This window comes from Apteryx mantelli, chromosome 18 (genome assembly GCF_036417845.1).
Source record: "Apteryx mantelli isolate bAptMan1 chromosome 18, bAptMan1.hap1, whole genome shotgun sequence".
Classification (NCBI taxonomy): domain Eukaryota; kingdom Metazoa; phylum Chordata; class Aves; order Apterygiformes; family Apterygidae; genus Apteryx; species Apteryx mantelli.
This window is the reverse complement of record NC_089995.1, coordinates 11,021,434-11,164,991: the sequence shown is the minus strand read 5'-3', so window position 1 is coordinate 11,164,991 and position 143,558 is coordinate 11,021,434. Positions and strand designations below refer to the sequence as shown.

The following is a 143,558-nucleotide window of genomic DNA, read 5'->3' as shown; positions in this document are numbered from 1 at the left end:
AGCAGCCCTTTGAGTGACGCCCTGCAATGGAGAGCAGGTTGCGTTTTTCACGGCTGCACAACTCAGAAGCGGCTGAAAGCAGGGGGAGACCCACCTGCAGCTCCCGCGGCCGCGCCAGGGCCTCTCCTCCCGCGCAGCGGCTGCGCCGCGCTCCGGGGCTGCCCCCTCAGTAACGGCCCCCAGCACCCAGCAGCACCCCAGCTCTGCCTCCCCCATCCTTCTTGCCGCTGCAGAAGTTCCCAAGAGTGCGACTGCTCAGTTTAACCTGCAGTGCCAGCGTTGCGCTCTCTGCGAGGCCGTTTATACAGACACAGCAAGCAGTCCTGTGTCTGTGAAATCCTTCCTCTAAAAAGACCTGTTTTGTTTTGTTTTGTTTTGTTTTGTTTTGTTTTGTTTTGTTTTGTTTCAAAAGACACTAGCTCTTCGTAAGCGAAAATTAGCTTCGTTTTTCTGCACCTGGTTATGAGATAAGGTATTGCTGTCTGCCTTGTGGACACACAGAGAAGCCAGACTGAGGTGAGGAGCAAAACCCAACAGCGTTTCTTTTGCACCTTTTTCTGAACTTTGCTGGAAGGGGTTGCGTGCTGGTTCCCATGACCTGGTACACTCATTCTTCTCCCAAAGCAAGCTCTCACTGACTTCAATAAATGCACACGGGCTCACTATCTTGTCAATGCATATGTTTTGTTAATGGAAGGCCCTCTACCAGATTCGCTGAGCAAGAAGCAAGAATAATAAGATGTGTCTCTTTTGCATCTGTAGACCATACTGAGCTTCACAAAGGGGGAAAAACATAGTTACCTTTATTTTTTCTTGCTGCTAATTGCCAAGTTCAACTAAATCCTAATCTTAAACTGTAATATCATATGAGGTGTTTATGCCATATTGCTGGAGCACACAGACACTCTCATAATAGCCTAAATTTCAATTGTATTAAGTGCTGGAAAATTTATAACAAAAAGGCTGTTCCTTTTCCAAATTGCTGCAATCTCAATGTGAGAAAAGATAACAAAATGGGACAGAAAGGTATGAAGCAGAAAAAAGCAAATGGATTTGGCTAACAGTGTGAACCTTTGAAAGTTACAGCCAAATATGTTTATTATTAGGTTTTAACTGGACACCACATTGGGTATGCTGATAACGTATCCCATTCTACATTCTGTACTAACGCGAGTGTTTCCAGGGGATACGAGGTGCTACTAATTAAACCAAATTGTGATTATCTGAATTGTTATACAGGAATGCCATTTTTGCGAGTTTGCCCCTCAGATCCGGGCTCCTGCTTTGGGCTGAGAACAATGTCTACACTCTGGAAAACGGTGAAAATCTCCCAGGTAGATGTGCAAGGGTATATGGGGAATTAGCTTTGGTCTTTACAATGTTGTATAAGGATTGCTATGAGAGCAAGTAAATTATAGTCTGTTGTTATTATATAGTTTATATTTCTCCTATTTAATTTCAAATTAAATGTGTTCTATCCAAAAACAGAAGTATTTTCTACGCTACACTTCCCATCCCCCTTACACAACCAAGGGCATATTTAAAACTTAAGGGCAAATGTTCCATAAAACACTGCCCAACCCTTTGCAAATTCCCTGCATAACTCTCACATGCATCCTCTAACTTTAGTCCATCCCTACTCCAAAGTTGTAATTTGCCCTCCAGTCCTTTTTTTTTTTTTTTCTCCCTTTTTTTACAATCTTTGAGATGGCAATTAGCTCAAGAGATGCACTTAGAGCTTTGCTTCAATTACAGATCCCTTCATTTCAAGTTATGTGCTCCGCTGTTTTATGCTAATTTGAATGTCCTTTTGCATGAAACATCAGTCTGAATTCTCTAATTGTTCCCTCCTTATCTGAGATTTGTCTCATGCTTTCCACCCATGGGTGTGGTGATCTACATCCCACACAGTCCCAAAGGCTAACTCTTTTGCCTGTACCTAGGTTTTGTTAATGAAATCCCCTTTAGGCAGAACCACTCAAGCAAAAGAAAAAAATAGCAGTACTAGTGCTGACTGTTCATACAGTCCTTTTCTCTCTGCAGATCTTACAAAGCTTCACAAAGAGGCGTAAATGTTGTCATCTGCATTGTACAGGTACATAAATTGCGGCAAAAAGGGAAGAGGTACTTCTGGTAGACCTGGATAGAGACAGACCTGGTATGGGTAGCTTGAGGTTTGAGGACATTATGCCCAGTTTTTCCTAAAATGTCAACACTTATTGAAAGGGTAATATAGCTGGAAACAGCTACAGGGAATATCGTGATTTGACTTTCCCCTGTGTCTGTTAGTTTTCGTGGGTTTTGTCTCAAATATAGGCACGTGATAACTTTTAAAGTAATTATTACTTCTATTGTGAACCTCAACGTTAAATAGAAAGCTTCTGTCTTCACTTTAACTCTATCAGTGCTTCCCATCCCAGCCTCCACAGGTCCTCCACAGGTATCTGTTCTTTCTTGCTGTGAAAACATTTTGGTGCAGAGCAAATTAAGTAGTGTGTTGGGAAAGAAGTATTAGGTTGGTGAAGGTTGTTGCTGTGAGATAGAACCTGGGAACCAAACGGTCTGAAGCATTCATTGGAAGAAATGAGATGCCCTTGAGTATTTCAAGGAAGCAAAGAAAGCCTGTCTTCATGCCAGCAATCCTGATTGAAAAATGACACTAGACTTTATGGCTACAAAGATACAATATTGTATATGACGCTTTCATTCTTGGTCTTACTCCTTGCCCCCCAAATCTCTGCTGCTATATATTAAGTATCCCCCTTGTGAAGTTAAAGTAGCTCATAAAAGTGTTAAGTAAAAAGTCAAAACTTACATGGGAACTGTTACATTTTCTCTGTGTGGCCATAATGAGGTTATTTATGGTACATGTAGGAAAGATTAAAGGTTTTCATAATAAAGGAAAGCAAGAGCTCAAGAATTGGGTGCCTCCTAACAGCACTGACTCTCAAGACAGGATAAATCACCCAAGCAACCATTAAAACTTCAAGAAGATTGCTTGTAAACCTCCAAGCAATGCCAATAAAGCATATTCCTTGCCATATAGCAGTCCATATGGTGGAGCTCAGCAGTTTTTCAAAACTAAGGGCTATTCACAATTTAACCCTACTGTCTTTTTCCTTATAGGGCATAGTGCCAATGAACCACTATCAAATCAATGCAATTTTTAAATGTGGGAGGGCGGGGGATGCGGGAAGCAGACTGCAATCGCAGGGAAAGTTAACTTATCAGGAGGTAAGGTCCTCAAGAGCATGAAGATATTTTTGGATTCCCGTGTTTAGGAACTCAGCACCGTTTTCCATTCTCCTGGTTCTTGCAGGTCTCCCACCATAACAAAATGCTAGCGACACATTTTTACTGGCTCTCAGGAAGTTCAGAAAATATTCCAAGGCCCCTCGAGGTTCTGGTTCATTTACATTTTAAAAAGTCAAGTCTGCCCATCCCTTGCACTCTGAAAGACCAAGGTAGTGAAAACTGCAATAAATCACAAAGTAAGCTTGCGTGTGGCATAACATCAGCAACTGTATAAGACAAAGCTAGAAATCTTCCCTCAAAGTTTACACCAGAGAAAAGCCCAAAGCCAAGTGTATTGTTTCTACCTTTTTTTTTTTTTCCAGTGCTTTGTCAGCAAAATCTAATCTAGATTCAGAGGTTTGATCCTACTGGCTCAGGCTGTACAAAGGTAAGTGCTGAGGAGACTGGGGGAGGAATGAATACAGATCAGCGCTGGCTGAAGAGCAATTCTCAGAGGTGGCCAAATTGGCCTCTGGGCCAAATTCTGTTATCCTTACCCAGTGAATTTCTCTTTTGTTTCACTTTTTCTTTTCAGTTTTTATTCAGGAAAAGTTACCAAGTCTGATCTTCATGTTAATTCTTAAACTTGATTTAAGAGAGTAGAACAAACTTATGAAGGGTCCTAATTCTGAAGACTACAAGCTCCTCACGGCAATCTCTTGTGTGTTTGTGGGGGGATTTGGATAACACATTTGTTTCCCACAATGAAAGCTTCATCCACACTGTGGTATTTCTAGTATTATTACATAAGAAATAACAGTGGTGATAATAAAGATAAGGAAAACCCATTGGTATTTGAATAACTCAGATTTAGGTAAGTGTTCAGCTTTCAGGAAATAACTTTTTTTCCAGCCAACATTATAAGAAAAAAATTCATGGAGGGAAAGAAAGCGAACCAAATTATCTCATAAATACATTAATATTGGTCACCTGTGTAAATCAACTGGACTAGTACATCAGCCGATATAAATTGACATCATTCTATTAATTTTCATAGAGTTATTCCCAAGCTGTGCTGAAGTCGTTGTCTTATTCAGCTGAAATCAGTGAGCATATTTGTCCACTACCTTTGGTGCATGTACGGACTGGGGTTTAACAAAGAGTGAGATCGATCCTAAGTGCCTGGCCATACAAAAAACAGACTATAATGCAGTGTCCAGATACCTTAGAGACTGTTGCCATAGACTACCTGCAGACCTAACTTTAAAAAGTAACACGCATTTAAGTCTCCTAGCAAAATCAATTAAAGCTTTAGGTGTTTAAAATCTCTGAAAACTAGCTGCTAACATGATAGGTGCTAACATGATCAGGACTGAACTCTGCATCTTCCGGGGGAGGAAAGGGCAGGAGCATCAGCACCAAAACCATTTGGCCTCAGTGCGTATTTCCCTTTCCACGGGTGGTTCGGGTACCAGTGTCCACACTGGGAAATGGGCACCAGGATTGTTGGGGGGTTCCTGGGAATGCGCCTCTCTCGCAGCATTAGCAAGGCCAGGAGCACCGAGGTGGCAAGGTGGGAGGGCTGTGTGGAGCAACGGCCACGAGATGCCAACCTGTGCCCACAAGAGATGCTCCTGCCACTGTACACGTCCATCTAGAAGGAGCTTCTGGCCCAACATGCGGCATGAATGGGAAGAGAGCTTCTTTTTGGGGACAGAAAATAGCATTTCATGCATAGCCATGGTATATTTTCTTTGTCTGTGGGAAGGCCAAAAACACTAAAGAGTCAGGCCTACAGTAAGAGCAAGCGAATGGGAATTAATAGTAAAAACATATGGTGAATGTTACACAAGTCCACTAAATTCTCCCTACTGTTTACTCCCCCCTCCTTTGCTCCTCAGAAATCTGTATGTTTATAGCACAATATATGATTTTTAAGTGCCCTTCTGAAGTAACCATCTTGTTAGCAGAGCAGGATCATTCAGCAATGCATCCAGAAATGCCCATGAGATTTCAAGTTAGCATGGAAATCTTACAAAGGACACCAAAGATAACTGCACTGGCTCTTCTATTGCATTTCCATTTTATGGCATCTTTTTATATTCTGTAGTAGGCTTTTCTGAATAAAAATGAGACAGTCTCTTAAGAGGCCTTTTTATTATTTGCATTTGGCAAAAACAGCCTTAATGAGCTGTTAAGAGTCATTCCCCACTCCTATTGTTGGAGATGCATGGGAGCCTGTAAAGTGTTGAAAAGCCAAAAGACAATTTATGATCCCTGATGCTATCCCTTCCTGAGACAATTCTTCAGAAAGGAAGATATCTGAGGAGTAGGAAGTCCCATTATTTAAATGCCTGAGTAACTTTTACTGGAGTCATAACTGTGGAATTTGCTATTTTCATTTCAGAACTGTTTACACTGCCTGTTTTCCCCTTAAAAGCAGCAGTGCAATGCTTGTGTGCATGGTCATTCAAAGCTGCAACACACAACAATAGGAAGATGACTCAAGTGAAATCTGCCATTCTTTCCCAGGATTGAATAAATAGCACCAAATTCCAAGCAAATACTAATCAACTTATAAAACTTTTTTTTTTCCAAACAGCACTCGTGCTTAATATCTGGAGAAAGCAATTCCTTTGTCAGCACTAGTCACGTTAGCTTTGTGCACCCAGATCTGGAAAGTGTAATGAACTGAAATTCACTGCCATATGGGACAAGAGGGTTATTCAAGGCAGTGGGAAAAAAATGAAACAAAGAGTTTCACAAGTTTCTGCGGCAGACGGATGTGTGGTTCTTGGCATTGTTGTCTCTTTGAAAATGGACAGCAGACAGTAAATGTCGGAGGTGTTTGTTATTGACTGAGGGTGCTGGAAAGACAATCAAATATTTGTGACAAAGGCAAAGACCTTGGATGTTATCGTTGACACTCAGACGTCTCAAGGAAAAAAACAAATATTGCATTCATTGCATTGTCTCTTACTGTAAATGACAAAATAACATCTTTTACCAGGCGCATGTGTATTGATCTGCTTCAGCCCTTACCAACTTAAGTACCGCAAATGGATGAGGGATAGGTTTGTCTGTTTGACAGTAATTAAGTGATGCTCTCACTGTCTGAAGAAAGAGATGACCCAATGAGGCCTTAAACTGTGTGATTTTTTCCTATCTTGAAAGAGCTATGATCATTTCTACTATTAATAAAAACAAGTAAGGCATTAAAATAGTAAAAGAACTGAAGCTCTGTTTTAAGCTTTTTTGAGGGGAGGGGAGAACTATGTTCTTTTACTACAATACTTTAAAATCAAAAAAAAACGGGGGGGGGAGTTCTCCACTACAATACTTCTGTTGCGTGCCTTACCTTATAATCTCAGCGTGACTTCAGTGTACGACCAACATCCTGTATACAGTCAACCAACGTATAGCAATCAAGTATGATTTTTTGTGGAGGAGAAGTTATTTAAACAATTAATTAATTCGCCTCTTTGGGCCTTTGGCTGGAAATCTCCCAGGGAGGCTGGAGGGAGCAGCCCCCAGTTTGGGCTACCAGCCTGGCACCAACCAAGACACAAAGAGACCAGGAGAATGAGGGTTCAGGCCATTGCTACGCTGAGCTTTTCACGTAGTTTGAAAGGGCACACACTTTTAAATGTACAATTTATAAGATATTTTTTGACTAAATAATCAAACATGTAATTTGATTGTCTTCCTTTTATTGGTACATATAATAGTCACTTACGGTCTACAGTAACACAATAAAGTTTCCATAAATAAAGCAACTTAGTCTTGCTGAAGGTGCCAGCACAGTTATTGCTTTTTAGTTCTGTCTCCGAGGAAGCATGATAAAATATCAGATCCTGCAGAGATTTTTCCAGAACAAATTTCCCCTGATTCTAGTCTTGGCTTGATCTCTAATTTTTCAGACAAGATCATGTTTTTCTGCTTGAGCTGGATTTTTGAAATCCCCTGAAACATCCAGGTCTGGTTGTGACCTCACCTCCTGAAACAAGTAGGGTGACTGTGAGACTTGCTCCTTCTTCCATTATTAGCAATATAACTGCTGTATAATTTGGCCTTCAGCAGGCAAATATTGCCGCGCTGCTTTGTTAAAGCCCAAGTCCTTTGTCTGAAACGTAATCATCAGCAGTTACCCATGTGCAGAGCATTTTGTCGCAGTTACTTACTGCTCGCAAGCCAGCCCTGCCTAGTAAACAATGAGACCCAGGGCCAGACTCTCACCCGTGGAAGCTGCTATAAGGAGCCTGACAAGAAAGCTACGCAAATTTACAACAGCTGGATTCTTGGCTCCTTCCGCAGCTTCTGATTATTTTAAACTGTTCTCTCCTTCCATAATTTTATTTGCATAAAAACACAACACAATAATTTGACGACTGCTCACCCTCACACTGTGCATAGAAGCAAAACTGCTTGCTGCTGAACCAAGCAATCAATTCTACTTTTTTGCTGAAATCGCACAGCTTTCACTTGCTTTCATATGCTGCGACTTACAAAAGTGACTTACAGTGCAGCTGGGTTAGGAGGTAAAATGAGTAATTCGCAGTTGTTAAGAGAAAAGGATTATTCTGCTATTAACTTGTGGAACAAAGCTTCCCAATAAATGTCGTATTATGCTATGCGCTGAGTGCTTTTGTCCAGTTCATAGCACAAATCATACTGTTCCTGAGTGCTCATCCACAGCAGTATTCTTTAATGCTTAACTCAGTGACCTCACAAAAATAATTGGTGTGAAGCAAATTTACTTAGCCTGCCGCCTTTATTTGCAGACTGAATGGCTCAGAGAATTGTGCATATTGTTTATGGAAATGAAGAGGGAGAAAAGAAAACAGAGTGTTGCTCGGCAGATAAAGATGGTCCCATGCCCGGATGAAACACAGGGGCTTAGCATGGTGTCCCTGCCTGCATTATAGACACCTCAGGAAAGATGCTGATAGACTAATACAACTGCAAATCAGTTCAGAGACTGTGAAAATCCACACCAGCTGCTGCGATTTAAAACGGTTAACATTTTTGATGTTATCCTTAAGTTAAAATTTCAGGTTTAACTGTGAGCTTTGATTAATAATTATCCCCCAGATGTAAACAGTAATAATTTACGAGCAGATTTCTGTTGACTTCTCAGTAAAAGAAGAGGCCTTGATTCTCATTTACAGCTGTATAAATCGGAAAAAAAAAAAAAAAAAAGCCCTGGCGTGACCCTCTTTGCAACTTTTTGCATTTTCAGCACAGCCTGTGTTCCAAACACAGGCCCTTCTTTCAAACTTTATCTTTTTTCCATGTCGTTAGTGCTGCTGCAGTTAGCAGCACCGTGTCTGGCGATACCCCGTTCCTACGGGATTCCTCGGAGGAAGACAGAGAAAGGGGGTGGCAGGGGTGTTGGGGAGCAGATCAAAACACTGCCTATTTGTGTGTGTGCGTATATTTATATGTATATATATGTAAATCTGCCCTACAGGGAGAAAAAGCAATCGCGTAGTTTAAAACGCGGCGATAGACAGAACAGAACAGTTGTGCTTGATGTGCATGTGATATAACCATAATACAAAAGCAGCTTACCAAACAGCTTGCGGAGATTAGCTAACAAGAACTAAGCCATTCTTTTCAGGAGGTGTTATTAGCATATTTTTCATCAATACTATACTTAACAGCTACTACATAGCAGGAAGTGGTATTTAACCTCTTGTTACAATGTAACGAGATTACTTTGTATGGTTATGTTACATTCCATTCATAAGGGCCCTCCTGTGTCCAGTTAATTAGATTCACTGTTTGGCTGCCTTAACCTAAGGAAAATGTAACAAAATGTACGTGGAGTATTGAAACGTTTCAGCGGGGTTTTGCTTTGTTTTGTTTTGTTTTTGTTGTTGTTTTGGCTTCCTTCAAGCGTAAAACTTGGTTTTGATAGATTAATGGTATTCAATAGTTTATTTTGCTAGGTTTTGAGGAATATGGGCTTTTAACCACATAAATCCCCACTGAGTTTAAAGTTGTTCTCAAAGTGAAATTCATCTGAAATAGATTAACATCACCTGATTTTTGAGTCAAAACCATGTGAAACTGGTTTTGCTTGATTTTGCTGCAAAGCTCTGAGTGAGATTGGATTCTTGCTACAAGACTGTTGCTTTTCAGTGAATCCAGGCTCAGTCTGGAAAAGTCCAGGAACTTTCAGAAGAAAATGATCTGAATTTAGAGTCTGGAATAAAATTATAAGGAGGTGAGTCTTGTGGGATGTGGTGTTTCCATTTTGAGCAACTTACGTGCTCCTAGTAACTTTTCCATGGAAAACATTTCTAAAGATATCCTGGGTAGCAAGACCAGTGTCATGACTTTTATTTGTTATTTGAAAGAGCCAACATTAATTAACAAAAATGAATAATAATAATAAAAAGAACTTGCAACAGCTGCATATTTTTGGCAGAGAGTTACAGCAAGCAGGAAAAAAAAGAGGAATCAGCATCTCTCTCTTGTAAAAGCTGTTCTGTGATTCTACAAAACCTTTGAAAAATAATTAAACGAGCCTTCTTTTTCATCTCTGTGAAGACACGATTTTACCTTCGTGTGTGTGTGGGGGGAACCCGATGAACCAGCGGCCCGGCTGAACAACGCTGCTCTTCGGCGGCTCGGCCGCGCAGGGAGCGCAGCTCGCCTCGCCTCGCCGCAGCGCTACGGGCAGCGCCGCAAAGGGCACGTCCGAGCTCTCTTTCCTCGCCTTCCACTCACCTCCGCAAAACCCTTCAGCACAACCGTCCTCTGTATGACTTGAGCCGTGTAAGAAGTTACAAGTGAGCACTGAAAGTGTGTTTTCAAGCCCCAGACTGTAGTTAAAAAGCAAATTGGGAAAAATCTGTAGCTGAGATTTATTTTTTTCCCCCTGTTTGTCCACATGAAAGCCGAATTTAAGCTATGTTGGATTGCCTTTTAAAAATGCATTCTGAACATGCTAATATGACTTAGTGTATCCTACAGGGTGCCTGTTCTGGTTAGTGGGTTGACAGGAGCTAAAACCCTAAGGACAGCCATAGAGCATGGGAGGATTTACATTTTAGAAGGGTGTTAATGGGGATACAGCAAAATTGTACACTCCAAATGGAAGGAGATGGCTGCTAAGCTGGCTGGCTGCCTCTGAAGCCTTTCCTTGCTTTTTCAGGCTTGGCCTGGTGGCTGGGCAAGGCTGGGACATCACCAGCACCGTGCAGCAAAGCCCGCAGGGATTTCTCCCTCGGGAGCAGCACAGCAAACTTCAGCTTTGCCACTCATTTTCCTTCAGATAAGAAATTCTTAAAAACATTTTCTGCATGTTTCCAGACTGCAAAGTTAATTCAAAGGGTCACCGTCAAGGTTAGCAAGCTCAGAATTTGATTTGACTGTATATGCTTCCTAATAACTGTTTGAAAAGTCCGTTTAGTTCTTTACATGTACGCTCCCCTCCACCCCCCAGGACAAAGAAGACAAAGATTTTTCTCTAGGGAAAATATATCAAAGCTGTAGGTTTGTCTTCATGAGTGATCCTGTTATATCTGCCTGGCATTCATACATGAGAGAGAAAGCATATTAGAATGAAAACGCACTTCCTCTTCAAGCTTCCCAAAGCAATGAGTTTATTTAATTATTTATATATATATATATATGTATATATATATATATATAAAATACTGTAGAGCTCTTTAGGCAAAACTCTTTGAAAAGTTTTTTTTTTTTTTTTTTAAACATGTATTTGTCAGTGGATTATGGGGCACTTATTGACTCTTTCAGCAGTCCCACATTTCCCATGGTCACACTTAAATAGTATCTCTTCACATCTGCTTCAGCCTCTCCAGATATAACTGACAAATCCTCCTGACATCTAGACTTTTCCACTGTAATTAGCATGTGCTGGACTTATCAATTATTCAGTCAATAACTTGTAATCTGTGTATCCTCCTGTATCTATCTGCAGAATCTTCCTTCCCCTCCCCCCCCCCTTTACTGTGACCTTGCTCAGTGAAATGAAAGAAAGCAAAGCTTTGGGGTTTTTAGCAGGCCTTGCACTCAGACATGTGCATGCACAAGTGCCACTTTTAGCCCAGAAAACATATGCGATCTACATATTTTACTAAGAGTAAGACTGTGCTAGCCTTAAATTTTATATTAATTTATTGTAGAAATGGCCTTCGTGAAATCACAGATGGGCTTACTAAGGCCCCGTCCAGCGTGGGCAGTGGAGGTGCTAAAGAGAAGGTGATCTGCTCTTGAACTGTAAAAAGGCAGAGAACCAGCTACAAATAAAATTATCCCCTAGGTAGATGTTTCTACTCTTCTGGCATCACTTCAGAAATAAAAGTCATGGAAAGTTATCAAAATACATTCAGATAATTCAGTTAAATAGATGCATCTGTCATCTTTGAAATTTTCAAAAGGCAGCAAAAGCTATGTTTTTTCATAACATTTTCTTATAGCTTTTCAGCCATTTGTAATATTTAGGTCTTTTTAGAAAGAAAATAAGGACATATATCACCCGTCCATGTCTTAAGGGCAGCTAAGCCTCTTACTTGTCCAGAATCTTAAGTTGTAGAGACAAACTGCATAAATATGAACCTTGAAATTTGCTCCTCATTTCAACAGGACTGTGCCTATTTTTTGCAAATGCTCCCAGGAAAGCTAAGAAAGCTATTCACTGTTGTAGATACGCCTGAAGAAGACTTTACAACATTGGGGTCTCCGTCAACAGATAAATGCATAACTGCTTATCCACTGAGGCCTTTGGAGTCCTTAACTTCTGAAAATCAAACTTAGACAGTCTCTCTGCCAGGGCATTAGAACTGGTAGCTTTATCACAGGGATGACAGATCAGAGATTTATTTGAAGATGCTGTGGAGTATGGGTATCATTAACAGACTGAATGCCCTGCAGTACTTGAGATAAACAACACAACTCTCCAAAAATATCTTCCCAAGTTGCGTTATATTTCCATGTCTTCATACACAAGCTGTTTCTCTTAAAAGTATGCTTGCATTGCTCCTGCCGGTCAGGTTGGCGAGCATCTTCTACAGCCTGTTTATCAGGCTCAGACCCATGGGATTTTATTTTACATTGAAATAAACTATTTTACCTCTCCAGGGACAAAACAGTACTCCAGAACTGTCTAGAAACGCTATGAATAAAAGCTGTGAAACACTGCAAGCTTAGCTGAAAAGTTTACTTTCAGTTAAAACGTCACTTTTCTATTTTTAATGATAATTTAAGCAGATTTTATTATAGATTTTTTTTCCTTTCTTTTCACTACATTATTTTTGCTCCCGCCCTTCTACCACCACAATAGGGACTAAGAGAAAGCATGTTAAAAAAAAAAGAATGTGTACTTTTCAAATAACTCCTGAAAAGAAGCTTCAGATTTAATTTCCTGATTTTTGCTTTTGAGGTATCACATATTCACGGTTTTAATTTGAATTACAGCCAGGTCCTGCAGAAATCTTTCGGGGGGGGGGGGACTGAAGAAAGCTGGAAGCCTCAGGTGAGTTTTCTGCGCGTTTAGGTTTTCTCGCAGCTGGCGCTCCGGATGATCCCGGGGGCTTCAACGGGAGCAAAATCGGTTTGAGACGCGGTGGCGGCCGCGTTTCGCTCGGGCAAGGCGCTCCGCGCTGCTGCTGCTGCTGCTCCCCCCGCGCTTGTGCGCGAGTGCGGAGCGGCGCGGGGCCGCCGGGAGCTGTCCAGCAGCAGCAGCAGCAGCAGCGCCCGCGGCCGCGCCGGCGCCCCGCAGGTGCCCGCGGCGCCCAGCTGCTTCACGCCAGCTAAGAAGTGGGGCTTGTTTGTTGTTCATCTCCAGCAGACTTTACCGAACTGCATCAGCCTCCCCAAATCTACCTATGCAAGGGAAATATTCGGCTGACGAGTGGGTGTTTTCGCACCTTGATTTAGTCCTGAAAAGCAAGAGTTCACCTGCACAGGCCACCACGGGAAAGATGGTTGTTGCCCTTTCTGTAAAATGCTGCATAATTGTATCATCGGTTTATATAAGGCTTCATTCTATCACATATATATAATGAGTACCTGAAGAAGTTATCTTTAATCTTTTTCTGTAGAGCTTTCTCCATTACCTTTTTTATCCCCCAGAAACCATCCTAGGTTTTAGGAGCCTTTTACCTCCTGCTGGTAAGTAGTAAAGCATAAGACCAAAGAGCAACACAACCGCCCCAATTTTCATGTTAAAAAAAAAAAAAAAGCAGGGGACAATCCTATATCATGGATCAATTATTTGGCCATAATTCAGCAAAGTATCGAGTCACATGACAAAATTTAAACACATATGTTCTCCTGGGATTACTTACATGCTTAAAGTTGGGCACACACTTAAGCAGTTTGTTGAATCAGGGCCTAAAATGTTATGATATTTCTCAGTATAAATTATACTTTTAAAGCTCATTCTAGAGCACCATGGTAAAATAAATCTTAGCTACTTAGTACTAATGAAAAACAATATTATTGGTATTTTTCCTATAGCAATTCACTTAAAGAGAAATGTTGTACAATTACAGAGAATGGCTAACCGTGCTTCTTGATCAACCTGGTAATTAATAGGAATAGAAGAAAAAGCCCTGTATTTCTGAGTGCTGATCAGGCAGCAAAGGCACTCCAAACATCTGAAGAAAAAACAGTTTGTTAATTGCTGTCTAGACAGTTTATTGCTGCAATAAGATCAAAACACAGAATACTGAGGTTTGTGGTATGAATCATGCAGACTAAACAATTGTTTTATTGCATTTACAGAGCACTTGATTTATAACACAGTCAGTTTGGTAATAAAATTCCTCCATTGTATATCCTGAATAATTTCACCCCTTTTTGCATCTTCCTGTTTTATTTCTATATCAAGATGTTTTAAAATGTGCCCACAGGGGTAGTGGGGGGTCTGTCATATAAAAATAAAGTTACTTATCTCGGATCTCCGTTATACCTTCTGTAAGTGTACAACATCAGCTGAGCCTTCGTCAGCTGATGGGAGTGTGGATACACTGAAGAGCAGATTTGTTGGGCTTCAGTCTGCAGCGACTATGCTAGAGGAAAAGTTAGACCGTGTCCCATCACAATAGGTTTCATTCCACTGCACACTGAAGCAAAAGGGATCAGCCAGGCAAGTGACATTTTTTTAATTTATTATTCTGCATTTTTTTCCCCTGAAAATGAATCAGCTGTCATCTTCTATGTGTATATCCAAAAGCCTGAGGTTTAAGCGGAGTTTCCTGGGAACACAGAAACTTGGGGTTGCTGGAAAATCTTCTTGCCTTTACCTCATTCTCAATGAGGGTAAATGAACAGTTTCCCAAGTCTGAGTCTGCCCAAAGTGCCAACTTCCTCTGTGACCAGAAACATATTGCTGCCTGTGGCTATTATGTAAGACAATTTTGTGTTTCTGTCATGTCTTAGTTTCAACCAGTTGCGATTATTACAATATCTACAGAGAGCAAAGAAATAGTAGATCAGAATGTAGCTCTGGAGCAAAATCAAACTGAAACCAAAAGCTTGAGAACCCAAATTTCACAAATGAGAGACTGAAATCCATCCCATTGAGTTTGGTGGAAATGCTGCTATTGATTTCATTGCGTTAAGGTTATACCCACAAATATAGCGAACTATTTCATGCTACATCTGACAGTCCTGGGGTAAAGCAGGATCAGATTCCTCATTTTATAAAAGCCTGTTTACATAAGATTTTGAACTAAAAGCCATTTGGGTAAGTTTAGATAAGTATCTTTTGCACTTTGACTCAATGTTGGGGTGGGAAAAAAATCCTCTAAATAGTAATCCCCTGATTAAGCAGATCTGTGCTGTCTCATTGCAATATCTTAACTTGAAGATGCTCACTGTAGTTGTATTTCAATTTAGGCTCTTCAAAAGAGCAGGCCTACCAAGCCTGACTGGTAAAACTTCTCTGAGGTGAAGATATCCTGCATACATCTGCACTTGGCTTGACTCCCACTAGTTCCTGATGGTCAAGTTAAATTATTCTCAAAATTGCACTAGGCCTATATCAAGACTCTTCCATCCACAGAGGCGCTGTATGGACACCTCATTATCTGCTGGTACAAACTGCTCTCCAGAAAAATGACAGCAAATTCTCTAGTACAAGTTTTGACTCTTGCTGTCCCAAGGATCACAGTGAGTAGAAACCAGTCCTGGTTCTTTAAAATCTCCAGGTATTGAGTTGCCTTTCTGCCTTGTAGTTCCTCTTGCAGCTTTGTAGGGAGGCTGGTGTGGCTCCATTTCAAGCCATATCTGGATCTCAAGCTGTCGCCTGACCTAGGAAAGCCTTCCTGAATTTCCTTGGCACGTGAAGAGCAGAGTTTGCAGGGAGCAGATGGTCCCCAAGATGCGCACAGGCCAGAGCACAGTGCAGAGGAGGAGCAGTGAAGGAAGCGACCAACCTGGGAAAACTTAAGGCTCTAAATATCAACCTGGACAGTGTCTGTTTTGCAGTTGATCTTATGGGAAGGCAGGGCATCAGCTGTTGCACTTTCAAAAAAGACCCATGGGTTCTTGGACACCCGGACAAACTCGGAGAAGAACCCAATGACGAAGGGAAAGATTTTCAGGTAGCCCCAAAATACCACCCCCACTGTCCCCAATTCTTTCTTCTCTAAATGATGGAGAAATAAATGCAAGCATAGAACAAAGAAATTGCCTTTATAAATAGCTGGTTTATTTCAAAAATAAGTAGTGATCGACTTAGACAAAAGCAAACACTAGAAGCCACCATGACAGGGCAGGGCAAGGCAGGCCCAGGGGCCTTCTAGCAGCATAAATCAATGCCTTGCAGAGAGATGCTGTAAAGAATACCTGAGATGTGAACAGAATTCAGTAATCTTGCAAGCAATCCAGTAATTGATCACTTAGACTTAGAGATTTTCCTGAATAAAATAGTAAAGTAAATCTATAACATTAATGTCAATAATGCAAAACTACAGTTTTCCAGTTTTGAGAGTCTAGATAAATTATTTGGTTGCTTTCTTTGGGTTAGAAAGTGAGTCTGTTCCTGTCTAAGAGGATTTGGCATTAAATTAGCTTGCAGAAAAGCTCTTTTCAGAGTTCAGCTTCTGTGCAGGTGCTTTTTAAAACTGGGTAAATACTTCTAGAAAGGGTGCCTTGCTTCCTTGTTGTAGGAGACTGGTCCGTGCCACTCAAGTGATGTTGCTGCCAGAGCTTTCGGAAACCATTTCAGCCAGTTTTCTCCTCTGGATCTCTAATGCTTCATGTGTAACAATATGTCAATCACCAGCACCTTATGCAAAATTTGCAGCACAGTTCCTGCATGTCTAGCCCAAAATGCTCAGAGTCCATCCCTTACCTCAGAGGACCTGCTGAACCTGCCCTACCAGGGCTGGCCAGAAGGCACTGACAGGTTTCAGGCAGTGTATTTTTATGACGAACTTCAAGAGACAATGATAGAAATTTGTTTTTCCCACTTTTCAGCTGAGCTTTGGCTTATTGTTCCCCGATATCCTTGAGTGTGTTATTCTAGAAAACGACTTCCCTCACACCTGCTGGGAGTGTGAATCCAGCCAGGAGGGGATGGAGCAGACGCACCAGATGCCTTCTCTGGTCCAAGACGCTCCTCAGTACAAAAGAGCAGAGGAATTTATGGTGGGGGAAGGCAGAGTGAGAGAAGGATGATGTCTAGGGAAAGGCACCAAAATGTTGTAGATACTGCAAGCAGCAAATGTAGGTGCCGAAAGGTGTTATGGACCAAAGACCTGGGGAGCCATAGCTCAATAACCTGTTGTCCTACATTGACGACTCCGGCCCTCCCTCCTCCAGCAAAGAAGTTTCTCTCCCATCAGTCCAACGTCAGCTGCTGCAAGTGCACATACTCTGGGGCAGCCAGCCCTTCATACTTTCTTTTACATGGCTTTAAATGCTGTTAGAAGTATTTCTGTTGTTTATTGCTGCTCAATAAAGTTTTATCTTGTGAAAGTCATGATTTATTTACTCCATCTTGCCAAACAGACATGTGTGCTCTCCCACATCAGCACTCCTTTACCAGATTCATAAAACGTGTTAACAATTCATTTAAAATTCATATACAAGCCATGTACAGTTCCTTCACAAAGCTGTGCTGGGTAATATAAAGCAGCACGTGCCCTGACATATGGCGCACTGTCAACGCATGCTCTTAAGGTCTCCCTCCGCTGCAAGTACCTCAGCGTGCTTTTGCAATTGCTCTTCTGTCTAGCCAGGTTATAAGAATAGTTAATTTAGAGAGATGCTGGCCAAGAGTTTATCTCCAGCCTTTCAGTTTGCCAACCGCTTGTTTAGCAGGAGGTTTTCACATGCCCAGACACAAGACAGCTTTTTTTTCTGGCCAGTGTGTGACTTATGCAAGCTGAAAGGTAAAGTGAAAATCAAAATAGGGATTTTGATCCCTCGTGTGCCCTTCTGGGAAAATCATCTTTGCCTGTAGCTCTTCCAACAGTCTTCAGTCTGAGAGGTGCAATCCTCATACAGCTTCACTGACCTTTTACTAATGGCTGTGAAATATCTCTGATTATTGCCTGTGCCTGTACATTCAGTTTTACTGCAGCATACCTGCTCACAGCACTGATATTCTCATTTTCCAGTAGAAAAGACTCCTGTCTCTGAACCTGGCCCGGAAATGTTGCATCTCCAGGCTCCTCATAGCAAGATGCCCTGCTTTCACTCTGAGCCAGAAAAAGAGAAGATTGTGGGAATCTGACCTCAGACTTCGTTGTCCTCCAGTCTCTTGCAATGTGTGTGCAATCCCCCGTACAACGGCGAGATGCAAGGGATCAGGGATGTCTATGTGTGCTTTTTCCTTCTTTCCCTATTTTAACATTGCCATGCACTGGTAAAGGCAGCTCAGGGTTTGTACCTTCAAGAGGGGGAAATATTGGCAGTTTTATGCTGGTAACGTCTGTGGGTGCAGACAGGGCCCAAGTGAGAGCTTCAGGCCCTGAGTGGCCTTCAAAGAGCACCCAGCTGGGCGCCTCTGCTCTCTGTGGAGCCGGGAAGAGCCCTTGCTGCATTCCTCACAATGTTGCTACACACATTTGTGCAATATTTGGCTTATTTGTGCAACATAATTAATGAAACATGTCTCATTGGCACCAGCATCCCTAGGGACCCTAGAGCAAATGGGAGCCTTTGAAGCCTTAAAGGGTCTTAAAAGCAGAAAATATTTACCGCAACTTTATTAAACCAGGCTTTACTGGTAATAAATTAGCAGCCTGTAGACATGCCCTTTTCTTGGGGATCTGACATTAATCTTTTAGAAAATACAGTAACAACTTACAATTTTCATAGCACCTTTCGTTCTCTGGATTCTCAAGCTGCCGATATGCTTTGCTACCAAAATGTATCCCTTGCTGAGGCAAGGACTCTGCAGAGACCAGCACAGAGCCAGAGGGACTTCTGTTCATATGCAGTCCTCAGAAAGTCCACAAAAGACATCAAGCTTTCAAGCTTTCTACATTGCCTAGAGGAGCACGTGAGCAAAACCCCACACATAACTCCGTGGTGTTGCTCCTTTTCCCGTAGCCATTGATCCATGACGTTGGAAGCATTTTAAAGACTGAATCAGAGTCTCAGTAGCTGAGCTGCGGGGTGGCTGATATGTCCATTGCCTTCCTGCATCTGCATTTTAGGTTATGTGATCTTACCAGGCTGTTTCAAAACCACAAAACCCTGGGGGGTGTTTACAGATTTGCACATCTCTTACACTGTTCCATTGTATGGTAAATTATATTGGAGCCTCTCCTGAGCTCATTGACAAAAGCCCATTGTTCCCGTGTGTTACACATCCTGCATGCTCTGCCCTGGAATTATACTTGTATCGTGAAAGGGTTGGGAAGTTTGTGTGAGAACTGCTTTCTAGTATTTCTGTTTGGCTTTTTAATGACATTTGTGCAGGTGCAGGGCTTAAAAAAAAGAATCTTTTTGGAACCTACGGAGTTGTTCTAAAATTTAGGTAGATCAGTTGTCATTCCTGGCACAGCTTGGTTGAGCAGTGACTGCAGAATTGTTGCTAGATCACTTATTACTCATTTTTATTTATTAAGGGCGTGATTGAGTATCTTTCCATCAAATAGGGGAGTTGGGTGGGGAAGGGCTTGTTTGGTTTGCCGGTAGGTAAATCATTTCAAAAGAATCAGTCCTGGGCACTCGGGCAATTGCACTTGGGTATATTTTCGGATATTAATAAGCTCATCATTCCAGTGTAAATGCTGTTTTAAGTTAAGAAATGTTTAAGTTGTTTTGCAGGATTGAGCCTTATGTACCAGCAAATAGGTTCCTTAGACGTGATCTGCTAACTGCTCAAAAGGTCCAGAATCGATGACCTGAACCATGGCATCTGTGACCACAGTTTCACGACGGAAAGGCTTTGTACTGGCTTAAAGTGTTCTTGCCCCATTACACCCTTCCCAGTCCCAGCCCTGAGCTGGCCCTCCACCTTTCTCTTATTTTTAAGCTGGATCAGTTTCCTGAGCTGGATCAGTGAGTGGTTTCCCAGGTAGATGGACCAGCACAGAAAAGACAGTGGTGCAGGGAAGGGAAAAAGCGGAGGAAGGACCGCATTGTTGGAAACCACTCTTGCCCCCAAAGTCTCTGTAACATGAAACCGCAGATAAGGTTAGTCATAGCCTGCGACGTGCAGCTGACGAATGACCCCATGGGAGAATAGCTTCCCGGCACGATTGTGCAAGGGGCTGATACTGTGTCTTCCTAAATCCTGCAGGGCTGCAGCTTGTTTGTACAACAAACAAGAGCTGATTGGAGTCTGCCACGCAGAATTGTGCCTCTCTAACGTCGTTCGGCTGCATATGCATTTCATTGCAAAGAAAATATAGCTGTGACTTGCGCTACGTTCTTTCACCAGGGGCCATTACATTAGTGCTACATGTTCATTTGACTTCCGTGTGTTAATAGAAATGTGTTGGGCAGAATCCTGAAAGAATGCAAATCAGAAGTGACTCATCTAAAATATTCAGATGGGGATGGGATCAGGGTCAAGCCACTTGTCCTAGTTTCTGTCACACAAACACACTAACCCTTTATAAATCATTAATTTCCAGACTGTTTATTATCCAGGGGAAGTAACAAAACAGTAGTATCACGTAACACATCCTAAGAATGCCTTGTTCATTTTAAGAGCAAATAAAACTAAATAGCACCAAGTTGTTAGTGATGCAGCCTATGAGACCAAGCAGAAGCACAAAAAGAGGAACTTAATCAGGCTGGGGCCACAAAATAAACAGGGCAATGGGTTAAAAAAAAAAAAAGTTGGATGAGAGTGAAGGTCCCGCTCTTCGCATAGATATTCTTTGTTTGCTATCGCATGGAAATTGTCTCGGCTCGTTGCGTGGTGGTGCTTTCGGAGGATGCCCCGGCGCTGTTATTGGATTGCAAATGGTTTCCCCAGCTGCCGTGCCCCTCGCTCGCCGTTCTCACAGCATAATCTAACACCTACCCACGGGCAGGGAAGAGAGCAGAGGCGCCGTTTCAAAAAATAATAGTCACAATTAATTGCTGCCATCGAGAAAACAAACTTCTGGCTGCTTTGTAAACAGGATCCCTCTTCTAACGTGTTTGTCATATGTTGCCCGGGAGCATGCCATGATGAGGCAATGACATTACATCAGATGTGAAGATGAGGCAGAGAAAGAATAAGAACGCTGTTTAGCTTTGCTCCAGCTTCCGTGAAGTTCACGGCTCCCCTCCCAGCGATGCCGCAGGCGACGGAGGCCGGGGCAGGTACCGTCACGGCGCCTCCCTTCCAGGCAGGGCATCCCAGCTTTTGCTAGGAAATGCAGGCTCTGCTGGGGCACAAAGAGCAAAATCACGCAATTCGTTTGAAAATGTAATGACGGAGTTGCAAGAAGATGAGGTTTAGGTAAAATAGGATGAAATTCTCCTTTATTTTGTAATATTTGAATGGATAGTGCTGACAGCTGGGAAATTTACAGTTATTTGTTCCCCATGGTTTTGCTAATACAGCGATGCCAGAAGCAGTGCTGTTTCCATGCTGTCGGACCTCACGAGCACAGCCCATATTGGCTTTTTGTCAGTTTGGCTTAAACCAATTCCTAGTCTGCAGTAGTAAAAGTCCTTTTTTCTAGCCAATATTACTGGGTCCATACTGAGCAGGCTTTTTTGCTAATATTATTTGTCAATAAAGTATTGTACTTCTAACAGTGGTGTTAGCAAAACTGTAATCCAGGCCTGACAGATGATTTGGGTCCATATGTTATTTATTTTAATCTCCTTAGGTTCCAAAATGCTATGTATTTACGGTTGCTCTTTAAAGTTATTGTTAGTCACAAAATATTAGAAACAGTTTCATCCATAAAAATGCATAATTAATTTAATCTTTACCATATTTTTTTTTCCATCGCACAGGAAACATTCTAGTCTGATGAATACCGTGGACATATAATTAGTACTTTATACAGTAAACTAGATTATAACTTACACTGTCCGCTGTGGCTCCAAAACCCTTGCAGTTTTTAATTCAATTGCTGCACTTTATCTGGATGAAAGCATTCGAATTCAATTATTATTATTCAGTGTGCATTTGTGCCTTTATATAGGTTAGATGTGGTAGTAGTTTTAAAACAGAAGTTTAGTGGAAGTCTCAAATTAGGTATTTGGATCTATATTTAGGCATTTACCAGATTTTAAATGCTGAACATCTAATTTTTCCCGCTGAGGTTTGCCTAAGTCAGGGCTAAATAGGAATCGAGACTGGAAGATAAAAGGAAGTTAGTTTGGAGGTATTTCTGAATTTCAGTGAGAATTAGGCACCTGACCTGCTTTGACTCCTTTGAAAGTCCCGTTACATGCCTATCTATACCTTTTAAAGGCCTAAATACCTTTAAAAATAGGGCAGGACACTTTGGATACATGTTTAACAGTAAAGCCATACATAATTTCCTCACTCTCTTTAATTTGATCTTTCCCCTGGCTCAGAAACTTTATATATTTCTGGCACTGAGGCTTCTCTTGAGGTAAGTCTGCCCCTTTTTAATTTTAGCCGAAGAGCTGTTCGATGTGGTAATATGTTTTAAGACATTTTAAAAAATGGGCTCCTCGAATTAGCCATGTGCTTCTATGCTTTGGCACGGCCCAGATTTCCGGGGAGGGCTCTGCGGCGGCTCGGCGTCGCGCTCCCGCTGGTCGCGGCTCTGCGCAGCGCACGGCCGCGGCCGCCGCTTCGGGAGGAAGCAGGCGCAGCCCATTTATTCTCCTATTACAGACCGGCGCTGTGTTTATACCATTTTGTTTAGCTTACTCCTAATGCACATCCCAAGACGTACCTCTAATACACATCCTAAGACATGTTTATGAAAATTCTTTATAAGCAAAATATTTTACTTCCGTCGCGTCGGCTCAGATACAGAACAGCCTCGTCGCTACGGGCCAGTTCGACTGCACTCTTGCTCTCGCCCTGTGCATCTTTTATTTAAAAATTCAGCCTTCAGCCCACCCACATTTCCGCAGTGAGACCCAATAATTGTAACATATGGATTCGCAGCCGATCGCGTTTTGTTCTTGCTAACGGCCTTGCAGGCAGTGATTATTCTTTGCAAGATTAAATACTACGGAGGGCTGCAGAAGGTGAGTTGCTAGCTGGAGTGGCAGCAACTGGATTTTGGATTTGTTTTTGGTTTTAATTCCCTAAATGCTCATTTAGAGGAGATACTGAATCCCTTTATGAAGCACACATTCCCTAGGCGTGATCCTTCACTGTCCACTAATTTTGAAATCTGTTATATCAAATGGGCTCAAATCAATGGCATCATTGAACTGGCTAAGCATAAAAACCATGCCTTGATCTTAAAAAGATTTTGAACACTTACAGAGCCCATTGACTGAGTTTCTGGGTGCTCAGCACTTCTGAAAATCAGGCAAGAAGCTTTTAAAGATTAAACAATAGCCCAACTCCAGCAGGAAGTAAGATCATTTAAAATTTGAAGAGAGAGGCATAAAAAGGGGACATGACATTCAAGAGATATTTTATTATATTAGACAGCAAATTCATAGGAAATGCTTTTTCTGTAAAGTGATTTATTAGGCTGTGGGACTCGTGGGCCACCAAGAACAAGGATTTAAAAAGTTGCACGCACAGACTGGATGATGGAGCTATCTTTGTTGAACTGCTATTACTAATAGCGTTTTTGCAAGGGTGGTTTAATCTCAGGCTTCAGGGTTTGATCTACACTCTGATATTCAGATCAAGATGAAACCTAATGTGGTGGCTGATTGTCTTGCTTCAGCTTAATGCAAAGTCTTTCACACCGTTTTTCCTGAGCATTTGCTGACGTCCAGTGTCAAAAATAATTATTCAATTAGAAAGATAACCCCCCCTTCCGCAAGGTCTAGTCACACATAGTCATCTCTGTGGTCCTAAAATCAGGTGCTGGTGGTCAGGCACTGTGAGAAGCGTGCAAACACTCTGCAGAGGGATTCGGTCTCTAGAAGACAGAGGTGATGAACTCTGAATGCAGCAGCACCCAGCTCCTTAGATAGAAAGGATTTTTCCCTGCACCCTGGGGTCTGTCCCCACTGTCCTACTGCACCCGGGCACCACCACAGACGCCCTGATCTTGGATTCATCAGAATTGAGGTGGGAGCAGCTCGCCGTGCCGCCGAACCCAGCCTCCTCTCACGTTATTTATGTTTACTCCGCTCTGAAAAAGAAAAAAAGTACAAATATTTTACATGCTTTTTAAACTCATAAATATAATGAATCAAAGGCAATTTGGCAAATCTGTTTCATGGCTAGAGGCCCACCTTGGATCTGCACACTTAGTTAAGCTCAATCTTGCTGAGGCGTCTTTCTGCCACCAAAGAATCTGTCACTTTGCGCCAATAGATCATGGTGACATGCCATTCTTCGCGAGTGTTAGAATGCATGGATTTTTTTATTTGGCCATTACTTTGCTTCCTGCCATCTATCTCCCTTGATATTTCTTTTTCCTATTTTTCATATCTCTTAGAAGTTGTATCTCTGCACTCTCTTTACCCGCTGTGATCATCAGACTAAAACCAGATAGAGACCAAGGCTCATATTCCCATCAGGCTGAAATCTGATTTCCTGTGTCTTTTTTATTCACGTATCATTGACAGTATCTGCAAAACTGAATATGCACTGGGTTTGGATGAATAAATTCCACGTAAGAGTGAGATAAACACAGCATTATACACCACAGGTATTCAAAAAAAATCAGATATTAACTTCAATTATTTCCCCAATATCTCCAAAATTACCTTAAAGTCTTCTGAGATTTATATATATGTATATATGCATATATATGTATATTTATGTGAAATGTTTTATTTACTTTCTGTGGTTTTGTGACTTTAGGGTGAACCCTATGGAGGCCCCACATTTTCAAGCTTTTCTTTGTGACTGAGTGTTTTAAGATTACTTTACAGCTCTGTTGAAGAAAGGCTTCTCATACAATCATTTGTTTCTCTAGGAACTTCAGCTCTAAATGAAACATCAAATATCGTGGGAGTTAGTAACCTGAACCTGAGCAGAACCGTTCATATCAAGAAACCGCTCAATACGAACATGGGAGTGCTCTGAATAGGAGTCATTCATTTTCCAAAGTGCTGTCAGCTGGCCATACAATAGCAGATTCCCCAAATTAAGGAAGTTTGCCTAAATATCTCCCCAAACTAGCACTAATGATTTTTTTTTTCTCTTTTCTTATGGATGCATGGATGGAATTTCCATCACACTTAGCAGATAAAACATAATTACAAGCAAGGTTGGATAAATAAAATCAATGTTTCTTAAATAAAGGCTGAAAGTAGGGGGCAATGTGGAAGAAGAGCAGGTGGGCCATCAGAGGCATGGGGCAGAGCCCCAGCTGTCACACGTTACACAGGCTCTGCTGGAGCCCATTTATACCCACCACCACCCCAAAGGCATTTCCTGCCTCAGAGACAAGTGAAAGGCTTGAGAGAGATACGGGGGAGAAGGTGTTATTCTACGGCTCCTGCGTAATCTCACAACGAAAGAGCTGGAAATCTCCTTCCTTAGGATCTGTAAAGACTAAACAGGTGAATTTACTCGTGACTTTGTGCTCCTCTCTTGCATTAGCAATGTGCTCTGGCTAGATAGAGTGGGGTATTTAAGAAATAAGTTTTAGCCATGTGATAGAACTCAATGACTGGAGGTGAACCCACCCTGGCCCAGGAAGCTGCGTCCTGGTCGCTCATTCGGAGTGTTTCTTCCCGGGGTGGCTGTTTGTTTCTGTGCAGCTGCCCCAGGCAATTGCATCAAAATCGCTCGTGCTGAAGCAACTCCATTTGCGCAGGCAGGGCCTGAAATAATTTGGAGATTAATGGAGCTAATCAGTGCTGGCTATTCCACTGCGGGCTTCCACCCTGGCTGATCTGAATTAAGACCCCTTTATACACAGCCCCATTCATAGAATTAAAAATACAGAAGAACAAAGCTGGAGCACGAGGGAGAAAGTCTTGTTGCTCAGATTTGCACCATACATCTGAAACCTCCCTGCCTGCTCGAAGGGTTACTGAGCATACGTGCTGCGCTGCAGAGTGGCTGGTAATTACATAATTGCAGACTAATCTCCCTGTTCCTAGAGGTGGAAAAGTTACATCGGTGGCAAAAAGAACTGAGCAGGCTTCTCGGAAGCAGAAAGTGCTCCCAAACACATGAGACCTGATTCTGTCCTTCCTTCTAGAGTTGCATGGTGAAAACGGTAGTGGGAGAAGGGGGGTGCAGGTGTTGTGAAGGGTCCCTTTCGGGCACAGCGTGGGAGTCCCCTGCGGTGACTGCAGCCCTGGCTTTCCCCATGGAGCGGTCCTGGGTGGCGTGGCTGAAGATTTTGTCCTGTGATGAGCACGTTTGAGCCCCGTGTCTCCCCTCCTGGAGCCACCAGCAATTGCTGTCCCTGGCACGAGTGGCAGTCTGGTACAGTGCTCGGCAGCACTGTTCCTGCAGCCAGCAGGCAAGTTTGCTGCTCCGCTGCCACTGGCTGTGCTGGGATGCCGTGAGGATTTTTGTGGCTGTGGTCTGAGGAAATGATCCAGCTGAGCTAGTAACTTTTTTTACAGGGCTGTTTTTCAGCCAGTGCAACATGAAAGGAAGGAGAGAGCAGCAGGAGCGGAGCTTGCAGCTACGGTGCTGTTTGGTGCAGATGTTCGAAAGCTGCTGAACTAACCCAGGTGGCTCTGGCTCCAGGAGCCACTCTAATGCCTTGCCGTTGCCCAGGGAGAGGACCTTGCTCTTGTGCCTTTCCTCTTGCCATCCCTGCCCCTTCTGCCCTCTTTCCTGCCTCTTGCACCCCATCAGCTTTACTAGACTTGTCCCTGAGCCAGCAGACCGCTTGCCTCCCCTTCTGCTGGGCTGCTGCAGGGAGCGAGCCCCCACGGCGGGTGCAGAGCACCCCAGGGCGCTGGACCGCAAACGGCACGGCAGAGCAGCTCTTCCCCCTCAGCACGGCGGCCAGGCAATATTTTGGCTCATCCTGTGCTGTGCAGTTTCACCTTGAGGGAAAACACCAGTTCTCCCGATCGCGAGCCGCTTGGGCTTTGTCGTCTCCTGTGTTTATATAGTCCTGAGCATGCTGACTGCCCAAAATAAATAGCAGGGAGGGAAAAAATGATGGCGATAGACTGCTGGCTGACTACTGTAGGCGATGATACCATTTCTTGAGAGCTGCATTAGCATGCAAAATTCGGACTATTCAGCCTTGATTTCACCATTACTCACAGGGAGATCAGACAACTGCTCTCCTATATAGTGTGTCCGGGAGCCCCAGCACTGGGGATTTGGTGTGCGGGGAATGAGGATGTGCCGCTGCTGTGATGAGCTTTGCTTTCATTGTGTCATATTGCCGAAACACCCTGCAAACTGATGAAGCATGATCCAGTCTTTCAGGCCTCGGGTAATAACTTCAAGCCTTCTTTGGCGTGGCTGTAGGGATGATAAATACACACAAGTTTCTTAAGATTACTTCAGATGGTCTCTGAAGAACCAAGTTTTTCTCATGTTTTACTTTTCTCAAAATAATAATAAAAAAAATTTCTCGGCTATCTTGAAACATATCAGGAGGTCACAGAGACAAATTGCAGCTTGAAAAGGTTTGTAGGAAACAAGTCTGCAAATGTATTTAGTATATGAAAAATGGCTTTCTAAAAAATGTACAAGATGTTCTATTTCACCTAATTCTCTTTATTGATCTCTGTAGCATCATCTGATTTCTCTTTTTCTTTTAATGCATTTCTATTTCTTCCAAGCACACAAAAAAAATGTTTCTTTTACAAAACAGAACAAAGAAGTTTTCCTTCCCAATCAGTAATTTTGTTTTCTTTTGCAATTGTAAAAAGAAACTCCTGAAAAATCAATATATCGTTGCCAAGTCATACACAATCTGGAATGGAGCAAGCTTAGTAAATAAAGGAAATTGCAATTTTTTTCCTATTTGATCAGCCTTTAGTATGCTCAAGGTGACTACCAATCTCTTCTGTGCTTCTGGTTTGTTCTCCTCCAACCCTCACCCCCTGGAAATTTAAAAGTTAATCTCAGAGACGAAAAGAAAAGTTTGAAAAGAATTGTTCTTGGACTCAAAATTCCTGATGTCCTAAATTACAGCAACCCCCACCCCAGAGCGATTGGCTCCTTAAAGTAATCTGACCTCTCTCAATTAACTAGCAGGGAGATAAAGATTGCTCATGCTAAAGTTGTCACATAACACCAGGCTTAGAAATTGGAAAATCTCAAGTAAAAGAAAGATACCTTTTCAGTTCTATCAATAGTTTCAACATATATCAATATTTGGAAATGATTTGCTTTCTTGATGTGCAAAAGTGAGTGAATTTATGCACCTAAGCCTAACAAGAAGGGTTTCTTGTTGAATAACCATTTTAATTAAAATGGGTAAGAGATCATTTACTAAGTGATCTTTTAAAAGAGCTAGAGCCTATGTTGCCTTTCTCAAGGTATAAATGTCACCTGCAAAATATATGCAGAGAGTTTTGGAGCTCAGAAATGAACTGCATACAAATCCAAGGGGGAAAGGGGGAGGAAAAGGATGTTTTACCTACTTGATTTGCACCTGCAATTAAACAGCCACACAGGCTACTCTAATTTACACTGAAATTTAATTGCAAGCATAAATCTTGTGTATATAAGTGACATATAAATAAAAACTCTCCTAGATATCCATGATGCTGTTGCACAAAGAAGCCCAAAAGACCCACATCATCTTTTTTCATTGTTATGGGTCTCATTTGGGGGCATGGAAATGCTTCAATGCATTTGCCATCTTCCCTGAGAATACCTAATTGCGGAGCCCCAAAAAATAAATCGGAATCCAGTTTGTCTGGCAGGCGGGGTTACCTTTAAACCCAGGTGCCACTAACAGGGGCTGATCAGCAAAAAGCGTGGGGAGATGCAGGCGTGTGGGTGGCAGTGTGCTAAGGGCAAGCCCAGCTGGCGACAGCGGCTTGGGCTGCTGCGTTTCTGTGGCGTGAACCAGGAGTGGGAGAGTTGCAGGGGACGGCTCAGGGCATTACGGATTTGCTGAGGCCACTTTTACGAGGGTCCTATGCAAGCGGAGGAGGAGTGGACCAGCACTCTTTAAACAAGTGGCAAGTTTTTCTGATGAAACCCAAAGGAGAAGGCAAAAAAAAGAATATCCTAAAAAGAACAGAAAGCGACCCAAATTTGGTATCTTCCCCTGAGATATGGATAGATTCCTATGTGACAATACCTCTCACATAAAATTTTTTTCCATGTAAGCTTCAGTATTAGGCAGCTTTGAGGAGTCTGGATAAGGAGATTGAATGAAGTGAAGATGTAGAAACCCAAAAGACCTAAAGCCATTTCATGCCTGGACCAGAACGGAGCACCACAGTCACTTACTGAATAATGCTGGAAACTTTATGGAAACTTATTTTGAAGGCTGAATTTTATTTTTCCTTAATGGATGGTCAGTTAAGAGACTCCTAGATTTGGATTTTTTTTTCCCACAAAATGTATTCTCTACATTTTTCCTGCTTGAATTATGAGCCTGCTGTTATTCTGATAAGCCTGTTTACGGTGTGACCTACTTAACCAGGTCTCTGGTGGCTCGAGGCTCACAGTAGTGCAAAGACTAAAGGCCACAAACAGGAAAAGATATCATATGAAAAAAAAAAGTTTTCAAGCTTTTGTCCTTTCCATGCTGCAAGGTGTCAAGCACTGAACCAGGGCTGCGACCATTGTTCAGCCAACTGCTCTTTTCAAATGTAAATGTCTACAAAAGCCATGTCAGCAAAAGGAATTCTTTGCTTAAACTGTGGCTCCTAGCTTATATCCTACAATAAAACCTGAGGCCTGTTAGTCTATACTTAGGACTTGTTACTAGGTTTTAAAGCTCCTTTCAGGCACAATTTTAACCTAATCTGGCTGTACCACTAGCATCAGCAAGGTTATGAATCTGCAAAGTTATGTTGTCTTTGACTTGTGAATGTATGTCAAAGAGACTGTTTTATAGTTTCCACCAACACAACTGCTTTTTAAGTAATATATTTCTGCAAAAGGCACTGGAATGATACAGGACCGGCTACATTCACACAGGAAACGGGATCAAGGTTTTCCAAAAGGTCTGTTGATTTTTCAGCTTTCATGCTCTGAAGATATATTTCCTTTGAAGTGTCTCAAATAGGGTAGTATCCAATTATATTTGTAATCCCAATCTAATTCAATCAGGGACTCCAATTATAGCTGATCTGTCCCTTAATCTAGTTACAGTCTGTAGAGTAGACTGCACCTTAGCTAACATAACTAAATTAAAATTCAAGCTGGTGAAGAACACTTGTAATCAGGAATAACCAAGTTATAGCTGCAACTAGCTGAAAAGTGGGAGAGCCTTGCAGGGAAGCGGGCCTAGCTTCACTTGGTTTCCAAACATTGCGTCGGCTCTGCTCGCAGTTAGCTCTCTGACAAGCTGCTCTGCTGAAGGGCCCGAATAAGTACTTTTGGACTGAGCCAGGTACAACGATTATTTTAGCCTTATCTGGTTGTTTTCTCCTCCCGGTTTGCTTCATGCTGGCTCCCCAGCAGCGGCGTTGGGAGCGCTATGGCAGCGCCACCTTCGCAGGCAGCGTTCGGCATCCTGCCGGCTTATGCTGAGGCCCCGGCAGTGCTTGGAGCAGCCGGATGGAGACCTCAGTCCTGCAGAAACGCCCCGCTCGCCCGCACCTCCACAAAGCCTCCCCCGGGGAGCGCACGAGGCAGGGCGCCCGCAGGGGCGGCGGGTGAACGTGGGAGCGCGTGGTCGTGGTGGATCATCTACGCTTCCGCAGTAACTGAGCGGGCAGCGTTAAGCGTCGCGCAGGTGTAAGAGCAGGCGGGTCACGTGCGGGAAGGCTTACGGCGGCGATAGCTCTGCTTGCCGGTCGTGCCACATCAGTGCAGCGTCAGACGGGGCCCTAAGAGCAGAGGTGTTGCACCACACCAAGAGAAAGTGTTCACTCTAGTTAGTTAACCAATGTTTAAAAAAGCAAATCAGACAGCGGTTTGATCAGCCAATGTGAAGAGGGTTACAATTAAACAGCTGTGCTTCACGGGGAAAATATTTTAGGGTTTTTTTTATTTATCTTAAAACTGGCAGGGTGAAGTGACTTTGGCTGGCAAAACAGCAAGGATGCCCATCATGTTTAATCAGACTCGGGGGTAGCTATTAAATTTGATTAGTTCTGTCCCAGCTTTGCTGGTTTCCAGTGTATTCATTCACCAGTTCCAGGTTCCTTTTTTCAGTTTTAATGGTTGTACTTAAGCTCTCTTGATGAAGACTGAAGCCTGCTTCAGCCATGCTGGGAGACAGCTGTGGCTGAACTGACACCAAAAAGGTATTCCCTTCGTTTGAAGAGAAATAGAGTAGCAATAATGTCCTTTGCTAAAAGCAGCGTTCTGGGGAAGAAACATCTTGCAGAAAATGCCAGTTACCGCAGTTCAGCCTGAGCCTTCTGCTCTGACTACAGACATGTTTATAAAAGCATATGAATTCTCTTAATTATCCTAATATAGCTGCATGGCTATACAGCACTCAGACTGGGATTTATAGCGTTATAACCACAATTTAATGTTTCTGGTGATGAGTTTTCTTGTGTAAATAAATTCCCATGTAATTTTTTAGTTGTCCTATTTAAGTAGAGATACTGAGCATTATCAAATATGTGATCTTACTTCCAGTAGGATCACAGTTTACTGCTGTGGTACTTCAACATCTGTATGAAAAGCCAGACTTGTAAAATCCCTATAACTATTCATTTAGATGAGTGGTGTTGGAAATTTCACCAAAATTGGAGATATGCATTTAAATCAAAGAGTGTCTTGAAAGAAAAAGACCTTCTTAAGATTCGTGGCAGACAGAACATATCACCATCTTCAAGACTTGGTCATGAATTGACCTGTAGAAAAGTTGGAACTGGGAGAAAGGAAAATATTCTTAAAAACTTCACTCTCAAATCAAAATCTGTAAGTTACCAGAATAAAATAACACTCACAGTGAATTGTGTAGATGTTCAAGAGAGGTCACACTGTTCTATGATCCTTTGATCTGCTCATTCTTGCCATAAAGAATAGAGTATTAAATTAAATCCACTTAGTTATTTAAGGCATCATTCTACATCTAAACTAACACCTCACCAAAAAAAGTGCAATTCATGGATTTTGTACTTCTCTGTTTCAGGCTTTCTGTTTTTCAGACAATTGTGTTGACTTCATTCTATTCATCGTTTTAAGTGTTAATGGGTTTTCTCCATTGCCTTCCAACCATAACAGTTGAGGACAGGGGGGTTGGGAGTCTTTATATATATGTGAAAGCTTAGCTATTAAAGACCAGCTGGCACCTCCAAAATCTGCTAATGCTCTGGATCTCCGCTAATAATCGGTTGTCAGTCCTTCCATTAGGTATGGCAGGAATCAAATCCACCCATGTGGAAACTAGCCGAACTTAGAACCAGGTTATAACTGATAAAAGTAATTGGAAAGAACATTGTAGCAAAAGAAACAGAATTAGGTCTGCAATGTCAAGAAAAACTTTCTTAGCAATCATATTCATAAAAGCAGAGAATAAGAGCTAATTTTACTAAGTAGAAAAGACCACTACCAAGTGGTATTTTGACATCTAAATATAACTCAATTTTTATCGTAATGCTCCACTGAAATGAACAGGGAAGCTGGTAATTCTCTCCGAGCTGTGGTTTCAGGATTTCTGTGCACAGGCTGGGGCCCAGCTAGCTGATTTTCTTTGCAACTCTCAGGAACACAGACTTGGGAAGAGACTCCTGGAAGCAAGTTCAGTCCTTTGCCACGACAGGCAACATGTTTCATTTGCCTCTCATAAAGTGCAAGAAGCTGCGTTTTAGGGTAACACAATGGCATGAGGTATTGACGAATTGACTGTGAAGCAATATTACATGCAATTCACAGTTATCTAAGATGATGAGGATATGGGAGGAGGTTGCCCTAATTTGTTACCTACTAAATTGTATTTAGCATTGTGTCATCTGATGAAATATTTCATAATTGCATTCAGACATGGCCTGGCACCCGCTGCAGAATTATACCTATGATCAAAACCCACTGACGGAATTCCCAGTTATGTGAGGAACTTGCCATAGGAAACCAGGCAAGTCTCAGAGGGGCGAGATGCAACTCCGTGGCACTGGCAGCAGTGTCTGCTGCTCGCAGCCCTTCGTCCTGAGCTCCTCTTCTGCTGTGCCTACCTTCCCCCCTGTAAAAGGGATAATAATTAGACATCTCCAAAGGCTCCATGACAGCTTAGTGCTAAAAAAAAAAAATTGTGTACCTTGTCTGGAAGAAACAGATCTCACAGGATTCCCCTTCCTACCCGCCACATACCACCGGGTCATGAAATTCAAGGAAGAGTCCCACAGTGACAAGTTACCATTTACCTCTGATCTTACCGTTATTCAGAAGCAAGTAAGTGTTTGAAAATGAGTAAATATTGCAGCATGTGGGGGTATGCTATTCACTTCACGTGCACGTAATCCGTTCCTTAAGAGCTTTGGTCTGGGTTTTGGGACAAAGCTAGATCTCTCATTCTCCAAATTGCGCCCTCCATCTAATACAAGATATTACACTCGGAGACTTTTCATGCTGTGGGAAATAGAGCTGCTCATGTTTACTCTTGCCTAGATGAAGCACTTGGGCATTTTAACAAACATCCACAGATTTGTTTGTTTACCTGCCTAGCCCACATGCCTCTCATTCCTCCTGGCTGTGGAGCCAGTTGGAGGGTTTTTTTTTTCAAAAAGTTACAATTCCTATGTTACTCGTTAGCTTACTTGGGAGATCTAAGGTTTCAAATTAAGTTGTTTCCTGCATTTTTGATCAGATGCACCTTTGGTAAAATGCATCTTTGACATAACGGCATAGAACCCCTGGGAATTAACAGTCCATTAGTTGCGTTAGGAGCATCGTTATGAAGGTGGTTTTCCTATAGTGTTTATAAAATGTCTTAGAGTCGGCAGTATTGTCAAGTTGAGCACCAGAGAATGTGTTTACCAGGTGAAGAGGGAGGTCAGCTAAGCATTTTTACTCATTTTTACTCCTTACGCCCCCCCGTTACTTTTCTGCCTCACATTCCCACGCTGCAAGGGAGGTGTGCCAATCACGCCACCTCGAAACTCCTCCTCCATCCATTCACCTCCAAATATCATTCGTACAACATAACTGCAAAATTACGTGATTTCTTCTCACAAACCCCAGTGAACGGAGCTGGAGAGGACACCAGGCACGGGGCAATAGGAGGATGGTGCAGAGCCCCAGCTCCTAAGGCAACAGGACTTGCCCCGATCAGAAAGCTTTACAATATAAACAGCTGCTCACACTAAACAACTAGTTATTAATAGCAGGTCTGTGATGGTGTTACATGAACGCTTCATTTGTTTAGTGATGTGAAGAAAATATGAAGCTCTGCTAATACCTTTGTAGCAGCTCTTCATTACTATTTTACTTACTGTTTTACCTCTTAAACATTTAAGGTTGAGTGTCCGAGGGAATGAGATGCCCAAATCCCTTTGATGCCAACTCTTTTGAAAATCCTAGTCTAAAGATTTTAGCACTGTGACAGGGAAATTAGAAGCAATTTCAGGACAGTTTCTAAATTTGTTTAAATTAAAGCTTATTCATGCAAAGTGGTACCTCTTTAATTTTATTGCCCTGTAAATATATATATTATATATAAATATATATTATAAATATATAACGTAGGACCATCCCTCTAGTGAGGGTAGTTGTACTGATATTAACAATTCCTGTGGAGAAGGTGATTAAACTGTATATGGTGCCTATATAACTGCAGCTACACTAAAAGTACAAATAGGTCAATAAGCAATTTGTTCCCTGAGTAGAGGGCTAAAAAAGCCTCTTTCTAAAGACTTATGCTGCAACATTCTCCCACCGCTCGGGATTTTGCCTGCTCAGCCCAACATCCCCAACGTGTTTGGGCAGCCGGTGCCAGCACGTGTGTGTGCTGCTCTGGGGCGGCAGAGCGGCCAGGGGACCAGCCGCGCGCCCGCCCTGCCTGGCTAGCTGGCTGCCGTGTTGTACACGGAGAGGGTTTGAACTATATTGCTTTCCTGCAGGGAGGACCTTAGTTTGGACCATTCTTCCCTACCCAGGTGCCGATTGTCATGCAATCTCCACTGCCTGTTTTTGGTCAGATTTGACCAAAATTGCCAGCAGCTTCAGAAGTCTGGATGGACGGATGGACAGACCATGGAAATAAATAAACCTTATTTTCATATAAAGTAGGAGGAAAAATAATATCCCTTAATTAGCACAGTTATAATGGTATAAAAACTGTTTACAGAGACTGTCTCCTGACTTTGAATTCAGTTAGTCTGGAAGAGTCTTATGTACTTTGCAATATGCAATTTAACATACTTATTAACCACTTCCGAACTTGAATGTCTCAGATTCTGCCTTTAATCTTGATTAACTGGCCCAGTAATGAACATAAATTACCCTGATTTACATTACCTACAGAGCTATGGTCAACTTTGCATCAGCAAACTTGAGGCTTCCTAACCATGTTCAAGCCAGGTAATGTTCAAGCAGCCTTCCATGTAATGAAGGTAAGTCCCATGAGCTTAAACTGGGGGGTTTAACTTGCAATAAGCTGTATTCTTATCTTGCAATAAGATTACAGGAAAATATATTTTTTATTCTCTGAACTATAAAGGTGTAGGTAACAATGCAACTTAGAAAAAGGCATTTCTCTTTTTTATTTATCTTTCAGTTCTGAATTAAAAAAAAAAAAAAAAAGAGCAGTTTTTAAATTTGCTCATTCTTCCCAGCAATAAACTGAGCCGATCAGAAGAGAACAGCTTGGGTTTAAGAAAATGCTCTTTACATTGGTGGAAGTGAGTGTCTGTGTTGGGGGGGGGGGGGCGGGGGCATATATATATTTACCCCCCCACACAAATGCTTATCAGATTTGTCATAGTCCTAATCATTTTGCAGGGACATTCCTGAACACAGGAATTTCCCGGGCTGGGCAGAGCCGTGGTTCCTGCCTCTGGCAACAGTTTCTCGTGGCAATGAGTTGCACGTGCTGCTGGCGCGGGGCGCTGGGAAAAGCCTCCTTGTATCAGCGCGGAGCGTGGGGCGGGCCGCCCTTGGAAGCATGCCTATCAAGAACGATGCCTGCGCTCTGTTGGTGGTAGAAGATTGTTCCTCTGGACTTTTCTTAAAAAAATAAATAAATGTCAAGCCGGGGAAGGAAGCCTGCTATTTTTCAAATCCAGAAGCTGTAATCATGCTAATCCATATGATCGCGCTAAAGCCAAGTAACATGCCTTTTGCATATGATGTAACCATTCGGGATAGCCTATTTATAATCCCTGCTGGCTGGGAACTCCTTCCCAGAAAAGTACAATCAGAGCAGCTTTTCCCTGGTAGCATTTCTCCTTCCTCCCTACATTTTCCAGTCAGTGGTGCTTTCCCCTGCCTGTGCTATCTTTCCACCAGAGTCCCTTGGTTTTTGTTTTTTTTTTTCATTTTAAACTAACACCGTCCTACACTACTTTCATTCTTTCAGTGAGATAGAGCCATACTGAGAGAAAACCTAGTCCTGTGAAATCAATACCAAAACTTCCATTGATTTCATGTAATATATTCTTTTAAATTCAGTACAAACGCTCCGCATGCGTTAGCTATTTTAAATATGGATCTACTGTACGGGGATGTCTATCTCTCAGCTTCATACATAAAGCAGTGTTTAATAAATTCACTGGTGTGGGTTGGTAGCAGTGTGTGTAATAAATGAAAATCTGTTGGTTATACTGAGCATATCAAGTGTAAAAGGAGAAAATTCATCAATATAAATATCTATTTGTGGATCAATCGGTATCAATCTTGCTTAACAGTCTGTTTCCTCGGGACACATTTTGGAAACAAAGAGCATATGAAACTGCCGGTTAAACAAACAAATATATAGAAGTTCCTTAGGCAACACGGGGGTGGAGTAATCACGACATAAAAATGGTCAGAACGATTTTAAATACCTGTTAATTTCTTTTATTCTGTATTCTAAATACAGAGTTTCTCTTGGCATTACACGTCTGGTATACAAGTGCATCAAGAGCAGGGGTGTGTAAAGCAATTATTTGCTTGCAGAGTAAACGGCAAGGAAAGTACCCCGAAAAGCAAAACGTGTCCCCTGACCTCCCTGTTCAATAATTTTCCAAGGAGGAGGGTGATACCTTCTGCTCGGCAAGATTTTTCTAAGGTTTGTATTATCCTTAGCTAAATAAAACCCCTTAAGAGACACTATAAAAACAAAACAAAACCCCAAGAGGATATATAACTAATTAGATCATGATGCACTGTTTACCTTGGTCTCCAATGTTAAGATCTTTTCATGGCTGTCCCACACAAACTACAGCTCCCCCTTCCTGAAGAGCCACAAAAAGTCAGTCCTCAACAATATCGTGAATACTTGGTGTTCACAGACACAAACTTCAGAATATAATAAATGCTGTACGACACCCAGGTGCTTTGCAAGTTAAAAATGCTGATGAAGTAACAGTTAAAAGGCGACTGTAGTGTTGTGCAATGGCCTGTGGCAACTGCTGTGACCTCATTATAAACCATTGCTTCTTCCCTCTATCTTCCTGCCAGCTATTAAGATTCAGCTTTGCCACTCTACATCACGGTTCTGAACCCCCACACGGTCACTGATGGATGTTTATCCTCCAAACAGCCTTGCAGCTAGGGAAATATCGTCCTCATTTTGCCAGGGAAACTGAGGCACAGACCATGGTAAATCGCCTGCTGATGGACACAAGGGTGCGTTGAGTCCTGGGACTGAGCCTAGGTCTCCTGAAGCCGTAACCAGTGTCCTGCCCACCAAATCGATCCTCCTCTCCCATTTCTTCCATCAATCCGTTTCATTTGTGATAGCTAGACCTGGAAGGGGTTCAGCGGGAAAACAAAGAGACACCATCTTGCCCACAAAAGATTGTGCAATCCACATCTCCTGATCCTCACGGAGCCTCACGCTTGCGGTTCTGCAAGGTCCCTTTGGCTTCCCCGGGGATCGCAGGGGATGGAGGTGACCGTGCTGTGCGGCGCTCGGGGGCTCTGGAGCAGCGCAACCGGGAGCCGCAGGCGAGCCGGGCGCTGCGGCCGCATCCGTGCAGCCACCCGGGCGCTGCCTCCAGCGTGCCACCAAGCCCCACGGCCACCCAGGCGGGGCTGCCGCAGCAGCGTTTCGATCTGGCGCTTTTAAACATAGAAACGAACAGGAGAGGGGAGTCAAAATAAAAATTATTCCACAGCGTACTTCTGCGGTGTTCTGCAAACACTTTCAAAGTGTTACTTTTCACTTGCTTCAAGTCTTTTTCACGCAAACCTTTTGTATTTTAACCTTTTTACTTCCTTTTAAAAACGCTATTGGCTTTTTTTTTTCAGCCTCTCAGAAAGTGAGACTTAAAAGAAGTCTTTAAGCAAATGAAACAACGCGAAGCATAATTACGCGCCGTCTGGATCCGCTTTTAAAAGTCCCCTAACTTGCCACAGCATCAGCCTCCAGGAGACCCCCAGTTTCGCCCACTTGGACAATCAGTGCTCTTTCCTTTTCAACCTTATCTCACGACAAAGGGAAGAGCAAGCACTGTCCCGGGCTTCTGCTTGCTTTCCGGGGGAGAAAAAAAAAAAAAAAGAAAAAAAAAGAAACTTTAAAGCACAGTGTAAAAAGCGCAGGTGAGATAACAAAGGTATTGTCCCCCGCCAGCCCGGCTTGTTTGTTTACTCGCAAAGATGGATCCCGCCGCCTGCTCGCTGCGCGGAGGTGCGCGGGGGGCCCGGCGCAGCCCCCGCGGGGCGCCCGCCTTTGTGCCCGCCCGGGCGGGCCGGGCCGGGCCGAGCCGAGCCGTGCCGGGCCGGGACTACAAGGCCCAGCGTGCCCCTGGGCGCCCTGATCAATGGACCTTATTTGAATAATCTGTGAGCCTTTGGACTCAGGCCAATCAGCTGTCAGGGACCCATGATAAATCGCAATGCATTATTGATAATCATAATTACTCTGACATGCGCATTCCGCCCAATGGGGGTAATTTCCCAACTCTAGGAATTTGTTGTGAAGAGGAAAATAATTGCTACTATTTTGCTCCCGATGCTGGTGCACCATGTCGCGACGCAAGCAGGCGAAACCGCAGCACATCAACTCCGAGGAGCAGCCCCCAGATGCTGCAAGTGGTAAGGCGCAAAGTGAGGCGCGGAGCCTCGGCGAGACCCAACTTTTCCCTGATGCGCGGAGGAGCCAGGCGCGGAGCGCGGGGGCGGTTTCTGGGGAGCTTTTTCTCCCCGCGTGTCTCCCTCCCCCCCGCGGCTCCTTTCCCCCCACGGGGTCCCCTAGGGAGCCCGACCCCCAAGTGCCCTCTGTTTCCTTGGGCCATTTAAATCCCCGCGCCCCGTCGGAGCCCCCGCGTGATATTATTCCGCGGGGCGACGGCCCCTCTTTATGTCCCGGGGGGGGGGGGGGCTCGGCTTGGAGCTACGCAGCGGAGCGCGGTGCCGCCGGGGGGGTCCCTGGTCGGCCGGGCTGCCTCCCCCCCCACACACCGGATCCCCCCCCTGCGCCCGGCCCCGCGGAGCCTGCGCCGGCCCCCGCGTGGGGGGCGCGGGGCTGCGGCGGCCCGGGCGCGCCCGCCGCCGCTCCGCGCGGGGTGCAGCGTGCCGGGAGGTGAACCCCAAACCCTCCCCGAAGCGGAAAGGATTTCTTCTTTGGAGAGGGGAGAAGGGGGGGGAGAAGGAGGAAGGAATTGCAAACCATCTTCTCGGGGGTAGGAAATGCCCCGAGTTTTGTTCTCCCGATCTCTCTATTTAATACTTTCTGAGTAGTTGCGTGAGGATTTTTGTGGGGCTTAAAAAAAAAAAAACACGCTCGGACTATTTTTGTTGGAGATCACAATCGCCCTGGACCTTTTGTAGCTTGACCTCCAGCCATCTTTGATTTCCGACTTCCTAAAATAACTCCGGTGAGCTAATGTGGGGTGTGCGTGAGCGCTTTGTATTTGGGTGGAGTGGGACATTTCGGTACCGCAAATCACTGTCCCTCCTTTTAGGTGCTCTTGCAGGTCCCTGCCTTGCAGAGGGAAGCGGAAAGTCGATATTTGACTCAAATTCTCCCAGGGCTCTGCGTGGGGGTGGGCACGAAGGGGGAGGGGATGGAGGGGCAGTTGGTAGCCAGCGTCTCCCCCAGAGCCCGCGGGAGCGGAGCGGGGGTCGGGCCCAGGAGCGTGCCGGGCTTTCCGCGGCGGAGCAGCATCTTCCCGCGGGGGCGGCGGGGCCGGCAGCCCCCGGGACCCGGCCTGGGCTCGCCCCGCAGCCCCCAAGGTGGAAGCGAACGGCGCCGCCGGGGCGCGGAGCGGGGCTCGGGCGGACACGTCCCGCGTGGGGAGAGGGGGAGACTGGTCTGTGGGCTGACCTGGGCTGCGTTTGTTAAGAGTTGTTTGGCTGTTGAACCTAAACCTTCTAGTATCTCCCCCAGGACCTTCTGGGGACTCTCTGCCTTCCTAAGGGGCTGGTTTTGGTTTTCTTCCCTTCCTAGAATTGATCAATACCAATGCGCGTTACAGGAGCTCCTTATTCCCAAACCGCAGGAGGTTCGGGCTCTTATTTTTTTTTTTTTTCCTCCTCCCCCCACCTCTTCTTTGAGTCGAAATGTGCAATTGTTGGGTCCGGTTAATGGTGACTTAAGAAACAGCAAGCTGGCCAGAAGGCAATAAATCCCATGTTTAATGCATGACTGTTTTCCTTTGTGCATATGGTTAGGTTGGGGGATGGAGGTGATGTTTCCACATGTAAATCTCTGCCCACTGCTGGAAAGCCACCTCCGGGGCTGCGCTGAGACAAAAGGGTTAATAACTCCTGATGCGGCCCGCTCGGGCGGGGGTGGTGTGCGGGCGGGGAGGGGAGGGTCGCTGCGCACCGTCCTCTGCGGGGCAGTGGGCAGCTGCTTTTTTTGTTGTTGTTTGGGGTGGGGGGGTTCTTTTCCTCCCTTTTTTTCTCAGCAAAACCCTCAATGAAAATCCTCCGGGAGTCGGTGCAGCGATTGCCCGGGCCGGGGGGGGACTTGGCGAAGTTGCCGCCCCGCCGAGGGGTTTCCCTCCTGCGTGGGGCCGGTTTTGTAGGTCGAGGCGCTGGTGCGGGGCCGGTGGCGGTCGCCAGCCCCTCGCCGGCAAACGCCGCGCGGTGCCCGCGGGGGGGGGGGGGCACCGGGGGCCGGTGCTGCGGGCGCCGCCGTGCGGCCGCGCTCCGCCGTGCGGCGCGGTGAGGTGCGGGGGGCGGCAGCCCGTGTCCCCCCCCTCCCTCCCCCGGCGGACCGGGGGGTCCCGCAGCCGCAAGCCCCGGGGGGGGCCGGGGCGAGCGGGCGGCAGGCGGCGAGCAGCGCCCCTCTCCCCGCTAAAACACCGTCCCGCCGCGAGCTTTGTGGGCGCTTCCAGAAATCCAAATCCAGGCTCCGACCTCGGTGGCTCTTACCGCCCGCAAATCTTCAAAATAGTCCAGCTATTCCCTGTGCTAGGTGTGCCCCTAGTGATGGGTGCCCCAAGTGATGAAGCTGCATAACAAAGTCAAAATGCCGCAAGAGATTTGTCTGGGAAATTATCGAGTATATGCATAATCGTAATAATAAAATCAAGCCCTTATCTCCTGCTTTGCAAGTGTTCTTTTGCAAAGCGATTTGGGACCCACCTCTGTGAACAATGCAGCGTGTTAAGAGACGGTTCTGCTAACCTGGTGATCAATTAACAGGTCAAAAAATCAGCAGGTGGTCGCTTGAGAATAATACTACATACTGAAAATTAGCATTTCCACAAAGGCGGTGAAAATGCCCATTGTGCTGGATTACTGCCATTAAAAATCTGCTCCAGTCTTAAAAATACAGTATCAAACTCCAGCTTCGCTGGCTAAATTCGGAGATTTCCGTGTTGTAATCCCCCAAATCGTGCTTCGGTTTCTGCTAAAGCTGAAGGGGGTCAGCCGGGGGGGGGGGGAAATGTTTAAGGAAGACATCGAAGTTTTTGAGGTTGGCCGAAAGCAGGCTCGGCGGGGCCGGCTGGCCCCAGCCGGCGGGAGGAGCCCGCGGGCGCGGAGGCGCCGCGCTGCCCCGCGGAGCCGGGTCGCCCTTAGCGGCCCGCGTTGGCCTTAAAGCGAGGGAGCCGCTAGGCGCCCGCGGGGCGCCCGGGCGATGTGCGGAGGGAGCCGCAGGGGTGGGAGGGGGGGATGCCTGCCTGCCTGCCTTGTTTTTCCTTTTACGTAAGTGAAACATTATATTGGTTGTAGTGCTCAAGTCCCTTTGCTGGGCTCGGCGGCATGTGACGTTTTGACAGAGCTGCTGCTCTAACCTTTGCCTCCTCCTGCTTGCTGTGGGTGGTAAGTTGATGTCAGGCTTACAATTAGGACTCTCATGCAATTGACCTTGGCAGCGGGGTTTGTGCCGTTTAGCTCGGTCTTAAACACTGTCCTAGTGTTAAGTGTGGGCTCGGGCCGCCGTGTTTATAGCTGGGGGACGCGGGGGGGGGGGGGGGGGGGCAGGAGCCGCCGTGGAGCAGGTAGCGGCCGCGGCGGCTCCCGCGGCTCGGGGGAGCCGCTGCCTTCGTGCTCCTCCTCGCTGCCTTGAGCCAACCGTCAGAAACGTCCTTTATTTCTGATTTTCGGGCTTTTTTTAATTGCGGGCAGTGCTCGCTTTGCCGCGGAGCCCCGCGGGGGCCGTGACCCGCGTGGGGCCGCGGCGCCGGCTCCGCTCCCGCGTGGCGCCTTCTGCCGGCGGCGCCCGCTGGCGACGGCGCCCCCGAGGCGGCGCCGCTGGCGGGGCTGCGCGCGGAGGCAGCGCGGCCGCGCAGCGCTGCGCGGGGCGGTGGTGCCCGCGGCCTCGGGGCAGCCCCGCGGCGTGGCCGTGCTGCAGCTTTGGGGGGTGCGCCGCAGCAGGTAACGTGCCGACGTTTTGAGGGGGTTTGTCACGGCTTTGGGGAGCTTGGGGCTTTTTGCTTTTTTTTTTTTTCTTTTATTTATTTATTTTTTTTAAGCCCTTTGAAACTACTTCAAAAGGTTAATCGCGCCGGGACCGGGCGCAGAGGCCTGCTCTGCAGCCAGTGCCATGGCCACGGTTTGAACCAAGTACCTTGCTTCTCTGAGCCTAGCTTTTTCCGGTGTTTTAGCACTTAGCTCATCATGATCAGTTTGTTCCCATCTTTTCCTCCCCCCCCCCCATCCTTTGCCTAATATTTCTCTTTGGTAGGTGGATAATCGAAAGTCACCTAGGTAGGTCAGTAGGTGGATAATCCAAAAATTAAAGCCTTGAAAGAAAATGACTACGATTTAATGTACTTTCAGGTGAGGTGTAATACATTTCTGGCTTATTCTTGGGTAGGAAAATACTACTGATAAATTCACTGTAGAAAACCTTAAGTAAGGCCCTGGGAATATTTCTCAATAAGTAATCGGTCAGATGTATTTAGGTTACTCGAGCAAGTAATTTTTGATTAGTTACAGTTGTAGAAAGGGTGTTTTATAGTGGAGGAAAAAGGGAAACTTTCTACCATTTAAAGTTTTTGAAATGTCCTAGCTTTTTCCAGCTGGGATTACCAGGAAGGGGGGGGGGGACACAATGTCTTGAGAGGACTAGGGAGCTGGTGGCAGAGGTTTTCACGTTTAGGGACAGATACTTATTTATCCTTCATGAGTTAATTTTAACTGCAAGTGCAGGTTATGCTAATGTTAAAGTACTAAAGCTGATCAAACCTAGTCTGTGGAAAAAGTAGCCTCACCAAAGGTATTGTATTCTTTCTAAAGGAGGAAAAAAAGAAAAAAAAAAAAAAAAAAAAGCTTGAGCTCTCAGCAATTCCTCCTAATTCAAGTGAAATAAAGTTTTATCACAGTTGAAAAAAATCAGGTTGCTAATTGCTTAGATGATTGGTAGACCAGCAGCACCCTTTCTGAAATCAAATCAAACCAGATGAAGACTTATTTTACTCCTCACCTAATGATTCCCTCCAAAAATTAATTCGAGCCCTGTGGACTTTATCAGCCTTCCTCGTCGATGACCGCCTTGTCCTACACAATAGTGGATTTTTTTCCATCCATTTGCCAGTGATTCAATCTAACCCCCCTGCTGGGTTTACTGCATTCTTCTAACTTATTGGATAACTAGATGCTGAGAGATAACATTCCTGAAATTCGGGGGTGGGGAGATAAAAAAAAAACAGTAGAAGGTCTATCCCTGGGAAGCCTTTGGAGAGGGTTAACTTAAGTGCACAAGCAATTGTTCTAGCAGGACCCTCTTGCTCTTCGGTAAATACTATTACAGTATTTGGACAGAGCTAGCTGCAGATGTAGGCACATGCACAGGCAGTTTTCTTTGCAGAGAAGCAAGCCCACGTTTTAAGACCGTTAAATACATGTCACTGATAACTGCTCAGGGTGGGGGAGGGCAGCACGTTTTTTGGTAAATGAGGTGCTCTGATTGCAGTCACTTGGTGCTCCTTCAAGACTTGGGAGAGGATGTAGCTAGAAATCAAGATGAAGAGTTTCAAAGAAGCTTTTTCTTTTTTTTAAAGAAACAGTAAATTGTTCCTTTGTTATTCCAACTACAACACAATATTTGAGCATCCCGCTCTTACTGCGTATCTCAGAACCCTTCTGAGACAGGGGAGACTCTTATACTCATTTTTGCTAAGGTGGAAGGGGAATAAGGCACAGCTCTTATCCTACCTGTCATGCAGCAAGGCAGCACAAGCTGGGAATTGAATTTGTTTGGAGTCCTGAACCAGTGCCTTACTGTCAAAATGGGGGAACCGGAAACCAAAATGTGTGACAGTACCAGTGCTGGCTGGTGGCGGCAGGGCTGCTAGCCTGCCCGCTCGTGCCTGGTGCACACGCGCTCAATTTACTGCAGTTTTTCTCTCTGAGGTGGCAACTGATGCTTAGGACCAGGAAAAAAAGCACTTGCTCCTTTGCATTATGAAAAATATGAGCAGGCACTGTGGTGAGTGTGCGAAAGGGGGGCTTTGGATTTAGTATGGTCTTATGTCAGTGTGAAAGTGGAAACACAAGAAGGTACTATCAACACAAGGGAGATAAAGGATCTTGCGCTCTGAAGCAGTTAAAAGTGTGAGGACTCGTCTACATGCAGTTATTGTGGAGCATCTCCTTGTGGTGGGCAGCACTTTCATGCAGACACTTCTGCTCGACTTGAAGCGGAAGGGACCTAAACTGTGGTGTGGAACGCGTGCGCTCGCTGAGCAGAGGCTGCAGAAGGGCTTTGTAAAGTAAAACCTAAGGTTATTTTGCAACGCAGGGAGGCTGTACAGACGGGCCTGGGAGAGGGGTGGTAAAAGTCCTAAGTACTGAAGGATCTGGGGGAAAAGGCTGTGGTGTTATAGCGCACGGTTCTGTAAAATCCCTGTTGGATGGGAGCAGTTATTGTGAAAGCACTTATGAAAAGCCCTCTCGAGTCCGTGTACAGCATCGTTATGGAAGCTGCGTGTCTTTTTTAACACGCAGTGCTTTCCCACTGTATCTGCTCAGACTTGCAAAGGTGGGAGTTTAAAAACAACCATTCCTGACCTCAGGTGACCCTATTTATTGATCAGTTTTGAATCATGTACTACATATACTTACATAATCGGCAGACTTGATTTCCTTGTATATTTTCCCATAGAATTACGACAACTTTAGGAGGCATCAATTTAATAATTTTTGGGGTGGGAAATGTATGCAAAAACTTTTTGCTTGTTTGCTTCATTTGTGAAAGTTGTTTAGGTTGGGGGGGGGGAAGTATTTCATTCCCCCATTGGGACCGTTTAGATACAAAAGATTGGACCAGTTTTGATCATAGTTGTGTTGAGAACATCTTTCTCTTCAAGGTGTTTTTGACTTGTAACCCTGAAGTGTATGTGATTTAACAGAATTGCATGTTAGGGATTTGGATTTATTGCTTTGCAGGCCTTAGTGCAACAGGTCTCTGGTACTTGCATTTTTTAAATCAAAATTTTTGTTTGAGGGGGGAAAAAAAGCTTATGTGCACTTTCCATTACTCAACATTAAACGTGAGAAGTTTGATTTGCTGACTGTGTACATGTAATACCCTTGTTATCCTTGCAAATGTCAAGGTTTACAATATCCTCCCCCACAGAGCTTTTCACGCTGCCCCAAAACAGTGAGCGAACGTGCCTGGGTTGCTGCTTGGACATGCTCCCCTCCACCCTGCCATGTACAGGATATACATCTGTATCAGATGTGTGGTTCAGTTACACCTTCGAAACGAAAGCCGCAAAAGCTCTTGTGCTTGCAGAGTTTTTGACTCTGTTTTGAAGACAGTGTGGGCTAGTAATGTGAAATCGGAGCTAAATCCCGAAGTGCGTTAGTGGAGACGCGAGACCTGACTACAAGCGGTCTTGTGCTGCAAGCTTTCCAAATTGTGGAGGTCTGCACTGTGTGATTAACGGTGAGTTAGGGGATGTTTCCCCTGATGTGGGCTGCTGGATTATCTGACGCCTTCCCTCTTCCCCCGCGGTTGTATCAGCCTCGGGTTTTACCTCTTGGCTAGCGTCCTGTGCCCAGCACACTTGCCCACCTTGAGCTCTGTGTCTGATGGGTTTTCTGTTGTTTGGGGAAGGCTGGACTGGGCAGAAACCAAAACAGGATGTTCAGTTTCTTTTAACCTCTGCTCCAGTACTAATATTTCCCTGAATTATATTTCGTTGTCTGCACACAAATTATGGTGAGCCTGGTCTGTGGGCACTGGTGGAGGCAGGCAGCAGTGGACTTGCAAACTAGCTTTCCTATCCCTCCCCCTCCTTAAAAGGCAGCCTAATTGCAAATGCAACTAAATGTAGTACTTTAAGAAGGTTTGAAATTACTGCACGTGAATGCTGCAAAGAGGACGTGTTAATTGACTCTTCTAATCATCAGAGTTATTGTAGACTCATACCTGCGTGTGGGTTTTGTAAGTTAATTACTTTTCTTAACTATTGTGACTTTTTAAGAATATTTTCTTTATGTAGGTTTGCTCTTGAGTATTTTCAAAGCTAGTATTGGACTCTTGCTTTTATCAGCTGTCTTCAGTAGTAATTACCTCCATAATGGAGGAATGAATGCTGCTTCATATATCAGCATTGAATTAAGAACTACTCTAAAGTTCTTGGGTTAAAAATCTTTTATGAATTACTGGGAGATTACTAACTATGAATTACTAACTGAAATAAAAACGCAAACTAGGCTTATGTGATATTTTGCTTTGCTCTGTTTTGCTTTGGGTGGTGTTCCTTTTAAGCTATTTGTAGGGGCTAACAGAATTACTGCACTGTTCCGTTTTCACCTATGTAAAGGGGCTTGCAGTGACCTTCTCTTTCCCTCAAGCCTTGTGTGATTCCTTTTACATTGATTTTATGGAAGACTGGGATGCAGGCTTCCTTGGGGCTGCAACTGAACTGGTAGCAAAACAAATGCTAGGACTCCAGATCTATCTGCAGACTTGATTCTAATTTCTTGTACCTATAACTTGAAATTCTGGTGAAGTCAGTGGAAAAACTCAGCCAAAATTTAGTTATTAACATGACTTTCTTTTATTTTTAAGGGAGTCCACAAGACGTCCCAGGTGACGGAGATGGTGAAATGAGTTCCAAAAGGTGCCGAACGGAGGAAACCAAAATTTGTGAGAAATGCTGTGCAGAATTCTTTGATCTCTCTGAATTCCTTGAGCATAAGAAAAATTGCACTAAAAATCCACCTGTCCTAATCATGAACGACAGTGAGGGAACAGTACCCCCTGAAAGCTTCTCTGAAGCTTCTCTAGGGAGCTTTTCAAGCGATCGACTGGATAGCAGGGCACGCAAGGACGTTCAGGCAAAGGGCTGCACTGGTTCTATGGAAAAGAGAGAAGGAAAAATTGATGCTGAATCGGTGGGAGGAATGTATCTTAAAATAGAGCCCCCTGTTACGCCTGCCACTCCTGGGCTAAGCTATCTACCAAAATCCAAAGTACCCAACACTAATGTGACTTTGCAGACGATACGTGGCACTAAAGTGGCTGTGAACCAACGTACCTCCGATGCCATCTCTTCCTCAGCGGCCAGTTTTAATGCTATTCCGATGATCCTGGAGCAGCTTGTGTGTCTGCAGCAGCAGCAACTCCAGCAAATTCAGCTGACGGAGCAGATTCGCATTCAGATTGCCATGATGGCTCCCCATGCCCTACACCCTTCTATAGCAGCTGCTGCTGATCCACTCAAAGCTTTGGGTGCTCATATGTCTCAGCAGCTGTCCGCTGCTGTTGCTTTGATCGGACAGAAAGCTGGGAGCCAGAGCCTATCACTGGAATCCTTGAAGCAAGGAAAACTACCTCATTCTAACACTGGTGTTGCGGCTGCTGGCTCGCTGGCTGCCGGGCTTTCCTCCTCCTTCCCCTTGAAGCCGGAGGCAAACAGAAGCCTCCCTGGTTCGATTTCTCGGTTCCCAAATCCTTTGCTACCTCAGACCTCCAACTCCGTCATCTTCCAAAACCCGCTTTCGGCCGTTTCTTCCGTAATAGATTCCTCGAAGAAGGGGAAAGGAAAACCTCCCAACATTAGCGTGTCTGAAAGCAAACCGAATGCTGCAGAAGAGCCTTTCTTCAAACACAAGTGTAAATTCTGCGGCAAAGTCTTTGGCAATGACAGTGCCCTGCAGATTCACCTCCGTTCCCACACTGGTGAAAGACCCTACAAGTGTAACATCTGTGGTAACCGCTTTACAACCAAAGGAAACCTTAAAGTGCATTTTCAGCGTCACAAAGACAAATACCCCCACATAAAGATGAATCCTTATCCGGTTCCTGAGCACCTGGACAATGTTCCCACTAGCAGTGGAATCCCCTATGGGATGTCTGTACCACTGGACGAGTCTAACCTAATTGTGGATAGTAAACCTCTCCTAACAACCCTGCCTACCTCTGCAGCTACCAGCGCGCCTCAGAACATCTCCAATCTAGCAGGCATCAAGGAGTCTATCACTGGTACGTTCTCAAGTGACCTGCCATCAAGGCCTTCTCCAGAAAGTGAAGGTGGCTCTTCCTCATCAGGGGCAGTCGGTCATGAGTCGGGCACAGAACAGAACTTGAGTTCACCGCAAGCCACCTGCAGCGTGAGCATCTTCCATGTAAGCGGATCAAATGAGCAAGGCTCGGAAACGTCAAAGCTTCAGCAGCTGGTTGAAAACATTGATAAATCCACTGCTGACCCCAATGAGTGCCTGATCTGTCACAGAGTGCTGAGCTGCCAGAGTTCACTCAAAATGCATTATCGTACTCATACTGGAGAGAGGCCGTTCAAGTGTAAAATATGTGGCCGTGCCTTCTCCACTAAAGGGAACCTTAAAACTCATTATGGTGTCCACCGGGCTAATACCCCTTTGAAGATGCAGCATTCATGTCCTATTTGCCAGAAGAAGTTTACAAACGCAGTTGTGTTGCAGCAGCATATCCGCATGCATATGGGGGGGCAAATACCTAACACACCAATGCCGGAAAACACCTGCGACAACGCTGACATGGATCCTACTGTGGTTGAGAAGAACGGAGACGTCAGTCGCCCAGATGAGAATGTGGAAAGCATAGAGATGGAAGAAGACCCGGACACTCAAGACGGCCCGAGGAGTTCTTCAAAGCCTCCTACTCCATATGATGCACAATCAGATTCCCCGGCCGCAGCAGCTGGTTTCTCTGGGATTGTAACACTGGAGAATCAAATGAAAATTATAAACTCTGCCTTGAACTTGCAGCGGCAAAGCAGCTTGAAGTCTAGTGACAATGGCTCAGCAGAAAGCGATGGCATGACAAATGATTCTTCCTCTGTGGTGGGAGATGCAGACTATCAGAACGGCAGGAGTCCTGCTGCCTCCGAGTCCACATCGCTCCACGCTCTGTCCCCAGCCAACAGCCAAGCCGAGAGTGTGAGGTCAAAGTCACCTAGCTTCAACAATCAAGAAGATGCAGGTGCGGGAAATAAAGCAGAGGGTACTGAGAACATGTCTACAGAAGTGGAAGGCGTTGGTGCTTTGGATTTAACATATGGCAATATTGGTCGAAAGGTCATTAAAGAGGAACCTGGGTTACACTTTGCCAATGGAGAATACGGTGAGTTTTTTGAAATGCTGGCAGTAGTTTGTGCGTGGTGGGTAGCGCTGGGGGAAAACCCTTCCAAAAAGAACCAACAGGAGTCCAGAACCATCTTGACTTGCTCATCGTCTTCCTTCCTCATTGGGAGAGGGGGCCATGCTCTGGAAAGCTGATGGGCTTTTTTTGTTTGTTTGTTTTTCTTACTATAAAGTCAGACTCAAATTTAAGCAAAAGTTAAAGACTAAGTGCTCTCTTCCTCTGCAAAAGAGAGCATGGAGATCCCTAAAATAAGTGGAGGCTGTGCACTTTTCTTTCACAGGCTCACCTAATATCTCTCTACAGCTCCCTAAAGCAAGCAGCTCTAGGTTTGCATTTCATGGAAAGCTGTTTAACCTGAGAACATGGTATTAAAACTCAGGGATGTTTTGTGGGGGGTTTGAGCTTTTTAGTGCTGAGGCTGATATTGATCTAAATTTGATCAAAAGTGAGACTATTTAATGCCTAATCTCACCAATTAAAAATAGAGTTTAGCTGATTTCTTTCTGAACATACCTGCAAGCTTAATAGCAGTCCCACTACATGGCTGCTGAGTCTGAGGGCTTTGCAAGTATGCTGTTCAGGCATGTGCAGCTACAAAAGGCAGGGCTGGGTAGCTTGGAAGCAGAAGGAGGTGGGATAAATATTATCTTCACTGTCTTTCCAGGTCGAAATAGTATTCCAGCTGCTTTTGTTAGAGCCCCACCAGCCCTCATAAAAATGGAAATGCCCAGTGAGCGTCCCATTAGCACTAGCCATTTCATCGGCCCACCAGCTCTCTCGCCTGGTGTTGCCCCTCTCCTCGTGCCACGACCGAAATTTTGCCGTCCGGCCAAACAGCACATCTGTACTACGTGTGGGAAGAACTTCTCCTCTGCAAGCGCCCTTCAGATTCACGAACGGACCCATACTGGTGAAAAGCCGTTTGCCTGCACCATCTGTGGGAGGGCCTTTACAACAAAAGGAAACCTGAAGGTAAACTGCCCATTTTAGGTGTTTAAGCTGTGATTTCCTTTGTCAGGGGAAGCCATTCTAGAGAGGGACACTATTGCTAATGTTTGTCCGGCCTTTGGGAACAACTTGGATTTGTAGTTCCTCAAGTGGTTACCTTTGACTTCTGTCTCTCCTTCCTGAGTTTCTTCATGCAACTTGCTGGCTAAATGGTGTACTGAAATCACAATTAGGTCTCCTCTGTGGAAGTTTTACTACTGTCATTGATTTTTGTTTGGTTGTTTGTTGTTGTTTTTTTTTTCTTGCTCCTGGATGGTAGGGGAAAGCTTAGCCCTTATTGAGCTGATTGTTTTATTTTCATTTGGATTTGGAGGTGTCAGGACATAATTCAAATACTGAATGTTACAAAATGGTGTTTAACAGAATATGTGCACTATACTTCACTATTCCAAACTGTGTGCAGGACAAGGAGGGATTAAAACTGAAAGAAGATATTCCTGAGATGATACAAAATACTTGAGCATTTGGACCTAAGCACTTGCTGGAGAAATGCTGCAAGTCTGTCTGTATTGTCAGGTTAATCCATTTGCTCAAAGAGACTTGAAGGTTCCTCACTTTCACAGTGACTTCTCACTTCCCACAAGAACCTTTTCAAGCTCTCCAGTCTTTGCAAAAATGCTGATGCAGAGGAAAAATACTTAATTCTGTCTTGTGAATGAGCATTTGCTGGAAGCGCTAGCGGTATGTTTGTGGTGTGGAAAACTTTAGCTTAGGTGTAACATCTCTTCCAAATCCTTGCTATTTTTCCTATTTTTATTTTTTTGCATTTACTAGTATTTGTCAGTGCAATCTGTTCACAAGAAATAATGTGGTTTTGGTGGAGGAGGAAACCCAGCCAATTTCACTTACTCTAAGTGTAAAAACCCCATCCTACAAGCACTTTGGCAGAGACATCTAAAGAGCCATGGTAGGTACAGCTGTAGAAGGACTGTATCCTACAAGTTCAAGGAAGAGAACAAAGAAAGACAAGAACTAGCTAGCTCAATTAAACATTTACCTGGATGCAAATTGGGCACACATGACTTCTCTTGAGCAACTTGGCTTTAAGCAAGGTAGAGTGTGGGTGTACCATAAAAACTGAAGTATTAATGATTCTCTTTACTTTCCTCCCTGCCTGAAAGGTCCATGTAGGAACTCACATGTGGAATAACTCTGCCAGGCGAGGAAGAAGGCTCTCAATTGATAACCCCATGGCTCTGCTGGGCAATGATCCCAAGAAGGTATCTGAAATGTTTCCAAAGGATATAATGCCTCCTTCAGTGAGCATTGACCCCACAGTATGGAATCAGTATGCAGCGGTACTCAGCAATGGCATAGCAATGAAGACTAACGAGATCTCGGTGATCCAGAGTGGTGGCTTGCCTACCCTGCCAGTCACCATTGGGGGTGGTTCGACAATAAATACTGCTACAGTCTCCAAAATAGATGGGACCCAGTCTGGGACTGGTTCTGATATGGAAAAGGCCAGTGGTGCTGCTGCAGACAATGTGCCAAAACACCAGTTCCCTCACTTCATGGAGGAGAACAAAATTGCTGTTAGTTAAAAACTCTAGTGAAGTTGACATACAGAAAGAACAAATATATATATACACAAACATATATTTTTAAGAGATTCCACTTCAGCCTCCTATTTTCCTATTGATGTGCAAATGATTTTATGGTTGTCTTTGTAAGAGTTGCCCAGAGTACAATCATGATATTGCTTTGCAAATAGTAAATAATAAAGAATAGGAATTCCTTCTATTTGGAAAGATGCGGGTCTTGCAAAGTAGTTCTTACGTGTGACTTTAATGTTGTACAGCCTTACCGAAGTTTCTACAACTTGAAATTCCAAAGTTTAGAATATTTGCCTCTTTGAGTGAAATACTCGGGGGTTTTGAACAGAGTGGACACAACCTACTGTTAATGGAAAAGCTTATATTTACTGATGGCGAATGAAAACTATTAATGCGGGTAAATATCCTAGAATGTCTGCCACCCTTTTAGAAGTAGTCTTTCTGTTTGGTTTTTGGCTCTGTGTGGTTTCTGAATGTACTTTTTACTATAATGGCTATAAAAATGACAAAAAATCTTTTTTTTTATATATATATAAGTTCCTTTTTGCCTCAGAAGTTCTATGAAAAGAAAGTTGCTGTTTTTCTTTAATCACTGCTCCTAAGGAATTGATTCTCTGTATTGTTGACTGCTGCTTATTTAATACTACTACTAGGACAGTCCTTCAAGTATAGTGCCAAAACTCCTACTTCCAAAGATGTGCAGTTTTTCCTAGATGTTTTATTTCAATACCAAGAGCCCCAAACAAGCATGGGTGGGTATGTATATACTTTTTTTTTTTTTTTTTTCCTCTTTTGAAAGGGAAGACTTGGCCTGGGAAGTCAGGTCTAAAAGCTCTGCAAGGAATCTCAGGTGACTGTTGCAACCAGGCATGGGAACTGGTTTCCTTAGCAAGAGACCTTTTTTTTATTGTTTTTTTTTATTTTATTTTTGTTTGGGTAATGTAGAAGATCAGTCTGTGTAAACCTGTATTTAAATATGAAGTATTCATGCTTAGGTTAAATATTATGTGGGTTTTTGGATGGCATTCCTACTCTGGTCATTAAGTTTCTTGGTGGTCTGTGAACTTGCATTCTACCAAAATGGTGATTAATGATCCATGTGTATTGTATGAAGGTTGCTGGGATAGTCATCTGGATTCTAAGTTATCTACCTCATTTTTTTCCTTTTGTAGATGTAGTGTCTATTTTTCTATTAATGACCACTGTAATGAACTGAGATTCAAGCAGATGCTTCCATGCACTATCTGAAACCAAAACCTGATGTATTAGTGGAAGCACCTGAAGACTTACTGGACTTACCTTTCACTATTCCGCTAACGTCTGCTGGAACTGTATGTGTAATGGAATCTGAACTAGATTGGAAACTGAGCGTTTGGTATGAAAGGACTGAATGATGGAAAGAAGTCTAATTTTTGACTGCAGGAAATCTTCAAGTCCAGTCTCTGTTGTGGAAGGCCCTGCATAAAACTGCATATTACCAAAAGTTTGTGTAATGTTGTTGCACCTGATTCTTGCTTATGATCTCTGTATGCCGAGTTGTGCCTTTCCTGCTGGACTTGTAAGTAAGAACATACCAGTACCTGTTTACACTGTAAAATGGATATTGTTACATAGAACATGCAAAAGGCATCCCAATTGTCAAGTTTCTGCATTGTGAATGTATGACTTTTAAGAACTCTGTAGTTTTGAGTATCTACTGATGCGTTTCTGTTGAAATTTTGAGAATAAATTTTGGGATGGCTTTTTCCACACTTAATGCCTAAATTTTTCTGGCAAAGCATTTGTTTCCTGAAGAGCAAGTTCAGTGCGCAGCATGCGGTCTATGTCCAGTGCCTTTTTTTTAAACCTGTGGTACTGGGTTATGCTTTTTCCCTGTCTGTTCAAACAATAGATTCTAGGTAACAGTGGAGGAGTCCCTAGACCAGTTTCTAGGGAATAGTTGGGGTTTGATGTAGGGGTTGATACTTGCCAGGAATGTCGATTCCCATGCTGAATTAGAACAACAGCAATGTGTACAGTAACTCCAATACTGTGATCACCCTAGAAAGGGAAAGGAACACCAAGTCATCCAATTGCCAATGCTTAGTGATGCCAGGTGCATAAGAAGCTAAAGAATAACTTTCCCCTAAAGAACAAAAGGAAAACTGAGCTCTGAACGTCAGCCCTGATGTGGCAAAGAACAGTGTTAAGGTTCTGACACTTACTTGCAAACTAAACTAGTGAATGTGTTTTGCTGTTGGAGGTGATGCTGGAGGAAAACAGTGCAGAAGCAGTGTATGCTGATGGTGCACTCTTCCAGTGGGGAAAGGCAATGCTGGAGCATGACCAGCCACAGGCAGATTGTGGTGCCCCTTGCACAAAGGTAGTGCTGGAGGGGAAAAAGGGTATTTACTCTCTAGGCTCTACCGGTGTTGTCAACAGACAGGAGCTCTGGAAGGAAGAAAGGAGGGATAAGGAGGGAAGAACAGGTGTGAGATGGCCCAGGAAGGTGGGCAAAGAAAATGAAGGAGCAGAAGGAGGGTAACAAAACTGTGGTGGATGCACAAGAAGGTAGAAAACAGTCACTTCTTAAACCACATGTCCTGTGCAGGCTGGTTAAGAGTAGCACTATAGTTCCAGAAGGTAGAATATTTTGGGGTAAGAGTAGAAGACATGACACCACCCCCTTTTCTGCTCAGGGAAACCAAGTGATTATGATCTGAAGCACTAAGGATGAAGGTTATAGCATGAGGCCTTTAAGCAGTGATAAGTAAAAATAAACTATCATCTATATGTTCTTGCTAGCATGGATTTGTTCTCAATCACTGAGCTTTACAACTTGCTTTGAGCACAGTGGTGCTCTGGGTGCCCTGGGTCAGCTTGCTGCCAGAGCTGATGCTCTGTTCCTCCCATTAAACTCTTTGGGTTGGATTCGTGGCCAGCTCCTCACAACTCTGGTGTTGGCACCACTGTGCATGATGCACTGCCCAGGCAGGACTCACTGCAGCAGCACTAGGAGCAACTTGGTGTAAAACAAGAAGCATTGAGTTTACAGGAGAGGTGGAGGCAAGCACATTTTTCCTCTTGGAAGACCTGACCTAACTGGGAAGTCTTTTCTCCAGCATGGTACAGCTGAGAGTAGTGTAAAAGTGGCCTGGTTTCAAAAGAGCAGCCAGCCTATGCTACCAGGCGCTCTCCCTGATGGCTAGCTACCACCTGAAGTGTGATCTTCAAATGTCATGCAAACATGGCAATAGCAGGAGTAAATAAGCAGTCCTGCTAGTAGGAAGCTTATGAACCTGTCTTCTTGCGCATTTGCATCTCAGTAGCCTCTGTGAGTCTTCTCATTCAAACATCTGAGCTTTGGGATCTTTTTCTCTCTTCTCTAGATTTGAACATATCCAGTGAAGCTAAGCACATATTACAGCTTTATCTCAAAAGGCGCCAAGCTGGGGGGCTCCATCTGGCTGTATGTTTCATGACAGTTAATAAGATGCAAATACCTATTCAGATCTCTGTGCTCTTTAACTGTGCTGGTCAACAGGTTGGAAATTAAGGGGACACGGGGAGGAGGAGTTAATTAAAGAATGAGCTCTGGTCTAGATCTAGGTGATCGGAATGCTTTGTCAAAGCCTGCTGCTAGGCACTTGGGCCAGCCGTTCTCCTGGTGTCCCAGCAAACAGTTGCACCGTACCCTTGCAGCTCAGAGGAAGCGGCAGCCATGTCGCAGGGGTGTCAAGCAGAGGCAGAGCCTGGTTGCTGCCCCTGCTCGGGCAGATGTCGGCGGAAGTGGACCAACACGCCTTGGCGCTGGGTTGCTGTGAGAGTTTCTCTGGGCCACGGTGCCAGGCTCCTCGTGTGCAGAGCTGTATCTCGCAGTGCAGGGACAGAGCAGCTCCAGGTTGGAGCGCAGCAGGATGTCTAGCTAAACTGGAGTGGGCCTAGAGCTGTGGACGAGTCATGGATCTTACCTGGAAACTTGAAGAACGGGTAGGACCTATGGGATGTCTGCCACGATAGCAAGAAGTGGGCTGTGCCACTGGGATATTTCTGCTGTAAGGAGCCAAGAGAGTGTCTGCATTTCCGAAGCAAGCAGGGCTGGAAATTACCTGCTCTGCAGGGTGCACGAGCTGCACCAGCAGCTCCTGAAACTCAGGGTGGTGGAACTGACTGTACTGGCAACTGTGCGAGGTTGAAAGCAACATTGAATTTTAACAATTAAAAAAGACAGCTGATGCTCCTCTTTTCCATGCTGATGTAAATTAGGAGTAAGCTTACTGAAGCTAACAGAGCTACGCTGGTGTGAGAGAAGAAGTGAGCGTGGTATGTGCACTGTCTCTGCTCATTAGCCTCTCTTCTGGTCTGAAGCGCTGTCCTGTTCTTACGTGTTGCTGCTTACTTAGCTCACTGCAGCTGCGTCGAGGCTGTTGCTTTGTGAAAGTAGCATATTTACTAGCATGAGCTAAGGTAAAGACTGCTTTACTTAAAATGTTAAATTTGAACTTAAAAGTTGCATCATTTTCAAAAAAAAAAGTGTACTAGGTTTATATTAACATAATACCTCTATTCCTCTAAAGATACGTTTTCCTTGACCTACCGTTTTTGTTCGCAACTTTCCAACACACTCGCTCAAGAGTGGGAATGTTGGCAAGGGCTTTGAGAGACAAGTTTGCCCTCAGACTTGGAAAATCATCCAGATAATCTGCTCTCCAGGCGGAGTGCCATAGGGGCCGATTGCCTTTCCAGCAGCTGGCAATGAGGAGGTAGGAGCCTTCACGGGGCAGCTGATAAATACACAGAGAAAACTGTAACTTGCCGTTGAGCTTGGAGGCAAAGAGGGGAGAGGTCCGGGCTGAGGTGCTGCAGCCGATGGGAGGGCGGAGAGAGGTTGGAATGGAGGGGAAGAGCTTTGCTGCGTTCGTTTATAATGTTTTCCTGTTGAAATCTGTTTTGCTTACTGTGGCGTTTGCAAAACACTTGGAAGCAGAAAAGATGATGGCTTTGGTCTGCAAAGCGCCGTGTCCGTGCAGCCCCGCGGCGGGGCGGAGGGCTCCTCGCCGCGCGTTTCCCGTGGGCGCGCTGCGCTCGCCTCGCGTGGGTGGCGCTGGACTCGCGGCTGCTCGCCTCCGTCCCACGCTCAGCGCTGACCTAGAAACGCTTCCCTCGCTGCAGCCCCGCTGCAGGACAGGAAGCAACTCGGAAGCGGAGAGAAGGGCTGACAGCTACGCACACCTGCCTGTTATCATGTTTCCTATTTTCTGCACTTTGAGTTAATTGCTTATAAAGGGTAGTATTTTCTGCAACATTTTGATTTCTGTTAATACCACTGATACTTGAGAAGGTGTCTGACAGATGTTAATTTATTGGGAAACAGGCTTTTTAATGCCTATTGTAACTGAGTTATGTGCTAGACATTGCCGCCGGTCTAATGCAGCATAGTTGTGCTTTCAGAGTTCTTCATTAGCCTCTCTGGTTGTCACGTTTTGCAGCCCAAAGATTAACTTCTCTGATTAAATTACTTCATGCAGAAAATGCCACAATTCAAAATGAGAACAGGTAGATCTCGTTGTGTGCCTTATTTTCCAATACTGAGTTCAGGCAGAATCCAAGCATTACCAAAGGTTTGTATGAAAGTGTCTCTCTGAAGAAAGACAAAGAGTAAATCAGGCAAAACTAGCAGCACCTAGCAGGGTTTTATACAGTTAAAAGTATCCATTGGAATCCACTATGGGAGGAGCACTGTTCTGACTATTTCATACATTGACTACTTTATACATTAAACAAAGATCATTATAAACTCTGAATCTTCATGTCGCCACATGCACTTTGTGTCTCTAGAGGCTGTTGCAGTCCTTCCTCATACAAGTAGCCACGTGGGCTTGCAAAGTCAGAGTCTGTTTAGGAAAGAATTTATAGCTTTTGGGGTTTCTTTGGTCAAACATAGACTCTCAATGTATGGAGGAGAAGCAGAGATACTGTCTGTAATGTCGGTGCAATACCTAGAACTACAGTTTTTGAAACCATGAGCATTTGAGGTCCAGGTGCACAAAATGTGGTGCATTGAGAATCGAGAGGTAACGCAGGAGGAATGTTTGGGCCAAATAACTACTAGACAGAATAACCATATCCATAGTATAATAATACAGAATCTGTCCTGAAACCTGGTATGTGCATTGTCTTTCTAGTCCCTCGCTAGCTTTGCAGTCCTATATACATGATGAGAGAGGATGCTTTTTAAGCAAGTTAACTGAATTGGCTTAACAGCCCCTTAAATTCCTGTAGATCTACTTTGCAAATTTGTTTTAGAAAAAAAAATCTCTGTACAGTCTAAACTTTCAGAGCACCAAACATAAATAATTTTGTCACACTGGTTGTTTCAGTGAAGCCAGTTTGATTACCTAGGTCCTTAAAGTCACACACACATTCAAGTGACTTGTTGATTTGAGATACCTAAATCTCTGTACATAATAAAGTATTCCCCGACACCTCATCATGTCCAACTTTAGAAAAAAATCCATCTTCCTCATTAGGAGCTTTTCCATTCCCCCTATCAATTCTTTGGTCTTTTTCTATTTGATATAGCAACCACTTTATGCAGATAGTTTTGTAAAGTTTGCAAATATAAAATGAATAGCAAATACCAATTTATTCTCAGTTTAAAGCGTCTCCTTTCTTTTATCACACACACAGGATGTGTAACAGAGAAATAACGATCAATATGGTGAGAGCTTATAAAATAGTCATTAGAAAAATCATTTCAAGAGCTAGCAAAATGAAAATATGTGGGGTTATTTTCCAGAAAAAAAATGTACCCTTTTCTCTATTCATTTTATATTCAACAGCTACCCTATAGGAACAACAGTTTGACAATATTATTGTTTTGGAAATTAGGTACTGAAAGGTTGTTTTCTTCGTGATTTGCAACATATAATTGTGCAAGGAAGAAAAAGATCCCATACAAAAACTGCACTTCCTCAGATCAACGTGAAAAGTATCTGCTCTGAAACTTCATTACGAGAACGCCAAATGTTCCCTCAATAACAGCGCCTATGGCAGTAGGAACTTTATTGTAGTTTCCCTTAGCAAGTGTTGATGGATTTATGGAGGGCTTCATTAAATATAGGCTTAAAGGATATCCGCTATCGCCCACTTGTCAAAAGAAAAAATAATATCAAAGCCATCCGTGCAGATCAGAGATGCAGGTGTTAACAGTGCATTATAATCTGGTAGTGTTTAACTCGCCAATTAATTGCAGTAGTCTTGTCTGAGTTCAGACATTTAAAAGATAAATTTAAAAGATGAATGCATCTTGTGTAGACGTAGGGCACATGTACAATGATACCGTATTGCTAATGATTCTTGATTTGGCATCCCGGTTCATGTTTGTGCTTCTCTTACAAAAATGCTCCTTCCTGCAGCTGTTAAGCCCCAGGAATGGGCTGCTCTTGCACATGTTTGTTCTTTTTTTTATTGGTCCGAGTATGCTTCAGTACTGCCTTGAGAAAAAGCGATGCTTTGCATCACCAAACCCGCCCGTTTCCTTCTCATTTTTAGAGTGAGCAGCGTGGGGAACCAGCGCAGCGCCCGAGGCTGCCGGCTGCACAGTTAATGCGCGAATGCAAGGCTTCAAGCCCCTAGCAAGCAAATCACGATGCCTGCGCGCTGGCCTCTCCTTGCGAATGGTGAGGCTGCAAAGTCAGCTCCGAAACAAAGCTGGAAACACCAAATGCACTGGCCTAAAGGTTCAGACACAGAAGGTGCATCCTCGTATGCGTAAAACATGCACATATGAGATCAGGTAATAATAGGCACAAATAAGAATGTCTCAATTTACATGTGCCTGAATTGCCTCTGCAATCACAAATGTTTTGTGCAGCCAGGACACACCTCTGGTTTGAGTCATCTCTTTAGATGTCAGAATTACCTATAATTTGGTAGTCATGTTTTGAGAGAAAAATGCCATAAACAAAGTAAGCAAAAGTGAATGTAGTTCAGTACCTCTCACTCCAAAATTGAACTAGCCTTCCAGAGTTAAAAAATCAAAACCAATGCTGTTATTTTCACCTTCTGCAGTGTTCATCAGGCAAAAGCAAGGAAGGAGTCCTATGCATAAAAGATGCAAACATTCATTTACTAGCACAGCTAAAACAGAAAACATATAGCATGTTGTCCTAGATAGGTAACAAGTAGAATTTGCAAATGCACCATCAAAACTAACATCCTTTGGTTTCAGTGGAAAACTATCACCTAGAACTAGCTCCTTGGATGAATTTAGGCACCCACCTATAATACCGTTTATTACTTATATGTTCTTTATTCCGTGGAGGTAAGACACCTGGATCCATTTCAGGATCCATGAAACACTTTGGGAGGCATGACCTGGGGGTGAGAAGCCAGTGATGGAGAGAGGAGGAAGCAGAGCAGTGAGGAAGAGGAGGAGGAGGAGGAGGAGGCAGGCCCGGGCAGCACAGGTGCAACAGGGAGGTGGGGGGACGGGCGGAAAGGATGAGGCGGGAAGGCTCACCTCCAAAGGGCTGGGAAACGCTACAGTAAAGGCTTACTTTATTTTTCCCAACATGCCAGCAGTTCAAAACATTGGGAATCTAATGCGTGTGTATAAACCACTGAGTTTTTAGCAGGAGTTCAGTTGATTTCTCAGTACTTACTCTGCATGATTTGGACTTTGTTCTCATTAAGTCATGTGAAATGGCTGGACATAAAAATTTGATTTAGACACTCACAGCTAGTCAGTCATGCGCATAGACAGTTCATTGCCAGACCAGACTTCTAGTTGTCTTTGCAAACTCGCGTAGCAGACACAGGAGACTGATGAGTATTCAGTGCAGCAGATACAGTCCTGCCGGCAAAACTAGTGCACTTGCACTGTCTGCTATGGAAAAAGGTATTAAATCATTCTAATCAGTACCGAGTAGTTTCTTACAACCCTTTTCGTTAAAAAGAGGAGCTCAGCCTTGGACTTTCAAAAAAAAAATTTTTTTTCTGTTTTTAAACAGGATATATAATTGTACAGTGATAAAGACACTAATAGCATTTGGTAAAGTCTCCCTACAGGACAGCCTCAGAAGTTGTAGATCAAGTGGTTCAAAACTGGTGCTAAGACAAACCATTCAAGGGGAAAAAACATTAAAACCCTACTTGCTGTGGGATTAATTTAATCATCTGGGCAAAAGAAACCCTGGAGCGAGGCAGGGACTAAGAAAAGTAAAACCATAGGTAATGATTTAAAATTATGAAAACTAATTAGGTCCTTTTAATTAGCGGTTGTACAGTATGAATTCTGCAACATGTAAGGCTTGCTTGTGAGCTCAAGTTCTGTGCTTACAAAAATTGAACATCAGAAAAATAAGCTGGGGCATCAGAGGAACCAAAGTAGATTTTATTTCACTTGATTGAACAAATCCAACTTCTTAGTCTGAGGCTGGAAGCTTTCCTTGGGGGACTCCATCTCAACAGGCAAATGAAAAATGCTTCACCCCCACCCCAAAACCAAAGGCTTGGAAACCTGGGGAGCACGAATCTGCTGCGGACTGAGAGATCGCCTGCAGAGCTTCGTGGCGAAGCTACCGCGATGCAGGCTATATGTTAAGGAGTGGGTTTAGCCCACTGGGCTACAGCCTAGCCTAGTCTAATCTTTCACTGTGATTTTCTAACTAAAAATCAAAAGCGTTACAATTCGAGCCAGAAATTTAGCGTGCCCATAAAGAAGGCGCCGAAAGTTTGTTTGCGGCCTCGGGTGCCACGGTGGTAAGTCTTCAGGCTGCAGCATGATAGTATCGTTTCTTCTATCGCTACGGCTCGATTTCTGTCGCTGATGCTATATGCGTTTTCGCTGCTTACACAGCGCTGCGCGAGCCTGGGCGCACGTCCCTTCCCTCCGCCGGCAGCGTGCCTGGCTCGCGCGCCGCTTCCGCCAGCCAGCTGCTCTTGGAGGGCAGAGTTGGGTAAAGTGCAGAAATGGCAGAAAGGAAACATTTCTGCTCCATCTGCAGGAGGGATGTGATTCGTTTCTGTCCTGAAAGGCAGCAACATCGAGGGCCAAAATGTGATGCTTAAAAGTCCCCTGCCACTTTTAAATCTCGTGTTTGGTGCCACTTCCAATTCAAAGAAAATAACACTGACATTTGAGAGGTTTTATTTCAGTTACAGGCTGAGCCTCAAGTCTTGAGGTTATGATCATTATTTAAGCCAGTTCTAAAGCATCAGACCAGTGGTTTTGTGGCAATGGTGTTTTCTCACATAACAGTTTTGGTCAAGTATAATATCCTGTTTAGGTTCTTCGGCTGCTGCTCTTACTAAACTATCACTTAAAGTGAATTTTGTCATCTGTATCCTTCCTCTCATTAAAAAAAGTAATAATAATTTTAGATCCACCTAAATACTGAGAAAAAATGGAACAAACATGTTTCATGAGCTGGAATGTTTATGGGAGGAGAAGGGATTTCTATTTCAGTGGTCCCCATAAGTGGATAAGAAATGTAAGATCGATAAGAGTAAGGAACTAAAACATGATATAACTATGTTGAAATAGAGTCTAAAAGTCAGTTCTACAAACAGTTTTTATAAAAAAAAAAAAAAACCTGCCGTAGCTAGAACGGCATTAAAAATATCTACATAAACATTCTTTGTATTTGTGCCTGAAACTGGTATAACTTTTCTATTAATTATGTTGTTGAAATGTCCTCATTACAAAACATCAGGATGACTCTGCTTCAACTGAAAAGGAAAAAATTTAAATGACAGTTGCAGTTTTCGTGCTGTTGTAATCCATAGTATGACCTGAGCTGTAACTCGGTGAGAGTAGGAAATAAAACAAAGCTATCCAGAAATTCTGATAGGACTTGCTACTCTTTGCTGGTCTTTTTTTTTTTTTAAAACATATGTAGTCTTTGCATCTTTGCTTTTGGGTTTTTTTTTTTAATAGTCTTAATTTTTCACTGGGAAAATACTGACTATCATTTAAATTACTTTGAGTCCAGTTGAAGATACAGACATCTCTCATCTGAAAAAAAAATCAGTCAGTTTGGTATACACTATGCTGGAAAAATGTTCTTTATGGTAGATCCAATTATAGCATTAGTGAGATGCTAATCAGATTTGTCATTTAAATGTTATTAGTCTACATCCCTCTAACTTTTGGGCACTTTCTGCCAAAGATGAAAGATCTAAGAATTAGCATTTGTGGTTCCACTGCTTTTGCTTTGGAGCAATTGATTTTTTTAACAACAGTATAGATAGGTATGCCCCCTGCTCATGTTTCTCTCCATGCAACTACAAAGCAATTGTATCTCTTCCATAGGAGAATAATTGTATTTTTTGAAATCAGTACTCATTAAAGACTAATAAATTATTTTCTAAAGAGAAAATTCAACAACAAAACTTGTGGGCTTACATGGTTTTCTTACAAACTTAACATTGCAATCAGATGGTCTAATCATACCATATAATGTAAACACGAAGGACAGAAGCTGCAGGTTATAAGCTTTTGGGGACCGGTGCTGTATCCTTCCGAACACAGCACACCTTTACCTTGACTCCAACAGAGATTTTAAAATGTGTCATTTAAATGCCTCAATTGTCATATTACCATAAACAACGTGCTTGTATAGTATTGTTTAGTTTACGAAGAGACTTATAATTTTTTATCATGCGTTTTTCTTGCCCAGAGTCCCAAGATGAAAGACATGTGGCAGGCAAGTACATTGTAAGCAATGTAGCCTGGAAACAGGAGTGCTTTCTACTTTTTAGCACGTTAAAGAAACAGTGATTTTGAACTGACACTAGGGCTTACTCCCTTATTCTCGGCTCTTGGTCCCCGTGATTGTGGTATTTTAGTTCAAGAGAAAAATGAGCAATTTCGATTGCCTGCGTAGGGTGGCCAAGCGCTGACAACCAGGGGCAGCAGGCAGGCGAGAGAGGCAGTCGCAGGGACCGAACAAGACACCCATTGTAAACAAGGCTGCTGCAGCATGGTGAGTCTTTGCCTAGGAGACGTATCCAAACAGCTTCTTTGTTTTAGGAAAGCTCTGGCTGACCGTTTGCACGTGGCAGCTGGCCTTGCGCTAGAAAGAGGTTCAGATTGTGTGGGGACCGGGACTACAGTGTAGGACGCCGAGACGGATATGTAGATCTGACTAGTTTATATGATCCTTATCTGCACCGGGCATTTCCTCCATCTGTGTAAGTGCACTGGTGAAAATCTTGGTGGTTTTGAACAAGAAGATGCTACACTGATAAAAAAGACAGTCTATACTGACCTTGTGCACCCATGGGCACCGGCCAGCATAGACAAGGCTTCAGTTAGAGAAAATATCTAACAACCATGCGATGGTCCCTCAAGAGGCAAGTCCCGCTGAAGAAGTTTCTGGCCCAGGCCCTGGTCCCCCTGAGGCCACTGCCCTTGTTCAGCTGCTGGTAGCTGTGCTCAGCGTTGAAACGGTAACCGGGTCTGACTGAAATAAATAAATAAATGAGCCCTCCCGCGCAGGTGTTTTTTATGAAACCAGTCACTTTGCAGGTCTGATTTAGAGCTTAGCCACACAAAGCAGTAAGTTTTACGGGGCAAGGAGAAGAGGGAAGAAATGATATGTAAGGGGTGGGGGCTGGATCCTCATCAACCAAACGTGAAACCGTAACACAGAACCAGAGCCTAACGAGTCACACAATCTGAAAGCAAATTACTATTCTTTGTTATTATTGCTGTAATTTTCTCAACCACTTTTTGGTTTTCTTCTCTGACTTTAATCAAGCTTCCACTAGGCTATCATCTCAGTTGCTGGTGGTTGACTGGATATCATTAACCCTGTGAGGCTTCCCTGTTTGTGGTTTTTCTAGATGTAACTTAACATCCCACATTTTAAAAGGGATGTGTTAAATGATTTGACCAAAATTTTTCATCATAATATTGCTAGAAAAGTATGTATCATTTAAATGGGACCATTACAGTATCAGTTTGTAGTCTTCCTTATGAAATGCATTTTGACTGCTGGGAATTTTGTTTTCTCGTTTAAATGAAGAACAAGGTCAACAGCATGAAAACCGCACGTGCTGGAGGTTGGGAGGGTGTACGATTGCTGAAGGGTCCCTTTGCTTTCCCCTGGGGTGCAGCAAAGAAGAATGTGAAGATATGGAGATGGCAGGAGTGAATGCAATGGTGGTAGAAGAGTTGGAGCAAAAGCGCAGATGGATGGATGGAGAAGGCAGAGGGGAGTCAAGAGACAGGCTGGACAGAGTTTAGCTGGGACAGGAATATGAAGCAGCTGGTGGGAAAGAATCAGGCTGCGTCCAGAAGCCTGTCTGGCAAAATACAAAGTTTATCAGGCCAAGCACATATACACTGGTGTTCAAAAAGTCTCCCATTAAGTACTGGACTCCTGAAGCTCAATCTGATTCGTATACTTATTTTTAACGAATATTTAGTGTCTGTAATTGTAAAGGAAAACTTCAAGTCATAAACCGAATGGAAATGCTGGAGCAATTTGTGCTGAATTTGCAGCAGAAGTAACAATACAGCTCAGATGTAACTCATTTACTTCTGTCTAGACCTTCCCTTATTTGGCCAAGTAATACAAAATAATACTACCTTTAAAAAAACCCAACCACCTAGCGTGGTCAGCCAGTTCTTTTAACCAAATCAACCCAAGCTCAGCGCACTGCTACGCTAAGCCCCACTCTAGGCTTGGCCCAGCAACTGGCTCAGAAACACCCCAGCTGCTGAGCAGCGTCACCCTGCTGGGGTGGAGAGGCTCCCCCCTCCGGTGGGGCCAGCTCGGCTCCGGCAAGGAGCAGCTGGGGCCACGCAGCCAGGCTCCTCCGTCGCTGTTGCCTGCATCAGGCCCCAGAAATGAGCGCTGCTGGGGCCGGTGGAGGTCACTGAGCCAGAAGGGTGTGGGAAGCTGCCCTGTAAAATTTGGCTGTGTGTGGCGGGTAGGGGAACGGCTAAAAGACGGGGAGATGGGACTTGCACCTTCAAGTGTCTTTGATGCGCTGGCTGCCAAGGGCCATCGCGCGCACCTTTCACCCTGGGTGGCGTGAGAAACGCGGAGGACCGCGCGTGCAGGGCCCACTGCGCTGGGGCGGCCGTGTTGGCGTAGCCGTGCTGAGCCCCGCGAGCGACCGGGCGGGCCGCGGAGGTGGGGGGCGAAGGAGCTGGGCTGGAGCGCACGGAGGTCGGCAGGCCCGGGACGAACCGAGGGGCAGGGGAGCGGGTGCGCGGCGGGGGCAGCCCCGAGGGGACACGGCCCCGGGCGCTGGAGGGGAGAAAAGCAGAGCACGTGCCGGCCGGCCTGGGCCGAACCGGCCTGGAGCAGCCGAGCCGAGCCGAGCCGAGCCGAGCCGAGCCGAGCCGAGCCGAGCCGAGCCGAGCCGAGCCGAGCCGAGGCAGGTGGCCGGAGCGAGCCGAGCGCAGCCGAACCGGGCCGGGCAGGGCCGAACCGGGCTGGGCGGAGCGGAGCGGTGCGGAGCGGGCGCGGCACCTGCGTGCTGGCAGCCCGGCCCCCTCGGCGGCGCCGCCAGACGGCGGCGGGCCGGGCCGAGCCGAGCCGAGCCGAGCCGAGCCGCGGCGCTGCTGGGAAGCGCATCCCCCCCCGCTCCGCTCCGCCCCGGCCGCCGCGGCCATGACCGACAACATCCCGCTGCAGCCCGTGCGGCAGAAGAAGCGGATGGACAGCAAGCGCCGCAGCGGGTGAGCGCGCCGCGGGGCCCGGCACGGCCCGGCACGGCCGCGGAGGGGAGCGGAGCGGAGCGGGGCGCCGCCGCCGCCGCCGCCTTCGCTGCGGGAGCGGGAGCGGGAGCGGTCGGCGGCGCGGCTGCCTCTGCTGCCGCCGGGGGCGGCGGGGCCGGTGCGCGGGGGGGGCGCTGGAAATGCGGCGGAGCGGGGGGCCGCGGTGCGAGCCCGGCGGCAGGAGGAGGAGGAGGAGGAGGAGGAGGAGGAGGAGGCAGGCGCTGACAGGTTGCTCCTGACGCCATTGCCGCGGCGCGCCCGGGCGGAGGGCAGGCTCGGCCCGGCGGCTCCGGCGCCGCGCCCGGGCAAGCCGACCCGAGCCGAGCCGGGCCAGGCCGGGCGGGCAGGGGCGGCCCAGCCGGCGGGGAGGGAGCCGCCGCCGCCCGCCCCGTGCCGGCCCCCGGCCTCTTTCCCCCTTAAACCCTGCAGACAAAGCGGCGCCCGGCGGGGCGAGCGGCTGGTGCGCGTCGGGGCGGCGGCGGCGGCGGCGGCGGCGGCGCGGGGCTCCCGGCCGGGGCCCGGGGAGGCGGCGGCGGGGCCCGCGCGGTGCTGTCCCCGCTGGTGCGCTTGGCTCGGCGCTGGCGAGCTCCGAGCTGATGCTGCTTTCCCCCCCCCCCCCCCCTTAAGAATCACGTTGGACCGCAAATAGCCTGTATAATTCTGTAACAAAGATGTGTAGCTAAATGCGGAAGGCACCGTTCAACTGTATCGGTTGAAGCAACACAATGTCCTTGCCTGTGGGATGTTACAGCATCCTGGGTGTGGGGTGTTTTCGTACAGTGTCCTAGGTGTGGCATGTTTTTTTACAGGAGATACATGTTTACAGTGGTGTTCCCATGCCACCATAGGGGGTTAAATAGGGAAAAAGATCCTTTCATGCCATTTCAGTAAGAAATTGCGCTACTATTCAGACAAGTTGGTTTGTATACAGTGGGGTGTACAGGGTATTCAAGTTACCTGGCTGTCAATTATTGCAGTACATGATTTGTCCCTGGATCATATGTGTTTTTAGGTGTGGTGATTGATATTAGCAAAATAACCCAAAATCTCAAAGGAAATCGTGACTTTTGAAACAGAAGAAAGTTGATATTTTTCCTTGTTCGTTATGGGTTTTGTTGACAGTTTTGATTCAGATTCTTCTAATTGAAATTACTCTACATAGCTTATTCACTGACAGAACATGGTTTCTAAAATTGCTATATAATACACCAGGTTGTACTGCGGGCAGGGCTATGACATATGTGTGATGCAGCAAATGCCTCCCCCCGCTGCAGAGCGTGCAGCGCCGGGCTGTCCCCAGGGTGCAGCTACCTTTGCAGTAAGTTTGTTGCATCAGTTACGTGATGGGGAGGGAAGTGGAGGCATGAGAAATTTCCAAAGTTTCCTGACAGATTTGTTGCCATGAAGTTCTCTGGTGTCCCCAAAGCCCCTCGTAGGTATTATGATGTGGCTAGCAATGTCTAACAGAAATTACCATGATCTAACCTAAGTTACAGTTCATTGGTTGTGGAGCCCTAACTGGTTAACAGTCACAGAGGTGGTAATTCCTGTGTTAGCCAGAAATTTTGATAATATAAAGTTCTGAAGGAAGATGGCTTGGGATTTTTCTTAATAGTAGTCTGAATAACTTGGATTTTTCTGTCTGGTGTGGTAAGTTTCCTGTTTGAAGATAGGACTTATCACACATACTGGGAACTCTTGTCTTATTGCTGAGGAGCCTGCAATATGTTAGTTAGTTGATCAAATGATAGTGTGTATAGCAAAGCATCTAAATAGAGCAAATCCAAAGCAGGTTATCCAAGTTATAAACCTAAGGAGAAATCAGTCAGTGAGAGTCACTGATATCAGATGCAGAACAGAGAGAACTGGGAATCTTAGGCCGTGATCATGACTTTTCTTCTGTTCCCTTAGAGAAAAACACAGACCAAAGCACTTGTAAGTCACTGTCCTTCATACACGTGAAAACCCAGCGATAACCAAGTCTCAAAAGACTTCACTTTAACACAGCCCCGACTGCAATTTCCATTGTTTTCCTCAGACAGGGATCATCTTGTCTGTCCAGCCCTCTGGAATGGAGAACAGATTTCTGTTCATGTACTGAATGACTTAATAGAAGTCTTCCTGTATGTTAAGAAAGAAATAAAAAATGCTTAGTTCTCATGTAGGCAGTGAAGGGCAGGTGTCATCCTAGCAAGGCTTTCGTTATAGCCTTGGCCTCTAGCTTACTTTGAAGAGAAGCCGGCAAGGAACTTGCACTGTAGACTTGTGGAGATAAGTGATGGTACGGACAGCTGTGATACGTTTAATAAACCAGTGAGAGTGGCGGTTATCTGTTCCTGAGCATGGCTTTAACGTGGATCTTCCTGGCTGCCACCAATGGGTAAGCGCTAAATTCTGCAGCTGTATTCCTTGAACTTGGCCATGTTCTTCAAAATGCTTTGCAACACTCTGAAAACCACTATATGCATATGCCGGTTAGGAAGGAAGCGTAGCATTAAGTGCTACAGGAATGCTGGTGGTGTGGGGCTGAGCTCAGACAGAAAAGCTGCAAGTTCCTGGAGCACCCAGATGCTCCATTCGGCGTATGACATGAGATTTTCCCTAAATAGCTGATGGTCTCAGCCTGCAATCCTGCAAGGCTTTTCTGAAACCAGCAAACTGCTGTGCAATGTAAAAAGGCCTTGATCCATAAACGTGTGTGTGTGGGGGGGGACTAGGGAATGAGGCAGGGAAGGAGGAGGATTCCTGCGAGACTTCATGCGGTCGTTGCACAGGATGCGTGTGCATGCTCTCTGGGTCTATTTAAAAGGACAAATTCCATTTCCAAGCGAGCAGAGAGCGTGGGGAGCTCCTGCCCCGGGTCTGGCTGCATGTGGGAGTGCCTCCGTGTGCGCAGAGCCGGGCGGCTTTCCCGCAGGCGGGCTGCTCCGCACCGACGCCGGCGCTGGGTGGGAAGGGCTGGGCTGCAGGAATAGCCTGTCTCCTTGCCCGTTCCTGAGGCGCTCCAGCTGCACAGTCATGCCGGTGGAAACCGGGAAACGCTCAAATAATGTGGATATACATAGGAAGGCTAGCTGGTCATGCACACCTCTGGTATTTTTTTATCAGTAGGAGAAAATAAAACTTATTTATATGCTTTTAAAATAATGAAATGAGGCATGTTTGTATATTAAAGATGCCAAGGACTGTTGCTGAACAGCACAGCCTGTGAGAAACACTGAAACATCATAGAAGAAATGTGATTTTTGCTTTAGAAATGAGAAAATACATTGATGAACTGCAGTGCTGATTTGACAAATACTACCCCAATATTAGGAAAATGAAACACATTTCTTCATTAGGTTTGTTTTACATGAAAAATGCTTATGAAAGCATTTTTCATTTTCTGTCTCAAACATTTCTCTATAAAACATGCTGCATTTATAAATAAATACTTTTTTTTCTTGCTCATGGCAGTTAACCTAGCATCTCACGATCCATCTGTCAGGTTTCTGTTTCTTGCACCGTCACACAGGAGACCTTTGCTCTTCACCAGCTCGCGTTCATTCAGATCCTTGTGCAAATTAAGGGCCACGTCACCGATAGGACTCGAAGTTGGGAATACAATTCACAGGGTTAGATGTTTTTCAGTGGTTGTGGTTTTGTTTTGGGGTTTGTGGTGTTTTTTGCCAAGTTGCGATTAAACTGTGAATAACAGTGCTCTTTAAATATCCCGTATAAGCTCTCTTCATATACTTTTCACATTCTTTTCATAAGATATTTGTTAGAAAAAATTCATGGGGTACAGTGACTTGCTAATTTACTGCACATCAGGGGCTACTACAATATTGTTCAATACTTCAGTTGCAAAACAGAGATGGAGAAATATCTTGTGAATTCCTAAACTTTTATAGAAAAACGCTCACATTTCTGTGACTTTGATTCCCATTCCTGGAAAGCGCATGCTAATTCTAGCAGCATCTCTGAACAGCAGTGAGGCAGTGAAGTAAACTTCTAGCTGTCTTTCTGAGTATCTTTTTTTTTTTTTTGCCTTTTAAGAATGCAGTCATTTGATCTCTTGATGGTAAATATTTTGTTATCCTAATAATGTCAATATTGCTCCCCTGGCAGAAACCGCCAGCTTTCTCCGGTGTGACACAGCCCTTGCCCTGAAGAGAGAAACTGGAATCATGTGCTGGCCTGAGCAATCCCTTCCCTCATAATCCAGGTCTTTAAGCTTGATACCAAAAATAGGGATGGTATCCAAAGAAACAAGAGGTCACCCAACACAGCTATGCAAGTGCACGTAAAATTCCTTCTGGGAGGAACAAGTGAGTTAACTGGAAAAAGCTGATAACCACAATCTGAAAGGCTTCTTATTTAATGAGTTCTTGATAAGTACCAGGATAATCTTAAAACAGATTAGTGCGCTTGTTTGTGCATGATCAGAGTGTTTTATTGTTCCTGGTATCCAACTGACTTGACTTGTCCATCTGTTTTTTTGTTCCTGTTTAAGCTCACCAGAAGTCTTTGGGCATTTTCTTCGCCCTTTACTCTCGGTATGAGTTGTGGTTGTCTACAGTGCATTGCGGATAGAAAACCTGTTTTGTCATCTTAGCAAGCGGGCATCCTAAGTCTGGTATTAAGCAGCACGACCTAAGACTTAGCACCCTAAGCCTAGCCGCGTCTCCCAGCAGTACGAGACCTTGGCAGGCGTTTCAACGGGCTTCTGCTGTGGCTGCTGTGACGGCAGGCCAGGCGCAGGGCGCCGGGGAGGGAGCGCGGGCCTGCGCCCTGCGGGCTCCGCGCACAGCCCGGGGAGCCTGGCGTTCGCCCACTTGCAACACCAGCACGGGCGAGACGAGAAGCGTTGGGGCGATGACGGCGTGCACGTGTCCCCGGTCTTGGTAACGAAAGCTACCCTTGCTCTGTTAGAGCACTAATTGCGGCTGTAGCCTCTCCTGTTTGTGTAAAGCACTTTGTAAGGATCGCAGGTGGAGCAGAGAGGATTTTAAAGCAGAACTAATGCGTTTAAATGCATTGATGGCACTTGGCTGTCTGTGGGGAGGAGTAACTGTTTGCCTGCAAGAATGAGCCCATAGTTCTGCATGCGAGAAATGTCTGTTTTCTTGCCATGAAAATCTCTCCATTTCTCCATTTCTAACTTATTTCAGCAAGCTGTGGACTGGCACTTGCACAACTAGTGTGCGGAGATAACTGTCCCCACTTAACGTTCCTGGCAGCGCTGGGCTCGCGCTGTGGGTTTCTGCTCTGTGCCCACTCAGCAAAACATCGCCGGAGCGCCTGATGGTTGGGGGACGAAAGGGAAAAACAAGGTCAGGGGGTAGATAAGAGTTAAATTCCTGTGCGGCTGGTTGAGTTTTTTGCTCGGCTCTGTAAATTGTGGAAGAGGCTGGGAGATACTGACGTAACGTGATGGCAGAGTTCCCCCCTCGACCTCCCTGCTAAGCTGCTGCACCGTGTGGCTTTATATTATTGCTGGTTGTAGTGTTGTTTCGTTAGTCAGATTAGCCCCCCAATTCCTCTATTTTGCAGGGAAATCTTTTGTTAAAAGGCTGTTTAGGAGCCTTTTTAGTATTGTAGGGAATGCTGGATATTCTGCGCTTGGGCATTGCTACTGCTGATAATCGTCTGCAAAAACTTGCTAGGCAGGAAGTTTTTCTATGTTTGTCTAATTAGCTTTTCAGTTTGCTTTCCCTGTAACTCAGCAGGTTGTGAAAACATTGCAACTTTTAGCCAGGAATTTCACAAAACTTATTTTTACACAGTAGATTCTCTCATGTCCTCTCTTGTTACTTAGAACTGTATAGTTTTTTGTTTGTTTGTTTTCAAGCATAATAGTAACAGAGAATTTGCAAGTTAAAGTTCCTATAGCAACAGGTTTCTATGTGATGGGAATGCTATGAGAGGTAATGCTTTTCCTTGCAAAGTGGGTGCTAAAGTTTGGGTTATTTCACTTTTGTGAAATTGCCTCCTACGTCCCTCTCTTTTGGGTGCTGTCAATATTGGGGGCTACCATCTCGGGTGCCTCATTTAGGTAAGCACATGGGTAAGTAGTTTTGCAGGACCGTGATCTTGTATTTAAGATATGGTGATGGGTGTTAGCATTCGTGGTATGTTGAATTCATAATATTTTGAAGAAGGCTAAGAGCAATTCAGTCATATGTAAACACTGGGCAGAGTGCATTCTTCTCAAGGCAAAACATTCTGCTAGTTTGTGGGGTTCATTTGTCATTTATATGCTTATGAAGAAAAATGCTGTTACGTTATTTTCTTCTTAAAACACCTGGAAGTCTACTTTGGGAAATTTAGATATTGGTTTAACAATCTTGAGAAATATTTGGATATTGATTTCACTATTTTAAATTTGTCTTTGGAACATATTGGTGAATTTTACTTTGTAAAAAATGAAAATCACAAATAAAATACTTATTAAATTATGGTAGTCCCCTGTTCAAGCCTTATCCTATTGTAAATATGATATAGGTATGTTGCTCTTTATTTCACTGTTGAGTAAAATCCCTAAAAGAGGCCCAGCCTAAAAGGTAAACAAAGGTGAGTGGTTTCAGATGTCTGCTTGCAAGGAGCTACTTGCTGTGTCTATAACTGGGAAGCAAGTTGTGTGTGATGAAACCGAGTGTGCAAACACCAGGTTTGCTCCCTTGGGCAAAAACCTCTTGTTTGGAGCTTTATAATAGAGGTCATTCGAAATTCAAAGTAGTTAAAACATGAAATCAAGGCTAATCTTTTGTGTCTTTCTCCATCACAAAAGAAGGAGAAATGATTTGTTCCATAGAGCAAATATATTTTCTATTAAATTGTGGTCTGAATACCACTGTTTTCACTATTTTCCTTTAAAATATAGTTGGGATATAAGTTACTCGTGAAGGTTTGTCTTGTCTCTTTGTCTGCAAACACAAAAGAGAGCAGTAATTTAAAGGTATCAAACTAATAAAAGATATTTTTGAAGTACACGAATTTAAGTGTTTAACACTGACTTTACTGCTTATGCCATGTAGGTAACTGCCTTTTTGATGTGGGTATTATACACAACAGTGCAAAGAAAGACCTTTTAGTTATTTTTTTCTTAAAGAGGAAAAAAGTGTTTGTAAACCAGACAGAACCTGATAATTTCAGGAGCAAGTGTAACTTTTGGGGGCTGGCTGCGTTTAGGTTACTGGTACGGATTATGTTTCTTAAGGAAATCAGAAACAACAATGATGGTGCTAAAGACCCTAGCAAGTCAGATGCCTCTTGTATGTACTTGAACAGTAACATATCTCCAATTATTTTATTCTGGTAATTTGGCCTAGCTGTTCACAGTCATCAGTGTTTTGAGTTGTTCACACTGCCGACTGTTTATTTTGGCTGGATTTTCCTGCATCTCCCCAGTTTTCTCTCCTTCAGCAGGTGAACTGTTTGCAAGTGAGGAGGGTTGACAGCCGTTGGGGGCGAATCCGTGTATGCTATAGCAGCAGGGTTGTTATCGAAATGTGGCAGACTTTAAAAGCACTCAGATGTCGGAATTCAGGATTTGACTTACCTGGAGCTGGTAAGAGACTGTTCTGCACCATGCAAAGTCTGTAATTCTGTATGCCTTCAGTCCAAATGTGTGCATATGCTGCATAGGGCTCTGCAGCCTTGGCGGCACTTGAGCTTGAAAGCCTCTTTGAGTGACAAGATGTTTTTCCTCTGTTTGGGCAGCACCTTCTGCTCTTATGGAATCACTGCTTAGGTTGCTCTGTAGTATGGGCTAGAGAAAATTCACCTTTCAGGGCTCATCTGCTGCTTTCTGTGAGATGTAATGATGTCAGAACAGTAATTTGATTGAGCAAAATTCTTCTGCCTACTTTGAAAAGCTGGAGAGAAATTGCCTGCTAAGTCATACTCTTGTAAACTTAAAGTCCTTGCGTACTCGCATAGTACTGAATCAAATTAGGATATCTTTTCTTTACTTGTTTTTGGAAGCAGAGTTGTATTTTATTCCTCTTGTATGCTAAAGGAACTTACTTAACTAGTAAGACTTGTTTCTGTTCATTTGCATTCAGCACAGCATAAAACATAGAAAATGGTATCTTTGTATAAAACCACCTTGTCTAGGGCGAGTTGTAAACTTTGTTCATCATGCTACTATGTATCTTGTAGCAAGACACAGACTTCAAGAGCTGAATGCTTCCGGTACTTCCTTAAATAGTTACTTACTTCATTTCTTTCGGTTACATATGTATTTAACTCTACTTTTGCAGCAGAAAGCTCTGATTCAGGGCAGATCTTAGTATTGTTTTCCGGAAAGATTTTCATTAGAGCTCTGAAACTTTGCTTTATCACTCTGGTTGATAGTAGCTTTCCCCAAACATCAATGAAATTCAATAGGACTATTACTAAAGGAACAAGAGGGAGTGGGAAGAGATTGGCTTTTGGTAAGAAGCAGTGACAACAGAAAAATAACCCTTTTTTGGTCGGGGAGGTTACAATGCTTCAATTTTTGAAGAGAGAGACTATTTTCAAGTTTCCCTTGAGAAGTTGCTGGTAAGCCTTCACATCTTCCATGGGGTAACCTATACTCCATTGGATTCCTTACTCCAATAAGGATTCATCACGTCAAGTAATACAGGCGTGGGAGGGCTCCTGGCTCTGCCAGTGCTTTAACGGCACCGGAGACCCCATGCAAAGTTGGCACCGGCATCCAGGGCTGCCTGCCAGGAGCCGATGAGACTCAGCATAAAACATTCCTGCTGTAAGTTTGAAAGAGTATCGCGGTGCCTAGGCACGAAGGCTACTGTTCTCTCCAAGTGGAGCATGGCATTCCTGGCAGCCGCGGCGAGCAGCGGTCGCGGCTGCCGCGGGGCTGCCGGCACAGAGCGAGCGCGGGGCCCTTTGCAGGAGGGGCAGGGACGTGACGCTGGGCCGCTTGCTCCAGCGCGGAAGCCCTTGCTCCTCCTGCAAGGAATGCGTGCAGCCTGCGAGCAGATCTCATAGTCAAGTAAATGCATATTCTAGCAAAATGTGCAGAAATATGGGTGCTTACCAAAAGCAGTGCGCCATTCTGTGATGTTACTGTTGTTTCAACAGAGAATATATGTAACAGGAAATAGACTATATATATATATATATTTTAATACTCGAGTGGGTTTCAGTTGCTTAAAATAATTCGAAGGCAACAAAGTGAAGTTGCTGTGATTTGAGCAGCTGCTGGTGTGTGCTGCCCGCAGGGCGCATGCAGAGGCCTTGGGGAGCAGTGTAGGCGGCCCCGGGGCTGAACTCCCCTGCGCCTGAACCGGGGCTGGGGCAGCAGCGCGGCGCTCCCCAAACAGGCACGAGCACAAGCTATCTCTGTGGAGGGAGAACAATTTCACCGTGAATTCTGAGCACTGAAAAATTGCAAGACTTATTTCAAAAATATTTTAAAAAATATTTTGTGAGGGTTTTTTTTGAGTCTCTGGAGATACCACTTTTATCTTCATTTCATGTATTTCTCTGATATTAGTAGGGCCAAGAAAAGAACCTCAACATTAAAAAAAAAAAAAAAAGTGTTTCCTGTAACCTAATCCCTGCTTTTAGCTGAGGGAAGCAGCATCTAGCTGGAATGTTTATAGGCAACACAGTGACTCTCAAAACAGGGAATGCAGTTGTATCATGTATGATACCCAGCTGTGTGCTGGAGGACACTTTAGCGTGGATAGGTGCAATTATCTAAATTGGAGGGATGACGTGTTGCGTTTGTTGAATCTAGTAAGCTCCAGACCGCCCCGAGTGCGCTAGGGAAAGGTCAGCAGCCAGGCTGGCCTGGTTTGTAGCTGGGCTGCAGAGGCAAATGGTGATGGCTGTAAGCTCCTGGTTCAAACGCGTGCTCAGGGAGCTGCTCAGCTCGTGTTTGATAACCTGCATTTCAACCATCTCCCCGGCAGAGAAGAGGTTATCCTTCACTAACTGGGTCAGTCGTGGCAAAGTTGGTGTGGCCTTCAGGCTTTCCATGTAACTTTTAGTAAAGGACAGGAACAATGTTAAATAAATATCTTTAATATGGGCATGATTTGAGAAGGTAGAAAATCAGCATGCTATGATATGAATGTTTATATTTTATTTATCTTGGACAATTTCCTGGAAAACTGGCATGACAAGATTTAAAAAGTAACTTTTGGAGCTAGGTAACGGAAACTTGATGAACTGCATGCTGATAGCTGCTCTTGTTTCATTAAATATTTTCTATTTTTGACAAAGTAGATGAAATTGCAGAAGAAAACAAGTGCAAGAGAGGTTATATTGGACTAGTGTGACTGAAAATAGCATGAACTTGTGCACTGATGGTGAATCCATGCAGCAGGTATTTGGGCTGCTGGAACTTGCTGCCTCCTCCGTGGTACTGCAGGTAGAACAATAATCTCGGGAGCTAGAAAATGTGGATTAGTATAGATAAACTGGGAAACCACGACTGTGTAGCTGGATCTGTAATGCATGTCCTCTGTAGACAAGAATGTGTTATTCATCAGTAGATAACATATAATTTGCCATTAATATAAACAGAGCTAATGACTAGTAATACTACATGCAAATAAAATCAGTAGTCTTTTAATATCTATTTTTAGATTCCTCCTAACATTTCATTTCTTGGAAGGAATATAGAGTATTTTTACTTAGCAAGACTGTTTTAAGGGTAAAAATTCAAACATACAACTATTAAAACCTTATGCTAAAAATTTATAGATAAGATTTCCATGAAGTAGGGGTTGCAGGGAAGGAGAAGACTCTGTCCCTTCCTTAGGGCTTATTGGATCACTTTACAGATGTGCATTCCTATTTCAGTTCAGTTCACTGGTGGGAAAACAACCTTTTATTTGAGGGAGTTTTCATGTGTCACAAGGAAATAAAACAAATAATAAAAAGCATGTGATCATTTTTTTTTTTCATGGTAATTTTCTGGTATAAAAGCTACAATGCAGCATCAGTGTGAGGGGACCTTTCTGCCTGTGCCCCAGATCTCCTTGCTTTCTGAAGTCAATCCCATCCAGAGGTGGAAGCTCTTCCATCAGCCAGGTGGGAATGAACCTCGGAGCAGATGCTCTGCTCTTACTGGCCCATGGGGTAGGACATAGCAATGACCCGACTGACTCAGTTGAGTCATGAACTTGGTCCATGCTTCTCCACGCATCGGTTTCCTGAAAGTAAGCCAAGGAAACTGCACACCCACGCACTGCTCCAGGCGCATCTGAGCACCGACGCGTGTCTATGCAGCTCCGTACACATAGTTGCCCGTGTTTATTAGCGGGTCTAACACTGCATGAGATGTTTGCTCATAGCTCAGCAAGCTGCAAGGCAGGCGTGCAATGGCTCAGGCCAGCTGGATGTCTACATCTGGTAAAATGATGAGGTCTTGGTTTTAAGATGCTTGTGATGTAGTAGATAATCGGCAGGTGAGGGTCGGTTAGTGAGAGACCAAGAAGTGACGCTCAGCTTGTGTTCGGCTCAGTTGGTTTGGGGTGTTAAGCGTGTGCAAGTTGGAGAAATATGGGTTGAAAATTAACTTTGCTCCTCCCGTAGGTGTTGCGAGTGCCTAAGATGCTGTGGGAGAAGAGACCCGAGGCCTCGTACTGTTTGGCTTGGCCACCCGGAAAAGAGAGACCAGAGGTACCCTCGCAATGTGATCAACAACCAGAAATACAACTTTTTTACTTTCCTCCCTGGGGTGAGTATGAACAAAGTCACTTCTCATCACCCTACCCTAATCCTTTCCCCATTTTCATTGGCTTTAGGGGGTACAAGAACAGAACCTGGAGCCAGAGGAGATAATGAACACTCTGGTGCCACACAGACCTCCTGCAAAAGCTGGCTCAGGGCACCAGGAAAGCAGACACATATTTAGTGCAGTGGGTTGCTAAGTGTGATTTAACGGTGAGGACCTTGTTGCCTCCCTTCCCATGCAGAGGCCCTGAAATGCTGGTCATGAAGCTGTTGAGGGAGGAGTCGGGATGTGTGGGACCAGCAGCGGCTGTTTTGGTGGTGTTGCCTGTGCCTGGGAGGAGCTGCAGGATTCAGCCATCCCACATGTTCTTTTGGTGGCAGCAGGAGAAACAAGTCTGGTTCCCCAGGGATGTTCCCTGACTTTGGGTTTTTTTTTTCCTTCCCATGTCGACAGCTTTTCCACCCCTGTTGAGTCCTTCACCTTGGGAGAGAAGATTGCTCTCCTAAAGCTTCCTTCTCTGTCTCTCTCCCCAACCCCATGTACAACTCCTCTGTGCTGTAGTGTTGGTTATTAAAATGGGCGACACTCAAATTTTCTGAGTTCACTGAATTCCTTTGACATGCGTTCAGCATGATTTTGCAAACCAAATAGACGGTTATGTTGCTGTTTGGTGTGAGTATTGCTTTGCAGAGTGGGGGTTGTCAGCAGTTTAAAATAAATGTGGAATGATGTATTTCTGTTAAAAACTTCAGCCCAGCTGCGTGGCAGTGTCGCAACAACTCACTCTGCAAGAGGCAGAGTATGCTGACCTTTAGAAGTGAATTGCCCGGACTGCGTTAAGTCTACCCTAAGTTAGCATTCAGACGCTGGAGGAGCTAGCAAAACTGTTTCTTATTGTTGGTTCAATAGGCACAACTTCTGAACTCATTAATCTTCTCCCTCCTCTTTTTTTTTAGGTGTTGTTTAACCAGTTCAAATATTTCTTCAATCTTTATTTCTTGCTTTTGGCCTGCTCTCAATTTGTCGTGGAAATGAGGCTTGGTGCACTTTACACATACTGGGTTCCTCTGGTAGGTAATTTATTTATTCAAGAAAGTTTCAGTGTGTGACTACAAAATTTCTTTTGCTGCCTTTTCTCTGGGGTGTAAATTTGTACCTTAAATCATTTTGTTTGCTTGTTTTCTTAAGGCCTCCTTTGTACGTGTTCTAGTGTAGATACTTACTCCGACTTTAAGATTTATTTCGTAAAGGTTGAACATGGCTGAGAAGGATACGTTTCATAGTTTAACCACATTGTAAAAAAACAAACAGAAAGAACAGAGATGGCCCCCCAAAACCCTCCTGTGTGTGCGCGTGTACATGTCTCACGTGCACACATGCACACGCTCATTCATACTCTCTCAAGGTGCAGATGCTTCTTCCTTCCTATAAACTATTTGCCCTTGTCTTTTGGTAGCCACGTGTTTCACCTACAACCAAAGCAAATTGATAATAACCAGGTTTGAAGCAGAAACTCTTGGGCTGTCAAAGGACACCACGAGGAACGGTTGCACGGAACGGCTAATGCAGGGCTTGTTAATTCTCCGAAGTGCTCGTGCAAGCCTATTACACTTGTAGTGGACACTTTAAATGTAGCTACCTCTTACCCCCCCCCCCCCAATCTTTTATCCCAATAAAAACTGCTATTTCTCTCTCTATGGGAATGTTTTTGCTACACTTCAGCCCAGAGAATCATGGTTTAATTTAGGTTCAGAGGGACCGCTAGTCCCACTGCCTGCTCAGAGCAGGGCTGTCGTGGTGTTGGCCTCATCTCCCTGAGTTTTGAACATCTCCAAAGATAGAGATCCCTTCTGCTTTAAAGAAATGACACAAAATCAACTGATTATAGAAGAACAATCCTCTTTCTACAGTACTACTGTCTGCAGTTTGAGAAGCACTAGTGGTAGTGTAGCTGGTGGCTCTGCTGAGGGAGTTGAGGGTGGGCAAAGGAGATCATTTTGGACCTAAATGCAGCAGGATCCCTGCTGGCAAAAGATGGAAAAAATAAAGGGGCTATTTCATGGGGTTGCTAAAACTTTGTGTGTATTAGAGCCTGGATCTCACTGAATTCCCACTCGACTGGGTGCTTATAATTTGCTGTATGAATCTAACACTAGTTTCACAAGATCATATCACATAAATAAAATACACGCAGGATCTCTCTTTTCAAGCTTTGTATAGGCAATTGCGACTTGTCCGTGCTAGGTGAGCAATTTGAATTTGGCATATGAGCTGCCAGAAAGCTGTACGAGGAAGGTCCTTGTTTGCTACTGGCTGCTGATACAAGTGTTTGGGCTAGAATGACATACGTGAAGGCAGAGTGAGGCTGCACATGTGGCAATATTTTGGGATGATTATTCGAAGACTCTTCAAGCAGCTAAAATGTAAGCTGAAAATAATTGATGCTTTTTTATTATATTTTGGAAAGCAGGTAGGCAATTCTAGCTAAACACACAAATGCCACTTTTAAATAGAAGAGAAATGTTCATTCTCATTTCTTTTCTGCTGATGAGGAATGTTTTAACTGTTCAGTGATTCTGAGCTAAGTAGTACTTAATAAAAATGATTTCCTGGTCCTAGCCCCATAGAGAATTATTTTGCGTGAACTTAGCTTATTTTTAAAGTTAAGAGTATGATGTGGGCATTTTCCTTATGACATGAGGAAATGAAATGACTGCTTATATCCATGGAAAAATAGGACTGAAACCCTAATTGGGCAGACATGTGATTATTCACTTTTGTGCCATCTGTAATTCATGCGTGTAGGTTTAAAGTGCCTGTTCATGTTAGTAAGTTGAGTATGCGCATATACACATGTACGCACGCACGTGTGTGAGAGAGAGAGACTGAACCTCCCAGATTAGGTGAATTAACTTTGATAGCTCGGCGGTTGAGGGAATACTGAGATTTGAGGAATTTTGTCTTATCCTGGACTTTTGTGTAACCTCTTTCAATCTTGGCCACTCCTCTGTGGAGGGAGATGAAATGCTATTTACCCACTTCAGATAAACTTTACAAAGATTTGCTTGAGAGGTGCTGGGGGAGCATCATGGTAAAGCTCAAATGCAATCATAATTTTTTTTTAAGTGACAAGTCCACTGTCAGTTTACTATTAGGAGTCTGGACAGCAGCTCACAATACCACTATAATGATTGAGCGACAGAAAATAGGCTAAGGAAACACGAATTGTGGGCATTGGTGCTGATAAGTGTCACGTCTTGCTCTCATCAGACGCAGCTGTGATTCCCCCCCAGCTGTTTTATCCATTCTCTTTTCCTTCTAGGGATTTGTGCTCGCTGTCACCGTCATCCGCGAGGCAACGGAGGAGATCAGATGCTACATGCGCGACAAGGAAGTGAACTCGCAGATCTACAGCAAGCTCACAGCGAGAGGTCAGCCCCGCGGCTCGGGTGCCCGCAGCTCGCGCCCGCGCCCGCGGCGTGACTCGTAACCTCCTTTAAACCCTCTTTGCTCCTAACGCCAGCGTATGCCAGAACTTCCCCCCCCCACCACCACCAATATTATCTCTCTCTGGTGAATTGGTGTCACCAAAGAAAATGAAATCTGGGCCTGGATCAGCCTTGGTTCTGGAGTTGGATTATTCCAAAGGGAAATGTGTTTCCCTTCCTGCGAAGCCGGGACGTGCGAGCAGCCCTCCAGAGCGCTTTGTGAATGGAGGGAGGGAGGTGCAACCACAGGCAGCAGCCTAGGAGGAAGAAGACAAGAATGAGGCTAGAGGAGATGGGCTGTACTGCTTGCGTTTTTGTTGTTTTCTTCCAATTTTAGTAATCACGCAGCTGTCTTTCCCCTGCGTTGTATGTCTTGCTTGATCACCGTGTGGGCAAGAGAGACCAATGTAGGAAGGATTCCTATAAACTAGCACTTCATATTCTTTAATGGAAACAGCTTTACTCATCTTTGCTTGAGAAAAGGGAGCGGGATCCACATCTGCAAATTATTTACAAAAGCACTCTACTAAAAGGTTAAGCCTAGGTCTGTGGACATTGTCAGAAGATGGATATGCAAGGCAGATTCAACTAATGAGGGTGAGAGTAGGCTATCTGAGCAAGGTATAGAGTCGGGCAAAACGCTTAATGGTAAAGGTAACTTTAAATGTTTATATACCCTGACACTTTCATTGATCAGGAGGCATATTTGAGTATTTCACTTGGGCCATTAATCTGAAAACACACCTAGTTATAGCGTCTAGCTTTGGGAACCCTTTCAGCATTTGTTTTGCAAATTATAATTACGTAAAAGCACTCAGTGTACTAAGGAGCACGCAAGCGTGTATGCTAGATTTCAGGTGACTTGCCTGACATACTGACATACTCTATCATTTATTGAACAGGCGATGCCAGTTGAGTTCCACTGTTTTTTCTGAGCTGTGCCAGGCAGAGACTTACCACTGCAAGCCCTTTGCTAAAAGAGATCGTGTGACACGTTACCACGTCTTTTGTGTTTAGTAGTGACTGACATAGCTCCTCAATATTGGCAATGTCTTCTCTTATATTTTTGTACGCATCTTCTTTAGCCCTTCTCTCAGCTGTGAGGAACTCAAACCTTGTTTCTGAGGGAGCCGGTATGTCAGTTGTATCTGATCATTGCTGCTGGTCATTGTTTACAACTTCGTTGTACCTAACAAAGACATTTAGTTTCTCATTTGAAAAATTGAAGGCTTCTTTACTATGGAGTTACTGCTAATACCATGACAACATCAGTGAGGCCAGGGTTTTGTTTTTCAAAAAGAATGATCTAAATTTAAGCAACTCTTTTTCTGTTTCAATTTTCTTTGTTATAAAAGTTTATACCCCTGAATTAAGATGTGGTGAACTAGGTGTACTAAAAATATGCTGCTTTCAACACTTGCACTTTTAAGAATAAGCCTCCTTTTTAAGTGTAATTGCTTAGAGCTGTATATGTTTCACATGCCAGGAATTATGAGGCAACTCCAAACTAAGGAATTGGAGTTTCTGAATATTAAATCCCCTTTTAATAACATGTTCTCACTACAACACTTAAAATGCTTGGCAACCAACAAAAGCCCCATCCAAGAGGGGTGTAGTACATCTATTTAAAGATATAAAAGAGTTGCCTTCTGGATTCCTTTCAATGATGTATAAGGGGCCTGACCTCTCCTTTAGTTCTTTTCATATTGCTATTACGTTTCCCATGAATGATTTCCCTCCCCCCAACCCTTTAACTTTTCCAATTTCGTGAAAGAAACCAAGGAGGATTGGCAGCTGGGCACTAGCAGAAAGCCTTAAGCCACTTTATTTTACTTTTTAACATACATTTGGTGGTGGTGGGGGGAGAGTAATGAGGGTCTCCAGCGGTATAGTTTATAGTAGGAAAAATCACAGAAAATCATTTATAATTGCCTAGCAGTCTGGGGAGAAAAGTCAAATTCATTCTCTCACACACTTGCACTTTGGTGTCCTTTAGTAGCCTAGCTTTCAAGAAGACTCAAGTACCCATTTTTTTCACTGATTAAAACCTTAACGCCTCCAAGCATCATCTACAAACATGGAAGTAGCTTGTGATGTCAACATGGGTGGGGACTGGATGCTTTTAACCAAAAGAAAGGTGTAATATTTTTTTATCTATTAGTATAGTTAAAATGTAGATAAGCTTTCTAGCAAACACCTCTTCAGGTGAGAAGTAGAAGCGGCAAACATCAAAGTTAAAATAAGTTGAGAACGCCTGATCTTCTTGCCGTTAATTTTCAGTGTGGCTGACAAAACCCCAGAGAGGACTTGCTGCAGACAGCGTATAGGCCATTTCATTTTTTCTTTTGTTGTAAAGCACAGTTCATGCTTCAGGATATTAGCACAGTCCTGTACTGAAAAGGGCAGTGCAGAAGGGCACCAGGGCACAAAAGCCCTCTGAAATGTTGAGATATATATGTTTTACTTCACAATAGTTTCACCTCTAAAGCTAGTGCTTGGTGGGGCAGAGGTTAGGAGAGGTGGAAGCTGAACACCACTGTTCTCCAAGATTGGCTATAACAGGCCTAATGGATCTCTGAAGCTTTCTTCAAGTTATTTTTTGGTTCTGCTGAGTAATTTCACTAAGCTGCTGTTAAAGTGTAGGACTGGGGAAGAGTTTCTCCCATCTCCAACCTTGGCCTCCCTGGCCCAGGGATGTAAATGCATATTCAGTTCTGAATGAAGACGAGGAGACTTAAGCACATGCTTATATGCTTTTTTGAATAGGTATAGAAGTAAGCACAGATTGAAGTGCTTTCCTGAACCAGGATCCTCTTGTCCTCTTTGTGCATTTTCTCATGCTTTGAATTCTTGCTAGCGCGCTCTCGACAGAGACCAGCTGTATGCTCAGTTGAGCAGTCCCTGTTACTGCACTTCCAAAGACAACTTCTGCCATCAGCCGAACACAAGGAGCTCTCCAGCATCCAACTTGCTAACACGATACTCCTGGTATTTTGTAATTATTGGCAATTTGCAGCTTTGTTGCTGTATGTGAAAGTGTTTTTTTTTTTTTTTTTAAATGCACTCATCTTGTTAAACTTTCTAAGATTCACTAAGCTGCTTTCTTTATAGAGGAAAGAGGGAGAATCCTCTTTGGATCGCATTTTATTTTGAATATAGTTGCTAAATTCCAGTGACTAATCTTTTTGGAGGACAGTGCGAGGCAGGGTAGATAGTAGTGTAATTTCTGTATGGGACTGGTTCCTTTAGTTCTCATAACAACAACAACAACAAAAAAGGCAAACAAACAAACAAAAAAACTCTAAAAACTGAACCTGTTTTCCCTTTCTACTGCTATGATCCATTTAAGTTCCAAAATGATGAAACCAGAAGACTTCTGGAAAGCATTTTTTAATAGAATGCTCTGTATTTAGAGGACAGTTGTTTGGATTGTAATAAAAAACAATCAAATTTCAATCCCCTATTCATAAACCTACAAGACTGCTTGTGTTCGGGGTCTGTATGCCGGCTTTCTGCTTGACGGAAAGCTAGAACTGTGCTTGCAAATTCTTGGTTTGTTTTTCTTCTCCCTCACCCCCCTCAGTAACACAGCATAATAGAGAGAAACTCCACAGCAAGAAATGGGAAGAGACCTCCTACTGAGGGGTGCTACTTAAGATACAGATCATTGGCATTTACCAGCCATATAAAAACAATATTTTCCCAAACCCTCTGAGTCTTACTCCTCAGTTTATACAGCATAAGGCCACAAAAGCCAGAAGTTTGGTGCAGTGGATCCAAACAGTCCCTTTTTCAGGTTCTAGGATGCATTTGACATGTTTTAATAAACCTATCGCTTCATCTTTAATTTGGAATTAAGTATTTTGATCTCTACCTCAATGAAAACCATGTGGATCTCTTGTGAGATCTTGATTTAGGTGTTTACATGGTACAAAGAGGCATTTCTCCTGGCTGATGTATTTAATACTTTAAATAATCTGCATTGTGATACATCCATCACGCTGCCGATTCGGTAATAATTCCAAAGGCTGTAGCTGAAGCTGGAACAAACTGTTTCCATTTAATTGTGCCTTCTTTTTTCTACTCTTTTATCATAAGAATTTTTCAAAATATAGCAAAGATAAATACAAAATACAAGCAAATATCATTAAAACTTTAAGAACTGATTCATTTTAACATAAGAGAGCAAGACTAGTTGCTTTGTGTGTGTGTGTTAACCACTGATTGACTTGTATTCTGATTAACTTCTGAAAATAGACTGGAAGCAAAGCTGTTAAGTAAATGCTGTAAAATCCACACTAATTCTAAATATACCTATTTGTATTTAGAGGGAAGTATTTTTATGCATTTATAAAAGCACTAATTTAGCAGTAGAACAGTACTGAGAATTGAAGCATTAGTGTTATTAGCTAGTTTCTTAAACATGTGTGAGAAAATCTACATCTAGTATTTAGCATCTAGTTTTTACACTGAAGGAAAAAGGAATTATGGAATTCCCAAGATCAAAATAAAACTAATGCAAGTAAGTTGCTTTATGGGAGTCCTGAGTCAAAGGAAACATCTGGTCCTGTGCCGCCTTAGTGGGACATATGGTACATACTGCAGAGATATCATCCATGAGGGGCCACAAGTATGGCTGGAGAAGCAGAATTAGTTTTGCTACCTAAAAAGGGAATCTCATTTATACAGCAGTTATTTAAAAAAAAAAAAAAAAAAGGCACACTGGTTAGAAAGGTACTTCTGTCCTCTTTTTCTTTTTCTTTTACCTTAGAATAGCTGAGACTTTTGAGAGGCTTGTTGGGAACAACAGATCTGTTCCAGTCAGTTTCTTCTGACTGAAACAAATTTTGAAGCAGATAATGTTGTTTTGGAATACTGATCCAAAAATCAGCATGAAAATGCACATAATGATAGGAAATCATCAAGTTGTAGCTTTGTCCAGGCATTGCATTTTTTTTTCCAGCATGAATTTACATTATTAAGAAAAATGCTATGAAAATAAGATTCCTTTCCATTTCCAAACCCTGCAGGTAGTGCTTCCGATGCTGATAGTCACCAAATAAAACATTGCGCTTTTCAAGGGAAGTGAATAAAATATGGTTAAACAAAGCCACCGATCCTAACCAAGAGGCTTCACACAATGATTTGGGAATTTTTATGCCTGTGGGAAGAGAATGCAGTTTTTCCTCCTTTGCAGAGCAGAATATTCAAAAGCACTTTTTGTTTTTTCATGAATAACCGTATTAAAAGGGGAGGAAGAGATGTTATCTGTCAGACCCTTTTAGTGTCGTAGTACCTAACTTTGTATAGCCCATACATAAGACTGCCAGGGATGCTTTTTTGGATCCTCTTGGAGTGCGGCTTTTCTTTTTAAGCCTCTGCGTAATGGACTCTTAATCCCTGGTATGCTTCCTGCCCCATCAGAGACGTCTTTAGCCCAGCATTGATTTTGTTTACCCTTTTTTAACTTAAAAAAAAAAAAATCTCACCAGGCAAAACCCCGAATCTGCAAAAGACCCACGAGATATTTGTGCAATGGGCCGTGACTGCTTATAATTTGTAGGAATAATTACGGCATGTAAGGAAGGCTGCATTTATTAGGAGCAGGGACGAAGCATGTTGTTAAGCACGCAGTGTGTCACCAAAGCAGCAGGCTGCCGGGAGCTCAGAATGGCTTTCTTTGTTAATTTGGAGCAGAAACACTGAAGCATATCCTGCGAAGGATGCTAATGAAGGGACTGCCAGTAGTAAAATCCCCGTGACCTTTGTGCTTTGTGCTAATTTCCCTTCCCCCTTCCGCGTGGCCCCGGAGCTGCGAGCGGGCCGGCCGGCCCCCGCACGAGTTTGGAGGTACAGTAGGAGCGTTGTCCCTGCCCGGCGCGAGCTCCCGCGGGCCGCCCCCACTCCCACTCGCACCGCCGCGCGTTAAAGAGGCTTTTGTTGAAGCGGAGCAGACGGACACGTAGAGGCAGGGCTCACATTAACTGATTATAAATCACTCGTTTCGCCGAGCAAGCCGAAGCTAGAGCTGGCTAATGATCTAAAATTACTAGGCAATTGTTAAATTAATCCCCTGTTTTAAAGCAGCTGGTAAATGCTTGACAGCCGCAAAGGAATAAATGCCGAGGTGTTTTCGGCAGGGTTTCTCCGGGCTGTGGCCGCGGAGAGGCGAGAGAGCGGCTGTAGGACTGGGCCGGGTATAAACGCTGCGGCGCAGAAGGGGACGAGCCTTGTTTGGAAGACGTGTCCATTCTAATTATGGCTTCCAGGTCTGGGCTTGAAGGCTTAGGCTTTAAACTTTCATCCGCTTGGGGAAGAGGAGCCGCAAGTTGGTGCTTCTCTGTCGTCCCCATGCTATTCCCGCGTTGTCGTCCGCCTGGCAGTATTTTCAAATCCCTCGATTAAACGGTGTGAAAGGAGTATGACGGCTAGCTTCGAAGCTGTCACTAGCGAGTGACCGGGGGTTTCTGCTCCCAGGACTGAGGTGGGTAGCTGTCCAGGCAAATGGTTTTCCACCTTTGTCACAGACCGAAACCCACCGCTTTACCCGGTGGCAGCGGTGGGTTTGAGGAGCCCCGGTTGGGCGGCGTTGCGCGATTCTTGCCGTAGAAACGTTGCCGGTTCCCTCCCGGGGAGCGAGCTGGGGGGAAGCGTGCGGAGAGCGCCGGCGAGCCCCGTCGCACTGGCGTGAGGTGCGCTGTGACTCGCCCGTGTCTTTCCTCCGCAGGGACCGTGAAGGTGAAGAGCTCTAACATACAAGTAGGCGACCTCATCATTGTCGAGAAGGTTAGTGTGCGCGTTTTGTTCGCAAAATGCTTTTTGCGCAAGCCCGTAGAAAATGGCATATTTTGAAGCCCTATTTGTTTTATGGTAGGCTCAGAGTATCGAGTGTCAGATATTAAGATGTTTAATCACTTCTCAGGATTTTTCTTTTTCTTTCTTTCTTTTTTTCCCCTTGTCTTGAGATTAGCATCATAGTCTTTAGAAATAAGAACAAATCTCTAATTAAACGTCAGTGACCTGAATTTTTCCACTTAAACTACAGCAAGATAAAAGAAGACGGCATGACCCCATCTCTGACTGTTGAACACAGATAAAACACCGGATACAAGGGCAGCATCAAAATGTTGTGTTTCGTGTAAACACCTAACACAAGTATTGGGAACACAGAGATCCATATGCAGGCCTCTGTATGTACAGATATATTTTCCCTTCATGATGCATTTTTTCACATGTTCTCTGTGCAAGAAAGTGTGCACCCTAAAACTATCAGCATGAAAATATTCAGTACAAAAAGAGGAAAATGGTGCCTGTATGCTCCAGACACATGGTTTCCTCTAGCACAGCGCTTCTTGAAAGGAAAGCAGCACTAGTTGAAAATTCCTTCATACCTCTAGGGTTACTCACTAGCTCTTTTGTAAACCTAGACGTTAGTGCGGGCTGGTCAGTGGGAGCTGGCACCGGTTATTGTTCTGCACTTGGGATTCTGCAGGGAAGCGATTTCAGGATTCAAAGCAAAATGAATGCCAAGCTTCAGTCCGACAAAGAAATACACATTCTCCTCCCGAGCCCTTTGCCTCGTCACCGTGGGGCTGTGGACGGAGGTCGCACACGCGTGCGGGGCTGCATGCACAATAATGGCCTTTCTTCTTGCAACAGAACCAGCGGGTCCCTGCTGACATGATCTTCCTGAGGACGTCGGAGAAGAATGGTAAACATCTGGAACCAATTGTCAAAATAGTCATTAACCTTTCACTGGTTGTTTAGAGAAAATTATCTTTTGGAAATGTGAAAGAAATAGATAATAGTTAAATTTTAGGGAGACAGAGAATTTAAACACTTTAGCGGACCACCGCTTCTCATGTTGTTATATGCTGATTTGGCTTGTTAATTAAAGAATATAGGTAGTTGAATCCAACTACCTCCCAATGACTTGCGTTGTAGATGTAAATCATTTTACTTGCCATTCAGATTTGTTTTGTTAAGTGTGAGATAAGGAAATGTTTGATCAGAAGATTTAGAAAACATAAAGACTAACGAGAATGTTTCAAATATCTTAAAGATACAATGCAGTGTCTCACTGTATTCAGACTGTTGGAAGGAACTAAGTGTGTGATGCAAGAATAACATTTTGATTCTTACATTGTTAACAAATGTTACTTTAAATCAGATACTGTTTTCAAAGGAAGAAAAGTGTCCTAGCTATGAAGCCATATCATAAGCTATTGATGTTCCTAAGACACATCTAGAGGGAACACTAACTGCTGTTGAAAATCCACAGGATCTTGTTTCCTTCGCACCGATCAGCTGGATGGTGAGACGGACTGGAAACTGCGGCTGCCTGTGACCTGTACCCAGAGACTGCCAACTGCTTCTGTAAGCTGCGTTCTTGCAAAATACTTTATTTGTTAAACAAACATATCTGATTTACCTGAAAAATGTTCAGTTCCTTCAGTTAATGGACTGTTTGAGAAACTGGTTGATTTAGCATTGCTTCGCACATAACCTCCATCAAACATGATATTTTCCAAAACCCTCCAGCAAAAATAGTTTGCATGTTTAAGAAAGAAAGAAAACAAAGGGAATCTGAATACCTGTTACTGAAGTTCTCTCTGTAAAAAGTGCAATAAATTTATTTTATACAAATATTTGGAAGAAGGACATTCTCTAGCGGTGGAGTGAATAGTTCCTATGTGTGTAGGAGTCAGCAGTGAAAGTGCCGTGCAGAATTAGCATATTTTCTTGTCACCCTAGAACGGTTCCTGATGACAAAGGCACCTCGAACTAAACATCAGGTGGTAGGATGTTCCTTGTTGGCCTGGGAAGACTAGTCTAAGTCATCTGTACTGAAAAGTAAAGAGAATCATAGGCTGTATTGGTTATTCAGGCTGAAATTTCTTTTGTGGGGCACCAACAACTAAGCAACTCCCAGGAGTCTCTTTGTGGTGTCGCTTCAAGAAATACCCTTAGAAAAATACTGTCAGTGAAGCTGGGATAATGATTGCATTTTCTCCTAGATAGTTGGACTCAGATAAGTAATATGATTTAATAACTATCATAACTTGATTAAGTAACTCTTGCTTGAAGTACTTTGGTGGAAAATTTTGTATGTTATTAAAATGTGGTTGTCTAACCATCTGCTAAAACATGTCTCTCTTGTAGGACCTACTTCAAATCCGATCTTATGTATATGCAGAAGAGCCCAATATAGATATACATAATTTCGTGGGGACCTTCACAAGGGTGAGTCCTCCTGATATATCTTTTAAATAATATAGGCAGTGTTTGCAGTGCAAACCTTTTGAAAGTTTCCAAGATTCCAGACATTTTCAGGAGAAATAGAGAAGGGTTGCCATTCATTGAACCTTCTTTTTTTTCCTTCATAAAAATCATACGTGAATTAAATCTGAAAGAAATATATGGTTATTGAAGCTTTGATTTGAAGACGATTTCATAGGCTGTTCAGGGTTAAGGACCCTACTCTGAAGGTATTAAATCTGAACATATAGATCAAGACTGGTAGTTGCATAATCATTGTGCCTGTTCAGAAGGACCACCACAGACTCTGAAGGATTAAAATTGTCCTCCCAACTGTGAAAAGGCAGAGTATCTTGGCTAGGTGAGGCAAAAGCAGTCTGGATTCCAAGTCAGGTGGGGTTTTTTTGCTTTGAATTGCATGCAGCCTATGTGAGCTCAGTTATATATGCTCTCTATCTCAGAGGGCAGTGGCTCAGAGCTGCTGTGAAGTATCACTGTTTAAAAATGTCTTTTGACTTGATGGGAAGATGCACTGCCTATTTGGGGCAAAAGGTTGCCTTTTTTTTTTTTTTTTCCTCTCACGTCTCACTGGGACTACTAAAATTCTGAGATGCATCCCCTTAGGGAGCTTTCAGAGGACACATAGTTGGGTAACAAACAGGAGACAAGGCTTTTTGGAAGTTGTTTGCTGGTATATGTAAGTTTTGTGTTTGCTCTCTTATCTTTATGAGGTATGGTTAATCTGGTTTAATAGGAACTAATGCTGGCATGGAATACACTTATATAGCTTGGGGAGGCAGTTCTTTTATAAACCCTGAGCAGGCATGAATGTACTTCCTCATGCAAAGGTGCTGTTCTGTAGAATTAATCATCCGGTGTCTGAGAGGAATGACACTTTCTTGTAACTGTTCTTCATTGGTGCATGTCAGACATCTTTCCAGGCATCGCTGAGCCTGGAAGCAGGTTCTCAGTGACATCCTACATAGAAGGAGAAATGCTTGTAATCTGCATGAACCAACCGAGAAGAACATTTTGCTGTAGTCCCAGGAGAATTTCTGACAAATCCCTTTCTCATTTGTAATTCCCAGAGGCGTTCAGCAGGAAGAGATATTTTAATAGATTTATTTTCCAACCTTTCCACTCCACTGAAACAAAGTGCTTGTGTTCTTAACCCAACCAGAGATTTAACTGGGTTTGTGAAAATCCTCCATCTTGTACAAGAAGCCCATGACCAGCTCCCCCAGTATCCCTGTCCACTTATGTGTAACTCTGTCATACACTGATCTTTTAAATTACTGACTAGTTCGGGACCTTCTTTTTTTTTTTCCCCCTGTGTTGTAGGAGGACAGTGACCCTCCAGTGAATGAAAGCTTAAGCATAGAAAACACCCTATGGGCCAGCACAGTGATTGCATCAGGTAAGGCGCAGGCATGTGTATTTTTTTTTTTTAAGGGAGTATGTTAACAATTTTTAAAGGTCTTTTTGTAATGGAATAATGATCTCTGTCAGTTGGAGAAATTAGCTGTTCGAACGAAGTTTCCCACTTGTCCTAACACCTCTGGGGAACTGAGTTGACATCTAATTGCCTCTTGGACATTCTTAGATGAGAAAGAATTGGAGTGGCCTTTGGGCACTTCTTTAGCATCTACAACTAGAATAGCACTTAATTGCACTCCACATTGACATTCTAATCTGTAACAGAAATGGTGTCAAATAGATGCTGGTAACAGAAGCTAAGATGAAAGATCTCCAGGTAAGTGCTTCCAAAGAGTTCTAGTCTTGTATACTTTGAAAAGGGAAAAAAATAAATTCTTTGGCAGATTTTGGTCTCTCTATCTAATGAAATTGAAAGGCATGAGATTAATCAATGTTCTTTAGTACAGGCTTGTCAAAACAAAAGCCTTGCTCCTCTCCTGTGCAGTGTGCTTGCAAGGTTTACAGGATGGTAACTGGAAGAGAGTGAAGTTCTGTAATACAGTTCTGGGATTAAAGTTATTGAAGGAGAAGTTTTACAGTGCAGTGCCAAGCTGTATATGGATTTAATAATGGGAAGGAACATGAACTTCTAAAGATTATGTGAAGCACTGAAAAAATTTTGATTTGCTGTTTTAGTAGCAGAAAATACTGAATAAATTTTATGCCTGTATGTCTCCATCTGAATCTACTCTGACTCTTCTTTGAAATGTATTACAGTGCTGTCACAGTGGTATGACCGAAGGATCATAAAAATCTACATGTCCAAAAATAGTTTAGTCAAGCAAGTTTTATTTATAGATCAGTAATTGTCATGCGGTAGGTAACCTACCTTCCTTCCCCCCAAGTGTAAATACATGTATTGGGACTGGCAGCTTCAAATACCAAACTTGATGCATCAATTCTTCCTGCTGTTGGAGGGAGGAGGAAAAAAAAAGAAAAAAGGGAGAAATGGAAAGCCATTTTTGTTGTGATTCTGTCCTGTGCTTTCTTATCTCTTCTTCTGAAAATTTAATTCATATCAGTTCTTAATTCAAAAAAACTATGTGTTGATCTCCTCCTCACACTGCACTGGTGTGGCTGAACTTAACGCACAAGACTGTGTTACAGTGAACCGTCCTACTGAACACACTGGAAAATGTCCCCTGTGCTCAGCAGGATCACACCCAGTGCCTACGCAGGGTACAAGCTCTTCCTCTGCCGTTCATGTGAACACGTGTGTTACTTGTGTGGACTTCCATGCACAAACACCTTTCCCAAATGGAGGGGCACAGCGCACGCTCTGCTCTGCCTGATTAGTTGTTTGCTATTTTAGTGGTGTTGGTGTCTGTATAAAGGCATGCAAAGACCTGCTCTTTGCCCAGATGAACTTGCCATTTGAATCTAATCCTTCCTTCTGAATATAAGTGAGGTTATTAGTAGATGGACACCTTTGTGGGCTCTGATAATACGAATAACATTTACAAATATTTTCATCTTTCAGAATGGTTTATATAATGCAGTCTGGTCTGAATATCCCTAAACCAGTTAGAAACACTCTTTTTGTACATACCAGTGTGCCTTCAAGCTGTTTTCTAGTCCTGATAGGTTTTTCTCCTCATTTTGATTTATTTGGTCAACATAATAATCTGTTTCTCCTGTGGTAATAATAAATATCTTGTATAGCGTATGCATGTTGTAGGTCATTTCTGTAAAGAAAACCTATTGGTTATGAAAAACCGTGAATATTATTTTTCTTCTTCTGCAAGTGAAAGCTGTCGAATTGTGGTGATGCCATCTCACTGGGGCAGCCATAGCTCTGCTTCATCTTACGAGCAATGTGGCTTTCTCCATCTGCTGCCGTAGTAGGAGCAGGTCTGACTCTGATTGTCTGCTGCTGATTCGGAGTAGCTGTGCCATCTGCTGATTTGAATTGTGATGATCTTACCACCTCCTGCCATCTGGCTCCAGAGACCTGTTTTTTTAAGGGAATGTTTCCCCGCGTATTTTTAGAAACCACCTCTTTTGAATTAGTCCTATTTAAAAATAATTCACTTGCAGCTTGTTAAAACCTTGGTCATTAATGGAAGCAGGGGAATAGCAGAATATAAAATGGCAATGTATTTGCAGCAGTGCTTTTTTTTTCAGCGTTGTTTTTCTCCATTTTTACAGACCCCTAAAATTTTCTAGTAGAAGCTTGGACCTTGGCAATAGCATCTTTTAAACTTTTGACAGTAGCCAGATTTTTCTTAGTAGCTTTTTGAGAAGTCTTTAAAAGAAACCTGTAGAAAAACAGTGGTTTATAGTACTAAACTGTATTATATTCCTGTAGGAAGAAAAGGGAGAGCATTGTTGCTCTTAGCTCTCTAGAAACTGTGGGACATAGCATTAAAATATATTGATAGGTTCCCAGCAGCTCCATCTGTTGCAGTAAGGTGGGAGTTAGTATGATTCACCTTTTGGTGGGAACAGCAACTAGACAAACACTTAGTTTATACTAAATTGTAGATTTTAAAATAAAGTGATTCTGTCTTTAAACGCTGTTGGAATTCATTGTTTTTGTTCTGATTGTAACAACCTTTCCCAATAAAGAAGAACCATAGCCCAGAGCACTGTTTTAATTTTGACACACTTAAAACGTAATGAAGACTTTGATCTTTTTTTAAAAGCAGACCAATCAGACTTAGGTTAATGAGTCTGTAATTTCACAGCTTTCCTAGTCATTTGATTTTGCTGTTGGTTTGTGAATGGAGATCAGAAGGAGAATTATCATGTAATGGTGAGGAGCACTAAACTTTAAGCAGTGTCTTCTCTGAATTTCTGTTGATGCTGCGGGAGGTGCCAAGTCTGGATGAAGCTATCCCAGCAAAACTTTGCTGGTACTGATATGGCTGCTCTCACTCCTGGGAGCTCAAGTTCTCACTGCAGGTACAGGATGGTCAGGGTGACTGTTTCTGCACCAAGAGTACTTTGGCCTTACGGAATATGGATATCCTATTACATCAGAAGGTGTTTGTCTTGTCGGCGTAGGCTCGTTGTATTGATTGCCTGGGAGGAGAGGTGCAGCGCCTCAGCGTCTGTGAGGAGGGAAGACTGGTCCTCACTGCTGTCGCTGCAAGGTGGCAGGTTGTATGTGGGACCTCGGAGTCCCCACCAAGATAACGGACACTTCAGAAGTGTGACAAGCACCAGCTGGCGTGTAGATGTAACCGAGGCCAGCAGAAAAGTTCAGTTAGATGTACCTGAATAAGCACCTTCCCCAGTTATGGAAGGACCCAAGTGGTTGGTGCCTGTCCTTTCCGTTCTGGGCAGACATAGCACCTTAATGCTGGGGTGCTAATGCTGTGCAGTGCTGGGCGCTTGCAGAACTGATCGTGATGCTGCTTAAATGCTGTCCAAGCTAGCTGGCAATATTTTGCAGCTCAGGACAGAGTGGATGGAGGATCATTATATGGTATAAAGCAAACTTACAAATACATATATGGGATTTAAGTGGTGGGAGGAAAAACTTGAAATCTTTCCATCTTAGCAGCTTTTATTTGTAGCGGGAGAGACAACTGACATCAAAAGAGGGTCAGGGAAAGGTGAGGGAGCAAAGGATTTGACTTCTCTTTCCATGCTTATTAGCTGATGTGGTGTCACGTCAAGTATGGGCAGTGCGGTTGCAGACTGCTGACTTCTTGTAGGATATCTTGTGTTCAAAGTCTGTGTTCCTGGGTTTTATATTGCAAATACCTACTTCTTTAGTCTCTGGTTGCTACTGCTTCTGCAATTAACCTGCTAGAAAGCCTCTCTACATGTTGAGCCTGTGGATTCAACAGCAAGCCTTTTTGAGCCATTTTAGAGAAAGCAAACCGATATTGTTCTTTCTAGACTGATGCAGGCACTGTTTTGTTTAGGTACGGTTGTGGGAGTTGTTCTCTACACTGGAAGGGAACTGCGCAGTGTGATGAATACTTCAAACCCAAGAAGTAAGGTATGGTAAGGAAGCAGAGTCTTATACTAAATAAAAGAGAGAGAAATTTATAATAAAAAAAAAAAAACACACAAAACTTCCAAATGCTATGTGTACGTACTACAGGGACAACACCATATGAATATTAATTAACTTCCAGAAAAGGAGTTAAGATAGTTACTGCAGCAGAATCTACTTCCCCTTATTTTTTCAATCCTACTCTACTTTTGTCTTCTTACTTTTTTTTTAATTAGTAAAACCGTTGATTTATACAGTTATAATGAGGTGCTCTTGTCCAGTTAGAACAGGAAAGCTTATTTCTCTGCATTCTTCTACTCTAGCAAGGTCAAGACAAGGGGTTGGGATATTTCATATAGTCTGCAGCTTTTGACAGCATGCGTCCCTCTCATACCTCTTCATGCATTGCTCAGCTTCCAGAGGATAGAAGTCTCATTTATCGAGCTGACAGCAGTTCTGTTTATAAATTTGAACAACTGTAATGTTTTAAATAAAGAGAAGCTACTTATTAGTTGGGAATGACTCTTTGGACATGGGAATTTGTTCCTTTTGTGAATACTACCTTGAGCTAACATCTTCACTTGTGTGATTGAAATGCCTGTTTGATTTGCTTAGATTGGCCTCTTTGACTTGGAAGTGAACTGTCTCACCAAGATCCTGTTTGGGGCTCTTGTGGTAGTCTCGCTCGTCATGGTGGCCCTTCAGCATTTTGCCGGCCGTTGGTATCTTCAGATCATAAGATTTCTCCTTCTTTTCTCAAACATCATTCCAATTAGGTAAGGCGACTGCTAATTTTTCCAAGGAAAATATTGCTTCCTTTGCATCTTCCTCCATGTTTCTTATATGAATAGACATTTAAATTCTTATCAGTTCTTCATTTGGCAACTGAGCAAATCTAGAAATAGCAATCAAATGACTGTTTAAACATAGGAATTGTTTGGTTGTTTCTGCTAAATTCATCTAGCACGTTAGCCTGTTTGCTGTCTGCGCTCTGTAACTTAGGCTATAGCTTAGTTATTTAAGGAAGCAGCGGTTTGGTTTTCCCCATGGTGTGAGTATTTTGGTAGAATTAGCAATAGGCAGACTTGTAGAGGCTTTGTAGCTCCCAGAGAATGTGGTGCCAGGGGAAACCAAGTGCAACATGAGGCTGGAATATCTTTAGAAATAACAGATCACAAGTGCCTGTTGCAGCCAGACCTTTCTCACTGTTCAGGACACCTGGTTTCTCTGATGAGAGGAGCAAAAAATGGACAGAGAGATGTCATATTTATACAACGTTTCACTATTCTATGTTATATAGTATAAGGATTTATCATGCCTTGATTTATACCGCCTTTATACTGTCTTTGAGAGGATACTGAAATTGTAATGTTTAATTACACTATATTCATAAGTAGATTGTTACTTTCAATGTAGGTCTGAGATTCATTTCAGTTCCATTTTTAACCTGCTGTCTGATCATCAGTCATACTGTCCCCACTTATAAATGTCCCTCTTCCTCTCAAATTACATCTGTTCTCAACAAAATTTTATCATATATCTTCTTGGATTACTGTACCACTGGAGCAATGCACAGCTCTTTTCCCCATTTGCCACTTGACCACTCACTTTGAATATACTTCTCCCTCAACACCCTGTTTGGCGGCTCCATTTCAGTATGCAAGACCTGTCCTTTTATTACCTTGTGGCCGTTCACAGTGATTTTATCCAAAGTTTTACTGCAGATGAATTTTGTTTTTCTCTTTTCCCTTCCTCCTGGGTAGTTTACGTGTGAATCTGGACATGGGGAAAATTGTCTACAGCTGGGTGATCCGCCGAGATTCCAAAATCCCTGGGACGGTTGTTCGATCCAGCACTATTCCAGAGCAGCTGGGGCGGATATCCTATTTGCTCACAGACAAAACAGGTTTGTATCTAGAGAACACGATTTGGGGTCATGGTATTTTGTCATTGGCTTTTTTGTTACACTTTTAACTAGCCAGAGAGTATAATGAAAGATTCCTTTGGGCTGGAAGAAGCGCTTCCTATCACTTTGGCAATGTGACTTCATTGGTTTTTAAAATATTTTGGATGCTTTTGGTCTAAATTCATTATAAATAAAAGAGGATGGGAGAATTTTTTTGCTTTAAAAAACAATTCTACTTTTTTTTGTCTTTTTTAATTTTCCCCTCAACTTTTGGTTTAATAGCATACTTTAAGTGTTGCTCGAAGTCGGAGGAAGACAGGTCATGTGTGCAGGCAGAAATATGCCGTCTGTCTGTCTGCTGCTGTCCTCCTGTTTTCAGAGCTGAGCTTGAGTTCAGAAGCTCTAAACTGTAACCAAAAGCTTGATCTGACGTAAAACCCTGCCCCATTGAAGTTGTTCCCAGAAGTTTTCTTTGGTTTCAGCAGCGCCAGAACTATGCCCACACATTCTTATTTGCATTGGCTTTTGGGTGAATAATCTCATTTTCACTGCCACAGTGAGGTGCACCAATGCTTCCTGGGAGAATCTGCCCTCGGGTTCGTGAATGCCGTCGTCTTCCCTGGCCTCAGCCTGCACCAAGAGCCTGGCGCAGTAACCGGTTACGCTCCTGGCCCAGTTTCTCTTTGATCTGGGGTACCTCAAGGAGCAGAACTTGCACTGGGAAGTAATGTGGTGGTTAATGCTCAGGGTCTGGTACCACTTCTGTTACAGGAACCCTTACGCAGAACGAGATGGTTTTCAAAAGGCTTCACCTGGGAACAGTAGCTTACGGTCTGGACTCCATGGATGAAGTGCAGAGCCACATATTCAGTATATACACGCAGGTAAAATTAAATCGGATTACTTAACTCCGTGTTCACAAAACAGTTTTCCAGGTCACTGGGCTACTATTGAATTAATATGATAGGGACTGGCTATTAAATTGTACTTTGGGGGAAAGTATGAAGGTCGTTGCATTCTTAACACACAAATACTATCACAATTGCTTATTGCATTTGTAGATTGTTTCCACATATAACAGTTTCAGCTGCCACGGCACATGCAGAGATGTAGTGTTCAGTACAGTTTTCTGTAAGTAATACAAATGTGTGTGTATGCCTGTGACTTGTTACTGAAGTCTGATTGTAAAATAGCATATTTTATTTAGATATTCACCATTTTGGGCAATTACAGTATTTGCTTTGTTGAGAAATTAGTACTGGGTAATATTTAGTGGATTACATTGCTGTTTGTAAGATTGTGTAGCTGGAAATAAGAAAGGGAGAGAAACTGTCAGAATTCAGTGAGCAGCAACAGAGATCAGCTTACCAGTACCACTGCTCTAGGCCTGGTGGTTAAAAAAGAAAAAGGGAAATTAGGAAAGGAAACTAGGATTCTTTGAATAAGATTTTAAGACATCACTATTGTGTTATGTGGTGCATAACTGATGCCTGCTATTAAAAAATAGCTGCAGCTACTGGAGGTGGCAAATGCAACATGTAAAGTATGGAACAGGAAAATCCTGTTTTGAGAAGTCCTGTCCTCTTTCAGTATCACTGGATGAGCCAGGATCCATAGTGTCTTCATCTCTCTTCTGACAGTTTTAGTTCAGTTTTGTACAAAAACCAAGTAATGCTGTGTTACCTGTCAGGTTCAGCAAGCGGTGTTCCTTGGCATATTACAGTGGAAAAGGTGCTTATTGGTAGAAACGTCATATAAACATACACACTTCTTTCTTAAAACAGGCAGTGAGGTTTTACTTGAGGATATGACTATATTTTTCAATTTAGAAATGTAGTAGTTCGTTGGAAACTGTCAGTAGCTAATGTTTCAGCCTCCCATCTGAGTGGTACTTACAAAAGATTTAAGAGTTGTTACTAATTATGTAGTTTGGGAAGCATTATTTTTAATTTGCTGTTAATAAGGTTCTCTCAACCTGCAATACCTTCTGCAGCTAGAAATGACTTTTGAGGGGACTTGTTAACTGTTCCATTTTCTCTTTTGTAAAATGTGATTCCACAGATGCAATCTGCAGTGCTTAGTGATGGATTACTATTCCCGTGTTGTAAGTCAAGCACTTTCAATTCCTAATGGTTGTGGAATTGCTTCATTCCTACAGAAATGACAGAGGTAGTTTTCAAAGTGCCTGTGCTTTTCCTTAAGCAAATACGTCCAGGGCAGTAAACTGGATTTTACGTATCACATTGTTTTTTGTTTTGCTCTAGAGATTTTAGATTTAAGTGCACTTTCTGTGCCCCCATAAACTAAAACATGAAGCCTGCATTCTTACCTGGGAAAAGGCACTCTGTACTGTAGTTAGGACTCTTATTTTTGGATTTTGTTCATGGCGGTAGAGAAGATGCACAGCAGTTTTCCTTGAACTCAGTAATCTAGTGGCCTAACTTTTCCCCAGTCAGACTGTCAGGCTATGATCTTCTATTTTTAACTAAGCATATGGTAGCTGATAAATATCTGCTATTTTGAGTAATTATCTTTTTCACTGGCATGTGTCTCAGGTAGCATTTTCCAACAACACAATCTTTGTGTGAATATTTGTGGACAGATCTTGTAACTACCTACCTTAGCCATCTCTCTTTTCTGCCTCTGCTTTCACAGCCTTGTTAGCGTCTGCCGCTTCTCCTGGTGCGGAGACCCCAAAATGACTGACCTGTACTTTTAGTGTGTAAACAAACTTCAGATCTAGTTGCTCCCATTTCTGTATTCAATCTCCAGAGGGCAGAAAACTTGACTAGTTGTTAATTACTTTCCAAAATATTCAATATTTGTCAAGGACATTTTGAATGGGACCGAGGCCAATATGTAAATAGTGCTATGTGTCAATTTAAGTGCACTTCAGCTGCGAGTTTACTGTTGTTTTGATTTGGTTAAAGGCCTGTCACAACAGTGATGATGAACAGCAAAATTAATTTTGAAGATTTTATGTGTCTTAATCACTGGAATTTGAAAAATAGCATTTAATTTTATGGAATTAATATTGGTAAAGGGTATGTCTCATAAAGCATTTGTCATGACAAAGTTAGATTCCTCATAATGAGAAGCATTTGCTGGCAATGATTCATTTTGAACTGTAGTTCTTATTCTTTACTCTTATTTTTACCATGTTGTGGCCTTTGACCTGGAAGCGAAACTTTTGTCCTCTTGACACTAAAGGTTAACAGAGCAGGAAACTAGATCACTGTGTGTCCCCTCTTCCACCAGGATAATTTAGTAATTGTGCAATTATCTGAGGAGTCCCATTCTGATACTAAAAATAGTATTAAAAATTAAATGAATGCAATTAAGATTTTCTAGATCCATACAAGACATCTGTTTTCTGTTTTCAGCAATTATATGCGCTTACATGTGAAAACCCAGTTGACTCTAAACTTCCAGAGCCATTGGTCTTTTGTGGGGCAAAGAATAGTTTCACTGGGTCTTGTGCGACTTTGGTCTTTCACCCGTCAGTGTTTTGTGGATCTGCAACAAAGGGTTGTTTTCTCCATGTACTGCTCAAGTTTAGATAAATCTCTTGGGGCACTTTACTCCACCCAGAATATTGTTAAGTTGCATTAGGCTGGGGAATGTTCCTGTGATGGTAGCACAAAGGTGCACAAAGAATCCACCTCGTTCCAGGGGACGTAAGAGTTCGCAACTCCTACCTAGATGGTCTTCATGCAAAGAAGTAAAATCTTTTCTCCTTATGGTAACGGTCTATTCTACTTTTCTTTTCTATAAGCAATCTCAGGACCCACCTGCTCTGAAGGGCGTTACCTTAGCCACCAAGGTGCGAAAAACCATGAGCAGCCGAGTGCACGAGGCAGTGAAGGCGATCGCCCTGTGCCACAACGTCACACCGGTGTACGAGTCCAACGGCGTGACGGATCAGGCTGAAGCTGAGAGACACTACGAGGATTCCTGCAGGGTGTACCAGGCTTCCAGTCCCGATGAGGTCAGTGTCCATTTGGGTTGATAACAATATAAATTCAATTTTGCTTGTTGCACAAAAAAATTTTCCTCGTTAAAAATGTTTCGTGTTGGTTACACGTCTTGGATGCATCTTTTTTTAATGCAACTAAGGTAAAACAATTAGTTTTCTATTAATTTGTATAATTATGCTTGCTTCACCATTAAAAGCCCTAAACATGAAACTTTCCATACAAATTCTGCCAATGATATACTGAGATCATATCACCAATTCAACTGCATTTGAAGGATTCTTTCATTTATTGCTCCAAATAAACAGACTTGCCTCTGATAATAATCTTTTCACCTTCAACATCAGAAGGGAAGCTGGCTTTCCTCATTGTCAGAGGTGAGAAAATGTTTGCACAGAAATCTGTTTATTGTTTAAAATCCTCGAATAGCCAGGCTTCGGAGGCGGTGTATTATTGAACGACTGGCATGAAAAGTTAGGTCCCAATTACATGTACCATTTAAAATATTCCCAATAGTTTCTTTTCAAACACACAATTAATTCATTTTATATAATATGTTCTTGTCTGCGTTATATAAGAGCTGCTTCTTTGCCTTTTCCCCCCTCCATTGATGTGCCTACAGCGACAACAAATACTTATTCTGCTCTGGTTTTACAGCTAACGTACGATGTGTGTGTGTCCGTTCCCAGGCTGTAATCCAGCTCTGCGTTCTGCTTACCTGCTTTTCTCTACTGTGTTGCTCTCTCCCATAAAGGCAGCTTTACAGAAAGCAAATGCCCTTGGATTGAAATGAGATCTGAATGATTTCCAGATGGTAATTTTTGTGATCTGTATTTAGTTTTTCCCCCCCCCCCAATGCATTTACTGGATATTTATGCACAGATCCTCTGTTTATTTATTTGTATACTGTGGTATATAGTGAAGTCAGTGATTTTTCTTTTCCTTTTTTGCTTTATGCTATTTTGTCTTTAAAATATTTACACAGCAATTTGTCTGAAATACCCAGGGGTTTATTGTTTGTTTGTTTTTTGCTATAACATGATAACTAACCCTTCCAAGATTATTGTTTAAATTCTTTTTTTCTTTCTTGTGGTGTCTTAAGTGGAGAATTACAGTGGATTCAGAAATCAGATATGCTTTGCTGCACTGAGGAAATCTTGTCTATAGCTCTTAGATATACAAATATTGTTTAGACATGCTCTGCGTGTGTCATGCTAGATGGTACAAAATGCAGGATCAGCACAAGTCGAGTCCTTGAGACGAGAGCGATGCTGTTAAATAACATTCCCTGTAGGGGAATGGCTTTGGACTCCTGTTAAAGCCAGCCTTTGAAATCCTATATCAATAAAATATTGCCGTGGCAGGGAAGGTCAGTTTATGAAATGAGTACAAAAACTTGTATTCTCTTTACTTTAACAGCAAGGGTAATTTCTACCAGTTGGCATAGGATTCATTTCCTGTAACAGAAAGCAGGATTTCCTAAATTTGTTTCCTGTGCACGCTGCCATTCAGAGCTCTTGAAGTATCTTTATTCAGATATCGGTTACAGCCTTGGGGCTCTGCAAGCGTGTCAGTTGTAGCCATACAGTAACTAACAGGGGAAATGAAATAGATATAATCTGATCGGAGATAAGAGTGCCTGGGATTCCTGGGCAAACAGTCTTTAACCCCGACAACGCTCCGCAGCTGCCAGGACATGAAAGGGTGTACCGAGCCGTTGGCTTCTGCCTGTCGTCGGCGCGCCCAGGCAACCCTAAATGGGACATTTGTCGAGCAACTCATAACACAGAAGGATCAATTTGTCTCTTTAGAATGAAATTTATTAGTCGATATCCATTTCAGCGGTGGCTTGGGTAATTTAATTGTCAGAGCAAAGTTTGGGGGGAGAGTATGCCAAGCCGCTCCAGCCGCTCGGCTTTGCAGCGCAGGGCTACGTCTGCCCCGGCTCCTAGAGTGCGGTAAGGAGATTTATTGATTTCTCCTCATCAGTGAGCACAGACTCTCTGGATGTGCGCGAGGGGTTTCAAGCCTGGTCGAATCTCGCTTGTTTAAGCTGTAAAAATATTTGTTCATCTTGAATATTTCTCCTGTTATGCCTGGGAGCCCATACAGTTAGTTATCTGTTTAAATGAAGGAGAGTAAAGGTCCGCTGTTTTGGACTATTCTGAAAATGTCCCCCCCGTATGAGGGTGCCCAAAATCTGCCACGGCAAGGCTGCGCTTTTGTTGCGGTCGCTACTGTTTGTTGGCACGGTGGTGCTTCTAGAGGCAAGGCCCCATTGCGTCGCATGTTGAATAGGGACGGCAATTTAAACACTTTTAGTAGATCTGATAGGAACACTTCAAAATTATATCACTTTCCCCCTCAGTAATTATTCATTAAGTACTACAGGGTCTGGAAAGTGGCACGTTAAAGGGCATCAGTAGTGCTTCATCTCTGCTGGTGCTGGATGCTGTTCACCTGGAGGGCCATTAAGGGCTGAAAGAAGAAGTGCCCTGGGACTGAAGCTGGCTCAGGAACAGCACGGGAAGAGGGGGATTTCTTTCGTTATTCTTCCCCTTCTGTTAGCGAGCCTTTTTGGAGACTTAGTGCCATCCGACACAAACGGCTTTGTGCAATGAAATGTGGTTAGTGCGAGGTATATCACGGGCACATGACATAGCATGTATCGTGTGCTACTCTCCCATTTGTTACTCTGCGCGAGGCTTTTCTTTTGGGAGGTTTAAATGCTTCTTGACATAGAATTTAAATGAGATGCCCAGCAGGGACGGAGGGAGGAGATATTTGTCAAAGAACGTAGCAAAAGATGCTTTAATAGGCCGAATTGGGAGCAGAGATTTGCAGCTTTCAGACACTCAAACATCTAGTGCTGTGTTCACTGAACAAATGCTCGTGTGACATCATGCTGTGAAAAATTCTTGACAATTATTTATTAACCAGAGTATTAAAAGCAGAGCTCCACCTCTGCTCTGGAAAACTAAGGAGGAATTTCTAACTACACACTTTCTTAGTCTAAGGGTGTCTTGAAGAAACCTTGGAAAAAGATAAGCTTGGAAGATCCTTTGACATTTTTCTAACCTTTGAAAATATGCTTCCAAAAACTTGCTAATATTAATTGGTTTAAAGGTCTTTTAAAGCAAAGCCAAATCAACTATATTTTTTATCTGATGGTTTAAGACTGTCTTAAAAAAGAAAGTCCGTTAAAGACCCATCCATTAAATTGGAGCATGATAGAAATACCCTTTTGATTGAAGAGTGTAAACTGGTAATGACATGGGGTAAGGAAGCAAGAGATGATGAGATGAATCTGGAAGTTGACTTACTCTGCTTTGCGTTAGTGTTTCTGGCTTTGATATTTGTAAATCCAGGGGGAATGCAAAGTTTTTCATTTGAGATTTCACAAAGAGCAATCTGAAATAGCATGTTCAGAAAGTGTTTGTAAACAGGATTTCCCTAATGGACCCAAACATAGTTTTGAGATCTCTAGGCTTGTGCGGAGGGTACCTATACCTTCACTTGCTGAAGCATTTCCCTTCAGGACCTTATAGCCGAAGGAAGGCAGGCAATGACCTTGTATGAGGAGCCTAGGAAGGCTTTGCAGCTGAGTAGGACAGGAGCTGGGCTACCCAAATCCTGCAAATACTGTTAGTAAACTTTTAACTTGAGGAAAAACCCGCTATAAAGAGCTGTATCAGAGCACCTGCATATGAAATGCCTCATTAGACTGAGGACTCGATGGCCTGACCCAAAGGCCATCAGTTTTGCTAGAAGTTTGGACTGGACCTAGGTGCTCTACCCAAAGCCATGGTTTGAGTGCTGGGGCTAAGCTGATGTTTGGCTTTTTCTCTCCATGAATGTGAACAGTTTTAGCTCATGATAAAGCACAAGTTTCAAAATAAGATTACGTATTAATGATTTAGTCAAAGTGTTACAGTAGTTGTTTCAAAGATTGTCATGGAAGGTAAAGAAGTATTCAATCCCGTGAGGAATAAATTGAATACTTCCTCCTGCTTTACAAGAAGTTAAATGCTACAAATAAGTAAGGTTATACAAATGAAAAAAAAGATAAACCTTTCAGTGAGCCTGTGAACAGAATAAGACAGGAAACAAAAGTTTTTTTTTTTTTTAAATATAAACATCTCTTGAATGAGAGATTCATGCACCCTGTGATTTCTGTTTATTTACTGAGGAACTTGTGGCACGTGAGCGGACACAGCAGCTTTCCTTCACCCAGATTTGCACGGGTCCTGGATCCAAACCCTTTCCACCCCAAAGCACAGGAGATGGGCTGTGAGCAGAGGCAGTGGGTCTGTCCCCACCATCACGCTGCCCCGCAGCAGCCGGAGTGATGCCCACAGGGTGCTCGTCACCCCGCTCTCTTGGGTGAGGCTGAGCTGCCGCATGGGCCTCGGGTTCGGCTCGACAGTTTGTCTGTCGTTCCCGCTGTCCGTGCAGGACTCGGAGTCCTCCGATGCCCTCCTGAGCCCCTCCGTGGCCTCAGTTGCTGCCATCCTCTGAGCACACCGTGATTAGCTCGTGTCCAGCACCCTCCGCGGTTCTCTCCTGTTTGTTTGCGACTGTCGCTGCATCTTCCGACGTCGTTTCGGGTCCAGCACCTGACAGCCCTGCGTGGCCTCTCCGCCCGGCTCTCTTCCACTAGCTTCCCTCATTTCCAGCCAGCGGTGACGCTCATGGTGGGCCCGTCCCATGAGCCTGGTGCTGGATCTGCTGCCGCGCTCGGGTTGGCTCCTCCACCGACAGCTTTTTGTGTTTCATGTTTTTTGCCTGACCAAAGGGGACGTGGTGGCTCGTGCCATAGGTTACACCATCCATAAACCTTCCCCTGGCCAGAGGGAAGCTCTCACAGGGCCAGGGCGCTAGGGAAAACCGCACTGAAGGGATCATTTGTTCTCATCACGTGGTCAAGGTAGAAAAACGGATCCGCTTTATGTGCTGTTAATGACTAAGGAACTTCTTTTCCAGCTACAACCCGCTGTCCCTTCCCTTCTGGTGCTCCCTTACGTGACCCCTGGCCTGCCAGCCCCAGCAGTCGGCCTGACCTCTAACCCTGCTTGCGTTTAGGTGGCCCTGGTCCAGTGGACGGAGAGCGTGGGCTTAACCCTGGTGGGCAGAGACCAGTCCTCCATGCAGCTGAGGACACCGGGTGGCCAGATACTGAACTTCACCATCCTCCAGATCTTCCCCTTCACTTACGAAAGCAAACGGATGGGGATAATCGTTCGGGTAAGTGGCTTCGGATAAGTCTTTGTGAATCTCCTCCTAGCGTAACCTGAAGAAGAAGGTGTAATGTTTACTGTCAATAGTGATGTTCTTCTTGGGAGAATTTTCCAGTATCTCTTATGTCTGGTTATAAACTGCTTCCGTGTTTTGAGCTAATAGCTTCACATTGCTGGGATTGCTTAGTAATGTAACTTTTTTTCCTTTCTCATATTTTGACACATGTGCTGTTGGGTATCCTGTGGCGTCCTTCATCTATTGATCCTTAGCCCCTCGCTCAAAGTAACAGCAAAACAGTGGGAGAACTAGCTTCAGGTGATAGTTTAACGCGTATGTGTGTGTGCGCGTGCACACATGCGTCCTCCACAGTTCCAGCTTCCTCTGGCTGCTCCTTCCTGCTTTCTTTTTCAATTCCTGCTGGTATTTTCTGGGGCGCGTTTCAGGGTGCAGCCCCGCAGCTCCCTGCCGCACAGCCGTGCACACGCCGGTGCTGGCGCGGCGGGGCAGCGTCGCGGCTCCCTGTCCGGCCGGAGCCGTGCAGCCTTGGAGGCAGCGAGGGGACCGCCAGGGTGCTGCTGAGGAAGGAAGCGGCAGCTGGGGTCCGTCCCAGGGGGCTGCCAAACCGAGGGCCCTGGAGGCGCTGGAAAACATTCAGAGGATTTTTGCTACCAGTGCGAGCAGGAGGGCCTGGGGGGGCAGGAGAGAGCTGAAGTCTGAATATCTTGGCTATCCGTGCACTGAACCCGGGCTCAGAGGCTTTGATAGCTGGTAGAGATGCCAAATTCTCTCTCAAATAAGCCTGTTGTTTCAAGTGATCCTTAAGCCAGCGCTTCCAGCAAAAGAAACGGTCAGTACTTACCCTCTCTGCTGGGACCGAAGCTGCGTTCGCCCTGCCGGTGTTGTCCCCTCCCACAGCGGCTGACACAGGCGAGGAGGAAGGGGAGCGCGGGAGGGAGCAGCGCCGCTCTCGCAAGGAGACCGGGCAGCAGCGATGCCTCCGGGTAGCTTCAGCTGGCTTTGGAGCCCCGCTCTGCACCCTTGGGGTTGTCTTCGCTCTTCGTTGTGGTTGAAAGTCCCTGCCCTTCCTCTCGTGTCCTCGCCGCGTTCAGGCTGGCAGTCAGTTTGGGACTAGGGCTGCGGGTCAACCCGGTCACACTTGATCCCTCCTCCCAGTCTCCTCTGCAAGCAGGATCAACCTCCAGGAGCAGTTCACGGGTCCAGCTTAGTGTCTCCAAAGCAGTCGTGGTGGTTTAACTGAGGGGTCGTGGAGACAGCAACAAGTGGGAAGGAGGAAGGGGATTGCGAACTGCTGCCACAGCAAATAACTTTATCCTGAATCAAAGTCTGCAGCAGAAAAGAGCTATCAGCTTCTTTGTGAAACACTGGAAATGCCACCCACACCTCTGCCAGGCATCAAAACACCCATCAGACCCCGTGGAGGTGCGCAAGGCGAGCGTGCACACGTGTGCCACTACAGGGAACTCTGGAGATTTTCTTTGAAGCTGTTTAATGTAGCTCACAGATATGCTGAGGACACGGTACCATGAGCGCAGTTTGAAGATAGCAGACTTAAGGTAAATGGGTGCGTTTGTGCAAGCAGGTACCTCTATCAGCGGTGGCAGGCGCTGCACAGGCTACGTAGGTGCCCGGGTGAAATTGTACCCATAACTGTGGTTGTGTATACAAATACAACATAAGATCAGGCTCTCAAAAATAAATCATCTTAAAAAGAAAGAAGAAGAAAGTATAGGTGCTAAAAACAGTGGAGGTGAGGAGTTGTCACCATAATTATCATTCAAGAAAATACTAAAGTATCAATGTTAGTAAGGTAAACTCACCCAGTTAAAGTAAGGTACTTCCATTTGCCTGCAAAGCAAACAAGGTGAAGCAGTTAGAATATTTCTTTTATAGATAATTAAAACATCCTTTTGTGGGTTTTTTGTTTGTTTTGTTGTTTTTTAACCAAAAGTGCAGATACGTAATCTGTACCAGGAATCTAAAGCACGAATATGAAACCTATAATCCAGAGCAAGATACGATTTGCTGTATCTTTTCATGTGATCAGCAGCCTTGTTATTTAGGGTGGGGAGAATGGGTAAGATTGATCTTACTTTTACCTTGTGGTAAAACAGGGTTTCTTGGATATACATGTTGGGGTACCTGGAAATATGGTGCAGAAAATATCTTCTGCCTCTTGTGTTAAAAATTACAGCAGTACAAGAAATGCTCTTTGTTTTTAGTTGGGAATATTTGGGATCAGTATCTCTTATAAGGGCCTCTTCTAGAGCAGATTAATTTGATCTGCTCTATTAGCTGAATTTTCATAGTTTTACAAATCTGAACTTCTTTGGAGACCTGGAAGAGCACAGGCCCTGTCCAGAATTGGCACTGTGGAAGGATAATGTGAAATTGGGCAGTGCAGTGGTCATGTTCAACAACAACAAAAATTAAGGAGAACTTCAGTGTTCTCATTACCGAAAGATTTGGTGATAAAGGTGGAACTGTAGTGTGTGCACATAATATAACTTTTTGGTAACCTATGAATGGCAATCTGTGTTTAGCACAAACTGAAATTGCTGAAGTTCGTGCAAATGGACACCCAGTTTGCATTATCCCACCTGTGCACTTCAGACCTCCACCTCCTATTGCTCAGGGAGTGAATGCTTTTAAATTTTGGATCAGAGGCCACAGTGTGGTGTAGGAGGACAAATCTGTATTTGAAGTTGTTCCAGGCTTTGAAACATTAAAATATGCCCAAGGACAGGAGTGTTAGTTGAAGTGGGCTGGCAGGGTGAGCTTGTACAAAGTAATCAGTGTGTTAAATCTGTGAGTCTGGAGAAGGGACCGAATGCGTGTGAGCAGAGGGAGCTCCTGTCGGAGCTGCAACCAGTGTCTGGTACTGCGCTGGAGGGCTGTAAGGATTATTGGGCGTAGCCATTCAAGTACAGCAGATATAATTTCTTTGGCTAAATTATTTTTTATAGGTGAAAATGACATGGTGACTTTAGGTAGTCTTTTAAAGACTATTAGCAATAGCAGAGGGAGGGTTAAACAACCTCCCCCTCCATTGCTTAGCATAAGTGCAAGCTTTTGGTGAGATACTATTTTATCAAAGCTGTAAAAAGTGGGATAACAATCACAACCGTTGTACATTTCATTAAATTGCGTTCATGTGCTCAGCGGAGAAACGAATGTCCTGACCTTCTTTTTCATCTAAGTGGAAAGAAGCCCTCTTTGGGCAACTTTTTGTTTTGTTTTGTTTTGTTCTTCTTTGTACAATAGTATGACAAACTGGTGATTTGAAGCTAATGTGTTTTAAAATATCTATTAGCCACATTCCTCCCCTTGCTATTGTACATTTCTGTAAATGGCATATTCTGTATTTGGCTGAAGGAAAGGGCAAAACTCCCACTGGTGGTCACTGGGAGCAACACCAGGCCCCAGACTGGGAGGCTTTAAGACAGTGATTTATCTTGTTAACAGAAGCATCAGCTGCAATGCACTTGTTACCTGAGTATCTTTATTTTGCACCCAGTGAGCTGCGACTAAACCATGCTCCCTCTACACAGAAACTGGTTGGCCCAGATGCTGGCTGGCTGGGTATTACCTTGCCATGTTCCTGTATACTCTGAAATACTATCCTCGAGCAGGTTTTTGATTTTCATTTAAAAAGAAAATACTTATAAATCAGTAACTGACAAGTAAAATTTTCTTTTATTAAATATACACATATGCATGTGTAGGCACTCATGTTGGTTTTGATTCACAGCTTGCAAGGTAGTTACCTCTTTAGTATATTTTCTAAAACTGTGTTGCCTGTTTGTAAAAAATAGAAATAATGGAAGGGAAAGCAGCCTAAAGTAACCAGAAGGCAGCAGAAGCAGTGAGCAGCCGGGGCAGGGAGGAACTACGGAGTGAAACCACAGTCCACACTCAGAAGTGCAGTAAGTAGAATTAAAATGGCAATATTTTCTGCTCAACTCTGCAGTTATTGCCCATTCTTATAAACGGCCATTTTTCAGGCTGGCGGGAGCCATTGTGCTCCTCTTGCCAGACTTCCTGCATAATCTGGGAATAGAATTCCAGCAAGTGATTCATGCATAGAGCTTAGTAATACTGTTACTGAAATCCTTGGCGGAGACGTCCGTCTCCCCTGCTGGTCCTGTCCTGTCTGTCTCTTATAAAAGATCTCTTTTAACACATCACTTTAAGTAAATAAAGTAGGAGTTAATATTGAAAACGAGTGGCAGATGTTACCTCATTTGAGACATTCTTGCCATATCTGCTTGCTACATGTGATCAACTATCATTTCTTGGTAGCTTATTATTCCAGTTCTCAGAAATCTTGTTTGAACAAGGCAGCCACTCTCTTTACAGTGCTGTTTACTTACTTTTCTTCTTCTTGAAAGGCGGTCTGTTTGTTTGACCACAACATTTTCCATTCTTCTTTTTCTCTGCTCTTTTTCCCCTTACCCGTGTGGAATGGTCTTTGTTGTAACGCAAAGATAGTGCTATTGTCATATCTGGAATTGAAAGATGCCTTTGAACTATGGCCAGAATCAGACCACGGTGGAAAAAGATGCCTCTCCAAAACAATATAACTGGCAAATCTCTGTGCAGATTTATAGTGTGATCTTACCATAATATGAGAACGCACTAACCTCCTATTGAACTCGGTGAGAGGAAATGACTAATGCAAGGAGATAGCTGATACAGTATTTATATTGGACAAAAAGTCTAAACTATCTTAAGCCAGCTCTGCAGCACGGGAAGTGGAGTCTTTATTCAGTTTCCTACAGAGATGTTGTTAGACACTTTTTAATCAAATAATTTAATAGATAAACCTTTACCTTTTGCCGCTGCCAGAAGTGTTATGTTTTATTTAAGCAGATTCTAGTTGTTTTGGTAGTTATATGTATTTTATTTGGGGGATGTGGGATGTGTGTGTATCAGTGTATGAACACTGAGCATTCCAGAAGACACTGAAAAACATCCTGAAGTTCAATTATAAGAATCTTACTTGTAAAGATCTTTATGACCTTGGCAAGAACGCTCAGCAAAGGATTTTGATTATCCTTGGCTCCTTCTTTTGAATTTTGTTAGCAAAGGCACTTTTTGCATGTTTAGTACCTGCATCAGGTGTTGCCTTTCCTAGCTATGGATGTAAACTCTCTTTTCCCCGTGCCACAGGCTGTTGGGCTTTTACCTTTACTCAAATTCTTCACATGTGAGAACTTTCATTGCTGGTTTCTGCAATGACAGAACAGGTTGACAAGTATATTAAATAGTTTAAAAATGAAAAAGTGTTCATTGTACTTGTCTTCAGGTATTTTTTTCCCCCCTTCATTCACAGCCATCTATTTCCAGACCTTCCTGGGCTTTTTGGTTTTGCGTGTTAAGTTTATTTTCTTCCTATCCCTGGTGGCTATCTCCGTTTACAGCGCAGTTTGTTCCTTACTCATTGTTTTGTCTCCTTTGAGGAAATTGCCAGGGTTTCCATTAGCTTGTAATACTAATAGCTGTGACCTCCTTAGGTATCTGTCTGGTTAGAAGGGATTTTTTAATTTGTGGTAATGTAAATATGCCTTGCTTGCAGCCTACAAATTACTCGTATCAGATAAGGCAGGCAGCAATCTAACCTTTCTGTGGCAAGCTTAAACTTTAATTGTGCTTATGGCGTATAATGTAACAGAAAGGTAAATTAGAGTGATTTCTACTCTGTTAAGCTTTGCACGTCTGTTTTATCGTTTCAGGAAAGTATAAGGTTTGAAGCAGATTTTTGGGATGCAGGGAGGTTATTCCAAGGGCACATGCTGTCAGAAGCGAGAGGTGTCTGCCTGGGGATCATGCATTGCTAATTCAAAGCCAATTGTCGTCCAAAGCATTAATTCCCACTGCGAGTAACCAAACTGCAATTGAATAGGCATCTCCTTTTGGCCATGAGACAGAATGCTGAGCTAGATGGACCTTCAACCTGACCCAGTAAAGCTGTTTTTATGACTTGTGCAGAAAAACTTCGTGCCCTAGCTTGCCCAGCCCACTCAAAATATGCTGATCAGGTGCCCAATTTAGATGCTTCTGCTTGTCTTCTTCAGGATGAATCAACAGGAGAGATCACTTTCTACATGAAGGGGGCTGATGTGGTCATGGCTGGCATCGTGCAGTACAATGACTGGCTGGAAGAAGAGGTACGGGGCAGTCTGCCTTAGATACGGAGGATTTCTTGGGCGAGGGCTTTTCTCATGCCAGGGTGGCACGTGGCAAAGCTACTGATGTTAATTTAGCATGAAGGATGTAGCAATTAAAACATCTGCAGGCTGAAAGATCATTGATATGGCAATTCATTGGATTAGCAGTCAGCCAAATCTATGTGCATAACAGTGACTTTTAAAGGAAGTCAAGTGGCAAGTTCAACACATTTGGTGCAGGATAATTCCTGTATATTAAATGAATTTTGCTCAAAATTGACTGGCATTCAAGATCGCCGAATTTATCATAGGCTTGATCCTGCATTTGGATTTATTTTAAACTGTCTGTTTAATTTCAAAACTGCATTTGATAGCTTTCTGCTGGGATGGGTTTGTCAGGTTAGCAGTAATGTTGACACAGGCTTCATAGCAGGAGCTTCAATTACTGATTTTCTTCCCTGTGTTCGTAGACATAATATGTTAGTCTTGTTTTAAAGACTGTATGGCCAAAGACTGTAGGTCTTCAAGTCAAAAGCTTGTGTCCTTTCACTTATAGCCAGAGAAAATGAAATTAATGGAGCTGGTTTTGCCATACTGATATGGACATTTTTGTTTCTGATCACTGGGGTAGATTGCAAACCATTTCAGATGTCCTTTCTTTTTCCTCTTAAGTTTATCATGTACTTTATCAGATGTTATAGACTGAATGGGGTTGCTCAAATGGGACGGTTATTTTCTTAACCTGCTATCTTACATTGCAATCTCTGCAATGCTGTGCATAAATCATCTTCCTCGAGATGCCGTTTATGGTTTACAGTGTGATTCTTCTTTGCAGTGTGGTAACATGGCTAGGGAAGGCCTGAGGGTTCTTGTTGTAGCCAAGAAGTCTCTGACTGAGGAGCAGTATCAAGACTTTGAAGTAAGTTTTTGTTTGCTTTTTTTTTTGCTTTGTTTTTAAACAAATAATTACTGAAGTGATTCTCACAGACCTCTCATGATAATACCACCTCTCATCTCCCTATTCTTTATGACAGAATTGTCATCATTCAAACATCTTGCTGTTCATTTAATCAAAGCAGTGTTTTGAGTGATATGTAAGAAACTGGAGCCTATCCAGGATCCTCCAGAACAGTTCATGAATCCTGCCTTATAGTCTTTTGTGGTTATAAATTCTGCAAATATTCACCATTTGTTAGTCAAGTTGTGTTTTGGGGGGGAAATGTATTGGATTTTAATTTTCTAGTTTGCATCCTGACATCTGTGGAAACTGCAAACATCCTGAATATAACGCAGCCAGGCTCCATGGAAATAGAGACTTTGCGCATGGGGTTTGTTACATGGGACCCCAACATTAATTTATTTACCCCAGATAGGCAGAATTCAAAGAATTGCTTGGTTGTATGCAGAGATGTGATGGTCGACGTGTTTAGGACTCTCTATTGCCCTTGCTTGTAGGAAAAGTGCTAGTCGTGAAAGCCACGGTTAGACCTGTAGTGTGAGGGAGTCATTTCCAGGCTTTCTGCAGGTGTCACTTCAGTAACTGCTGTGCACTTGTGTGCACAAGGACACAGTGTGCATTGCACTGTCCGGCTGGCGCAGGACAGGGACAAAGTGCCAAAAACTTCCTCAAATATTTTCAGCCTCATTCTGTAACACACAGCCAGTGTTCCCAGGGCATTACAGGTGGCACTCTTGAAGACAGGGAGACGTGGGTGGTCCTGCTTGTTAACCCTCTGTTCCACAGAAATATAGAGAGGCTGCTCGAGCGACTGCGACTGCGAGTTTGTGTCTGGTCTGTCCTCAGGCTCGCTATGTGCAGGCGAAACTGAGCGTGCATGATCGCTCGCTGAAGGTGGCCACAGTGATCGAGAGCCTGGAGATGGAGATGGAGCTGCTGTGTCTCACTGGAGTGGAGGATCAGCTGCAGACGGATGTCCGACCTACTCTGGAGACGCTAAGGAACGCTGGCATTAAGGTCTGACTAACCTAACGTTTCTACTCACAGGAATCCCCAGACCTTCTGGAGTACATGGCACTGTCCTACAGATAGTAAACTGAGACAGTTTGGGGGCCCTGTCAAGGTAAATATTTCAGCAGGTGCACTTTGGGAGTGGGAACAGCAAGGATTTGAGCATCACTTTGGGTACAGAAGATGCTGAGAGTGTTAAATATTAACTAAACACATTAAAGCATATCATCTGTGCTTTTCCTCCCCAAACTGCTCTGGCTCGTTCTGTAGAGAATCCAAGAGCATAGGCAGGACAGTGGCTATAGAAGGTTTTTTTTGCATAAGTGTTTCTTTCAAATGGTTGCGTAAAATGAGACCGAGTTAGATCTGTTCTGTCTCCTGGCGTGCCAGTTCTCATGCTGAGGTTGATGCACCCAGCTGTGAATATGAATGTGTCGGAGTAGCCGCTAGAGGGGGCCTGAGTCAAAAGAATGAGGAAGGAGAAGGGTTTTTTTTTTTTTCCAGCTTTCCAGCCTTCTGCATCTGAGACTTGAACACCTATAGTCTGAGCTGTATTTACTGGTGAAGAAACAGGCATGATTCCTGCTTAATTTTCCCCTCTAAAAATTTGTCAGTCAGATCCTGGATTTGCAAAAGGAAAATAGTGGACCAAATGCTCAGATTTGGGCAAGAAAAGGAGGTAAAAGGGTTCTGGTTGTGGTTTCTCTGTTTTAAATATGAAAGTGAGCAAAACCCCGAGCTGTACTACAAATCCAAAAGCAGAGCTGCTGTTTGGGGTTTAGATAGGAAGCGGAATTCAAAGCTTCAGACAGGCTTCCAGAAGCACTTTCTGTTTGGAGCCATCCCTATAAATAATAGGAACGTCAGCAAGGAAGTGGGAGAACCAGAATAAAGGTGCTTAGCAATGCTGCGGCTCTCTCCCCCTGCAGCACAGTCCCAGCTAGATGTTCAGAAGCAGTTTCGTTTTTTCTTTTCACCTCGGCTGGAGACACGGTTGTGGCACTGAGTGCATAGTCTCGCATAGCAAGTGCTGCAGTTCTCAGCAGTCACCGTGATGGTGTGTTCAGTTGGGTATTGCATGCAAGAGGTAAATCCAGACTGAAGGCAGTCTTATAATTCGTTACAGGGACCATCTTGTTAAGATAAATCTTTCTTCAGCATCAGATTATTAAACAAATAACTGTCATCTTTTGTTTGTTTGTCTGGGTTTTTGTTGTTTTTTTAAGTTTGGTTAAATATTTTTGGACATTGTCTTCAAAGAATAAAAACACCAGTGGAAAAACAAAACAAACTCTGATATATTTATACTATTGAGGGAATTCCCTGCCAGATTCTAGGAGTATTGCTGCCGACATTGCTCTCCAATGCCCCCCACCCGAAGCACAAAATAGAAGAAGCAGTGTATATAAGAACAACTTGGGCTGTTCCAGACGCACACATCAGCAGTGAGCTAACCCCGGTTGCATCATCCACATTTCAGGCAGGGCCATGAGGGATCTCTCTGCAGCACAGTCTGCTTATTTCAGCCTATGAGAAATAGCTGGGATGGGACGCATTAACACACACATACACATTCCTTAGCTTGCATTTTGTGGGGTTTATCAGCAGCATCTTGAAATGTTGCAGGTGGAAAAATGTTGCACGTAGTTTGTAACCTCTTTTATGTTGTAGCCTCTAAAAGCTCTGCCTTCTTTTGTACATGAGATTTTTTTTTGTCCATTTTAAAAAAGAGCTTTCTTAAAAAAAAAATTGCATATATATCCTAACAGTCCTTTGATATGCCTGAACTGACAGGTGGTACTTCTAAACGTCCTGAAGATGTAATTGTTAAGTTTTGTGTTTAATATATTGATTATTTGGATTTCAGGTGTGGATGCTGACAGGGGATAAGTTAGAGACAGCCACGTGTACAGCAAAGAACGCACATTTGGTGACAAGAACGCAGGACATCCATATATTCAGACTAGTGAGTAAAGCACTCTCTCAAGAGTTGCTCTGGACACTAAATTTTGGGATAGGAGGGGTGCTGAGATCACAATTATAGCCCAGAAGTAGACCGAGAATATATACGTTCTTTTGACCCGACTTTGAGTTTTTGTTTATCTGGCTGTATTTGAAGAGCTTAATGTGCTGCCTGCTCATACCACTTTTGCTCCCTTTGAGACTGTTTTGTTTATTTTTTCACCTCAGCCAACCCAATCCTTCCTCAGTTGCCATGTTTTTTTCCAGGTGACTAACCGTGGAGAAGCCCATTTAGAGCTGAATGCCTTCCGCCGGAAACATGACTGCGCGCTTGTTATTTCTGGCGACTCACTAGAGGTAAACTCCAAACTCTTCAGACTGTTCAGGAGCAGTCCCAAAACTCTATGGCCGAATTCAGATTTTTAAAGGAATATTTGTAGCACAAATATTGATGACGCTTCTGTTCTCTGTAAAATAGGTGTGTCTGAAATACTATGAGTATGAGTTCATGGAGCTGGCTTGCCAGTGCCCTGCTGTGGTGTGCTGCAGATGTGCCCCAACGCAGAAGGCCCAGATCGTGCGCTTGCTCCAGGAAAGAACTGGCAAACTCACCTGTGCAGTAGGTAGGAACTTTGTTTAGTAAGTGAAACCTCCATTATAGTCTCCTCAGACTCATTCCTGTTTATGGATTAGGCAAAGAATCTTTGATTTAATGTGTATGTGGACATCTATAGCTGTGGCTGATAAGGAAAGACCAAAGAGTGTTTTGAGCATGTAAACTGCTCGGGTTTTTTCTTTTTTTGGTTTTAAGGCCTGACTTCTGTCAGCTTAAGGTTGCAAGTAAACCGAGTTTGAAGCCAGAAAGAAGTGGGTTTTTTTACTACCCAACTGCACAATAAGAGATTTATTATGCTTATTTCAGAACTAAAAGGCGGCCACACTAGTTAAGGTTGACTGACCATGTACGTCATCTTCACTTTTTATGTTCTTCAGTGAGCAGTCCTGTGTCATCTCATAACACCTGGAAATGCTGAGTTAGGGAACAGGTTTTTTGTAGGGTGATTGATAAGATGAAGCTTTGCATATGGAAACTTCAGTGACAGAAACTTAAATATTTGGGGTGGTATCTTTGCAAAACAGAGTTTAAACTTGACCAGGGCAGGTGCCACTGCTAATATGTGAGGTTTATTTCAGCATTGCGGATAAAATGGTATACCCTACAAACCAGACTAGGTGATCAGTAGCTTTGAATTCTTGCGGCTCTATAAAAAGCTGCCTAAAGAATTTAATTTCCTAGTTTCTATTTAAAGTCTTGCATTTGTTAATGGGGTTTAATGTTTCTTCTAGCATTACAGTCTGATCCAGATGCCTTTGGGATTGCAAGTTGCCTGTGTTGCTTAACTGCCAATGTCCTTTATCTGTGCTCTGACCCACAGGTGATGGAGGGAATGACGTCAGCATGATCCAGGAGGCTGACTGTGGTGTTGGAGTTGAAGGAAAGGTGGGATTATCTCACGGTTAATAACACTTCCTATGGCACTTCAGAAGCTAGTTTGCAAGCTACTCGTAAATAAATCCTCAGAAGTTCATGCAAAAAGAAAGAATCACCAGACTACAAGCCTTATCGTGAAAAATAATCTGGCTGTAAAGTAGGCTACTGTTTAGTTGAACTCAAGTTCATTATTTGGTTCTTGGAAGATTCCCTGATTTTGGACCTTTGTGTTTTTTCATGATGTGCCAAATGATGGAGCTGTAATTGCTCTGATAACATAATTACTACAGGTACAATTTAAGAACTGATTTTATTAGTTTAGAAAGCAAATCCTGTGTTAGAACTCGGGTTCGTGCATGGAGCTCCTTGGAACGCAAGGACGGGATTTGGAGGCTGTGCAAAGACGCTGCACGCAGTGAGCCAAAACATTCAAATTGAGTGAACTTTTGAGACTGAAAATTTGTGTTTAAAATTGACTTGATATAAAATGAGTATTATGTTAACATGCGTGTTGTGAATCATAATCCGGAGGGTTGGTTGCTTAGAGTCTGAGGCCAGGAATCAAATGGGAGTTCTCTTCATAGTTTTGCTCTTTGCTGAAGAGCTATGGTGGCAGGCAGAAGTACTGAGGTAATACTGTCCCCCACCTAATGCAGTGTAAATTTTCTTGGAAATTCTGCCAGTGGTAGCTAAATAATAGTATGGTATTTCTTTGTTTCCAGTAATGAAATGATCTCATTGTGCTTTTACTTACTCTTGTACACAGGAAGGAAAACAAGCATCACTTGCAGCAGATTTCTCTATCACTCAGTTTAAACATCTGGGCCGTTTACTAATGGTGCATGGAAGGAACAGTTACAAAAGGTCGGCAGCTCTCAGCCAGTTTGTAATCCACAGGAGCTTGTGCATCAGTACAATGCAGGTAAATGGGCTGTTTCATGTGGACTTTTCCAACGGGGAGATGAAAAAAAAAATCTAAAAGCAAAGGTTCTGCATTTCAAATCAGATGCAACTGTTTCTTCTCCTTGAAATGTTTGTAGATTGGAACTTGAGACTGTTACTTTGATCTGAAAACACACAAGAAGGTTCTTGGTGTTGGACCAACATCAGCAACTTTTTCAAAACTGGACAAACAATATCCTACCTTAGAAAATACTGCTGTGACGCAGCATGTTATTGCTGTTGTTCAGTGATGTTATCAAATACCTGACTGTGTAGCAGGGCAATGCTCTTAATGAGTAAGTGCACTTACTTACAGGTATGTTTTAAGTTAGGCCTTCAAGCACTGAGACCAAAGTTAAGCAACTGTCTGAAGAGGAGCTGGCTCAGACCCCGATGAGGTTACTGAAACCTCGGTCTGGCGCGGGGAGGAGTGTTCCCGGGAGCTGTGCCGGGAAGGTGGTTGAAGCACATACTGACTTTCCCAAGTGCTCATACAGCAACGTGAAAGCAGTCTGTTCCTCTCCATTTCAAAGGGAACCTGAGAAACAGATGTAGTATTTACAAAATTTGAAGCCCTGCTGGTGTGCAGAGCCCCAGTGTAACACAAATGCAATTGCCAGTTGGCAGGGAGAGTTTAAGGACATTTTAAGAGTTTATGAGCCAAATTCCATTCTTAGCTGTGTTCTCTTGAGTGAAAGATACAGTTAAGGACAGAGGTTGCTCTTTGGGAGTTGTGTTCCCACACCATAATGTACTAATAAACCCATCCTTTCAAAACACTAAGGCTTTTCAGTAAAATACTTGATACGTTTGAGAAGTCTGGTTCTTCCCTCTCCCCTTTTTAGAATAACGATGTTGGAGAAGGATGAGTAGAGACAAAAGGTTCGAACTCAGGGGGCAGTCTAGATTGTTTTGTGGTAGAGACACATCTCCAGCTAAAAAAAAAACAGGAAAAAAATGTAATTTCTGTAACTGACCAGAAATTCATCTTAAATGCACTGGAGTTTGGAGTTTGTATTAGTGGGTGCTCATTCTTTTTACATTCTGAAGACAGCATCCGAGGGTGAGGTGTAAATAAGTATGCACCTGTCCTTCACAACATCTGCATGGCTTTCATCAAGCCCGTGGGCTTTGGAGGAAACTCTTTAAGTTCTTTTTTGTGGAATTAAAGTTTTCCATGTTCAGTTCTCCAGTGTTTGCTATTAAACATAGCTTTCATCCAAGGTTTGCGCAGGAATTAAAAGAGCTGATATTACATTCTTCTGTCTTCATTCCAGGGATTTGGAGAGCCCACTGCAAGTACTTTCCAGTTTGAACAGAGTATATTTTTCATCTGTAACTTGTACTGCAGTATCTCATGCCTGAAAAGCTTCTTTTTTTTCTTTCCTAGGCTGTTTTCTCATCAGTATTTTACTTTGCTTCAGTTCCTCTCTACCAGGGCTTTCTCATCATTGGGTAAGAGCTCACTTCTTTTATTAATAGTGTGGAAAACCTATGCATAATGAATAGATTTTGGCTACTTAATATGCAGGGCATGCCTGGCTCTGCTGCGAGTGTTTCACAACACTGGGAGGGTGGGTGCAGTCCTTGTCTCCTTCCTGCTCCTCTGCGCCGAGCGAAGGCACTGAGCCAGTGCAAGCCCTTCTAGCAGCCTTCCCGAAAGGAAAATTGGTCTGATTCAGAATAGCAGAAAGTAACAGCAAGCTGCTCTTCCAGGAAGAGGTCCTTCAGTCCTGGGGTGAAGCAGAGGGACAGTCGCATCACAGCGCTGGGAAGCCTGCGGGGAGCCGGTGGTGCCAGGCCTCCCCAAGCAAGGCAGCGAGGGTGTCCCACGGCCTCTTGCTCCCAGCTGCGCTCGCCCTCGGCACCCTCACCCCGCGCTCATCAACAGGAGGAATCAGCTGCAGTGTAAAATACACTGGTATTTCACTTGCAATCACATAGTTTTATATGCTATCAAGCACCTAATTAATTAAAAAAAAAAAAAAAGGGCACAGCAAATTCATACCCGCTCCCTTCTGATGCAGACAGCCCCCCGAGCCTGAACTGCGGAGCAGCATTTGGGGTGGGGTAGGTCTGTCCCAGACTCCTTAATAAACTTATAACAGCAGTTGCAATACCTGAATCAGTCATCCACCTCTGAATGTTTCTAATCAAAAGCTATTCATGAAGCAGATACTGCAGGTTTTTCCTATATGCAAAACTCTGGTGTGTTACATTTGCAAATTTTTACAATATGTGCATTGTTTAAGATTTCAAGAGTACTGTGTTTTCTTTCTGAAGGCTAGCATTTCTATTTGTTCATCTAATCCTTGATAATTTTGTGGTTTTCCACCTTCTTCCCAGGTACTCCACAATTTACACAATGTTTCCAGTGTTTTCTCTAGTCCTGGACAAGGATGTTAAGTCTGAAGTTGCAATGTTGTACCCAGAGCTCTACAAAGATCTTCTTAAGGTTTGGAAGATTCTTGTTTTTCTGTTTTGGTTTAAGATACCTGTCTTGATTTGGGACTTTCTCTGGAAGACTTGAATGTATTATCCATAAATATGGAACTTTATCATACATTTTCAAGCAAAATTCTTTTAAAGGCAAACATGAGTTAACAGATACAACTTGATTTTCTTACAGTTTGTTGTTGAATGCTACATGAAATATAATTTATTAGAAACGTCTGGGAAATAGAAGTTCCATTCTGTGGGTTATTCTAAGGATTTAATATTACCAATTTGTTCCAAAATAAAGGGGGAGGAGAAATTGTCAGGCATTTGGCACTATCCTAAAGCCAGAAAAGGGGAGGGGGAGAGGAAGGGATCTACTCATTTGATGAGGAGAAGGAGGTTATCACCTGGATTCTGGAATGGAAATTTGCTTTAAGGATGATCTAAAGGAATCTAAAGACTTGTTTATGTGCCCTTTTTGTCATACTAGCATGAAAGAGAGAGATCTTTTTCTTTAAACAAAGAAAAATGTATTTAATATTTACCATAGAAATATCAGGAAAGTAAATTTTGTCCTTGGTGCATTTTGGTTTTCTGGTTTCAGTGTTGTTTTCTCCCCACCCCCACTCCCCCTGGAAAATTTTTTGAGTAACTGGGGTATGTGGCCTGGGAACATCTTTCTTAATTGAAGGAAAGGGTGGACTGAGTCTTCAACAGATCCTTTCCCTCAAGGATTTCTGTTAAACAGATACTTTCAGAAGCAAAGCCTGTTTTTCCAACAGCCTGAATAAGTCTCCATCTGGTTTCACTTGCATGTTGTCTCTGATGTCATAAACCACTAATTCTCCAACCATCCTTAGGCCTGGTCGAAACATAGTTTTTTTGTACTGGTATAGCTGTGTTGGCTGGAGATGCTCTTTTTTAAAACCTGCCTGCCTCCAATATGATGTGATTTGTGTGTGTGTGTGTGTGTAGAGAAATATAATATTAATGTGTACATATATATATGTATACACATATGCATGCACATATTTCACAGCACAATGACTCATGAGACATCTTTACATTGAATTAATTGTGTGTGCAGTAAGGAAGAGGCTGTACTGTACTGTGCAAGCAGTGAGCGTCTGAAGTCCCAGGCCTCCTTCGTGCAGCACGAAAAAGGAGAATAAAGAGACAATGCCTCGGGCTGGTTGGTTGCTTTTGCGTTTTTTACAAGTCACCTTCAAACTCTCTTTCATTAATTGCTGGATTGGTCTGTAAGTGAACGTTCATAAAAGAAAACCCCAACAGAGCTTTGTGTTTTCTCTTTCCCTAGGGGCGGCCGTTGTCATACAAAACGTTTTTGATATGGGTCTTGATAAGCATCTATCAAGGTAAGAAATTAACTTCTGCTTGTGCCTTTATAAGTATTAACAGGTACAGAATATCTAACTTCTTGTTTTGTAGGAAGTTAAGTAAGTCATGGAGTGAAGTTAGCCATGCATCCTTAGGATAGTGAATATGGTTTTTTTTGTCTCAGGAAATATTGGCAGCGTTACCAAGGCAAGAAATGATCAAAAACTAAATATTGACAGTAACTGGTCAACACTGTCATAGGCAACAATGTAGAAGTTCAAGGCACTGTGCCTCTTCCTATTGGGACCATCCTTTGTAATTCTGGACAAGTTCCTTTCAGTGCTTCCATTGCTCTGTCTGTAAAGTAGAGCTTGTGACTCTTCCTTTCTTTTGAAAAATGTTTTCAAATCTGTGAATGATGCTGGTTGCTAACATTACAAAATACAGAATCTGTAGATTTACATTCTCTTGTGTGTGTTATCTAAACCTTGTCTATTAGCTGTGACAATTATTCTGATTACTTCATAGGCATCTCTAGTGGAGGGACTGGAGCAGAGCTCAAATTCTTGATCATATCCCTTACACTCTAATTAGGCTACTGAAACAGTTAACCAAATTCCTAAATTACAACGTATCCATTTTCCAAAAGTGGAGGTAGTAATTAGGGTGTATGTCTAAGAAGACCTTTTCTTTCAGTTCAACCTTTTTTTTTTTTTTTAATCAAGTAATCTCAGACACAAATACTTTCTACTACTGATAATCAGGGAATCATGGAAAACACACACATAATGCTGAGCTATAAAGTTAAAATGGCAATACGATCCTGTGACAAAATTTGTTGTTTTCCAAAACTCGTTTATCAACAAGAGTTGGAAGAAAAGTGCCAGAATAAGCAGCTAATTCTTATTGATTTAAATGATATTACCATCCTTAAGAAGGGAGCGAGGCCAAGAATATAAAAACTCTCTTAGCATTATCCTCTGAAATCTAATGCAGTAGAACGCCATGACAGGGATAGTGGTCTTCTGTTGCTATATAAATAAGATGGCAAAGCCAAGGCATTTATAGAAAATTCACAAGTGGTGGAAATCTAAAGCCAGAGGGTGATGCATTGAGGGAAAGATTTCTTTTTGAGCTAAGACCACTATCTGGTTACAATATTTGGTTAAAGTGACTTCACTTCTGATGTGCTAAATAACTAGAAAACAGCAGGCCAAACAATTGGACTAGTTGCTAGCAGAGATGAGCCTAACCAAAAACTTGAGCAGCCCTGAAGTTTGGAAAGTTCACAGCTGGATTTGAACTTTGTGGCTCAAGCTCCAGTCACTTGCAGGTTTTCCCTTCCGAAGCTAGCCTCGTGTGATGGATGTTGGTGCAGATTACTCATGCTGCTAACATGAGTTATTTGTGCAGGTGGCTGTCCGGGGCGTTGTGAGCCTTTGCTGGCTAGCCAGAATAGGAGCATGAAACAATGCATCATAAATAGCGCTTTAATATGTGCTTCTTGTAGAGGGAAATGTAAAGGGGAGAGAATTTGGCCAAAGTAGTGCAAAGAGAGGTCAGCCTATATTCACTGAGCTTTTCAACACATTACTTCCATCTGGGCACTGAGGCAACGCAGTAGGTTTTAGAAGTATTTGATATCTTTTAGCCTCTGAGTAGTGACCAACCGCTTTTCTGGGAGGATAAAGTTTCATGATGTTAGAAGTCTCCAATTGCCAAAATTGCGTGCATTAATTTCCTATCTCTGATAGACTGTTATAAAAGTCTGGGCACCTCTGCAGTAACTTTTCCCTGTCTTCTCATCAGTTCTGTCTCCTAAATAGTAACTGATTCATTGTCATTAAATCCAATAGGTTTCATGAAAAACAGTCTCAGGATATGAGTATGTTTCAGCTTTTCCGGGATTAGCAGTGGGTTTTAGGGCTTAGACTGATGTTTGAATAAAATATCGAAACGTTCCGTTCTCTGACAGGTAGCATCATTATGTATGGAGCACTGCTCCTCTTCGAATCTGAATTTGTCCACATCGTCGCCATTTCCTTCACATCCTTGATTCTCACCGAGTTGCTGATGGTGGCGTTGACAATCCAGACATGGCATTGGCTTATGATAGTGGCTGAGCTGCTTAGTCTCTCCTGCTACATAGCTTCTCTGGTCTTCTTACATGAGTTTATTGGTAAGGTTAAATGTCTTTTCTTTACTCCAATCAGTTGTTTAACGACCTGAATAGAAACAGGACTGTAAGGGCATGAATTGAGTTTAAAGGCTGTTGATGAAATCAGCATAGTTATAATTACACTGGTTCTGACCAGAATAAACTCTCTTTGATTGGAGGCACTTGAAAGATGATTCCTCCTCGTAGATGAACGCTAGAGGAGATGTAGGTGGTCAGTAAATTGTGTGTTGCCCAGTGAATCTCACGCTTACTTCCAGAGCTCCGCTACATATAAACTATCGTATGCCATAATGGTCTTTGTTTCCCTGTGGGAACCGAACCTGAGACTAAAAATATGAGCCTCTACTGTTGGTTTGAAAGATTTCATCTTTTGACTGGGTGAAGTAGCTGCCTCATAAAACTTCCTAATGTTGTTGTTTCACTGGGACCCCTCTCTTGCTGATTTTTTTTTTTTCATTTGCCTGAAACAGAGCTAATACTTTTCATCTCCCTGGCAAAAGGAAATAGGGTGAGGAATTCCAGGTTCTCCTGATAGCTGTCTAGTGGCAAATATCAGATCCCTAGAGGTTGTTTTAGTGTTCGGTCAGGAACCACAAGATGTCACTGCTTGTTCCATAAAGCTCTGCAAACTGAGGATAGTGAGGATAATTTCCCAATGTGATAGATCTGAATCTCTTGTGTATGGATATATCGGCTCCATTTTGAACGATCCTTCAGCTATTTTTCAGTGCTTCCAAGATACCATAATAGAATGATTTGCTGTAATACCAGCCAAGCAGAAGACAGGAACTCCCAGAGTCAGCATACAAGTAGTGCATTTAAAGAAAGCTCAGTAGTGCCAGAAGATGGATAGCCCTGTTTCATGTGGGGCTTATATCTGTACTTGCCTGTGATGAATTATATGCCTTGCTGGAATCCCATGAGGACTGTGTATGTAGAAAGCTTGTATCTTTGTGAAGGAGAAGGGAGGAAGAGTAAGGAACCAAACTGCATGCGTTTTGAGCTTTTGTGCTTCTGGAGAAGGGGAAGCTGCTAGTGTAGTCAGATTATAGTCCTTCTCTGTGCCTCCTCCCAAAGCGTACTTCCCATCTTCATTGATTCTGTGCTCTTTTTTTTTTTCCCCTCTTTTTTTTCTTTTTTTTAAACAGATGTTTACTTCATTGCAACTCTGTCGTTCTTGTGGAAGGTCACCGTCATCACCCTGGTGAGCTGCCTCCCCCTCTACGTCCTGAAGTACCTGAGGCGAAGGTTTTCTCCCCCGAGCTATTCAAAGCTCACGTCATAGGGCCACTCTCATTGCCCACCAGAGACAAGTATTGCACATGGCTGAGAGACAAAAATCATGTAGTTGTAACTATACTGAATACGTCTGGTATTTGCATAAGGATCACGTGGTAATCTCTGTTACGTGCTGCTTTATTGAAAGACTTAACAACTGCCGTGAACAGAAATCTAATGATAAATGGGAGTTTTCTGAGAGAGAAAGGCTCTCGTTAGTTCATCCAATTTTTGTCACTTTTGTTCAACTTAATTGGGGTAAAATGCATGCAACTGCAATGATGATTGGTTTCTCATGTGTGATGCAGAGTATCTGAAAGCTGCTAACTGACCTTGGAATTTATATGTGATGAGAATTTTAAGTTACTTTTTAAGTATCTGTGATGTTCCTTACATGGTGTTATGTTGTTTTATATTATTTATCTTTTTGATTGAAGTAGGTACATTCTTTTTCCATCTTGGAAAGTCCTTACTGTAGGTGATGCACTGTATTGGTGACAGCCAATTTCTGATTTGTGCCATGCCGTTCTCATAACGGGGCTCCAGCGTGTCAGATTTACGCACATTTGAGAATCTAAGCCTGCTCAAGACTTTCCTTCAGTTGAATTGAGGTCAGTCTAGTGTTTTTGGTGGTATCCAGCCATTGATAAATACAGAGAAATATAACCCAAAGTGAAGAAAATTCCATTTTGTTTAGCTTTTGTGCTTCCTGTTAAAAGGAGCTGATGATATAATAGCTTTACTCTATATTTATTTGTATAGGAGAAAATTATCTAAATTAAAAATCCCTGTTGGAAAGAAATTTGCAGCTGATCAGCCTTAAAATGTGTTGACAACGTGAGAAGCGACTCGTACGGCTCCGCAGACAATGCGGCAGACATGTCTTGAATCCTTGGAGACTGAAAGGAAAGGTCACGGAGCTGCTGCTCCGCACAGCTACACAAAATCTGTTTCCTGTTAGGATGAAATAGTGAAGATGAGCTGCAAATAAGCGGAGGCACTCCTAGGTGGATGTTGTTCGTGACACAATCTCTGCAGAGAGGCAGTTTTTGAGAACTTGTTTGCTCTAAAAACCAAACTTGAATCAGAGAAGCAGGTGCAGAGGCCGTACCATGGGTGCTAGGCCAGTGTGCAGAGCAAAGTAGATTTCTTTTTTTTTTTTTACCTTCAAAAAACTCGGTAAGTTTTGTTTTTATCATAAGCCTGTGTTATAAACAGTATATGCACAGACTGCTCAGGAGAATGACAGTGAGTTAAAGGAACCTTGAAGGGTTGAATATGGCTGAGCTCTTAGTGACCACAGGTCTCATCTAATGGCTGTTTAGTCTGTGATAAATTAGTTGCTTGCTGTCTCGTTCCCATATCATAAGACCCCCCGTTGTACCTGGTTGGTAGGCTGTGTGGAGAGGCCAGGAGTGGTGGATCCCAGCAGCCTGAACTCCCTTCTCCTCTCTAAAGACCAGATCAGGGAAACTGTGCTGGTGTGAGGAGCAGAAGCTCCTTTGGCTTCTCTGTGCCATGCTGAACCTCCTTAATGGAGCGCCAACTTCTGTTGCCATTGCTATGGATGTCCCACTGTTGCAAGCAGCACAACGCCGTGTAAAAAGCTTTGCTGTGAAAATCAGGGTGGAAAATGGGAGTGTCGATTCAAAAGGAGAGCTGGAGTCTGTATTGACCCGTAGTGGTACATCTTGAATTTTCAGAGCTTTATGTGACTGGTGTGTGGTAAATGCTTTGAGGAACATTTTGCACAACCTGGCCTGCCTTCCTTGCTCTAAATTACTGTGAGTAAATATCAAAGATGAGGTGAAGCAAGTTCCCAAAGATTTGGAGAAAAATTGGATGTGCTTCATTATGCACGTGGCTCAGGGGGAGAGGAAGGTGCAAGTCCATGTGCCCATGTCATTTCATGTGAGAGAAACCCTCAGGAAGGGTAGACAGCTTCCCTACAGAAACCTAGAGAATAAATAGCAGTGGTGTCTGGGACGGCGCTCCAGCAGGGCAGTCCAAAGGGTGCTGTGTCCTTCCGCTGCCGCCTTTCTTCCCTGGAGCAAACCCACCCTCTGTGATGTAGATCTGATGTTCTCCTTCAGCCTTCTTCTCTTTATAGCTGCTTCGCTAGTGACCCTATTTCTCTGTCATCCAAAAAGGCCTCACAGATTATGGATATCCTGTTGGATTTTTTTTATTATTATTATTTATTTATAGGAAACACACTGAACTGGGAAGACTGCAAAATAGGCAGCTTCCCCCATTTTCATCAGGCATTGCTTTTTCAGTGGCCCTCCTGCAGGTCTAGAGAAAAAACAAAAAGCATATGCAGTGCCTTCCTGCCATATTTATTTGTGTCCTTTTACTTCTCTTCCCTTTGCTTTTCTGCTTTTCCAGGGAAAGGAGTCAATCGTACCAATACAGGTGATGGGTACTATTATGTCCCCTTTGGGAGTGGAATTTGTGCTTCAGACAGCAATGCAGATTGAGAGCTGTAATAGTCAGAAAAGACTAGTTCCAATGTGTCCTCTCTGTGTGCTTAATTTGGAAAGTTATGTTTCAAAATCCTTGAGGAATAAGAACAGCAAACACTTAGATCTAAAACAATGGCTTTTCTTTTGTGCTCTCTTCTGATTAGGCTCTTTTGTGGGGTCCTAATACTTAGCAACCACCTTTATAAACAACTGAGTGACTAAGGAAACTTAGCTAATTCTTGGTATTCATCTTTCGGTAATGGTTTTAAAATTTGCCTTTCTTTTCTTCTCTTCTAAATTTTTCCAAGACAAAAATCCACCCCTTTTACTAGTATGTACAAATTGGGAAAGGCCCTGAAAGTCCCATATTTTTAAATGGTTTGTCTGAGAGAAGAAAAGCAGTGCCTGAAGAGCCCTACTGCGGAAGAATGGGGCTATCAGCCTTTTGCGAATTTTGCCACTTTGCCAAAAAGGTTCTTGATGTCGTCTTTGTCGTGACTTGCTACAGTTCCTGGGCAGTGTCAGCCTTGCAGGTGCTCTGGATTCCCCAATCAATATTTGATTTAAGTAGCTTTGAATATAACAGTCAAGTTTTTTTTTTTGGGGGGGGGGGCAACTTCTTGTGACTGACAAGTCAAGTCTCTCTTGTCCTTTGGAAAATACATGACAGTACACATCTTTGTAAGAACCCTGTCCCTATCTATTGTGTATTAGTAGTTAAATGTCCTGCGAGAATAACAGTGCCATGCTACTGTATGTAAATATGTGGGAAGTATGTATGGTAGAATTCACCGTTTCCTGAAGTCAATACAGTTTACACAGAGTGGACCATATTTGCAAAATACTAGCTTATACCAAGAAAGGGAGTGAATTGTGATTTCAGTAATATTTATTGAATCATAACCTTAATAAGGAACTCATACTTAGTGGCATTGATAGTGATCTGTAGCTGTGTTTTGGGGTGGGGATTATGTTCTTTTGCAGCTAGTTTTTTGCACAAGGTTGTAAATCCAGGAAGCAATTTCTCTCTGGGTACACATTGCGTTTTTTTAAAGCAATCAGAAAATTAAAAATGCCATCTAACAAACAGCAGGAGTGAGAAATAATTGTTGTATTTTTCATGCTTAGCACTTTGTCTGTAAACTATTTTGCTTAAATTATTTAAAAAAAAATTTTTTAAGCAAAGTTTAATGCATATGTTCATACTATCCATTTGAATAAATGTATTCTTCGCTGGAAATTAATTGCATCTTTTTCCTCTAGTATGCTCATAACTCTTGCAGAGTGAAGCAGGTTTCCTCTTCTGTGTAGTATCTCGTTTGTTCGTAGAATTTATTTTGTGTTCTTATTCCTTTGTTTCAATGTTGGTGTACCGTAGCAGTTCATATAACTCGTGTGCTTTGCGACTGCTGCGGATGATGCCGTGGGCCAGCAGCGTATGTCACCCAGTGGGCTCTTGCTCCCGTGGCTGCTTTCAGAAGGCACCTGGTCAGTGCTTTGTTTTTTCTGTGGCTGGTTAACACGTAGGTTTTGTGACAAACCCTGTCCTGTTCTTCATCACTGCAGTAATTCAAGGTGTGCTGTCATCCTCTTTATTTTTTCTTTAACTCTTATACGTGTTTCTTCCCTTCCGTTGCTTACACCTGGAAATGCTACCAAGCTTGCCCTGTTTGTAGTGGTTTTGCTCAGCTTGTAATGCAATTGCAGTGTGACACTCTTTATTCAACAGCAGCAGCCTAAATCTGTGCAGTGTCTTACCACCGTTGGATTGATGCATGATGAGTGACATCCCTGATGTCCCCTCTCTGTTGAGAAATATGTGCTGAGGGCTACAGCTGTGGCTGGACTGAACTGAGCAGCACCAAATCCGTTGCTTTCCTGCGGGCTGCTGAACTATCACAATTAAATGCCATGACGAGCTCTCTTACCCTCTGCAGCTCCTGAAGGAAACGTTGCTATAGTTGGGCAGGGTTTGTCAAGGACCCCAGTGGGTTAGATGTGTGAATTCCTAAAGCTTGTGTTTTGCTTTTCTTTTCTAAAAAGAGCTGCTCCACCATCAGACACATAAATCCTTAGTTTGCACATGCAGTGCTCTCAACCAGGTACGCAAACTACTTGTTGCATGCAGCTCACCATCACGAGTCCTTTGCACACAGCTGTTCAGGCGGGAGTTGACTCTTCTCCACAGTTGCATGGCCAAGGCCTGATCCATTTCCCACTGGAGTCTTCAGGGTGAGATGAATGGGCTATTTTATTTATTTATTTATTTATTTTTAATTATTGCATAATTAATAGTCTTTGACTTGCATGAAATCCTGGGTTCTACAGCTTTGCCAATATGGTCCATTATTACTGCCTACTACAACTTGTGTACTTATATGCCTTTCAAAATATTTTTAATTGTTAAAATTGTTTAAAAAATGTTAATTTAGTTTAATTTTTAATTGGGGAAATGGATTCTGGTGTCAAAATGATATTTACTGTGATGCCAATGTTTTGTACCTGTCGTCTAGCTAAACAACATGTAAATACTCTTGATTCAAGAGAAATATGAATGCCAATTATTTATTGTTCTGTGGAGCTATATGTTGCAGATATGTAAGAACTTAAAAGGGAATGTTGTAAAACAAGGTGGAAAAATAAATTTTATGCAACTTCTTTATTTCATCCATATATATCATGTATCATGCACCTGAGTTAGTCCTGGCTCATGTCCAAGATGTGCTTTGGCAGAATTGAAATGTATAGGCTAAGTTGCGTTGTGGCCCTTTCACTTGGCTGAATGGGAAATACACATCTGAGCAATGATCAGTACTTTTTGCTGGTCAACGTAGACCTGTGACGTTATGCTTTGTTGGAGTATCTCTGTTAAAAACAGTTTTCTAGCTGTCTTAACTCAGTTAAGTTAATAATTTTTATATATATATATACACACACACACTCTATTTTATTTATATATATAAATAAATAAAATCGAGTTTGGAAATGACAGCTTTTGCTGCCCTTTATCAAGAGCTAGCTTCTTGCAAGATTGCCTTCTGCAGGTCATCATGGGTCTTTATTGTAGTTTAATGATGTGAAGTAGTCCTGTGGAGAACAAAATTTGGCAATAGGAAGGCTGCTCACCCTGCCTGTGTCCTTCTATGCCTTTTTCCCCCTGCTCATGTGCTCCCAGATAAGTTGCTAGAGATGGTTGCGTACTGAGGACCTCGCGAGTTTGACCACTAGGTGGAACTTCAGCCCTGGGATTGCCAGTCTCGCTTTTGCATTTTCTAGAACCAGTTAGTCCCAGAGTACCCAACTGTCCCAAGGCTTTTTTTTTTTTTTTTTAAACATTCACTCCAATTTGAAAATTCAATTTCGGGAGCCTCAGCTCATTTAGGAAGATACTGGTCAGATTATCCTTACACTTTTTTTAAACTGATGTAACCCCAATTGTGGAGAACATAGCTGTTAATGCTGGAACCCGCTGGTGGGAGTTAGGAGAATCAGGCCTTTTGCTTGAAACGTATACGTGCTTACGTGCTTCTTTTGGAAAAATAATGATGCAATATCATTAGAAACAGCTATTTCTAGGATGTTCTCATCACTTGAACGTTTGATTAAGTAACTTGCTTTACCATAGTCACAATGGTAGTCACACTGATAGACCTGGCTGCTGCGCTTTTGTGTAAGAAGCATTGGGAAGAGGAAGGACTTTGAAACTGAATATTCTCCAAAGGGAAAACTTCAATAACATTGATTACGAACATAATACAATAATTTTCTACCAAAACGTAATAGTTATAAACATTCTAAAGAAAATTAGAAGATAGAATTGGATAAAGTAGATCTATAACTTGGGAGACAACATTTAACTAAAACAGTGATTAGAAACTATATTATAAACTCGGTTAAAGCCATATGTAAAAGTTTTTCTTTTAGATGCTATAGGATGCAGATGCCAGCATCTTAACCTCTCTCATGATTAACAAATTTTGGGGGGTAAAATAGTTAATGCAAATGTTAAATAAACCTTTTTTGTGATGTTTGCGCACTTCAAATGTAGACTCCAGAAATTACAGTAACAGACTTCACTCCCAAGTGTTACCAATTTCCCATTTTAAATGGGTTACATAAGTCCTAGTTAGTGGTTCTTTTAATTTATGGACGGTTTCTTTTTAATGGTGAAATGTGTAATTAAAAAAAGCTAGAAATAGTTTTTCTAAACTCACTCTGGAAAGGGAAGGAGAATTTATGCTTTTTTTTTTTTTTTCACCCAAACATTGCATAATAGTAGAAATGTCAAAGATTTCCATAGGGTTTAATTTCATTCTTCATGTGGCTGTGGTCATTCAAGAAGTTTGAACACTGCAGGGGTTGGCAGATTTTTGGAAGATCACGCATCCCAGGATAAGTTTTCAGCCTGGGCTTTACCAAAGAATGCCAGTGGCCTTATTTTTCAAGTTGTGGTTGTATTATATGCTGGTGTCTGTCTTTTTTTTTTTTTTTTTTTAAGAAAAAAAGAATAGGTGCTGGCTAGTAATTGGGTATCTTATGGCCCCCTGCCTTATGTGTTGCATTAAAACATATAGTAGCTTCTCTTTACTTTAAAACATATGGGGAACCAGAAAACCTTGTTGATATGCCCTCTGCCTTTTCCTCCTAATTTGTCAAGTACTGACAGCTGTATATCTACATTGCCTATTCTCCGTTGTGTTAGCGTGGCATTCAATATCATGTCGCCATAGCTATTCAGCAGAGGAAGGCAAGTGCTCCTGTTCCCATGTCCCAGGTAGGAAACTGTGGCAGACGGAGCCTGGGCTCTTTAGGTTGTACCCAAAACCCATGATGGAGCACGGAAAGCAAAATGATTTTCTTTTTTTAACTATTAGGCTTTCTCCCCACTTAAGTCAGTCCTGTAGGAAAGGTACTTACTCCACAAACTATTCAGATGTCTCTTCTTAAATTTGGAATGTGATTGCAGGCTTTAAAAAAAATTGAAACTCCATATACTAGGGACTGATAAGCCTCCATCCGAAATTTTTGCTGGGTGCCTCCATCTTGCAGTTAGAATTACAGGTCTAAATTACATCTGTGCTACATGTTTTGCAACTGCATGCTAAAGCACCGAATTTCAGAAAAATGTAAGCAGGAGTTAACTGTGGAAATAGCTTTGCTGCAACGAGAGACGTATAATGCAAGCAAAAACTCTGCTGAGTGTGATAGCAGTTATTTGCAGCATTAAATCCTGGTCTGGCACCTATTAAAGGTCAGTAGCGACCCGGACAGGAGTGGCATGCCTGTTCAGACGCTGTGGCTTCCTTGGCCCGCAAGCTAGTGTTTCCTTGCCCTAAAACTCTTTGGGTGGTGTGGCGCTCTCTAGATTACATGGTGAATCTCCGAGTTTCTGCTTCTAGTAATTAAAGTCATAGATGATCAGCAAGTTGCACGATCCTGCCTTCCCAAGAATGTCCTTCCCTCTTCTGCTTTTTGTCCCTTTGTGGCCTAAGACCTAACTATTATTGAGTGAGTGGGTTACAAAAAAAGGGCTTTAAAACCATAGCGTTCCCACTTTAAAGCCTCCTTCTCTTGGCTTGCAGTAACTGTGCACGTAAGGAGGAATACTGTGTGCTGTTCGGAGTCTTGCACAGAAAGAAGTAGTAACAAGAACAATCTGTGCAGAAGAATTTAGCGCATTAAAGATGGGGGTAATAGTCATTCTCATTTGTCCTTTTATGTGAAACAGATTTTATTTTAAATGTACGCTCTGAGTAGCTTAACTACATCCAGAAACTTGTTTACCAGGGTAAACGTGGAGCTGCCCACCATTTAAATTAAGAGCATGAATAGAGGTGAATTGATCATGCTGCAAGATTCTGCTTAGTCAGCTCAGAGCTGCTGCCGAAGCGCGCACCTTGTTGGGCACATGGGAAGGGGGTATCTTCTGAGCCTGCCGTTTCAGCAGGCGCTGTATTTACTTGTGTCTTGCACATCTGCTCCCAAAAAGCTGTGTTATAGCTCTGCTCTAGGCTATATAGTCTCTGCATTTAAACGCAGCTCTACCTTGTGCTAGAATTCTGGCTCTTAATTTTTAAGACATGTCACTTCTGATTCATTTTGTCTCGGGGCAGATTTCGCTGGTGTGTAATTTGTCAGAAAGTGATGCAAACTGCGATTGATCGGGCTTCCTATTTAAAATGAGAATAAACCTTGCATCAGTGAGATCGTCATATGAAATGCCACTGATGCCACGTAATGGTCTCGATGAAGCATGATACCTATTTCAGTAGCAATGATGTAACAACACTGAAAAGAAATGCCATTTGGTGCTGAGCCTACCATAAGGGCAAGGAATGCTGTCCGCAGAAGCAGAATTCCTTTGCATCATTTGTAAATTTGAGATTAAGGTTTTGAATAAAAGGCACATTTATAAGGATCAGCATTCGGACATTCATGACAGTCTCTGCTGGACAACATCTCCTTTCTGACCGAGTGGTTTCCAGTGAATCACTGCGTTCGGCATCTGCCGTTGCTATGGCTGCAGTCCCGTATGGCAGCACACGCCGGGCCATCGCTGTAATCCTCTATAAGGAAGGTCCCGCATGTGAATTGGCTCTCTCGGGCTGTTCAGGGCACTGGTGTGGAGCTGGAAGCTCACATGGGTCACTGTTATCACGTTGTATCACCTTTGATCGTGTTTACGGGATTAAACAGGATAGGACCTTGGAGAAGAGACCTCTGGCTTGCAGCAGAGCGTGAAACAGCATATCAGCTTGCTGTTGGGCTAACAGCACTGCCAACACTCTTCTGCTGGCCCATGCAAGGTAGGCTCTTACTTCTCCCTAGAGACTGTGCTGGAAACGTTTATTATGCTCTCCAGCTGCACCCCTATTAGACTCCATCCTGTTCTCCTTACATTTGACAACCAGCCCACCATGAGCTGTAAAATTTCAGAGCCCTAGTGAAGACCAGCCAACATTTTAACCACTCTCTTGCCAAGGCTCCCTTAGCGGGAGCCTCCAGTGCAGTGATGAGCGCTCTTGCTGCTGGAGCTGTGCTAGCGGTTAGCAAGCCTCATGAAACCGAAGCACAAGTTTTGCCCAGAGAAGGTTAACCTCCCCTAATGTTCGCTGCGTGGCATCCCGAATGTCAGCCGCTCCGTGGTGACGCCTGATTTCCATGTGTATGTACATAGCTGTTGCCTGTGCATGTGGATGTGTTTCCAAATTGATCCGCACGAGATCCTTTTCTCAATTTAATCTTTAAAAATAACTGGAGCAAGTTATATCTTGATGTTCATTAATGTAGCTTTAAGTGCTTAATATGCTGTCTTGTCTTCATTATAGCCTGGAACAATTACTTCAAGCCCAATGGCAAGCAGAAAGGTGGTTCTAACATTGAAGGTGAATAAAGTTAAACAAGAGCAAGCAGATTTTTCCCCTAAGTTGTGAGCCGGACTGGCACTGCTTTCGCCCCTTATCTCTCCGCTTGTCTGTGTTCAAGGTGAGTAAAATCCCTGGAGGAGGAGGAGAAGACCAGTTTTAAATAGGTTCTCCACTGTCGTTGTCTGCTGTTAACTATACTAAAGCAGCATTTATCAGTGATTCACAGTGTGGCATAGGAACTTGGACCTTCTCCACCCTGACAGCTGGGCTATAAAACAGAAAAGAGATTTCTAAAAGGCCAAGGTTAGACATTATCAGCCCCTCATCTATTTGGCCTTCTCCGGATACACATCTTTCCAATCTTTAGTACCCTTTTATTTATTCATCAACATGCGTTGCTGCCTTTTAGCTGGGTCCAGATAAATTAACCCAAGTGACAGTTTACATTTTAGGTTGAAACTAGTGCCAGAATTTCCCAGGCACCTCTCCACAGACTAAAGTTTGATATGAAGCTGCTCAGTTTTGCTTCTAGGAGGTCTCAAGCCTCTTGATGATCGGATTTTAACATCTGATTCTCCCTTTGTTTGAGGAGAAGTGCTCTGGAAAACAAATTTGCTAAATGAAGTTGCTATTTGCAACACTTAAAGAGAAAAATCCTTCCAAAATTAACATTGGAAAAAGTGCATTGTGCTGATATTTTGGTGAAAGATCCATGGCTGGTGTAAAGTGTAAACAGACAGGTCATGTTCATTCACACCTTTAGTGATTCTGGCTGGTTTTGTTTAAGTCCAAGTTTAATTCTTGTGAGTCGTTGTTACTGAAGTGTGGAACTAATTTTTACAGGTGCAGTGTTCACCATAAATAGTCCTCAACAGAAAGAAACATCTTGTATTTCATGTCTGAATGACAGCTATTTCCTTCACCAGCCCCTGTGTCTTTCTGTGATCTTTCACCATGAGGGTATCATGCAGAAAAGTGATTTATAAGTGCTCCTACTCCTCTTTCTTTCAGCTCCTGTTGCCATTCCAGCTTCGAAGAACATAATGCGGCAAAGCATTCAGTAAAACCAGAGCCTGAAGGAAATATCAGGTGTTAACATCCAATAAAATGCTAACACGCATGAATGAACTAGAATTGCAAGGTACCTCTTGTATGGCCCAAGCAAGAACTGACCTAATGCAGCAGTTTTATGATGGTGGCAGGTAAGTAGTAATTATAGACCCTGGACTCCATCATGAACTGACTTGTCAAGTTAACTTACTGTCTGAAGTACCTACAGTTACATTGTGAGGGCTTTCTCACTCCTTGTATAACTGAATGCAGTTGCTCCTGAAGAAACATAGCAACTAAATCTGAGGTGCTGAAAGAAATACTGCGCTAGAAATTATGCTGGAGGGAACATTTTATATGCTTTGGGGTAAATTAATGACTGGGTTTGGTTTTTTTAGGAAAAAAAAAAAAACCTTTGTACACAAATACATACTTTAAAATATATTTTCCTTCAAACACCAACCGTTTTAACAACAGTGTAAATCATATTTTACAGACCACATATTTCAAGTATGAAGTTCATTAAATGTGTGAAATTCTAGATTAGCTGCTGGGTGTGGCCAGTGCCACGGTAATGAATCGTAAATTGTGTTTAGGATATAGTATCGGATGCCCTCCTCCTGGTGGTGATGTTAAAGGGGTAGCACCACCTTTTCAAAACAGTCATTAACCTTTTGTTATTATGATTAGTTAGTTTAGCCGTTGTGTGATATAGCTAATGACTGCATCAATGTTTCCATCACAAACCTACTGTACAGGTATCTAACTGGATTAGTCCATTGTTATAATTAATAGACCAACTCCTGTCCTCATGTAACTGAAACTAATGCCATCTATTTATACGTGAAATTTAGCTAGTGCTCTGCCAACAGGTGAAGTTGTGTCTTTAGATACGAGAACATCACCCTTTGCCATGAATCACTTCTGCATTGCATGAAAAAATCACTTTATATAGTGAGAGCAAAGTGACTTTGATTTGATGGGTGTTGGAAGTTGTCTGCCAGTGCAGCTGTGTATTGCAGCTGAGCCTGGAGTTGATAAGTGAAGTTATCTGAGTCCTGGGGTTCCTTGAGTATGGTGGGTTTCATAGCCATCCTCTTGGTCTAGGATTCCCACATAAAGTCCTGCCTGAATTAGTCCCGCCGTGAATGCTTTGCATTTTCAAAAGCTTTGCAAACACCCATCCCACTGCTGTGCAAGACCTAATCCCCAGCCCTGCTGGAGGGGATGCTTGCCGCTCTGTGGGGCTTTGGAGGAAGGTCCAGGCTGAGAACTGTGAAGCATTGATGCCTGCTCGTGTGTTCCTCAGCGGGGTCTGAACCCAGTCTTCCTGAAGTGAACAGCAAGGGAAAAGTGTTCGTTTTCCCTGCAATCAGAAGGACTTCTTCAAATTCCTGCCTTTGTCCTCTGCAGTAGCTCCGTGGGAAGGGGTGGCTGAGGTGTACAGCTGGGGGAGCTGATTAATTAGTAATGGAAAATTCCCAGGTAGCAACTCGATGAGGCTAAAAATCTTGGGTTAAGAAGTTTAAGAATTGTGCAGGCACTTCTCATGCAGAGCTGTTGTTGGGGATCTGTTCTGAAAATGCGGCCTGGCAACTGCAGTTGCAGTGGCTTAAGCACTGAAAGAAACAGGTATATAGTAAACGCAGTTTACTTGCCTTCCCTGCATAGAGAAGTACCTCTCCAGCTCCCAAACATGGCTGATGTTCCTCCTAATTATTCCAGCAAGCAATTGCTCTATTTGGCTCTCTCTCTTTCTCTGAACCTTAACTTAAAACCATAGAAAACAAAACAAAACAAACCCCTATGGTTTTATAATCTTCAAGACAAGATATCTTCGGCAAGAAACCAGCATCTTACATCATGGCCACATCCAGGGTTTTTGTTGTTGTTTAATTAGCCTTGATGTTAAAAAAAGATTATAGTTCAATTTTATCCTACATGCTTGTTTGCAAAGAGACTTGGAGCTGTTAACCTAATCATTGATAGTAGTTTGTAAGGCAGTGCCAATCTGGAGGGCTTAAGTGTTCCCTGAAAACAATGTTTGATGTTTAGATAAAAATGTAAATCAAGGAGTATAAACATCCCTCTTCATACACGTTTGCTGAATCAGAGTGCACTAAATGAATTTCAGATTTGGAATAGATCTAGTGCCATTTACAACCAGTAAATGAATTTATTCCTTTTGTTTCTAAGCTGTCACATTTGAATCCTGCTTGCAAAGTTCACGATCCGCTTGTACCTTCCAGAAACATTGCTTTTCCTGGCTGACTCGCCCCTCGTCCTGCCACGAGCAGAAACTTCCCTAAAGCGGCTCCTTTCAAGCGCTGTGCAGACACGCTGCCCAGGATCTTCTGAAGGTGATGGGATTCTCTTCATCCGTTTTGTTCCCCGTAACACTTTCTTTGGCTTTGCTCATCTCTAAGTTTTCGGATTCAGCTGAATGATTCGGTTTATCTTCAGCCCAGGTGTATGCAGTCGGTGGTTAATGCAGAATCTGTTTCTGTGCCCCCACGAGATGAATCTCCAGGAGTGTTATAGCACTTGGCACATTATAGGAAATCTCTTGTGCAGGTCAAAAAAGGCCTCCCGGGGAGAAGATTGCCCCCTTCTATCCATCTGATGGGGCAGCTTATCTCCTGTTCAGTGTCTTGTGTGCATGAGTTCCTGCGCTCCTACAACTGGGGCCCGGCAGTGCCGTCGCTTCAGTTCTCACCTGCAAAAAAAAATGAGGTCCGTTTTTTCGGGAGGTTGCAGTCCAGAATTGCTCTTCCTACTGCTGCAGGTGCAGAGCTGATGCTTCTTTCACAAATAACCTGACATGAAGGTGTTGGACATTTCCATATACAAGTGGTTATGAGCAGCCTTGTGACTGCTTTGCAAATGTGCTTCACTGGCTGGAGTCTTAAATATATCTAGGAGACAGACACGGTAGTAGATAAAATGGAAAATTGTAGCCTAGGATGGTATTATATCAGGCCAACTGAAATAATTATGTCCTCCTGGTCCCATAATAGGACGCTAATTCAAGAGCTGCCTGACTAAAGACAGCGAGAATGGGGCCCTATTGTTCTATGAGCGAGTCGAAAGACATCTATTTTTTCCTTTACAGGAAATTTTTGAGGGGAGGGGGAAGAGAGAGAATATTCTTTACACTTTCTTCAATATCTTTTTTATTTGTGGTCTTGTTTTCTGCAAAAGCCTTTGTTTGAAAAAAAAAATCATTCTTCACTTATAAAAATTATTTTTAATTTTCAAAAAAGAACCCTTTTACTAAAAGCCAGTTCTCTCTCTCTCTCTCCTTTTTTTTTTTTTTTTTTACTACTTGAACTCAAAAAATAGCCCTTCAGTTTATTGGGTTTTATTGAAAAAACAGAAAATTTCAACCAATTTTCATTTTAGATGAAAAGCTATTTCTCATTTGGAAAAAATGTTCTGATGGGAAAAATTCAAGCGGCTCTAGTTCCAATCTTTCTCTGAGAGCTGTATGTGGGTGGATTTCCCCAAGCCACGTGGAGCTCATTACAAGATCAGACACTCCAGTTGTAACTTAATTAAGTGACTGAATATGTTATTCAGACAAGTGCATTGTCAGAAGTAAGCTGAAGTTGGTAACATGCTTTCTGTAGTCATAATGCTCTAGGACTGTTATGAAAAAGGAGGGAGATGCCAGTTTGCATTACTTCAGCAGGCCGAGCCGCAGATGTCGAGTTAGTTGGTCCTCGTTTGGCTCTGTTTGGGAGTCCAGGTTAGCTGCAGTGAAGACACACCCGGAGCGCATAAATCTGGCATTTAGGCACAGCTCCACTTAATGCCTTAAACATGTTGAGGTTGTTCTCAGGAGCGCATTGTATGTGATGGCAGGTTTGGGGAGAGCTGTATTTACTTTGGAAGGGTGATGAGCTTTTGTCAAAAATACTTATTGTTGCTGTGAGCCTGAAATACCTTTGCAAGTGGAAAATAGAGATGTCTCCATGAAGTCTATTTTGATAAACCCTGGGCAGTTGCCCCAGTGGCCTGAGAGCACATCCTCAGGAAGCCTTGATGTCTTATCTCCTGGAGAGCATGAGAGAAAAAAAAAGGGGGGGGGGGAGAAAAAAACCCCGCCATTTCGGTTTTATTGCAAATGTCCTGGCCAGGGAGACTTTCCTTGCGAGCGCCGTCTGCAGTGGGCTGCACAGCAGCCCCAGCCCCACTCTCTGCACCCTCGGTCCAGGCAGCGAGTGCATTGCTCGGTCTCCTGCATCGCGCTTGGCTGGGGGCTGTCGCGGTGACAGCATCGCTCCCCGGAGCTACCCCCTTGGCCAGGGCCCGGGCTGGGGCCAGGAGACGCGCTCTCTCCCCCGTGTCCCAAAAGCCCAGCCTGCTCTTGGTGAATCTCCGAGGGAGCCCTGTGCACGGGGGGGAGATGGGACTGGTTTTGGGGGGTAGGGACAGGGTCCAGAATGTGCCCCTCAAAGGCACAGGAAGTGTCCTCCTAAAGAGGGAATAAATAGCTATAAATATTAGCTATAAATAGCTCCTTACCTCCAAAAATAAAATCCCTTAGTGATACCAAAATAAGAAAGCAAAGGAAAGTCGGAGGTATTTGGCCTTCCTTTGAAAAGGAAGCTAAAAATAACTATATATATATAAAAATCTCTCGTTTCTAGGGAAAGTCTCTGCCCCCGCATCCAGCTTGTACAGTTATATAAGACTTGAACTATATC

The 143,558-nt window shown here is 43.3% G+C and overlaps 2 protein-coding genes across 4 annotated transcripts; both read left to right on the top strand.

Annotated features, from left to right (window-relative positions):
* The first annotated feature begins 38,919 nt into the window (after window positions 1–38,919).
* On the top strand, window positions 38,920–54,248 carry SALL4 (spalt like transcription factor 4). Of its 3 annotated transcripts, XM_013951417.2 has the most exons (6): window positions 38,920–38,989; window positions 47,373–49,907; window positions 50,593–50,900; window positions 52,058–52,156; window positions 53,146–53,248; window positions 53,665–54,248. In XM_013951417.2, exons 1-5 carry the CDS (start codon window positions 38,920–38,922, stop codon window positions 53,203–53,205), a joined length of 3,072 nt encoding a protein of 1,023 aa, XP_013806871.2. In that variant the 3' UTR covers window positions 53,206–53,248; window positions 53,665–54,248. The 3 variants fall into 3 exon arrangements, with proteins under 3 accessions (XP_013806871.2, XP_013806872.2, XP_013806869.2); XM_013951418.2 differs by lacking the exon at window positions 53,146–53,248; XM_013951415.2 differs by lacking the exons at window positions 53,146–53,248; window positions 53,665–54,248 and having other exon boundaries at window positions 52,058–53,039.
* A 12,850-nt stretch (window positions 54,249–67,098) lies between these two features.
* On the top strand, window positions 67,099–128,638 carry ATP9A (ATPase phospholipid transporting 9A (putative)). Its single transcript, XM_067307738.1, has 28 exons — window positions 67,099–67,172; window positions 78,750–78,894; window positions 79,848–79,961; window positions 82,214–82,322; window positions 89,107–89,165; window positions 90,039–90,090; window positions 90,661–90,755; window positions 91,542–91,622; window positions 92,979–93,054; window positions 96,989–97,065; window positions 97,678–97,838; window positions 98,826–98,968; window positions 99,740–99,852; window positions 102,744–102,956; window positions 108,025–108,186; window positions 114,276–114,368; window positions 115,204–115,287; window positions 116,173–116,343; window positions 118,205–118,303; window positions 118,567–118,656; window positions 118,778–118,922; window positions 119,736–119,800; window positions 120,558–120,713; window positions 122,124–122,188; window positions 123,080–123,188; window positions 124,491–124,548; window positions 126,486–126,689; window positions 127,838–128,638. The coding sequence occupies exons 1-28, from the start codon at window positions 67,105–67,107 to the stop codon at window positions 127,972–127,974; spliced, it is 3,144 nt and encodes a 1,047-aa protein (XP_067163839.1). The 5' UTR covers window positions 67,099–67,104; the 3' UTR covers window positions 127,975–128,638.
* Window positions 128,639–143,558: the final 14,920 nt, after the last annotated feature.

Bases quoted from the DNA above. Each gene is read 5' to 3' on its own strand.
- SALL4 (XM_013951415.2), top strand. From the start codon at position 38,920: ATGTCGCGACGCAAGCAGGCGAAACCGCAGCACATCAACTCCGAGGAG. The intron at 38,990-47,372 runs GTAAGGCGCAAA...TTTATTTTTAAG, and splicing joins GCCCCCAGATGCTGCAAGTG to GGAGTCCACAAGACGTCCCA. The intron at 50,901-52,057 runs GTAAACTGCCCA...CCTGCCTGAAAG, and splicing joins CAACAAAAGGAAACCTGAAG to GTCCATGTAGGAACTCACAT.
- ATP9A (XM_067307738.1), top strand. From the start codon at position 67,105: ATGACCGACAACATCCCGCTGCAGCCCGTGCGGCAGAAGAAGCGGATG. The intron at 79,962-82,213 runs GTAGGTAATTTA...TTTTCCTTCTAG, and splicing joins ACACATACTGGGTTCCTCTG to GGATTTGTGCTCGCTGTCAC. The intron at 90,091-90,660 runs GTAAACATCTGG...GAAAATCCACAG, and splicing joins GAGGACGTCGGAGAAGAATG to GATCTTGTTTCCTTCGCACC.